Raw genomic sequence first — 144,179 nt, 5'->3', positions numbered from 1 at the left:
GTAAGGAACTCCCCTCACCTTGTTGTCTAGGTCTTAATTGAAAGGAAAAAACAAAAGCCCACAGACACTCGGCCCTCCGTGGAATAAGTTTGACACCCCTGATCTAACGGGAAGGGACTTCATATAGATTGAAGAGTTGCATTCACTACCCAAAAGACAATAGGGTAAATGGATGATGATTGATGATCAACATACCGGCGGTGTCGGCTACAGACTACAAAATATTTAATCTAGTTATCATTTTGACAGACAAGCTATGGGCAGTAAACCATTTGAATACCTTATTATTTTATTGATTTACTTATTTTTTTATGTGACTAGGATATCACAATAAAGTCAAGACTTATTTCCAAATCATCCCACCCACATCAAATCAAATTTTATTTGTCACATGGGCCGAATACAACAGGTGTAGACCTTACAGTGAAATGCTTACTTACAAGCCCTTAACACTTATTTATCTTAAAATGCATTGTTGGTTAAGTAAAAAATAGATAACTAAAAAATAAAAACAACAAATAATTAAAGAGCGGCAGTAAAATAACAGTAGAAAGCCTGACTGTCCAAGCAGCAAGTTACCGTGTGTAGTACAGGCTAGCGTCTTCGTCGTCGGGTGTGTCTCTCTCTGGCGGGAGGTAAGCTTGGCTTATATACAGAGTTTGGGCTTTGTCGAGAAAAAGCTTAAACTATGTATTTAGATTGTAGTTAGGTATTGTAGGTAGTTATCGTGGGTTGTTGTATGTAATTATTGTAGGTTAGTATTGTATTCGGCTGAGCCCGGTGAAGCACGAAGCTAGCTAACCCACTACCTGGACTAGCTGGCGGGTAGCTACTGGTAACTACTTGCAACTGTGGATAGTTGTTTCACGCCTGAGAGTACCTGTAATTACGCCAGCTAGCTGCCTACAATAATTACATACAATAATGCCTGCGATTCAGCTGTTTTTCTAACCTCATTGTCTGAAGCGTTAACGTTAGGTAGTAAGTGGCTACTGTGCTTGAAATTTAGCTAGCTTGTTGCTACCTGGATAGCTGTTAAACAATGGCTGGAACGACCTAGCGAACAGACGCGAACTGGCTGAGTCAATTCAGTGGCTAGCTTTGCACTTGGCTAGCTAACAGTAGCTGCTAGGGGTACGTTATAACCTACATTTGTGTTTTGTTTTTACATACTGGTAGCCAGAATCGTTCAAGGGAATTCGGGACATGGGTGACTAGTTAATGTTAGCTTGGCTCTCTCTGAGTGTTCGTGCCGTGGGAGGGGTTTCTTCTTTGTCTGAAAGCAATGGCTAGCTAGTATGCTAACTATTCTAGCTAACTAACTGGCTGAATAAGTTGACGACGGACTCGTTCAAGCTGTCGGGACTAACCCACAACGTTAGACACAGACACGAATGATCTGCTTGGCGTGTTGACACACTGGTGGTTTGTTGTGGCCGAGTATTGGTGCTAAACCGTGTTGTTGGAGTCCGGCATGCTAGTTGGCTGTGGCGTCATATGACTAGGTGCCCTGGACGATTTTCACGGAAGAATACTGTACCAAGTTAGCTAGCTGAATAAACTAAGTTAGTCTATTCCTAGAAAACATTGAACCGCTGTAGTTTACAACAATTATAGTTTCTGAGGTGGAAGTTGGGAGAGTTATATTTGGGTGTTTCAGTGAAACGTAAGTGAGGGAGGCCTTGCTCTCTCCTTTCCCAGATGTTTAGTTCATTTCATTCTGATCTCCTTTGCATTATTGTAGCCATTTTCTGTAGCCTGTCAACTATGCCTCTGTATATCCCTGTTCTCTCCTCTCTGCACAGGCCATACAAACACCTCACACCGAGTGGCTGCTGCCTCTCTAACCTGGTGGTCCCTGCATGCACCACCCACGTGGAGTTCCAGGTCTCAGGCAGCCTCTGGAACTGCCGTTCTGCTGCCAACAAGGCAGAGTTAATCTCAGCCTATGCTACCCTCCAGTCCCTCGACTTCTTGGCGCTGACGGAAACATGGATTACCACTGAAAACACTGCTACTCCTACTGCTCTCTCCTCGTCTGACCATGTGTTCTCGCATACCCCGAGAGCATCTGGTCAGCGGGGTGGTGGCACAGGAATCCTCATCTCTCCCAAGTGGACATTCTCTCTTTTTCCCCTGACCATCTGTCTATCTCCTCATTTGAATTCCATGCTGTCACAGTCACTAGCCCATTCAAGCGTAACATCCTTGTCATTTATCGCCCTCCAGGTTCCCTTGGAGAGTTCATCAATGAGCTTGACGCATTGATAAGTTCCTTTCCTGAGGATGGCACACCCCTCACAGTTCTGGGTGACTTCAACCTCCCTACGTCTACCTTTTACTCATTTCTCTCTGCCTCCTTCTTTCCACTCCTCTCCTCTTTTGACCTCACCCTCTCACCGTCCTCCCCTACTCACAAGGCAGGCAATACGCTTGACCTCATCTTTACTAGATGCTGTTCTTCTACTAATCTCACTGCAACTCCCCTCCATGTCTCCGACCACTACTTTGTATCCTTTTCTCTCTCGCTCTCCTCCAACACTACTCACTCTGCCCCTACTCAGATGGTAATGCGCCGTCGCAACCTTCGCTCTCTCTCTCCCGCTACTCTCTCCTCTTCCATCCTATCACCTCCTCCCTCCAATCTCCTGATTCTGCCTCCTCAACCCTCCTCTCCTCCCTTTCTGCATCCTTTGACTCTCTATGTCCCCTATCCTCCCGGCCGGCTCTGTCCTCCCCTCCTGCTCCGTGGCTTGATGACTCATTGCGAGCTCACAGAACAGGGCTCCGGGCAGCCGAGCGGAAATGGAGGAAAACTAGACTCCCTACGGACCTGGCATCTTTTCACTCCCTCCTCTCTACATTTTCTTCATCTGTTTATGCTGCTAAAGCCACTTTCTACCACTCTAAATTCCAAGCATCTGCCTCTAACCCTACGAAGCTCTTTGCCACCTTCTCCTCCTGCTGAATCCTGGATGACTTAGGTCAACCATTTTGAAAAGAAGGTTGATGACATCCGATCCTCTTTTGTTAAGTCAAATGACACTGCTGGTCCTGCTCACACTGCCCTACCCTATGCTTTGACTTCTTTCTCCCCTCTCTCTCCAGCTAAAATCTTGCGCCTTGTGACGGCCGGCCGCCCAACAACCTGCCCGCTTGACCCTATCCCCTCCTCTCTTCTCCAGACCATCTCCGGTGACCTTCTCCCTTACCTCACCTCGCTGATCAACTCATCCTTGACCGCTGGTTATGTCCCTTCCGTCTTCAAGAGAGCGAGAGTTGCACCCCTTCTCAAAAAACCAACACTCGATCCCTCTGATGTCAACAACTACAGACCAGTATCCCTTCTTTCTTTTCTCTCCAAAACTATTGAGCGTGCCGTCTTTAGCCAACTCTCTTGCTATCTCTCTCAGAATGAACTTCTTGATCCAAACCAGTCAGGTTTCAAGACTGGTCATTCAACTGACTAACTCTCTCTCCTCTGCTCTTGTCCTTCTAGACCTGTCTGCTGCCTTTGATACTGTGAACCATCAGATCCTCCTCTCCACCCTCTCCGAGTTGGGCATCTCCGGCGCTGCTCACTCTTGGATTGCGTCCTACCTTACAGGTCGCTCCTACCAAGTGGCGTGGCGAGAATCTGTCTCCGCACCACGTGCTCTCACCACTGGTGTCCCCCAGGGCTCAGTTCTAGGCCCTCTCCTATTCTCGCTATACACCAAGTCACTTGGCTCTGTCATATCCTCACATGGCCTCTCCTATCATTGCTACGCAGACGACACACAACTAATCTTCTCCTTTCCCCCTTCTGATAACCAGGTGGCGAATCACATCTCTGCATGTCTGGCAGACATATCAGTATGGATGACGGATCACCACCTCAAGCTGAACCTCGGCAAGACGGGGCTGCTCTTCCTCCCGGGGAAGGACTGCCCGTTCCATGATCTCGCCATCACGGTTGGCAACTCCGTTGTGTCCTCCTCCCAGAGTGCAAAGAGCCTTGGCGTGACCCTGGACAACACCCTGTCGTTCTCCGCTAACATCAAGGCGGTGACCCGATCCTGTAGTTTCATGCTCTACAACATTCGGAGAGTACGACCCTGCCTTACACAGGAAGCGGCACAGGTCCTAATCCAGGCACTTGTCATCTCCCGTCTGGATTACTGCAACTCACTGTTGGCTGGGCTCCCTGCCTGTGCCATTAAACCCCTATAACTCATCCAGAATGCCGCAGCCCGTTTGGTGTTCAACCTTCCAAAGTTCTCTCACGTCACCCCGCTCCTACGCACACTCCACTGGCTTCCAGCTGAAGCTCGCATCTGCTACAAGACCATGGTGCTTGCCTACGGAGCTGTGAGGGGAACGGCACCTCCGTACCTTCAGGCTCTGATCAGTCCCTACACCCAAACGAGGGCATTGCGTTCATCCACCTCTGGCCTGCTGGCCCCCCTACCTCTGCGGAAGCACAGTTCCTGCTCAGCCCAGTCAAAACTGTTCACGGCTTTGGCACCCCAATGGTGGAAAAAGCTCTCTCACGACGCCAGGACAGCGGAGTCACTCACCACCTTCCGGAGACACTTGAAACCCCACCTCTTTAAGGAATACCTGGGATAGGATAAAGTAATCATTCTACCCCCACCTACCCCACCCCAAATAAAAAATAAAAAAAATAAAAAAAACATGTAAAAAATTTGTAAAGTGGTTATACAACTGGCTATAAGGTGAATGCACCAATTTGTAAGTCGCTCTGGATAAGAGCGTCTGCTAAATGATGTAAATGTAAATGTAATATATACAGGGGGTACCAGTACAGAGTCAATGTGCGGGGGCACAGGTTAGTCAAGGTAATTGAGGTAATATGTACATGTAGGTAGAGTTAAAGTGACTATGCATAGATAATAAACAGAGAGTAGCAGCAGCGTAAAAGAGGGGGTGGGGGGAACAATGCAAATAGTCCGGGTAGCCATTTGATTACCTGTTAAGAAGCCTTTTGGACCTAGACTTGGCGCTCCGGTAATGTTTGCTGTGCGGTAGCAGAGAGAACACTCTATGACCAGGGTGGTTGGAGTCAATTACAATTTTTAGGGCCTTCCTCTGACACCGCCTGGTATAGAGGTCCTGGATGGCAGGAAGCTTGGCCCCAGTGATGTATTGGGCCGTATGCACTACCCTCTGTAGTGCCTTGAGGTCGGAGGCCGAGCAGTTGCCATACCAGGCAGTGATGCAACCAGTCAGGATGCTCTCGATGGTGTAGCTGTATAATTTTTTGAGGATCTGAGGACCCATGCCAAATTTCTTCAGTGTCCTGAGGGGGAATAGGCTTTGTCATTTCCCCTTCACGACTGTCTTGGTGTGTTTGGACCATGATAGTTTGTTGGTGATGTGGACAGCAAGGAACTTGAAGCTCTCAACCTGCTCCACTACAGCCCCGTCGATGAGAATGGGGGCGTGCTCGGTCCTCTTTTTCCTGTAGTCCACAATAATCTCCTTTGTCTTGATCACATTGAGGGAGAGGTTGTTATCCTGGCACCACACGGCCAGGTCTCTGACCTCCTCCCTATAGGCGGTCTCATCGTTGTCAGTGATCAGGCCTACCACTATTGTGTTGTTGGCAAACTTAATGATTGTGTTGGAGTCGTGCCTGGCCATGCAGTCATGGGTGAACAGGGAGTACAGGAGGGGACTGAGAACGCACCCCTGAGAGAACCCCCATGTTGAGGATCAGCGTGGCAGATGTGTTGTTACCTACCCTTACCACCTGGGGGCGGCCTGTCAGGAAGTCCAGGATCCAGATGCAGAGGGAGGCATTTAGTCCCAGGGTCCTTAGCTTAGTGATGAGCTTTGAGGGCACTATGGTGTTGAATACCGAGCTGTAGTCAATGAATAGCATTCTCACGTAGGTGTTCCTTTTGTCCAGGTGGGAAAGGGCAGTGTGGAGTGCAATAGAGATTCCATCATCTGTGGATCTGTTGGGGCGGTATGCATATTGGAGTGGGTCTAGAGTTTCTGGGATAATGGTGTTGATGTGAGCCATGTCCAGCCTTTCAAAGCACTTCATGGCTACAGACGTGAGTGCTACTGGTCGGTAGTCATTTAGGCAGGTTACCTTGGTGTTCTTGGGCACAGGGACTATGGTGGTCTGCTTGAAACATGTTGGTATTACAGACTCAGTCAGGGACAGGTTGAAAATGTCAGTGAAGACACTTGCCAGTTGGTCACCGCATGCTCAGAGTACACGTCCTGGTAATCCGTCTGGCCCTGCGGCGTTGTGAATGTTGACCTGTTTAAAAGTCTTTCCCACATCGGCTACGGAGTGTGATCACACAGTCGTCCGGAACAGCTGATGCTCTCATGCATGATTCAGTGTTGTTTGCCTCGAAGCGAGCATAGAAGTAATTTAGCTCGTCGGGAAGGCTCGTGTCACTGGGCAGCTCGTGGCTGTGCTTCCCTTTGTAGTCTGTAATAGTTTGCAAGCCCTGACGAGCGTCAGAGCCGGTGTAGTACGATTCAATCTTAGTCCTGTATTGACGCTTTGCCTATTTAATGGTTTGTCTGAGGGCATAGCGGGATTTCTTATAAGCATGTGGGTTAGAGTCCCGCTCCTTGAAAGCAGCAGCTCTACCCTTTAGCTCAGTGCGGATGTTTCCTGTAATCCATTGCTTCTGGTTGGGGTATGTACGTACGGTCACTGTTTGGACGACATCATCGATGCAGTTATTGATGAAGCCAGTGACTGATGTAGTATACTCCTCAATGCCATCGGAATCCCGGAACATATTCCAGTCTGTGCTAGCAAAATAGTCCTGTAGCTTAGCATCTGCGTCATCTGACCACTTCTTATTGACCGAGTCACTGGTGCTTCCTGCTTTAGTTTTTGCTTGGAATCAGGAGGATAGAGTTATGGTCAGACTTGTCAAATGGCGGGCAAGAGAGAGCTTAGTATCTCTGTGTGTGGAGTAAAGGTGGTCTAGAGTTTGTTTTACAACTGGTTGCACATTTAACATGCTGGTAGAAATTAGGTAAAACGGATTTAAGTTTCCCTGCATTAAAGTCCCCTGCCACTAGGAGCGCCACCTCTGGATGAGCGTTTTCCTGTTTGCTTATGGCCTTATATAGCTCATTGAATTTTGTTGCATTACAACCTGTAATTTAAATGGATTTTCTATTTGGATTTCATGTAATGGACATACACAAAATAGTCCAAATTGGTGAAGTGAAATGAAAAAAATAAACTCGTTTAAAAAAAATCTAAAAAATCAATAATGGAAACTGGTGCGTGCATATGTATTCACCCCCTTTGCTATGAAGCCCCTCAATTAGGTATGGTGCAACCAATTACCTTCAGAAGTCACATAATTAGTTAAATAAAGTCCACCTGTGTGCAATCTAAGTGTCACATGATCTCAGTATATATACACACACCTGTTCTGAAAGGCCCCAGAGTCTGCAACACCACTAAGCGGCACCATGGAGACCAAGGAGCTCTCCAAACAGGTCAGGGACAAAGTTGTGGAGAAGTACAGATCAGGGTTGGGTTATAAAAAAATATCTGAAACTTTGAACATCCCACAGAGCACCATTAAATCCATTATTAAAAAATTGAAAGAATATGGCACCACAACAAACCTGCCAAGAGAGGGCCGCCCACCAAAACTCACGGACCAGGCAAGGAGGGCATTAATCAGAGAGGCAACAAAGAGACCAAAGATAACCCTGAAGGAGCTGCAAAGCTCCACAGCTGAGATTAGTGTATCTGTCTATAGGACCACTTTAAGCCGTACACTCCACAGAGTTGGGCTTTACGGAAGAGTGGCCAGAAAAAAGCCATTGCTTAAAGAAATAAATAAGCAAAAACGTTTGGTGTCTGCCAAAAGGCATGTGGGAGACTCCCCAAACATATGGAAGAAGGTACTCTGGTCAGATTAGACTCAAATTGAGCTTTTTGGCCATCAAGGAAAATGCTATGTCTGGCGCAAACCCAACATCTCTCATCACAACGAGAACACCATCCCCACAGTGAAGCATGGTGGTGGCAGCATCATGCTGTGGGGATGTTTTCCCATCGGCAGCGACTGGGAAACTGGTCAGAATTGAAGGAATGATGAGCTAAATACAGGGAAATTCTTCAGGGAAACCTGTTTCAGTCTTCCAGAGATTTCAGACTGGATCGGAGGTTCACCTTCCAGCAGGACAATGACCCTAAGCATACTGCTAAAGCAACACTCAAGTGGTTTAAGGGGAAACATTTAAATGTATTGGAATGGCCTAGTCAAAGTCCAGACCTCAATCCAATTGAGAATCTGTGGTATGACAAAGATTGCTGTACACCAGCAGAACCCATCCAACTTGAAGGAGCTGGAGCAGTTTTGCCTTGAAGAATGGGCAAAAATCCCAGTGGCTAGATGTGCCAAGTTTATAGAGACATACCCCAAGAGACTTGCAGCTGTAATTGCTGCAAAAGGTGGCTCTACAAAGTATTTACTTTGGAGGGGTGAATAGTTATGCATGCTCAAGTTGGTTTTTTGTGTTATTTCTTGCTTGTTTCACAATAAATAATATTTTGCATCTTCAAAGTGGTAGGCATGTTGTGTAAATCAAATTATACAAACCCCCCAAAAATCAATTTTAATTCCAGGTTAAGGCAACAAAATAGGAAAAATGCCAAGGGGGTGAATACTTTCGCAAGCCACTGTACAAGGCCCAGTGCACTGCTTTTCTGCTTTTTTTAAAAACTAAATGTATTTGAGTGTTTACCAGCATTTGTAACTTGTGTCTGATAATTATCAGTACAAAACAGTTAATCTGATAATACTTGTGGAATATAAAAATTACTTGCTTGATATAAATTATGTTTTCCAGTTTCTTGAAATACTTTGCAAATGCAACTTAAGTGAAAATGGAAATGGTCTATTCAATCCTTTTCCATTTTAGTAGACCCTCTTTTCCAGAGCAACTTACAGTATTGAGTGCATACATTTTCGTACTGGTCCCCCATGGGAATTGAACCCATAACCCTAGCATTAGAAGTGCCATGCTCTACCAACTGAGCCACATCACATCATCACAAACCACTTGACGTCTCAATGTACTCACTGTATTGTGCATAGCGCATTGTGTTTTTCTTCATGGTGATGGAAAGACTACAGGTACAAAACGTATATGACCAGCCTATGTACAATACAGTAATGTTAATTTACATTTAGTGGTTTGTAAGGATGGTAAATTAATACTGCACAAAAAGTATTTAATATTTAAGAAAAATATATAATTTGATGTGGGTGTTTTGTGTCTTTGCCCATAACTTTGCACCTTTTGATAAAAATGTTTGAGGACATGGTTTTGTTCTTTATGGATTCCATTAGAATGACAATCGCAGAGAAAGGGACAGAGCAAAAACTCTTACAATTCCAACTTTTGAATCCTGCAAGATACTGTTCTTAATTATACAATACCTTTTATGCCAAACCTGAGATGCTGAAAAAATAAAATGTGCCCGTGCTACAGACATCTATATCGGTTCGCTAATACTAGTGAAGGTACATTTTAGTCATTTAGCAGACGCTCTTATCCAGAGCAACTTACAGTTAGTGAGTGCATACATTATTTTTGTATTTTTCATACTGGCCCCGCATGGGAATCAAACCCACAACCCTGGAGTTGCAAACGCCATGCTCTACCAACTGAGCTACATCCCTGCCGGCCATTCCCTCCACTACCCTGGACGACGCTGGGCCAATTGTGCGCCACCCCATGGGTCTCCCGGTCGCGGCCGGCTACGACAGAGCCTGGATTCGAACCAGGATCTCTAGTGGCACAGCTAGCATTGCGATGCAGTGCCTTAGACCACTGCGCCACTTTTTTGTAATTCATATATTTTATTTTTATTTTTTTAGGGGGTGCTACAGCACCCTCAGCACCCCTACTTCCCTCGGCTATGGGAGAGTGCACTTTTTGTAAAACACAAAAGGACCACTGGTGTAGTGGAAGGTATACACAGGTATAAGCGTAGTGGAGATATGACTTATCAATTATGTAGTACAATAGAGAAATCATGCACAAAGTAGCCTACACAAATCGCAAAGCACATGAAATACTGTATATTCACATGCGTGCCACACACATAACCTAGTTTTAGTGGAATATCATCTGCAGGCAGCAAGAGCGCGCACCTCTCAACTGGTTTTGGCATGGAGCAGCCGGTAGGGTAGGATAAGACGTTTCAACTTATGATATCTACCAGTAAATGCTAACTAAGGCAACAATGGTTATGAAAACAAGGTATTGAAAAAGTTTGGTCCGAAGTGTTGGTTAGTAGGCTATTTATGATGCTCAATTGTCATCATGGCTGTTTGCATCAGGGGCATAGGCATGGATGGGCCTGGGTGGACACAGGCTCACCCACTGGGGAGCCAGGCCCACCCAATCAGATTTATGTGGTTTAAGCATTGTTGTGAATTTAGATCATCACATTTTATTATTATTTCTATTTAAAAACTTCTCCAGGCACCACTAAAAAGACAGCAGTCACACACTGCATGATGTTAAAGGATAAGCAGTCCATTCACTGACATAAGCCAGTAGGTCCCAATCATAAGAATACAAAAATACAACCATCAAGCATTTCCCAATCGAAATTTACAAGTATTACTTCCCATTGCAAAAAACATTTAACGTTTAGCACTCAAAGTAACCGGTGACCTAACATTTTCATGCAACAATGTTTCACACTAACAACAGCAAGTGTGCTGCAATTAAAAACACAGTTCCACTCACCAGATGATGATAATTTAAAACTTAACTTCTTGTTGAAAGTTATTTTTGAAAAGGGAGACACTAACAAATTAGCAACAACACCTGCTGCAGCCACTGCAAACTAGACGGCAACAAAAGCTAGCTAGACCATGGGAAAACTACTGCTCGCTACTGCGCAGTGACCTGTTGGCCTTCGAGAAGGCAGAAGTTTCCATAGGTTTTTGTAAAAACGGTCCCGCACATTAAGTCAAAATGTGATTGGTTGATTTCACGGTCACTTCAACATTTTGCTCCCTACTGTGTCTGGGTTAGTAATAATTTGTAGAGTAGCTCTATTTTCCCTCAGCATGCATTTTTTCACTTCTGAATGGCTAAAGAATCCATATGTTGTTCAGAAATATGAACAGAGAAATATTGGACATTTTGAACTCTTATTATGGTGGCGATTTGACAAAATTACAATCATGGTCTTGAATTGGACTCGCATTTTTCTGGTCTCGGTTTTGGACCCCTTGTCCCCCTTGTCTCAGTCTTGAATCGGTCTCGCTTTATGTGGTCTCGAAGACAACACTGCTAATATGTGATCAATTGTGATCCATTGAAGGGAAGCACCTTCATTACACACACAATCATTACATACTGTAAATCAAAAGGAGTCGATGTGTTCTGAAAGATGAGACATGGAGGATTATAATAAAGACCGCTTTGATGTCATACAAGCAAACCACAAAACCATGAGTCCAAATGTGCACTTCACATTTCCATATTTGAAAATGTAAAATTACAATCTGTTTGTCTGACGTGCCTTTGAAAGCCTAACACTAAGATTGTATTTTATAACTTAGCTAGCTGTGTTGACAATAGAATAAGCTTTCACGATGCCCACCTGACCCAGATTGTGATTCATAATGGAACGTTTTTGGATTGCATAAACAGTAATTTTGTGATGGTGGGGACATAGGGCAGTGTTCCAAACAAAAAGCCACAAGCGTGTTTGCTTAAGTTCCTCAATGGCAAAGCTAGGAGAGCTATAAAAAATAAAAGCACCTTATAGTTGAAGGCTCTTTCATTGAGTCATAAAAGTTCATTGAAATTACTTAGGAAATGTGCACAGTTTGGAGAGGTGTGGCCACCTGGAGAGAGCAGTTAGACCTCTCACTCAAACCCTTGTAATAGGTTTTTCTTATCTTGCACCTACTCCAAAATTTCAATGAATATTCTTATGTTACTGAATGTATTCAGAGTATTTTCAGATTCCGTTATTGAAAAGTACAGCAAACGTAAAATGCACATGAAGTCAACAGTGTAATGTTTGGATTCAGTCTTGTGTCAGGTTAACTGTTGTGTCCTCACCTTTGGTCTGATAATTTCCCCATAATCTCCAAACTGTTCTCTTTCAATTGCTACCATGGTCATGCATACAGTGCATTCGGAACATATTCAGACCCTTTGACTTTTTCCACATTTTGTTACGTTACAGCCTTATTCTAAAATTGATTAAATCAAATGTTATTATCAATCTACACACAATACCCCATAATGACAAAGCAAAAAAAGATGCATCCTGTTTCCATTGATCATCCTTGAAATGTTTCTACAACTTGATTGGAGTCCACCTTTGGAAAATTCAATTGAATGGACATGATTTGGAAAGGCTCACACCGGTCTATATAATGTCCCACAGTTGACAGTGCATGTCAGAGCAAAAACCAAGCCATGAGGTCGAAGGAATTGACAGTAGAGCTCCGAGACAGCATTGTGTCGAGGCACAGATCTGGGGAAGGGTACCAAAAAATTTCTACAGCATTGAAGGTCCCCAAGAACACAGTGGCCTCCATCATTCTTAAATGGAAGTTTGGAACCACCAAGACTCTTCCCAGAGCTGGCTGCCCGGCCAAACTGAGCAATCAGGGGAGATGGGCCTTGGTCAGGGTGGTGACCAATAACCCGATGGTCACTCTGACAGAGCTCCAGAGTTCCTCTGTGGAAATGGGAAAACCTTCCAGAAGGACAACCATCTCTCCACCAATCAGACCTTTATGGTAGTGGCTAGACGAAGCCACTCAGTAAAAAAGGCACATAACAGCCCGCTTGGAGTTTGCCAAAATGCACCTAAAGGACTCTCAGACCATGAGAAACAAGATTCTCGTCTGATGAAACCAAGATTGAACTAACAAATCTACACACAATACCCCATAACGATAAAGCAAAAACAGGTTTTTAGATTTTTTAGCAAATGTATAAAAATATAAAAACTGAAATATCACATGTACATAAGTATTCAGACCCTTTACTCAGTACTTTGTTGAAGCACCTTTGGCAGCGATTACAGCAGAGTCTTCTTGGGAATGATGATACAAACTGTAGAGAGCGGAAAATAGCTGTGCAGCGACGCTCCCCATCCAACCTGACTGAGCTTGAGAGGATCTGCAGAGAAGAATGGGAGAAACTCCCCAAACACAGGTGTGCCAAGCTTGTAGCGTCATACCAAAGGTGCTACATTTACATTTTAGTCATTTAGCAGACGCCCTTATCCAGAGTGACTTACAGTTAGTGAGTGCATAAATTTTTTTCATACTAAAGGTGCTACAACAAAGTACTGCGTAAAGGGTCTGAACACATATGTACGTGATATTTCAGTATAATTATTATTATTTATTTTTACATTGGAAATTTCTAAAAACCTGTTTTTGCTTTGTCATTATGGGGTAGTGTGTAGATAGGTGGGGGGGGGGGGATAGGGGGACCATTTAATACATTTTAGAATAAGGCTGTAACGTAACAAAATGTGGAAAAAGTCAAGGGGCCTGAATACTTTCCAAATGCACTGTATATATACATAATTATTCAGACCCTTTACTCAGTACTTTGTTGAAGCACCTTTAGCCTTTAGTGTTCTTTTTTTTAAGGTGGTAGATCTGCTTTAATATTGCAGATAGATTGTAACTTCCATCAATGTAATTGTCTGCATCACCTCCAATAGGTTTTTTTACAAATATATATAAATACATACATACATACATATATACACACACATATCCTTTAAAATATATATATATATCCCTTTATTACTTTCCATTTCATCACACCAGAGAACCTTGTTTCTCATGGTCTGAGAGTCTTTAGGTGCCTTTTGGCAAACTCCAAGCTGAGGAGTGGCTTCCGTCTGGCCACTCTACCATAAAGGCCTGATTGGTGGAGCACTGCAGAGATGGTTGTCCTTCTGGAAGGTTGACCCATCTCCACAGAGGAACTCTAGAGCTCTGTCAGAGTGACCATCAGGTTATTGGTCACCTCCCTGACCAAGGCCCTTCTCCCCTGACAGCTGAGTTTGGTCAGGCGGCGAGCTCTAGGAAGAGTCTTGGTGGTTCCAAACTTCTTCCATTTAAGAATGATGGAGGCCACTGTGTTCTTGGGGACCTTCAATGCTGCAGACATTTTTTGGTACCCTTCCCCAGATCTGTGCCTCGACACAATCTTTTCTCAGAGCTCTACGGACAATTACTTCGACCTCATGGCTTGGTTTTTGCTCTGACATGCACTGTCAACTGTGGGACCTTATATAGACAGGTGTGTGCCTTTCCAAATAATGTCCAATCAATTGAATTTACCACAGGTGGACTCCAATCAAGTTGTAGAAACATTTCAAGGATGATCAGGCTCAATTTCGAGTCTCATAGCAAAGGGTCTGAATACTTATGTAAATAAGGTATTTCTGTTTTGCATACATTTCTAAAAACCTGTTTACGCTTTGTCATTATGGGGTATTGTGTGTAGATTGTTGAGTTTTTGTTATCCATTTTAGAATACGGCTGAAAAAAATGAAGGGGTCTGAATACTTTCCGAAGGCACTGTATATACTAAACAAAATTATAAACACAACCTGTTAGTGAGCATTTCTCCTTTGCCAAGATAATCCATTCACCTGACAGGTGTGGATTATCAAGAAGCTGATTAAACAGCATGATCATTACACAGGTGCACCTTGTGCTGGGGACAATAAAAGGCCACTAAAATGTGCAGTTCTGTCACACAACACCACATATGTCTCAAGTTTTGAGGGAGCGTACATTTGGCATGCTGACTGCAGGAATGTCCACCAGATCTGTGTCCATTTCTCTACCATAAGCCGCCTCCAACATCGTTTTAGAGATTTTGGCAGTACGTCCAACCGGCCTCACAACTACAGGCCACGTGTAACCACACCAGCCCAGGACCTCCACATCCGGCTTCTTCACCTGCGGGATCGTCTGAGACCAGCCACCCGAACAGCTGATGAAACTGAGAAGTATTTCTGTCTGTAATAAAGCCCTTTTGAGGGGAAAAACTGGGCCTGACACCCAAGTGGGTTGGCCTATGGCCTCCCAGGCCCACCCATGGCTGCACCCCTGCCCAGTCATGTGAAATCCATAGATTAAGGACTACTGAATTTATTTGAATTGACTGATTTCCTTATATGAACTGTAACTCAGTAAAATTGTTGTTTATATTTTTGTTCTATATATATTTTTTTCTTTTCTAAATGACGAAATAGTAGATCAACTAACCTTTAGAATAGTTTTGTTAGTGACTTAAAAAATGTAGATGAGATACATAACTCGAGTAGTGGCAGGAAAGTAGTTTCTGTGAGAATTACAGGGGGTGTTAGTTACACTATGCTGCTAGATGGAGATTACAATATCTGTCTAGAAGCTGGGCTAGTCAAGACTGTTCCGCTCACTGGATCCTACAAAGCCTTTATGCAAAGACAGTTCAGCGCAAAATCCTTTTAAATGCGGTTATTTTCTTGGTACATCAATTAGGTCATATGACACGACGTTGTTTGTTATTGAAATAATTAATCAAATAGTCTAGGCTACTATAACATTTGATATAAAATAGGTTATCCCTCAACTAGCCTATAGGCGTGACAGGCCCAGAGCACAATAGTGCGAATGCGATTCTGCATGATTGCTGCGCTGCGTCAACATTTTTAAACACGTGAACACTCGCAATAGTCTATATTGTATGTAGGTCTTTACCTTCATGCCATATGTCAAAACAAATTAAATGAAGCTGCAGCGTCTTTTACCTGGCAATCCAATTTGATTTTCCGTTTGCGTCTTCTCTTGCTCAAATGGCAATATCCCAAACGAGATAGGCTAAATATATCCTTACAAATCCACCACCAAGGTGACGAGGTCTGGAAACCAAGCAATCAGCCTCACGAGAGTTAGCTACTGAGAAGCGTCAGAAACACATTCGAAATCCATTAAGGGCTTTTTGTTGCAAAAGTTTAAAAAGCGGCGAATTGCTTCACAGTCCCTTTGAACGACAGCGAAAATGGACGCGGACGCTCCGGGAATATAAATACCGGCAATTAGAAGCCCGACGTATTCCATTGTGAGCCTCTCTTCCAACAATAAACACTAGGTAGCGACAAAGTAACACTTCCGTTTGGTTTTCAGAATAAAAGTCCCCTTATCCAGCAACGCATGCAAAGGTATTTTGCAAAGTGTGACTGTCAGTGTCCACAGGCATTTTGTAAAGTGTAATTTGATTTATTTCCTATTAGTTACACCTCATTGGAATCATTGGAACACATCTGTTTTATTTACTTGAACTCTTAAGGACAAAATAAACATTGTCTCAACTAAAAACCAGTCCAGTCAGCTCACCGAAACCGAATTGTATTAGTATGGAAGTTGCAAATGACAAAGTGGCAACTGCATGCTTAGGGAGTGCCACTTCCACACAATTCGGAAGGGCAAACTCAGGACCTCTGCCTCGCAAGCACACATGACCGCCCTCCTAGAGCGTTCCAACCCATTGCACTTCCAAAAAATGCCTATTTCAAGAGCAGTTATTTCTTGATTTATACTGAATTGATTTATAATGGTGGGAATTAATGATTTCTGAGCTCTGGTGGTTTTGTAAAGATGGACTCTGCATCGGCGGCCTGATGGTGGGAGCTGGTTGAGTGGGTTGAGTGTGTGTGTCAGGTTGGAGGCAATTCTCGCTTCTGCCCTCACTACTCTCTCCAAGAACATCACTTCCATGTTCTTAAGATTAACTCCACTGATTTTGCTTGACAGCTTTACTATTTTGTGTAGTTTTTATTTTATTTTTATGGATAGGCTTGGAAACAGAAAGTGACAACACTCTGAACAAGATGTGTAGAATATGGTTGTTATTATTTTATTGACCTGATATTTAATTCATATCCTCATGAAATACAGTCGTTGTTGTCCCTTTTTGTATATCTGTTGTGTGTTTGCAGTCCCGGAGAGTTTTGAGTAAACTATAGTTCCAAGATATTTGTATTGCTCAACTGATTCTGAGTCAATGTGAATGGGCCCGGTATCATCTTTTATAGATCTGAAGTTTGTCTGTTTTCCTTTTACCATTGGGTGAAGTACGTTATTTCTGTCCTGTAGTCATCCTCGGACCCCTAGGTGTGTTCCCAGGTTTGTACAATATGCTTTCTAAATGCTACTAAAGGCTGTACAAACCCAAAAGCCTTGTTTTCAGCTTGCGCTAATGTGGTTTTCATTATCTGATCAAGATGATCCAAGCAAGTTCTGTCACGTTTACACATGGTAATAAAATGTGTCTGTTATCTGTCCACTGTGTCCACATTGTGACCATATTTCCCTATAATATCTATCTGCAGTCTGCAGTAACTACAAGGAACAGTTCAGTGTTGTAGTAATCAAGACCACATTTTGAGTGTCTCGGTCTTGTCTCAGTGTCTGATACATTTTTACTCAGTCTTGACTCGGTCTCAGACAATGAGGACTCATAATTTCTTCCAGAGACCAGCCGAGACCAGCAGAGTAAAAAACTCATAATTACAGTGGTCGCGTTCCACTGCTTAGACGTTGCATGCATCAACCAATGGTTGGTGCTACGTCATTGACTGTGTCATCGACTGACAGATCGCTATAACATATGATGTAAGATCTGGCAACGTCTAACAGTACATTTCCATATAACACAATAATTCGAATAGCCACTCTAGCTTCGCCCTCATGTGGAAGCTAGCAAGCAGCTTAGGTAGTGCTAGGTATCAACAGCCAATCCAGTAGGGGATGGAAGCTATAGTGAGCTTCGATTGGCAAATAGCGTTGCGTTATCGCAGAGTATTTGCATAAAGTTCAGCTTTCCCCAACTTTGGTCCTGCTCTGTTCACGCTCCCTCGCCTATGCTCGCATCGCTCAACGGTCCCCCTGTCCACTTTGCTTCCCTCCATAGAAAATGAATGGGGCTCCGTTGTTTCATCACCCCTATAGTGTTCTGTGGAAATGCACTGTAAGCAGTGGAACGCGACCAGTATCAGCTTCCATTCCATCAGCGCATTAAACTGCTTCGCCAGGACAAATATCCACACTCTTTTCATGACACATTAATATCTTATCGCCTATTGAAACATGGGCTTGCTACTTTTCTCAATAGTTACCTACCGTCCTTGAAAACTTTGTGGCATTCATAAGAATTTCCTTGATTTGTTGGTAGGGAAGAGTGGGGGAAATCGTTTGAAAGTTATGTGCTCACTATTAGTAAGGGGAGACCGGGGGAAGCTGTAACATATTTTGTCTTTCTATCTATTTTAGACCTGTTTGGGTTAGTGATAATTTGTAGAGCGGCTCTCTATTTGCCCTCAGCATGCATTTTCTCACCTTTCTGAATGTCTAAAGAATCCATATGTTTTTCAAAAAATATAAATATATATATATTTTCAATTAGTTAAACAAAGCATATTAATTATAATTGTACATTATATATTCAGTATACAAGAAAAACCTTGTTTGATTATGTGTGTGTGTGTGTGTGTGAGAGTGTGAGAGTTAGGCTACATGGAGGGGATTATCACTCCTCAGTAAAAGACACATGACAGCCACTTGGAGTTTGCCAAAAGGCACCCAAAGGACTCTCAGACCATGAGAAACAAGATTCTCTGGTCTGATGAAACCAAGATTGAACTCTTTGGCCTGAATGCCAAGCGTCACGTCTGGAGGAAACCTGGCACCATCCCTACAATGAATCATGGTGGTGGCATCATCATGCTGTGGGGATGTTTTCCAGCGGCAGGCACTGGGAGACTTGTCAGGATCGACGGAAAGATGAATGGAGCAAAGTGCAGAGAGAAAACCTGCTCCAGAGTGCTCAGGACCTCAGACTGGGGTGAAAAATCGACATTGAAGTCTTCAGCCTACCCTGGAAGCCTGTGTTTCAGACAAAAGGATGTGGATGGTGGCAAATGTTTTACTTTTAACTAGGACAAAACAGAGATGCTAGTTCTAGGCCCCAAGAAAAAAAGAGATTTGCTGTTTGATCTGACAATTAATCTCGATGGTTGTACAGTCCTCTCAAATAAAACTGTGAACAGGAGGTTGGTGGCACCTTAATTGGGGAGGATGAGCTCGTGGTAATGGCTGGAGTGGAATAGGTGGAATGGTATCAAATACATCAAACACATGGTTTCCATGTGTTTGATGCCATTCCATTCGCTCCATTCCAGTCATTATTATGAGCCGTCCTCCCCTCAGCAGCCTCCACTGCTGTGAAGGACCTTGGCGTTACTCTGGACCCTTTTCTCTCTTTTGACGAACAAGCTTACTTACAAGCCCTTAACCAACAACGCAGTTTTAAGAAAGAATACCTTAAAAAAAAAAAAAAAAAGTAACAAATAATTAAAGAGCAGCAGTAAAATAACAATAGCGAGACTATTTACAGGGGGTACCGGTACCGAGTCAACGTGCGGGGGCACCGGTTAGTCGAGGTAATTGAGGTAATAAAGTGCCTTGCAAAAGTATTCATCCCCCTTGGAGTTTTTCCTATTTTGTTGCATTACAACCTGTTATTTTAATGGATTTTTATTTGGATTTCATGTAATGGACTACACAAAATAGTCCAAATTGGTGAAGTGAAATGAAAAAAATAATAACTTGTTTTTCAAAAATATTAATAACGGAAAAGTGGTGTGTCCATATGTATTCACCCCATTTGCTATGAAGCCCCTAAATAAGATCTGGTGCAACCAATTCACTTCAAAGTCACATAATTAGTTAAATGAAGTCCACCTGTGTGCAATCTAAGTGTCACATGATCTGTCACATGATCTCAGTATATATACACACCTGTTCTGAAAGGCCCCAGAGCCTGCAACACCACTAAGCAAGGGGCACCACCAAGCAAGCGGCACCACGAAGACCAAGGAGCTCTCCAATCAGGTCAGGGACAAAGTTGTGGAGAATTACAGATCAGGGTTATAAAAAAATATCAAAAACTTTGAACATCCCATGGAGTATCATTAAATTCATTATTTAAAAATGGAAAGAATATGGCACCACAACAAACCTGCCAAGAGAGGGCCGCCCACCAACTCACAGACCAGGCAAGGAGGGCATTATTCAGAGAGGCGACAAAGAGACCAAAGATAACCCTGAAGGAGCTGCAAAGCTCCACAGCGGAGATTGGAGTATCTGTCCATAGGACCACTTTAAGACGTACACGCCACAGAGCTGGGCTTTATGGAAGAGTGGCCAGAAAAAAGCCATTGCTTAAAGAAGAAAATAAGCAAACACGTTTCGTGTTCGCCAAAAGGCACGTGGGAGACTCCCCAAACATATGGAAGAAGGTACACTGGTCAGATGAGACTAAAATTGAGGAAAACGCTATGTCTGGCGCAAACCCAACACCTCTCATCACCCCGAGAACACCATCCCCACAGTGAAGCATGGTGGTGGCAGCATCATGCTGTGGGGATTTTCTTCATCGGCAGGGACTGGGAAACTGGTCAGAATTGAAGAAATTATGGATGGCGCTAAATACAGGGAAATTCTTGAGGGAAACCTGTTTCAGTCTTCCAGATTTGAGACTGGGATGGAGGTTCACCTTCCAGCAGGACAATGACCCTAAGCATACTGCTAAAGCAACACTTGAGTGGTTTAAGGGGAAACATTTAAATGTCTTGGAATGGCCTAGTCAAAGCCCAGACCTCAATCCAATTGAGAAGCTGTGGTATGACTTAAAGATTGCTGTACACCAGCAGAACCCATCCAACTTGAAGCAAAAGGTGGCTCTACAAAGTATTGACTTTGGAGGGGTGAATAGTTATGCACGCTCAAGTTCTGTTTTTTTGTCGTATTTCTTGTTTGTTTCACATAAAAAAAATATTTTGCATCTTCAAAGTGGTAGGCTCCCGTGTTGAGGAGCAGCGTCGCGGATGTGTTGTTACCTACTCTTACCACTTGGGGGCGGCCCGTCAGGAAGTCCAGGATCCAGTTGCAGAGGGAGGTGTTTAGTCCTAGGGTCCATAGCTTAGTGATGAGCTTTGAGGGCACTATGGTGTTGAACTCTGAGCTGTAGTCAATGAATAGCATTCTCACATAGGTATTCCTTTTTGCCAGGTGTGAAAGGGCAGTGTGGAGCGCAATAGAGATTGCATCATCTGTGTGTAGATTGCTGAGGAAAACATTTTATTTAATCAATTTTAGAATAAGGCTGTAACGTAACAAAATGTGGAAAAAGTCAAGGGGTCTGAATACTTTCCGAAGGCACTGTATATCCAAATAAGGAACATAGGTAGATAAGACCACAGAAAAACAAGAAAATAGTTATAAACCTACTTTTTAAGCCAGAGAATTTATGCTCTTTTTAAAAGACTTGTGAGAACAACCACTCACTAACCATGTTGCCATCCAACCTTTTTATGTGAGTAAAGTACATTGGTTAAAAATTTCACAACAGGCCTGATGGAAACTGCAAATTATGTCTGTAAACTTTCCAAATGTCAACAAAACATAATAAGCTAGACAAGGTGGGAGCTTTTTGTGTCTGTAAAATTAATTACAGTGAGGGAAAAAAGTATTTGATCCCCTGCTGATTTTGTACGTTTGCCCACTGACAAAGACATGATCAGTCTATAATTTTAATGGTAGGTTTATTTGAACAGTGAGAGACAGAATAACAACAACAAAATCCAGAAAAACGCATGTCAAAAATGTTATAAATTGATTTGCATTTTAATGAGGGAAATAAGTATTTGACCCCTCTGCAAAACATGACTTAGTACATGGTGGAAAAACCCTTGTTGGCAATCACAGAGGTCAGATGTTTCTTGTAGATGGCCACCAGGTTTGCACACATCTCAGGAGGGATTTTGTCCCACTCCTCTTTGCAGATCTTCTCCAAGTCATTAAGGTTTCGAGCCTGACGTTTGGTAACTCGAACCTTCAGCTCCCTCCACAGATTTTCTATGGGATTAAGGTCTGGAGACTGGCTAGGCCACTCCACTCCAGGACCTTAATGTGCTTCTTCTTGAGCCACTCCTTTGTTGCCTTGGCCGTGTGTTTTGGGTTATTGTCATGCTGGAATACCTATCCACGACCCATTTTCAATGCCCTGACTGAGGGAAGGAGGTTCTCACCCAAGATTTGACGGTACATGGCCCCGTCCATCGTCCATTTGATGCGGGGAAGTTGTCCTGTCCCCTTAGCAGAAAAACACCCCCAAAGCATAATGTTTCCACCTCCATGTTTGACGGTGGGGATGGTGTTCTTGGGGTCATAGGCAGCATTCCTCCTCCTCCAAACACGGCGAGTTGAGTTGATGCCAAAGAGCTCCATTTTGGTCTCATCTGACCACAACACTTTCACCCAGTTCTCCTCTGAATCATTCAGATGTTCATTGGCAAATTTCAGACGGCCCTGTATATGTGCTTTCTTGAGCAGGGGGACCTTGCGGGCGCTGCAGGATTTCAGTCCTTCACGGCGTAGTGTGTTACCAATTGTTTTCTTGATGACTATGGTCCCAGCTGCCTTGAGATCATTGACAAGATCCTCCCGTGTAGTTCTGGGCTGATTCCTCACCGTTCTCATGATCATTGCAACTCCACGCGGTGAGATCTTGCCTAAAGCCACAGGCCGAGGGAGATTGACAGTTCTTTTGTGTTTCTTCCATTTGCCAATAATCGCACCAACTGTTGTCACCTTCTCACCAAGCTGCTGGCGATGGTCTTGTAGCCCATTCCAACCTTGTGTACGTCTACAATCTTGTCCCTGACATCCTTGGAGAGCTCTTTGGTCTTGGCCATGGTGGAGAGTTTGGAATCTGATTGATTTATTGCTTCTGTGGACAGGTGTCTTTTATACAGGTAACAAACTGAGATTAGGAGCATGCTCCTAATGTTTTTATTTAACCAGGTAAGCCAGTTGAGAACAAGTTCTCATTTACAACTGCGACCTGGCCAAGATAAAGCAAAGCAGTGCGATAAAAACAACAACACAGAGTTACATATGGGGTAAAACAAAACATAAAGTAAAAAATACAACAGAAAATATATATATACAGTGTGTGCAAATGTAGCAAATTATGGAGGTAAGGCAATAAATAGGCTATAGTGCAAAATAATTACAATTAGTATTAACACTGGAATGATAGATGTGCAAGAGAAGATGTGCAAATAGAGATACTGGGGTGCAAATGAGCAAAATAAATAACAATATAGGGATGAGGTAGTTGTGCTCCTAATCTCAGCTCGTTACCTGTATAAAAGACACCTGGGAGCCAGAAATCTTTCTGATTGAGAGGGGGTCAAATACTTATTTCCCTCATTAAAATGCAAATCAATTTATAACATTTTTGACATGCGTTTCTCTGGATTTTGTTGTTGTTATTCTGTCTCTCACTGTTCAAATAAACCTACCATTAAAATCAGCAGGGGATCAAATACTTTTTTCCCTCACTGTACATGAGAAATGGCAGTGGAAACGCCTTCATACTCAAATTGTTGATATAATAACCATCATGTCAAAGTAAACTTGGGAGTCACGCGATTATATGTTGTGTGGTCCTCCCACTATGACTCGGGAAAGCATGCAGTTAATTAGGCTACAGATTAAATTAGTTATGAACTTCACAGGGGGGTGAAATTGCACAGTGACGGGCTTAATGCTCCTTTACAATAAATATTGAGTTTCTTATTCTGATCGACGCTTGGCTGCATTTGACAAATCAAAATAATCTCATCATGTAGGCTATACCCGTACTGTATCTGTCATCTGATTTCTAGAGCGCACGTACCAAGACTAGAGCAGGCACATTCGCTATATAACGCAACATTTTGTGACAAAACCATCTGTAGAGTTAAAAATGCGATGGAAACTCATAACATTTATTTTTTATTCGGTACATGGAAATGTTATTTTTTTTTATGTGCACGTCATCACGCACAGATTTTTATCCGCCACAAGTCAATTTGATGGAAACATCTCTAGTGGGAAAATGAGCAAATCGTTTTAGGATTTTAGAATATTTGCATGAAAATCTGTCACCAATTGGTGACAGATACTGTGATAAATCTTTTGAGTGTTCAAAAAGAGACTTCACTTCATTTGTGACATTTCATCCAACATAAGGGACAGTACATAGAATTTAAAAAAGTAAAATCTATATACTCTAGAAAAATTTATAAAATGCATTGAGAATATAGTAGAATTCTGACATATATCCAATAGCTGGGACAATCTTAAAATGTGTCCACTATTTGGGGCAAACAAAAATATTCAGACACTTTGAATCTTGGGCTCATGGCATGGTTATAACAAGTAATAATATCCGTTGACTTAATTGTCACCAAGTTATAAAATATAATATAAATCAGGCGTCCACTCAGCATAAGACTCATTATTATATGGTGCTGTAATAGAAATTGGGCAGTCATTTCTTCTTGCCCTTGCTGGGTTTGGCCAATAGGGCAGGATCAATGTCCTCTGCAGAAAGCCCTATGGTGGAGAAAAGGCGAACAGCGCGCTCGGACAGGGTTCCCCCACACTTCATCCCCCGTGCAATCAGTTCTGCCTTTAGCCTGTCCAACCCCAAAGTCTCCAGCTCCTTGTCCGAGTGCACTGCCTGGAGGTCTAAGGGCCCATCTTCCCACTGCATACCGGGGGAGAAACACACAAGTTAATCTTTAAAAGTAACTGCTCATTACGCTGTTCTATTCTGCTTGACTGCAGTTGGTCTTGTTGCAAAGTACTTTTCGTGGCACATTATGAGCCATTAAACATAACTTTGGACGTCTTAACATCTTGTTTGCATTCTGGGCTGACCCAGAAAAACCAAGGTACAAGTAGAAAAACCAAGGAGCAAGTATGGATGATATAATATTGAAAACATTAAATAATGGACTAATAAGGACCAAGAGAACAAATCTTGAGTGGAACATTAAGAAACTCACAGTGGGTTTGTTGGTGCTACTCTGAGCTTTGCTTAGACTGTCGGTCTTTGGGAATGTTTCTTCTGTGGGGACCACCTCCTTCTGAGCCCCACCATCACTGGTGCCCGAAGCTACTGCCTCTGCTTGAGATTGTGTCTGCACCTCTGCTGGGCTCTCTGGAGAGCTGGGTCCTGAGCTGGAGTTGCTGCTTGTGCTAGGAGCTTCTGGAGTTGCTGTTTGTTCCGCTCTGCTCTGAGAGGCTGAGGTGTGAGCTGGCGTTGCTCCCTTTACGGGACTACTGGGTACCCCTGAGCCAGAATCAGATGTTGAGGGAGAGTTCCCGCTGTCGCTTGCAGCATCGTCATCCTCAGAGCTGTCCAGGTCATCCAGGCCACCAACACCCGTCCTGTAAAATCCTAAACATTTCACTACTGGGCAGTTTTTTCCCCCATTACATTAGTTTTTTTAAGAGTCTGGAAAGATGTCTTTTTTTTTTTTTTTTTTACACAACAACGTTAAACCAAGATGACAAAGCTCATTCACCAAAAGCATTTCTTCTTGCTTTTCCCTTGGCCTTTGTTTGGAGGTGGATTTTTGCGTTTCGGTGCCTCGTCTACTTTCACGAGTCCACTGGAAGAGGCTTGCATTCCTAAAAAACATACTGTTAAAGACTCATCCTTGAATTAGTTATATGGAACGAACAGCCCTTTACATTGCAATAACTTTCTATAGCACAGATCATAAAGGTATCTCCATAAAAAGTACACCAGGGGCTATGCACTGTGTTTGGCCCTGTGCAGCTTCCAACCGTGTGTGTCAGAGAGGTTGGGTGAAAAACAAACATTTCCATTCTTACAAATGGACAATAAACATACTAAGTACATAATTCTAAATATCTATTTGAAATTAGTGCCTTTTAAGACTGAGTCATCCAGTCGTTCTGAGAGGTCGTGGCACTGCTGCTCGTAGTTTGGGTCTGTGAAGTGATGCTTGGGCTCGGCCAGCTTCCTCTGCAGTCTCTCCAGACGCCTTTGCTCTTTCTCTGCCTCGCGGTCTGCCTGCTTCTTAAGCCACTCTGCCATCCTGAAAACACAGACACACACAATAAGACCTCATTTTTTAAAACCTATTTATTCATGCCATTTAGGTGATAAAGACAGAGCATCCTCAACAAATTTGCTCACTTGTCGCACCGGGGTCCATTCCATTGCACCAAATGCAAACTGATGATCAAATGCACCAGGCGAGCTTAATCTAGGACACCTAGTTATTATACTAGGAAAATACTTCAAATCCCAGATAAAATTGAGTCTGTGGGTGACCATCTTACTCTTTCTCATGGTTGACATCTCTTAGTCGCCTTCCGCTTAGATCTCTGCAGGCTTCGCGGTTTGTGGTCTTTTCAATTTGTGCCCCAAGAGCCCTAAGCATAGACCCAAAGCCTGCCAATTACAAATAATGGAACAGTTAGTTATTAATTTACTCACTTATTCAGAATAATATAAGTAACATTTCACACCAGTCCACTAACTTTAGGCTTAACAGTAAATTATAATTTTTTTTAAGTAGCTAGCTAACTAGCTAGATGGAAGTAATTAACCTGTTAACTAACTAGCTTGCTAGTTAGCTAGCTAGACTGCTTGCCCTTTAGACTTTAATAACTAGTTAGTTAGCTACCTCCTTTCCCACCACAGAGACGAGGCTCCAGTCGATACACCGCTCCAGCCTGCAATTTCTCATCAAGCTCTGATAATCGCCCATTATTCTTGACGTAGAGATCTGATGACGGGATTCCCTGAAAACAATAGAAGAAACATTAGGCAAGTAGCTAGCTAGTAGGGACGTAATGATTGACCAATACGCATCGGTCCCCGGTTCAAATGTATAAGATATGAGCGCATCAGTCTTCGGGACCCCAAACCGATCCAAATGTAGCATCGGCCAGGAAATCGATTCAAACGTTACGAATCGGCGGTTCACAAAAAACGTTTTGCTCAAATTACTTTCTTTCTACCGTCGGGAAATACCTCATATTTTGTGACAACTGCGTCCTCTCCTTCAGTGTAGAACTAAACATTTCATTGTGTTGACAGTCATTGATCTACAACCCCAGGCAATATCAGTAGCCTAGTCAAACGGCACCAAGAGTGCTGTAATATCTAACAATTTCACAACATATACCCAATACACACAAATCTAAGTAAGGAATGCAATTAAGAATATATACATATATGGACGAGCAATGACAGAGCGGCATGGACTAAGATACAGTAGAATTGTATAGAATACAGTATATACATATGAGATGAGTAATGCAAGATATGTAAACATTATTAAAGTGACTAGTGTTCCATTTCTTAAAGTGGCCAGTGATTTCAATAGGCAGCAGCAGCCTCTAATGTGCTAGTGATGGCTATTTAACAGTCTGATGGCCTTGAGATAGAAGATGTTTTCCAGTCTCTTGGTCCCCGCTTTGATGCACCTGTACTGACCTCGCCTTCTGGGTGATAGCGGGGTGAACAGGCAGTGGCTCGGGTGATTGATGTGCGGAACGTCAGCGCAGGTGGTCACTCACTAACTGTAAGTCGCTCTGGATAAGAGAGTCTGCTAAATGACTAAAATGTAAATGTAAATGTTGATGTCCTTGATTATCTTTTTGGCCTTCACGTGACATCGGATGCTGTGGGTGTCTTGGAGGGCGGGTAGTTTGCCCCCGGTAATGCGTTGGGCAGACCGCACCACCCTCTGGAGAGCCTTGCGGTTTAGGGCGGTGCAGTTGACGTGGACAATTTAAATTTGTCAGTGATGTGTACGCCAAGGAACTTGAAGCTCTCCACTGCGGTCCTGTCGATGTGGATAGGGGGGTGCACCCTCTGCTGTTTCCTGAAGTCCACGATCATCTCCTTTGTTTTGTTTAGTTGACATTGAGTGAGAGGTTATTGTCCTGGTACCACACTCCCAGAGCCCTCACCTCCTCCCTGTAGGCTGTCTCGTCATTGTTGGTAATCAAGCCTACTACTGTTGTGTCCTCTGCAAACTTGATGATTGAGTTGGAGGCGTGCTTGGCCACGCAGCCATGGGTGAAAAGGGAGTACAGGAGTGGGCTGAGCACGCACCCTTGTGGGGACCCAGTGTTGAGGATCAGCGAAGTGGAGGTGTTGTTTCCTACCTTCACCACCTGGGGGCGGCCCTTCAGGAAGTCCAGGACCCAATTGCACAGGGCGGGATTCAGACCCAAGGCCTCAAGCTAAATTATGAGCTTGGAGGGTAAGTTTAAGCACCGCCTTCGCCCAATCCTGAGTCGTCCAAATAATCAACGACTTAAACCCAAAACCAGGAAATACTGCAGCTCTTTATTTAAAATGTTTTGCCAATGTACAAATACAATAAGGCATAACATACATTTAAATAGAGTCCGTGGCAAACAGAGCACACAAGGGGTACAACATAGCTAAATAAACCAAAATACAAAATAAAATATAGGCTACAATGAGGCATAACTTAAGCTATGGGGTCTTCTAATAAATCTAATTAATTCATCAATTTATTTTTTGCTTACTTTTTTTCCTTCCTATACATTTCAATGAATCAAAGTTTAAAAAAAAATATATTGCTGAAAAACTATAAGCAAAGGCTGTGTTTTTATGTATTTACTTTTACGAATATAAAATGTACACAAAACAAGTAAAACATTCTAAAATTAAATGTTATGTTCTTATCTTCCATTATTATACCGAAAGCTACATTCTCTCTAGTAAACTGGGTTATTGGAAAGATTTTTGTTCTAACCAGTCAAACATATAACTCCAGAATGTGTTGCTGTAAACACACTTCTGAGTGACAAATGTAATCTATGCCAAAGCAAGTCTCACAAGATAGATATCATTAAATATTTAAGTGCAATTCCGGTCATCAAAAACACTCAGCTTTTCTATATCAGAATTCTTGATAAGAGCTGACAGCATTTCTGCAGCCATAAGAAAGAGTGATGGTGAAATAGAGCAGCCTTGTTTTAATTCCACGATTTATGACAAATCGTGGATTAGTGCCTAGTGTTAAGGACACTGAGCTATTAGTGTTTTGATAAGAGGATCTAATCATGTTCCTGAACTTTTCTCCAAAACCATAAAGCTCCAAAGGACGGAAGATAAAAGGGTGTTCAACCATGTCAAATGTTTTGTAAAAAATCAAGAAAAATAGTAAATCCATCGTTTCAGATTCCTATATTCAAGCATGTCTTGGACCAAGCGTATGTTGTTCTACTTTCTATGCCTGTGATGTGGTTGTCCTGCCTAGTTATTTTACGATTAAAGCACTAACTGTAAATAGCTCAGGATTACAGCGTATGCTAAATCAGGGGTTCCCAAACTTTTTCCCAATCGGGCCCCCACTTCCAGCATTGGGTAACATCCCGCGCACCCCACGGCTATTTCTATTGGCAAAAGCACTGTTCGTGACACAAACCGTTCACACCCTTCTTGTTGGTGGAGAGAATTGTGCAGGTTTAAAGCTTATTTCCTGCAATTCTACACATTTTGTCATGGGGTGCACAAGAAATGTGCTGTTTTAAAGCAAATTTCCTTGCAATTCCATACATTTTGCCATGTCTAATGTGAATTCATGTGATATTTGAGTGACTAAAAAAATTACAACAATATCTATGGGCTAAAAAACCTAAATGAAATACAAAACCGTAGACATAGGCTAGTTGATCTGGACATTTCTGACAAGTTATAAATAGCTCTCTAAGGTATGCAATGACAAGAGGAACTGATGTTGCACTACCCAATTTGCATTCTACTATTACAACTTTCAAGAGTACGTTTAAAGCCGGACTGAGCTCCTTTATAAACAAACCAAAAAAAAGTTTGGGGAACCACTGTGCTAAATGACTAAACATTATTCTTTATTTGTTTTAACGTTTCGTTCTTGTATCGCATCGGAGCCCATCTAAATGCGTATCGAATCGTCTTGAAATAGAAAGATGCACATCCCTCCTAGTACTAGTACTGCTAGTAACGTTACTAGCTAGCTAGTTATAAAAATACAGATCAGAAAATATCATCTTTGCTCAAATGCTGTTTGGCAAAGTTAGTTAAGCTAGTTAACTAGCTAGCGTCCGCTAATACCGCGTTAGTTATTTAGCCAGTTTGCTAGCTTGTTGGATGTGTCGACCCACCTAGCTTGCCTTGCCAGAGCTAGCTTGCCAGAGCTAGCTAGGTTGGCTAGCTACCAACGAAGTATTATTTCAGTTTAATTGATAACACGACCATTTTGATACTAACCTTTTCTTTCGTAAAAATATCAACTAGATCACGGACAGAGGCTCCAGTAGGAAAAGAAGCATTGCAAAACTGAATAAGTGGACCAGAAAGAAACAACTCCATGATGTTGCCAAAGACAGTACAGAAATGTAAGGTTGCTTTGTCGAGCTACTACCGGATATTTACGCGGAAGGCCGAGAGCTTAAAAAAAGAGAGCTTGTTATGTAACGTGACGATATAGCGTTTTTTTTAAGGGCTTTGTTTTTGCTACCAAAAATGTCATGAGTTTTTTTATACAGTACGGATTGGACTATTGTGGTATTCCTTCATTTTTTCTTAAAATGTAACACAAATAAAACACCCATCATCCTTTGCGGCAGACACACCAACATGGCAGCTTTGAACAAGGTTGTGTCATGTCTGAGGACTGGCACATGTGTGTTTCCAAAACGAGCAATAGATATTCGCAAGTCGTTATACAGCACAGATAGCGGGGAGACATCGGAAGGAAAAGCGGTGGAAGAAACGCAGAAACCAGCAGCCGACAAGGCGAAAAGTGGCTTCGCTGCAGCATATGAACAACACACAGACCTTCAGCAGAGGCAAGATCAGACGGGAACTGCTGTCAGACTTGGGTCAACAAGAAATGAAAAATCATTTGCGTCATTGCTACGAAATTCTCCTCTCATGCAGATGGGACCAGCAAAGGACAAAATGGTAATTGGGAAGATCTTTCACATAATCAAAGACGATTTATACATTGACTTTGGTGCCAAGTTCCATTGTGTATGTAAACGACCGACAGTGGATGGAGAGAGGTACCAGAGGGGGAGCAGAGTACGTCTGCGTCTTGAGGACCTCGAGCTCACATCTCGCTTCCTAGGTGGGAACACCGACACAACACTACTGGAAGCAGATGCCTTTCTTCTTGGACTGATCGAGAGCAAGGACGCAAAGATCAAAGAGTAGAACAGCATTGACTCCGACCCATAGACCTGCCCCGGAAGCGGACAGTTTTTCTTGTTGATGTCACTATTCTCACATTATGGTAATTTGTAACCGAGGGCTTGAACAATAAATGTATCCAAATATATGTTTCTGTTTCATCTTGAGAAATCTGCTACATCCATGTTCAATGGTCATTTCAATTACCCATTTATTCTGGAAGAGTCATTAAATGTCTCATGCTTAGTAACAGTCATGTGTCATCATAACCCAAAATGTAAGGTTGTAGGTTAATCATGTTCTTTATCATCTTTAGAAAATGAGTAGCTCAAAAGTTCAGTCAGTTTTTATTCAGTGACATTATTTGCATCATTAAATGTGCAGTTCAGCATTGGAAATAACCTACACCAATCACAGAACACAAACATATCCCGCTTCAGAGCACCTCACACCTCAAAGTTACTTTTTACCTTGTCACATTTTGAGGAGTCCCTTTCCTACATTTAGTGTTTAAAAGAGTTGAAAGTACCCTCACCAATTTTTCAACTAAAATTGGCATCTTGAGAAAAATATGAGTGTTATGAACTTTTTTATATTTCTGTCTTTAACTGATGTAGGTTACTGTACTGAGGTATCCTAAAGACTAAGGCATCGGTACAATTTGCAGTTCATTAGCAGCCTATAGCTCTACATTAAATCAGAGATCCTGCGAAAGGTAGCAAAAAATACATAAGAATGTCACAGAGTACGATGTCATCTCTTATCACAGACTAGCATCTGAATTCAATGGTTAAACAAAAGAGAGGAAACCCTAAGACATTTGGAATGGAACGTAAAAAATGCAGGCATTCTTTGTACAACGGTATGCCCTGAAAGCTTTGCCATTGTATAATGCATGCAGTGATTTACATGCAGCGACTCCATTAGTAGAGCATCTCATATCACGTGTAATTGACCAGGATAAATGCAATTCCCAAGTTATTGAGCAGAGGCAGCGAGGTATTTGAAGTGGTGATAAAAACTAGGGAGTAGTAGTTTCTTTGGGGTTGTTTGAGATGATGCAAGCCTTAGTTGGGTGCATTGAGATGCTTTGGAGGCACTTTGAAGCTATGGGTGTCCTCTACTATGGGTGTGTATGTGTCCTCTTCTACAGCAGACAAGATCACCATACACTTCAACCACACATGGTCATATACAGCCACTGTGAGAGACAAAGACAGAGTGGATAAGGTTACGTTTTCCATAGTGAATCAGTGATTAAAAGACATATTATGGAAATTCAAATGGTCTCACCTCTGTGATATTCATTTCAGCAGTTCCAGTGCCTTCTCTATCCAACTCCTGGAAGGCCTCTGTGAAAATAAGGGGAAATATATATTTGTTTATTTGTGCTTTAACACTATAATTAAGGCCATGAACATTTCTTGACCATCTGACCAATGACATTTTTAACCTGTAATTCGATGCAAGTCACTACAGGCACATCCCCCACAGACTCACCAGTTCAATCTCACATTAGGGTCTAATTATTAACAACTTTAAAGTGGAAATCTGGAGTTTGGACACACTGAACAAGACTGTTAGATGAAACATCTCTGAAAGTATTTCCCTGCTTGCTGTTTACAAAAGAAACATAACCATTGTTGAACCAATTTTTGTTATGTTGGGTAGCAGAAGTAATATAAATTACCCAGTTAAAGAAGAGTGCATGGACAATTCACATGCATTGAAGCTTAAAGGGATATTTTGGCAATGAGGCCATTTATCTACTTCCCCAGAGTTGGATGAACTTGTGGATACCATTTTTATGTCTCTGTGTCCAGTATGAAGGAAGGTAGAGGTAGTTTCGCGAGCCAATGCTAACCTAGCGTTAGCACAAAGACAAAGTCTATGGGTATCTGCTAGCATGCTCATTGCCAAAATCCCGAAGTATCCTTTTAATGTGTGATAAGTAGAATATTAATGGAAATTATTAAGGTATGAAGACGTGATGAATGATTGTAAGCTTCAGAGGGCACTACATCAATGTCTTGGTGCTGGAGGACAGAATTACCAGTACAAGACAGAAGTCAAGAATTTCTCCTGGTCCTAGTTATGAAATGATCATGTGAATTCATTCACAAAATAAGTCCAGAAACAATCCCAGGCCTAGCCTTTACCCCCCTTTGCAGATTTAAAAGAATCAGATATGTATGCAAAATAATAATGGCTCCACTAACCATTCCAATCAGGCATAGGGGAGCTTACATATATCTAATTTCTTCAAGGCTAAATGTTGTTTCTGGACCAGGTTGTGTAGTCAAAGGCAAAAAATACATACTGAACATGGCTTCTAGCTTGACCAGACAGCAGACAAAGTTGTCAAAGTCGATGACCTCGTTTTCAGCATATCTGGCCACAAGCACCTGGTTCAGCCTGTTGTTCAGTTTAAATCCTGTGAAGATCATAAAGCATGTAACACACGAAAACCAGAGTGTTTTTTCGACATCACATACTGTAGTCTAAGCCTGGTCCCAGATCTGGTTGTGCTATCATGTCAACTAATAGTAATGCAATGGCAATAAGTGACAAGGAGTTGACATGATAGCACAAACAGATCTGGGACCAGGCTACTGTAGTCTAACTGTAAAGATGAAAGCAGTGTTATCCATTGATATCAATCAGTGGAGGCTGCTGAGGGGAGGACAGCTCATAATAATGGCAGGAACAGAGTGAATGGAATGGCATCAACTTATTCAGCTCCAGTCATTACCACAAGCCTGTCCTTCCCAATTCAGGTGCCACCAACCTCCTGTGATATCAACAGTCCTGAATTAACTATAATGTCATTGACAACATCAACTCTGCAATTCATAATGTGTTATAGTGCATAAGTAATGTAGAGTTATAGTACATAAGTTATAGTCATTAGCTGTTTCATTGAAGCCCCTGGATTGTGTTCAGTAGGTACACTGTAGCAAAACCTACACATTATTTTCAAGTTCAGGTAGCTAGTACATCTCTGTTTTACTCTATTTAAAAATATTTAGTGTCTACTGAACACCACCAATCCAGTAGTGCGAAGATAGAGTAATCACCAGCAGACTCCAAGGCCAGACGCATCTCATAGGAGCTCATACATCCGGACTTGTCCAGATCAAACTGGCGGAAGATTCCCTGGGAAAATAAGAGATTTGAGCTATGGGCGTCTGCTTTGCATTCTTGCATGCCATTGTCAATTTTACTATTACAGAAGTGAAATATTGTCATATAATTATCAGCATATTTCAACTCACCAGCCACTTTCTGATCTTATTCCACAGAATCTGAAATTCAACTATACCAAGGCGAGCGCTGCCATCTTTCTGCGTGCCAGGTGAGTCAAGGTGTCATGATAGCAATTGGAAATTGAGTGAAACATTTGTCAGTTAGTGTCACATATCAAAGTAATTATACTTTTTTGTGATCATGCAATTGGTTTTGTTGTGTGTGCATAGTATTCTGTATAGTATTTTTCATTAATACTGCTGTAATATATGCTTTGCCCAAATAAAGTTGAGCATGTATTGAAACGAAGGGTAGGGAGTGTTAAAGTGACTAGCTGAGGAAGGATACGTCTATTAGGCTGACCATGCCTCTACAGGACTCCATGCTGAACCCATCAGTCTTTAGGTCCCTGTCTGGGAATCAAATCAAATTTAAAATCACAACACACTTTACATTAAAACAATAAATGAAAAAAGTGAAAGCAGTAAAGAGGATAAATAAAAGAACAAGATCACAGAAGATGTGTAAAACAATCACTTATTAAAGGCCCGGCTAAAAAGGTGGGGTTTTAAAAGTGATTTAAAAACCTCAATGGTGTCTGCCCCTCTTACATGAATATAGGATAACAGACCACATTTCAGAAATTGCATTGACTGGATGATGAGTCATTAAACGCCCTGGACCTGAAGAGCATTGAATGAACAGTACTTACGTTTGGTCACCACCCTATTGAGAATGGTCCTGAGCTCACGGACAGAGATCTCCATGTCCTAAAACATAAAGCAGATAATGGTTTTGCACTCAAATGTCTCCATGTTCTTAAACATAAAACACATTAGCTTTGCACTCAAATGCGTTTCGGAACCATGCCACCAAAACCAAACTTGAAACTCACCTCCCCAGATAACTGAGCGAACATGGCCCTGAATGAGTCGTCAATGTCACTCTCTGAGATGTCCTCCTGTGAAGATATCAAGACTCGGTTGTCCATCCATGTTCATGGTCAACAAGCGAAATAACAGTGCCTTATGAAAGTATTTAATCCCTTGCAAAGTTCTGACGTGTTGCAGTAACTTAAAAATATATATGTTTTTTAAACAGATCTACACAACCTACTCCACACTTTCAAACTTAAAGAAAAATACATTATTATTTTTCCCGTAATAAAAAATGGAATGTCTCAATTGTATAAGTATTCACACCCCTGAGTCAAGTTCTTGGTGTAAGTACTTATTGCAAGGTAGTTGACACCTGAACATCTAAGCTTTTTTACCTCATCTTCAAAGTTTGCCACCACGTCATCATCCAGTTCTCTGAAATGACATGGCAAATATTTCAAATAATTTCCATAAATGTTTACATGCAATGTTTAGAATATACCAAAGCGGCTTTTTACATTCAGTAATAGCCATACAATACAATACAATACGATAGCCACACAGACTCTTATTCCAATTATTTACCAAATTGTGCCAATGTCTAAAAGCTACAGTGGTATACAGATGTCGAATCTTAACTTGATCACTCTTTTGTCGCTGAGAATTTTCCTGCTGCATCAGGAAATTCAAAAATGTGATTCCCTGAAAAGTTATATTTTTCTCTCCATGCGGGGGCAGTCAAACGCTAGACCTAGGTCCTATTACTCCAACATTCAAATGTACAAAAATGTATCTGAAATGCAGCCATACACATCAACAACTGTCATTTTATATAGCTTAATAACATAAAATAGATATTGTGGGTGGGTGGTTGGATAGAGACATGTTGGATAGGTGGGGTTGGGGGGGATGGGAGGTTGGGGATCGAGGCGCACTTATTTTTGTTTATTTTCCTTTACATATTAAATGTATTATAATTTTTTTACTCTGTAATATGATCATAATGATCAATGCTTTGTATATATGTACCTTTTTTAAAATGTGTTTTTCTTTTGAGTGGCAGCCCACAGGTGAATACAAAATAAATATGAAATTATATGACCCCCCCATGATCATAAAAAAATCATAGGCTTTCATGCGCCATTGCGTAGGCTACCTTACCTAAGCAATGGTGCATGACAGCTTATGATTTTTTAGATCTACAGTATATATTATCGAGAAAAAGGACATCTTAAAACCAGTTGAACTGGTGCCCAGTGGACCTGCAGTAGGCCTACTATGTAGGTACGATACTGCATTGTATACAAATGCCGATTCTAGCTGCCCCCTGGCTGCGATTCTAAATATTTCTTCAAACATTCAAATCCTCCTACTGCAGGATAATTTCCTCCTGCGACAAAATAGGTCAAATTAAGATCTGACATCTGAACATAATTACCAACAACTGATTGAGGTGTATTGAGAAAACCAGACTAGAAATGATTTAGGATTGACAATTTTGCTGCTGAAGTGAACAGAACTGTATTTCTCCATTTAAGTTGCACATCCCTGAAGTACTACTGTACTGTACTCACTGTGTCTCCGACTGCTTCTCAGTGAAGACTCTGAGGACAAAGTCAGCCTCCTTCCCAGGTTCGAAGGTGGAGGGTACCACCAGGTACTCCCCGGGCGGCAGGCGCAGCCGTGCGCTCACCTCCCTCAGGTTGATAAAGGTCTCCGAACGTGCACAGGACGAGTGCTTCAAGAAGAAGTCTTTCTTCAAGTGAACACTTTGACAACCCTTAAACTGAGAGAAGAGGGACAGGGGGTAGATAGGGCTAGTCTGTTTGTGTGCGTGTGTGTTTGTGTGGGTGCGTGAAACCGTTACATACCTCTTCTGGAATCTGTAACGATAGATGACAAAGAAGGAAAATAGAAAGGACAAGGTCAGTTTTAGGGACATTTTGTTTTGGTCTATCGTTGATTCTTTGGTCACTGGGTCTCACATCAAATAAACAGACATTATACACAGAATCTACCTCTACTTGGCTAAATGTCTCTTTGCTTTATTCTACCCTTCATCAACTTTTATTATGGCTTAATTTCCTCCTCTGCTACTGGCATGTCACCTTGTCATCTTTGACCCCTCACCTCGTAGATGGCAAAGCCGATGGTGTGCATGTCCTGGCCCTGGCGTCGGTAGCGGCGCCTATCCTTTTGCATGAGAGCCACCAAGAAGCTGCAGGCCTCCTCTTCATCCTCAGGGTCGTCGTCCTCCTCCAGCAGGGTAATCTTATACTGGGGGTTGATCCAAAAGGTGTCTAACAAAGACAGAAGGCAGAGGTCATGATAATGCATATTTTGGGTTCTACCTCCTTTTGAACATAGTAAGTGAAAATGCCTGTGGTCAATTCTAATTCAACTCAGGGCTCTATTTTAACAAACCAAACGCAAACGGAAATCTTAGCACACTCGTGCAGCACTGTGGTTGTGTCAGAAATATTTTTGTCGTTTTGACAGTGGGAATTATGGGCACAACAGCTGGCGGTGGTGTAAAGAGGCACGCTTTTCATTAATTTGTTGTAGGTGTAACGAGGGCTTGACCACTCACTGGCCAATGAAAACCTGCTCCTAAGCTTTTAATGTGGTTGTGTATTTATGGTGTTTGATGTTCCGTTGTCATGAACTCCAATTCATCAGGAGAGCATGGATGTGCATCCTATCTATTGAAGATTGTTTATTAAATGGCATAGGCCTATAGTAACCCTATAAATCAGCATAGTTATAAAAAAAACATGTATCCAGTTTTTCACAAAAAGGCTTCAACATAGGAATACTAACCTACACATTGCATTCACATTTCGGTAGCCTAAATTGCAATGCAGGTCCGAGCCATGGACATTGCCTACAAAACGTTTTAAGATTAGCCAACCTTCGCCGTTGATATGGTCTGTATGGTGACTTTGCCAAGTGAAGAATTGTAAAGGTAAAGAAACAAACAGGCAAATATCTTAGATCAGGTCCCTCCGATACATATGGCCCCAGAGCTACAGTACTTGTTCACTTCTCTCCTTTATCTGATACTGTCTATGATCCTACAGCACCCCCTAATGTCATAACTAGGTACTTGAAAGCGTAACAGTATATTCCTTATAAAATATGTTATGGTAAATTACATTTACATTAACATTTATGTCATTTAGCAGACGCTCTTATCCAGAGCGACTTACAAATTGGTCTCACTAGGATGTTTGTATGTTGTAACATATGCAATCCATTAACAATATATGCAACTCATGTGATAAACAACAGATATGCAGTCAGTGGCTGATGAAGTTGAAATGTATCCCTGACTCCAAAATCAATCTCTAGCCCCTACCACCTAGGCCAGGTGGAATTGTCACCATATTGCTTACAACTATCCAATCCTCTCAGGTCTACACATGTGCCTACAAGGTAGTGGGTGTAGTGTAGTGGTCATGGTGCTCTCTCACTTGGATGGTTCCGGCAACCTCCAGCCGTGCTGCCCTTCCTCCAGCCTCCGTCAAACTTGATGGTGTTCCAGAAACTCTGGCTGTCATCACTCAGAGCATCTGCTGTCAAGTTACAGATCTCCAGCCGGGAAAACTGACGCAGGAACTCCTGGAAGGACATCCTGGATATACAGAGAGCAGGGAAAGGGAGACAGATGGAATCTGTCAAAAGTTTGATAAAATGGTAATACATTTCCATCTGGTTTGGGTCAGGTGTGGGTTGGGTTAGATTATTATCGGGTGCAGGTGTGGTATACAGGGTCCAGCCCCAACAAACAGGACACCATAGCAAACAACTGAGTGTTGTGGGGGGAGAACACACAAGGCGATATCTCGGAATGTGAACTCACCAGAACTCCCCGTCCTCCATGTGACAATTCATGTCCTCCCTTTCTGTTGGATCAATCGCATCCCACTCAGACGAACTAATAGCAATATCCGAGAGAGAGAGAGAGAGAGAGAGAGAGAGAGAGACAGACACAGAGAGAGAGAGAGAGAGAAAGAGAGAGACAGTGATGAGTATTGTTTATAATTGATCAATAGAAATGTAATGCAAAGATCTTACTGACAACAACCTTAAAACTCGCTGCTCTGGATGACCAGGTGCTTTCGCTCTCCGAGGCTGACGTGAGGAAAACACTCATCAGTGAATACTCACAAAGCCACCAGCCCAGATGAGATGCTGACTAGGGCCGGGATGATACCAGTAACACGATACTCATTAGTATCGTGGCAAGGAAACAAAACACAAAGCGGATTCACCTTCTTTAGGAAAACAGCCCTAATGTTGGAAACAAACATCATGTTGTCATCCAGAGTCACATGTATTTATTTTCCAAGCTATAGCAGACAATATTTTACATACAGAATGTTTTTAAAGGACCAAATAGTTTGTTCTGCTTCGTTTTTCATTTTTTGCCATGGAAAAAATATTGCGATACTGGTATCATCCCAGCCCTAGTGCTTACCAGCTGGTGGGTGTCTTCTCTAACATCTTCAAACTGTCACAGGCTGTAATCCACACCTTCTTCAAGGAGACCATTACGTCCAAGTGCTCAAGAAAAACAAGGTGACATGCCCAAATGACTATCGCCCCGTATAGGCTCGCCCCGGTCATCATGAAGTGCTTCAAGAGGCTGGTCATGGCCCCTGAGGACGGCCCACAGCATCATCAAGGACCCCAACACACCCCAGCCACGAGCTGTTCACTCCCTTACAGTCTGGCAGACGGTATCGGAGCATGAGGTCTGATACCAACAGGCTCAGAGACAGTTTTTATCTACAAGCCATCAGACTGCTGAACACTTGAACTGGACTGACCGACCACCTGCACTGATTCTCCGCACCTTAGCACACATGCACTCACTCACGCACACACCCACCCACACAGATATACACATACACACATTCATGCTACACACACATCACAACTGCTGCTAACAGACTCTTTATTATTATTGCTAAATACTGCACAATTTAAAACACTTTCCCCCCAATCCCCCCTTCCCCAAAACAAGTGTAAATATTAGACTATAAATTGTGGCTTCCTGTATTATACTTATGCTAAAATGATTATTCTATTCTACTGAGTCATTTACTTTATGTTCGTATTCTTATATTTTATTATTTCTTATTGTTGTTGCATTGTCGAGAAGGAACCTGCAAGTAACCATTTCGTTGGATGCCATGTGTATCCGGTACATACGACTAATAAAACTTGAAACTTGAATAGCGAATTCAGAAAGAGGTCCACTGGAGTACTCGTGCACACAAACAAATCCTTACACAAATCCTTACACAGACACACACGCAGCCTTTTGGGGGCCCTAAGCGAGATTTGGTTGCAGTTTTAAAGCTAATTTCCTGGAATTCTATACATTTTTCCTTGACTTTTGCCATGTTCATACGATATCTGGGTGACTAACAAAATCAATGGGGGACCCCTGGAGGTCAGGGGCCCCCTGGAGATCAGCCATGAAGGTTTAGATATAGCTGGCTTGACTAATTTACCTAGCAATCTTATAAAATGTTAGCTGACATGGGCTAATTGAATGACTGTCAGTGACTGACATAAGAGAAAAACTGCTGATGCACGTTGTGTATTCTACCCGACTGAGCCACGGGGCCCTATGCGCAGCGTGTAGTCTACGCAGAGGCGGCACTGCACACACAGTGTCCAGAAAAGCATGATGGTGATGTGAACTCACTTATCACTCCAAGCCCCGGTCCACTCCACCTGACCCCAGGGGTTACGAATACGGATCAACCTCTCCATGCGACCCCGGAAATCCACCTATGATGACAGACAGACACACACACACACACAAATGTGGGTCAGATTTTACTTAGAAAGTGTAACCACTTGCCAACTTCCAATTTGACGGTAGAATTTCTCAATCCAGATGTTGTTTGATAGTCATAGATGCCCGTATAACTATTAATTTGGAAATAAGTAATTTCTGCAAAATATTGCCTGTATACTGAAAGATCAGGAGAATAAGTGCCTCTTATTTTGCGATTTGTTTACGTCTACTATAATACATATTCCTGTTTTCACCACTCCTTTTCCTCCAATTCCAGATTCACACTAAGGTCAAGCTGAGCCAAGCTATGCTAAGTTGTACTTAGCTGGCCTGCTTAAGAATCCACCATGGAACCATGCTGGAAAGGACAATGTGGAGAAAAAAACATCTGCGCTATTACAGTATGGTTCGGGTCTGCCCTATAGTATGAATCAGGCACAATCGCCTAAGGCAGGGTTCTTCAATTCCGGTCCTGGAGGGCCGAAACACTTCTGTTTTTTATTTCTACCTGGTAGTTAATTGCACTCACCTGGTGTCCCAGGTCTGAATTAGCCCCTGATTAGAAGGAGATGATGAAAAACAGAGGTGTTTCGGCCCTCCAGGACCAGAATTGCAGAACCCTGGCCTAAGGCTTGAAATAGCCCGCAGGAAGAGGCATATCCCTCACTTTTCCACAATTCATTATCCAAAGCCTTATTTTCACTCACTCACCTGCTTCAGACCTGTGACAGAGTAGGCATGGCCTTTAACCAGCTTCTTAAAGGTCACTGCCTCCATGTCGAAGGCACTGGTGATCTAGGAATGCAAACAGATGTCATCATACATATTCAATTATTACTACCCACACTTGGGACATGACATCTTTGGCCAAAAATATAATTGCGATTTTGCTCTATGTCAACAACAGACTATTTGTCTCTCCACTTTAAAGAGGCTGTATGGAGGTTAGGTTATTGTTTACCTAAAATGTTGGCTTGAGTGTTGCCTGTATGCCCATGGGCATGGGAAGATGTGCCCATTTCTGTCCAATGGGGTAATATCAAAAGCAATATTTCTGTCCATTTTAGGGGACCACTTTTGGCTCAAACCATCACCAGAGGCAAAAAGTTGAGAATACTGCAGCTCACAATTCCATTATGTGGAAAGATCGTTTAAAAAAATAAAATAAGCCAAGATTCATGATGCGAGTGATTCCGTTGTTTTGGGGAATTTAAAAGCTGAATGGGGGCGAAAATGTCAACCTAGATTAGAACATAGGACCTGCGCCAGTGACCTAGGTCCCGTCCAGAAACAACCCCTATCTGAGAGGACTGCATATGTGTACAGCAGGTTGTCCTGTGTGTCATGTAACAGGGACGCCACTTACGTCAATGGAGCAGCCCAGAAGGGAGCCTCTCTCCAGGGCTTTACCAATGATCCGGTACAGATCCTTAGGCGCCTTACGGAGCTCGTACATCTCTGCCACGCCACCTGTGAAGTCCTCAAAGCCCTCTGTGGTGCTGCCACCAGACAAGGCCTCGTAGGAGCCACTCAGTCTAACACAAAACAAAGGAATGACAATGTCACAATGTGTCAACCCTGGAAAATAATTATGTCCCTTCATGCAAAAATGCACCAGTATTCACCATCTACAATATTCGTAAATGAAACGTATGTTCATAAAACAAACATTACACCTAAGCACATAATAAACATATCATTATAGCTTCATAGATTGACGAAAGCTTAAGGAATGTATGATACAATTACAGATGTCAGAGCTAACTGGACTTGTGACATGTATGCTTTATGAACATACAATCGTTACCCACTGTTTACTTGGTGTAACAAATAAAACTTTGCAAAAAGAAAATTCAATTCTAAGATGGATGCACTGTATACCTGAATTACAGCCTGTTTTACAGAACCATTAAACATTTTTAAAGCTTTTGACACAGATAATAGCTAATATTAGGAAAGTCATACTTGGCATATGCCTTCTCAATCAGGGCACTCCAGAACTCGTTACCCTCAGCGGAGTGAACAAACATCAGCTCGCCATCTTTGACAGGCAGTCGATCATCAATGACAACGTCCACCCACTCTCCAAACTGCCAGAACTGTGAACAAACAAAACAGTCATTACTGTTGGTGAAGAATTTGGAGTCAGACATGAAGGCTATAATTGTTTTATGCTGTTTTATGCAACCTACAAAGGTTGATTTAAAATCCATCAAATCAAACTTCAATCTGAATATGACAAGTCACTATTTCTTATGTATGTAGGCTACCACGCTGTATGAAGCTGTATCATTATATTATCTTTCATTAAAATGTTTTTCTATTCCATTTCCTCTATTCTGTTTGATTGATTGGACCTGGAAGTGGAAGATGCCAGCGTAGTTGTCTTGAAAGGCTTGACCATGAGGGACCACCCTGTGTAGCAGCTTCTCGTTAAGGGTGAGGGAAGCAATGGCTGCCAGGAGCCAGCAGTCACCTAGCCACAGAGGGAAAATAGTAAAAAATGATCAATCAAATGTATTTATAAACACTGAGCGGTTGTCACCAAGTGCTTCACAGTAACCTGGTCTAGACTCCAAAGAGCAAGCAGATGCACAGTGGCCTGGAAAGCCTTCATACGAGGAGGAAACCTCAAGCGGAAGCAGGCTCAGAATAGAAGCACCTGGCCCAGATGGGAGACGAGGGAGATAGAGGCATTTTCAAATGTAATCATTTCAACCTGGGGTGAAAGTGTGAGAGAGGGAATAGAAAGTGTAGGGCGGCAGGTAGCTTAGTGGTTAAGAGCGTAGTGCCAGTAACAGAAAGGTCGCTGGTTCTAATCCCAGAGCCGACTAGGTGAAAAATCTGTCGATGTGCCCTTGAGCAAGGCACTTAACCCTAATTGCTCCTGTAAGTCGCTCTGGATAAGAGCGTCTGCTAAATGACTAAAATATAAATGAATAAATATAAGCTAATTTAGCTGAGCTCCAAATGTTTTATTAAAATACTGTCAAAATAACTATACAGAAATCTTAACAGTCAAAATCTAAAGGCATCATAGCCTAAATTAGTCATGTGTGCATCTTTCTCAAATATTACCTAGATGTCTTAAAACACAACATTTACATTGTCTGGTGCGGTTTCAATCCCACCACTTTCAATGAAGGCTGCTGTTAGTAACAAAAAAAAAACACTTAACTCATTCCAAGCACTCAGCTCAAATCACCCTTGTTCAGCATTTAGTAGTGAGTGAATAGCCAACCTAATGCATTTTGGCCAGTCTGAGCCAAGCCTTCAAAAATGTGTTATTGTTTTCCAAAACCTCAACTCCTCTTTGAAAATTGCTTCCAATTTGCTTTAACTGAAATCATGCACCATCAGTAGACTACTATCAAATGGCATGCAGCAAGAACAGCTGAGATCTACACATGAATCATCACATTGTTAAAACCATCAGGCAACCTCAAGTCTTCTGGTCCAGTGTAGCTCAGTTGATAGAGCATGGTGCTTGAAATTCCAGGGTTGTGGGTTTGATTCTCACGGGGGACCAGTACGAAAATGTATGCACTCTCTACTGTAAGTCGCTCTGGATAAGAGCGTCTGCTAAATGACTAAAATGTATTCAGCTGTTAAGGGGTCATGTACTGTAACTCAGTTAGTGTGGGGAGTAAGCATTAGCACTGTTGGTTAAGGGCTGTAAGTAAGCATTTCACTGTAATGTCTGCACCTGTTGTATTCGGCGCATGTGACCAATAAAATTTGATTTGATTTGATTTTGATTAGCTACTTCCCTATAGAGAGAGCTATGGGGATTGCTAATGCAATGTTAAAGGTCCCTAACGTCACTACTGCGGATTGGGGGTTGAAATCCTAAGGCTAAGGCCACACTCAGACGCATGACACATTCAATTGTGTATGACCTGCATCATTGTCAGTTTTGGTCCGTCAACAGTACAACTTCAAAAAGCATTTGCTTCATCCGAAATTCTCTAACATAAAATTCTAGTGTGTCGGCGCCCTAATGTGGGTGCATGTGACAGCAGCCTTAACCATATAAGTGTATACTCAGAAGTAGATATGGTTAATAACTTAAGCCATGCACTGCTTGCTGGTGAAAAAGTAAAAGTATGGACCTTATAGTGAGGAGTATTATCAGATTCTGTCAATCATTGTCACATTTTCTATTACATTTCAAGCACTGATTAGCTGAACCTGAAGTTTGATGAGCCTTATAGAATGCTTGAAAGGCTACATAACTCAATCAAGTTAATTCCCAAAAACAAACAGAAGGGGGAGCCCACAGGCTGTGACGTAAAGGGAGAGTCAACTCCTGCCAAAGACAGAAAGAGAGAAGTTGTTTGTGGGCTGGGCCTTCATCCTGTCATGTGTATAATAATTACACATCAGACCGCCTTTTCCCTTCCAGCTAGACTAGAGATATGAGGAAACTTTAAACAAGACTTGTGAGATCACAAGAACAGAACAGTTTTGGGCATTATTTTTTGTTGCCATTTCCTGTGATCTACTCACAACAAAATAATTTTCTCACTAGTTAAAAAGGAAGCTGATCATGGCACTAATCACAACTGATAGCTCACTGATTGAACAATCTTTTATCTTGAATTCCATTCCAGTGGCTAGATCCGTTATCCGCCCCTCGTTATCCGCCTCCCTCCACCCTGTTTCGCAAACATACGCCAAAGATTGCTGCATGGGACTGGAGCCAATATCCATGAGCACGCTTTCTCTGTAGGCGTGTCCACTATTAGCCTTGCTGTGAGTCATTACCAGTATCTCCCTGACTCATAAATGGGTACCGCCACACTCAAGCAGTCAGCTGGCTAGTCAGGGTCATTCCTCTTTTACTCACAGAGCTACTCCAAAGGACATATACAGTTGAAGTCGGAAGTTTACATACACTTAGGTTGGAGTCATTAAAACTTGTTTTTCAACCACTCCACACATTTCTTGTTAACAAACTATAGTTTTGGCAAGTCGGTTAGGACATCTACTTTGTGCATGACACAAGTAATTTTTCTAACAATTGTTTACAGACAGATTATTTCACTTATAATTCACTGTATCACTGTATTCCAGTGGGTCAGAAGTTTACATACACTAAGTTGACTGTGCCTTTAAACAGCTTGGAAAATTCCAGAAAATGATGTCATGGCTTTAGAAGCTTCTGATAGGCTAATTGACATAATTTGAGTCAATTGGAGGTGTACCTGTGGATGTATTTCAAGGCCTACCTTCAAACTCAGTGCCTCTTTGCTTGACATCATGGGAAAATGAAAAGAAATCAGTCAAGACCTCAGAAAAACGATTGTAGACCTCCACAAGTCTGGTTCATCCTTGGGAACAATTTCCAAACGCCTGAAGGTACCACGTTCATCTGTACAAACAATAGTACGCAAGTATAAACACCATGGGACCACGCAGCCGTCATACCGCTCAGGAAGGAGACGCGTTCTTTTTCCTAGAGATGAACGTACTTTGGTGCGAAAAGTGCAAAACAATCTCAGAACAACAGCAAAGGACCTTGTGAAGATGCTGGTAGAAACAGGTACAAAAGTATCTATATCCACAGTAAAACGAGTCCTATATCGACATAACCTGAAAGGCCGCTCAGCAAGGAAGAAGCCACTGCTCCAAAACTGCCATATAAAAGCCAGACTACGGTTTGCAACTGCAAATGGGGACAAAGATTGTACTTTTTGGAGAAATTTCCTCCGGTTTGATGAAACAAAAATAAAACTGTTTGGCCATAATGACCATTGTTATGTTTGGAGGAAAAAGGGGGTCGCTTGCAAGCCGAAGAACACCATCCCAACCGTGAAGCACAGGGGTGGCAGGATCATGCTGTGGGGGTGCTTTGCTGCAGGAGGGACTGGTGCACTTCACAAAATAGATGGCATCATGAGGAAGGAAAATTATGTGGATATATTGAAGCAACATCTCAAGACATCAGTAAGGAAGTTAAAGCTTGGTCGCAAATGGGTCTTCCAAATGGACAATGACCCCAAGCATACTTCCAAAGTTGTGGCAAAATGGTTTAAGGACAACAAAGATCCTGGTTCGAGTCCAGGCTCTGTTGCGACCGGGAGACCCATGGGGCGGTGCACAATTGGCCCAGTGTCGTCCAGGGTAGGGGAGGGTTTGGCCGGCAGGGATGTCCTTGTCCCATCACGCTCTAGCGACCCCTGTGGCAGGCCGGGCGCAGTGCACGCTGGCTCGGTCGCCAGGTGTACGGTGTTTCCTCCGACACATTGGTGCGGCTGGCTTCCGGGTTAAGCGGGCACTGTGTCAAGAAGCAGTGCGGCTCGGTTGGGTTGTGTTTCGGAGGACGCACGACTCTCGACCTTCGCCTCTCCCGTGTCCGTATGGGGGTTGCAGCGATGGGACAAAGACTGTAACTACCAATTGGATACCATGAAATTGGGGAGGAAAAGGGGGTAAAATACCTAAAAAATAAAAAAAGGGGGCTGAATACTTTTGCAAGGCACTGTATGTGTTATTTCATAGTTGATGTCTTCACTATTATTCTACAATGTAGAAAATAGTAAAAATAAAGAAAAACCCTTGAGTAGGTGTGTCCAAACTTTTGACTGGTACTGTATATAACAATCTTTGTAAGGCCATTAAACCCCCTTTTAGTGTCAAACTATTACAGCACATTGACACCTAAACACATTGATACTCACCGAGTGCTCCTTGACAGATATCAGTCCTTGTGGCTCCGCCCAAAATGAACTCAGGGTTATCTGAAAGCTCCTATTGAAAATGAAGTAAAACCAGAAACAATCAAATAAATACATACAAATATGTACACATCGAGACAAATATCATGAATGAAAATGTGGCTGATGTTTTTAAATCTGGTGCAAAAGCTTGTGTAGCTACAGTACCCCTACTTATGATTTTGCAACTTCAACCCATGTCCATTTTGCACTGACACAGAAAGTATCTTTAGTCAAACTTTCAAAAAAGGTGTCAAAAGTAGATTGTTACTCTCTCAATGACATCAAAGCATCATTTGAAGAGTAAACAGCTGCCGCTAGTGTGAGAGAGTAGGGCTGCCCTCTCAGCCTTAATATGTTCAAATAATTTAGCAGCTCGTGCTGTTAGTTAGTAAACACAAGCAGCAGCTGTTGGAGGAGCTATGTCTGGCATGTAGGCCTCTAGACTGTTTGTTCACCACTCTCCGGCAAGGGACGCTGACTGAAGTGAGCATAGCTCTCCCGACCACCCACATCCACATTACCGTTAAACTATCAACAGTGCTGTCATTACCTCTGCTACAGAATGACAGTGTCATCACATGCTGCGTGAAAGAGGGATTGAGTTACATTCGTTTTTTGTCCACCAAACAATAACATTTTGCTGTAGTAAAGAATAAAATAAATGTTCCAAGACCAATACAAAACAACTATTTGAAAGCAGAAATAGACTGGCACCCAGGCTAGGTAGAACATTGTTAACACAGCAATGTATCAACAACCATTTGTGTATATATAAAATCAAGGAAGGGTGTCAAATTTGTTGTTTGAGTGTTTTATCTTTGCATGGGGTGGGAGGAATTGTCGGTAAGTGCACAGATGTCAGAATGATAGATTAATCTTTTACAGCACCTTTTCAGGTTTGGTGAAATGCTAACTCTAAAAGCCCTAACCCTCTGCTGAAAAGAGCATCTGTTTTTTTCTCATTACATGCCATTCATCGTGCCCCTCCATGCCAAAATAACAATTTAATTCTCAGCTCAGGCACAAAATGTATCTAGGGTGCCCGTGTGTCTGCAAGTAGCACATACAAATCCTGCAGTCTAACCACACAGGAACAAGGGTTTGATTCAGAGGCTGGAGCAAAAGCTATTATGATACTACTAGAACAGCTTACACTCGCTCTTTTTTGCAATACCATTTATGAGTTTAGGGACAAATCCTTACTTGGGTTGATACAACCAAGGGATTTGCATGTGTATCTCTTGTATGGCTTCAACTACAATATTGTAGTTGAAGCCAGTGTAACTCCTATCAGTCTCTTACTGTGGGCCTCATCCACTCCACGCCCTGGGTTTTGGATGAGTGGGGGGCCAGCTCTTTGAAGCCCAGGGATGTTGGCTCGGTGGGGAAGCAGGGGTCCTCGAAGAGACAGCCGCTCTCCAGGCACTCCTGCTTCAAGGCCTCGTAGTCCTGGTTGAGGAACTTCAGCGCCCGCTCGTTGGTTCCCATTCCTTCAGCGTGTAGTCTGTCCCTCTGGATGCGTGCTGAGACCCCTCCGAATGGGTACATGCTGGGACGGACAAAAATAAGAGTGTGTGTGTGTGTGTGTGTGTGTTAAGAGGTGGGTTACTGGAAGCTAGCATATAAATAGCTTCGACAGAATACACTTGCAGGCAGAGGGATATTGTTTCAAATGAGAGAGGACACTGTACGATGTGGCTCATTATCAGTAAACGCTTTTTACTCATGACAATGGAGATAATGTCTCAGAACTAGGAGCAGTGATGGGCCCAGAGCAGCCATGGATAGGACCTTCTCTCTGAGTGCTGTCTGAATATTTCATAGATAAAACTGAGTGCCACAATGTAAAGGCGTTTGGATTATCCGGAATTCCACTGGTATTTTCATGTCAATTAATTAGTGTGCTTACAAAAATGCTAGCCTTTCGAAGATACAGTTTGACTATTGAGCATACACTTTCAGTGGAGTTTTTCACAAAAAATAAAAAACACTCAGGTCATATTTTGTTTATATGGCTGGGTACTTAAAGGGCAGAACAAGCACTACACTCAAATACTTTGAAGAGGCATTCTTCATGTCCTGCCCTACAAAAAGTGATCACTGCTCTAACATAATTGGATATAGAGGAAGGACACCTTGTGTCCATCCATGCAATTCTGTCAGTCACAAAACTGAAACTACAGCATAAAACATTATTTGATGGTTAGGTTAGAGAAGGGACTACAATTCCAATCTGTACATTAGACTCCATTCCAGTCACTGAACAGACCATGACAAAAACACATATCTATATTATTGTACCTTCTGTCCTTCAGCAGCAGGCTTGGGGAAACAAAAGTCCAGTTAATTTAGGATTCAGTCTTCACAGATGCAGTCACAAACTAGAATTTCACTGTAGTATAGCAAAGCAGTGAGCTATACACACATGCAAGCAAGAAACACTGTTCGTTGTCCATGTTGTCCGTGTTGTACATTTCACTGACATGAGATTGATAAGGACAGCAGCTGGTAGAGAACTCTTATAGGTACCTATAGAGCTGAATGGTACAGTATGTCATGTCATTCACTAGGCTCATTGACTAGAGGGGGCCAGGGCTTGCTTTGAACACAGCGGCACTGTAGCATCACAGACCTATAACAAGAAGCAACTGTTTTTGAACGCTGAACTGTGTCTCACAACAAAAAAGGTTTATGGTATGATAGTCGGTCGTTGTAATAGACAGTACATCTGTATGGTACATCACAAAGTAGGTCCTAAAAACATAATTCAATTGTTGCAGACAATGACTCCCTTCTTCCATCCAAAGACACTTGCTGTGGAAATCAAACACACTTCAATAAACTGGTAGTGATGCTCAATTTTAAAACAGTTTGAATCTCCTTTTGTTTTTGCACTCATTTACACAATGCACCTAATACAATAAACAGACGCGTCTTCTTCTATTACCAATAAAATAAATGTTTATGGGGTATACTCCATATTTTAATTCTGCTTTCATACTGTAACGAGATAAAAAGACTAATAATGCATTCATTTGTATTTATATATCAATACACAAGGCTGCAACAATACATTTGAATCAATATTGTTGATTGAAACTGAAATGCTTGTGGCAAGTCCATTGCAACTAAATCCAATTTGCCTGCCAACATTATAGGTAACAATGTGGCATTACATTAGCATTTCTTGTTCATTTCATGGTCATCAAGAAAACGTTTCATGATCACTTCATTTTCGTGGATAAATCCAATAGCCTATACTGTAAGCCTACATCAAATTGATCAAATTGTTGCTTTGAGTATTGATAACAGTCTAGTCAGGTTCACACCCCTTCCAGAATGCTGCATCACCTTTACAATAAGCCCATAATAACACTCAGTTAGCCTCCTTATTACAATTCATTGAACCACAATCTGCATGGTTGAGAGTCATTTCAAGTATAGGCCTATAGGCTACTTTACGTTCTGCAATAATCCCTGTGAATATCACATTTGTTAATGTTTTCAGTGGATCAAATGAGCTCATTATCTTTTTAGAATTGTATAAATAACAATGTCACAGAGTAGCATTTCATGTTTTGACAGTAAAGGGAGTATGACAGTAATGGAGGATTTCAGAGAGAAATAATTTTGTTTTAGAAATTATATCGTAAAAAGACAGATAAGATAACGTCTCTCTATGAAGAAAGTAGAGTCAGTCGCCTGCCATGTTTGGAGGAATCAGCTGACATGGAGCAGTTCATCATATCATATTGCATGATCAGAACGTGCAAAACTAATTTCCATGACTGGACATGCTTGACATAGATTATCATTGCAATGAAGCATGGTAACATGCCATTTCTGTTTTTATGCTGAGTTTCAGCGCATTTCATTCCGGTAAATTGTCCAATTCAATAACACAATCACATAGAGACATGCATCTGGCATTCCAAATCATAAATCAGACATAACTTACCACTGACTCGAAATCTTTTTAGACACTTTTCGAGGTGACGTTCAGTTTCTCTGTAAACCGATATGTGTAAATATGTATATCATGTCATATGAGTAAAGAAGGCCAGAACAAAGCTGCAATCAGTGTTGTTACTGCAGTGTCTTGCCCAGCCCATTCCGGTGGGAGGGGTTTAGCAGCGTCAAAATGATAGGGTTCGCTTAATCCCGCATGGCGCCCGCGTTGGTCTATTTTGCGTCTGCTGAAAATGGATTGCATTCGATTTGGAACAGGGCTGCCTCCCGGGCGTGAGCCAGGTGTCCGGTTCAAAACAAAAGAGACGCAATAAAGCACCTGTAGTAATTACATTTGTGTTTTCCCATGCAAACGGGATTGCGTTTGATAAAAACGCTTTATCTGCCTTCCCATTGAAAACTAGTTAGAAAATTCAAACATTTATTTGATGGAAAAGAGATGTTGTATGTTTCTGGGCGATGCATCATGCTGCCTTCTTGACAAAATGACCGAGCAAAGCAGATTACTGTTTGGTTTGTGAAGGGAGTCACGCTTTTACCCGATGACGTGTCGGGCCTATGCCAGGTGGCCCGCGGCTCAGCATAATCGAATCCACCAAACCAATTTTATCCACCCAATCATATTTAGCGTATTATTAAAGGGCCAAGATCCATGTGTAGTTGGTGCGCAACTGCGCATCATAGTCCGTATAGGCCTATAGACCGTTGGTTTATAACCTAAAAGCCTACATATAGCCGATGGATTAATTTCCGACTGTTAACATTATTATAATATAATATATTTTTATTTAAGCATTTGCATGCAATTACATGTGGACATTCCATAAAACAGGCCAAAATAAAAAGCAATTTCACAATCTCTACAAGGCATATTTGCTAATACAAAAAGTAAACATATTACAGTGGTTGCGAACAAATATATTGTTGTTCCTCTTACAGAATGACATTCACATGAAATCTACCACAGTAATACCATACCACAGTTAGTAATGTCTTACCGAATACACAACACCATGCAGCATTGAATAAAATCCATTCCAAAATGTGATATAAAAATCTAAAAAAAATCCATTAAATAATTAATGTAATACTTGTTTTTTGAACTTGCACATTTTTTTTCGGAATGAACAGGGGTCTTCTAGATCATCGCAAATGTTAGCCACTGTAACAAAAAGAACAGACCATCATATTGCATTAGGCCTACCTGTGTTGTGAATCCAAGCTAATTGCAGTACAATATCCATCATATGCAAGTCAGAGCAGTCTTCATTGTTTCTTTGAATAATTCATTCACTGACCTGATGGAAGTCGAGCTCTATGGAGCCACTGTCATGAGCATCAATCTTCTTAAAGACTCCTGTAGAAAATAGAGTAGTTATCAATTATTTACAGTAAAAACAAACACACATGTTACAGCCCAAATGATGAATTCAGTGCCTAATGTTAGATTTGCTTGATTTTATATAATTTAAAAGTTTTTAAACACTGTTTCTTCATTAGTTTTAAAATGACCACAAACTGGAGTTTGTGTTTCAGCCCAACATCCACTTGGTTTGGAAGAGAACAAACTACGTCATTTGGAGTGAAACAACAGGCTTTGGGTTATGATAGGGTAAAACAGATGTTCATAAGGCAACTGTAAGTTTAATTCCTCAAGAATAAATGGCTATATCATTAACTGAAATGATGACCATTGAACAACAGGAAATCTTATGGATTGGGATTTTGAGAAAGCCAACAATACTCACTGAACATCATATCCAGACGCATAAGGCAGGCTACAAAGTTATCAAAGTCGATGGTCATGTCTGGCTCAGCGTAGCGAGCTATGAGGATCTGATAAATGCTGTTGTTCAAAGTGAAGCCTGAGGAAGGAAAAGAAGAGTTTCCTTGTTAGAAACTGAGCAGTGAAGCACTGAGTGCAATGACAGCCTGCATACCTAAGACTTTCTTTCTGTTGCAAACACCTTCAGTTCAGCTCAATTCACCTTACTCCAAACTGCTTCAATGGGTTTTTAATCTGTTATGCACATACATTATTCACTTCTATGACCAATAAGTTTAGGCCTTGCTCAAAGACTCTGTTTCTGGAATTTGAACTCTATGGTTACTAGCACCAGTCCTTTTCCAAATCGGGTGCCTCATTACAATACTATTGATATTTGTCCTTTCCCCTATCTACTTCTACTTAACGGTGAACACTTTCACCAACCCATATCTGTCAGATCAGCGAAATCTCCAAGGAAGCCAAAAAGATAGGCTCAATTAAAAAGTAGTCACAGGATCAGAAAATGCCAAGAGACTCGCCTGCTTCTTTCAGGGCCATACGCATCTCTGGAGTACTCATGGTGCCTGAATTGTCCATGTCATTCTTCTTATAGATACCCTGTAGGAACAAATGGCACATATTACCCAATTCAATATTTTTTTGTTATAACATATGGTCATAACAATGACGTCTTATGCATTACTGCCAGGTTAAACATGGCATGCTCCACATTATCAGCATGGGTAAGTACTACATCCACTATTTCCAACTTAATGTAATGTGTAATTGTATACATTGTGCATTGTTCCTAAGTAGTATTTTGTTTGTTTATCTTTTAGTTTTGTTGTAAATGTTGAGTATCTTATGTTCCTTGTGAAGTACTAGTGTAAAAAAATATGAGCCCTTACATTTGTCGTAAAAGATTGAACATATCTGTACTATGTCGATTAGATTAAGATCACTTTATTGGTCAATTGAACACAAGGTCCGAAATTGGACTTCTGCTTTTAACCCAACCCCTCCGAAAGACACACATACATTCACATACAGGGAGCGATGCAGGGGGGCTGCCACACTGGGCGCCCAGGGAGCTGCTGTCGTTAAGTGCCTTGCTCAAGGGCACACAATGGCATCTAGGATACCTTCTGGTTGCCAGCTCACTTCCAGCCAGATTTTTACCGTCGGACATTTACATTTTACATTTACGTCATTTAGCAGACGCTCTTATCCAGAGCGACTTACAAATTGGTGCATTCACCTTATAGCCAGTGGGATAACCACTTTACAATATGTATTTATTTTTTAATTTTTTTGGGGGGGGGTAAGGGGGGGTAAAATGATTACTTTATCCTATCCCAGGTATTCCTTAAAGAGGTGGGGTTTCAAGTGTCTCCGGAAGGTGGTGAGTGACTCCGCTGTCCTGGCGTCGTAAGGGAGCTTGTTCCACCATTGGGGTGCCAGAGCAGCGAACAGTTTTGACTGGGCTGAGCGGGAACTGTGCTTCCGCAGAGGTAGGGGGTCCAGCAGGCCAGAGGTGGATGAACGCAATGCCCTCATTTGGGTGTAGGGACTGGAACTGGCAACCCTACAGTTGCTGGCTCGCCTCTCTAACTGCTCGGCTACCTGCCGCCGAAACGATGGCCATCTATTTGCAATACATATGAGAGTATTACAGGGGTCAAGACCCTCCGCTTTTCTTTGTGTGACTAATCTAAGATATGCACCTCATCATTGTTTTTGGTTGAGCATGTTCTGTCATACCTGTGGCGCCTGTTGTAGAAATTGCTGGGAACTACCAATAGCAAATAGTAATCAGGGCACCCACATCAGGGTAGAAATTCAAACCCTTCTCGACACATATCTTACCAGGTACTTCTGCACTTTCTTCCACAGAGTAGCGAACTCCCCAAGGCCCAATTTTCCATTTCCACTGTCCTACTGTAGAGTTAAGATTCAAACTTTCAGTACGAGCACACCATATCGAATAATTGGTTGAACATGGAACATAAGGAAATTCGTACCACTGGCAAGCAGATGAAAGCATTACTTTAGTTAATGTGATATAAGTTAGGAGATTGACATACTATAGTGTAGAACAGAGGAGGCTGGTTGGAGGAGCTATAGGAGGATGGGCTCATTGTAATGGCTGGAATGGAATAAATGGAACGGTTTCAGACACAGCAAACATATGGAAACCACATTTAGAATGGGAATACTGACGGAAAGAAAGGATACATCCATGAGGTTGACCATGATTCTACAGGTTTCAAGACTGAAGCCATCTGTTTTGATGTCAGTTCCTGCAAAACAACAAAAAGGACTATTGAGGGATATTCCAGAAAAGGGAGATTAATGAGTTAGCCAGCAAATGTTTGTCAGATCTTGAATCAACGCCGCTCCAGATAGAATTTTCAGCTCCAGAGTGAGCTGAAACGATGGCAATGAATCATCCACAAAAAACCTGCCTCATCACAGGTTAGCTCAACTCTATCCTGATTTTGTGGCTACACTCACATGTTCTCAACCAATCAAATCAGATGTCCTACCTCCTCCAAGAATCACGTGGATGAATTTGCTAGTTGTTTGTTGCACTGATACATTTGTACTAGGCCATCAATGAGTGTAACCTAAATAATAAAAGCTTGCATTTGCTTTATTCATCTTTCTGGAATAGCCTTCAGGTCCATCTGATGCTGTGTGCTTTCTAAGTAGGAGGAGTAACAGAGACCATCCCTGAACAGCAAACCTTGGACGATCCAATGTTCCCAACAACACTTTGTCACTCAAGTCAACCGTGCAACCGGGGTGAGCAACAGTTGACTAGATCTCAGGGCGGGTGAAATCACTTGTACAATGGGCTATCCCATAACACTGCATAGCTACATACACTTCACATCTGCCTCAGATCCACAAAACAAAACTTTTGCTTACGTTTGGAGACAATCTTATTCATGATGGTTTTCAGCTCTGCTGCAGAGATCTCCATGTCCTGAAGAAGTAAAATAAAAGACAATACATATAAAATTCTCAAGAACCCCAAAGAGAAACCTTTTCAAGATGAATGATGTTTAGGTTCACCCTCTAACATCCTTTGTAAGTGGATGAGGTGGTTATGAGGTTGTAATGCACTGATAAAAGGGTCAAAAGAATGATGTGTAAAAAAGAATGTACATCTCCTGCAAGCTTTGTAAACAAGCCTCGAAATCCTGCGTCGACGTCATCATCAGATACAGTCTCCTAAAAAATAAAATTGTTGATATTAGAACATAATTAGAATGTTTATGGATGTAAAGATATGAGAGCAATACTCACAATAAACCAAGAAACAGAATTCAAACTTTGTTTTACAGTACATAAACGAATAGATATTTACTAGAAATGGCATGGTAAAATGGTAATTACATAGTAATAACCTATGAAGAACATGTTTGTTTCTTTGGGATTCTTCTAAACAAGGACGACTAGGCACTATTAGTTATTGTGTTAAGTATCAGAAAGTACCTTAAGTATTGGTACTACCCAATTTCCTAGTAAATACCAGGTAAATACTAGTGGAAACAATACCATAAAATAAAGTGAAACCAAAGCAGTCTGTGCACTACTCACATCATCTAAGTCTGCCTTGACAGGATCGTCACATGGTCTAGATAGCACAACATAAAACAAAACAAAAATGTGATATCTTAGCAGGCAGTAACAAGTCAGACTATCAACACATTACATTTCAGAGGTAATTGTTTGTGCAGGAGTAATTTAGTAATTTACTGAATCGGCCCTTGGCCCTGAAAATGTATGAAACCTGAACAAAGGTGAGAGCATTACCGAGTCTCAGTCTGCTTCTCGGAGAAAACGCGGAGGCAGAAGTCGCCATTTAGGTGTGGCTCGAAGGTGGAGGGCACAATGAGGTACTCCCCGGGGGGCATTTTGAAGCGGGTGCTAACCTCCCGAAGGTTGACGAAGGTCTCAGACCGGGCCTTCTGAGCATGTGTCAGGAAATAATTCTTGTCCAGGTGAACCTCTCTCTGGCCATGAAACTGACAGGAGAACGAACCAATCAGGGAAAGATGCAGGGTGTGTTTTAAGAAACAAACAAACAAAAGGCAGTCATAAAGGTTATTTAAAGTACGGAACAGGTGTTGAAACCAAAATTATTTTCCAATTGTTCCAGAAACAATTTTTAAGTTCCATTCCGCTGTTCCCACCAGCAAAATAAAGTTCTGAACCGGTTCGAACCAAAAAGCAGTAACAGTTTATATCGTTCCTTTCTGTTCCTTTTTAAACCTCTGAAAAAAGTTTTACGTTTAGCTTGAAATTACATGATTTTACCAATGGAGCAGGCAAGCTATGTAGATGCATTGGACAGACAAGTGTAATGCAGGGTGCGACATGCGACTGAAATTTTGCGGGTGTGGAGAGCACTGGGCATTAAGCACTGGGCATCTTATTGTTATGACATGCATTATCTGAATTAGGCCTACAGAATTATACCTACGGAGGAGCGGCTTCTATGAAGGAACTTTGAATGTCTTTGTACTTCAGAGAGTTGGCTTAACTATAACGTTGGACCAGAGCTAGCCCTTGATCATAATTCTCAGTTCCATCACATTACACATAATGCCGCCTAGAGTTTAAGAGCTAGACCAGAGCTAGCTAACAGGCTAGCTAGCTAACATGCTTGTGTATGCAGAGCGGCACTAGAATTAAAATAAAAACACGTCTTACCTTTTTGTAGTTTATAAATCCAATGTGAAATGTGATAACTATAGTATCCTTAACTAGCATTGAAAAAGTAAATCCATTGTTCCCTAATAAAAAATCTCTTTCCCTAATTTCGGAATCACGCCTATAAAGTCAGTAGCTACAGTAGACTATGCATGCTTCGGAGGAAGGGGGGAGTGGCAGGTAGCCTATAGGTGCTTTGTTGCATGTTTTTGTGGGACTGGAAAAAAATGCCCGGAACGTAAAATAACATTGTTAACCGGTTCCCATACTTTTAAAATAACGGTTCTGTTCCTTAACAGTAGAGCTCACTTTCATTCTCGGTTCTGGTTCTGTTCTTCGAAATTGTTTATTATTTTCCAGTTTTTGGTTCTGTTCCCTGAACCGGTTCCAACCCCTGGTACGGAATACAGTAAAAGGAGGGTACGGTAGCATACAGTGAGGGAAAAAAGTATTTGATCCCCTGTTGATTTTGTACGTTTGCCCACTGACAAAGACATGATCAGTCTATAATTTTAATGGTAGGTTTATTTGAACAGTGAGAGACAGAATAATAAAACAAAAATACAGAAAAATGCATGTCAAAAATTTTATTAATTGATTTGCATTTTAATGAGGGAAATAAGTATTTGACCTCTCTGCAAAACATGACTTAGTACTTGTAGTTGGCCACCAGGTTTGCACACATCTCAGGATGGATTTTGTTCCACTCCTCTTTGCAGATCTTCTCCAAGTCATTAAGGTTTCGAGGCTGACGTTTGGCAACTCAAACCTTCAGCTCCCGCCACAGATTTTCTATGGGATTAAGGTCTGGAGACTGGCTAGGCCACTCCAGGACCTTAATGTGCTTCTTCTTGAGCCACTCTTTTGTTGCCTTGGCCGTGTGTTTTCGGTCATTGTCATGCTGGAATACCCATCCACGACCCATTTTCAATACCCTGGCTGAACGAAGGAGGTTCTCACCCAAGATTTGACGGTACATGGCCCCGTCCATCGTCCCTTTGATGCGGTGAAGTTGTCCTGTCCCCTTAGCAGAAAAACACCCCCAAAGCATAATGTTTCCACCTCCATGTTTGACGGTGGGGATGGTGTTCTTGGGGTCATAGGCAGCATTCCTCCTCCTCCAAACACGGCGAGTTGAGTTGATGCCAAAGAGCTCCATTTTGGTCTCATCTGACCACAACACTTTCACCCAGTTCTCCTCTGAATCATTCAGATGTTCATTGGCAAACTTCAGACGGCCCTGTATATGTGCTTTCTTGAGCAGGGGGACCTTGCGGGCGCTGCAGGATTTCAGTCCTCCACGGCGTAGTGTGTTACCAATTGTTTTCTTGGTGACTATGGTCCCAGCTGCCTTGAGATCATTGACAAGATCCTCCCGTGTAGTTCTGGACTGATTCCTCACCGTTCTCATGATCATTGCAACTCCACGAGGTGAGATCTTGCATGGAGCCCCAGGCCCGAGGGAGATTGACAGTTATTTTGTGTTTCTTCCATTTGCAAATAATCGCACCAACTGTTGTCACCTTCTCACCAAGCTGCTTGGCGATGGTCTTGTAGCCCATTCCAGCCTTGTGTATGTCTACAATCTTGTCCCTGACATCCTTGGAGAGCTCTTTGGCTTGGCCGTGGTGGAGAGTTTGGAATCTGATTGATTGATTGCTTCTGTGGACAGGTGTCTTATATACAGGTAACAAGCTGAGATTAGGAGTACTCCCTTTAAGAGTGTGCTCCTAATCTCAGCTCGTTACCTGTATAAAAGACACCTGGGAGCCAGAAATCTTTCTGATTGAGAGGGGGTCAAATACTTATTTCCCTCATTAAAATGCAAATCAATTTATAAAATGTTTGACATGCGTTTTTCTGGATTTTGTTGTTGTTATTCTGTCTCTCACTGTACAAATAAACCTACTATTACAATTATAGACTGATCATTTCTTTGTCAGTGGGCAAACGTACAAAATCAGCAGGGGATCAAATACTTTTTTTCCCTCACTGTATGTAAACATATGTAGCAGACCTTTGTTGACTTTTGGTCATTACACACTGCATGGTCGCTTTGGTTAATCCCTCACCTGTGGTGGAACCTAAAACAAAACAAGAAAACTACATTTTCACCTCATATCAACTAATTTGTCTTCTGCAAATATCTGTTAATGTGATGCAATTATAATGCATTGTAAGAATTCTGATATGCATATATAGTCTTAGAATCATCTCATAATGACAATGAAATCCTGACTAAATAACAGCTATTTTCAGTCAGTTGGAAAATTGCAGCATCGAAAATAAACAGTTATCCAAATATATAAATCAGCCAACGCCAAAAACAAAACATTTAAATACATTTGAAAAATCAGCCAATGCCAACAGAGCATGTCAGACTCCTTTGAGATTTGAACACCTTGACTATCTAGTTCAATTTGTCCAAATTGTACAAGGAGTATGTGGAATGTTTTGTGAAACTGCTTTGCCCACTAGAACCTACCGCCTTTCCTCAAGCGATACCGCAGGGGGTTGAGAAAGACCTTCCTCACCTCATAAATGGCGAAGCCAATGGTGTGCATGTCCTCGCCTACTTTCCTCAGCCGGCGCCGGTTCTTCTGGATCAGGCCCACCACGAAGCTGCAGCCCACCTCGTTATCGTCAGGGTCATCGTCCTCCTCATCCAGCCTGATCACAAATTGGGGGTTCATCCAGAAGGTGTCTGGAGTTGGGAGGGAGGTAATGGAATAATCTGAAGAGTGTCTTGGATTTTTTTAAAGCATGAAATAGTGTGAGTTTACTTTGTTTGAGGAGTGTTAAGCTGAATGAGGTTGAATACAACAGTACACCCAGCAAACCAAGAACATTCCCAGCCAACATTAGCCAACATTCCAATTATTACGTTTTAATTAGGTTTTAAACAAACATTAGCATTATATAATTTCACAAACAACAAAGTGCTATTTCTAGTCTACTTTCAAATATCCTTGGAATGTTGTGCTAATATTCAACAAAATGTTGTGCACAGCATTTGAAACAGCTACCACTGATTCCACTAAACAAAGACACTGCGTAAACATTGCTATGAGTTTAATATAATTCCAGCTTTGTAAACATTGCTATGAATTTAATATAATTCCAGCTTTTGTACTGGCTTTTGCCCTATTGATGAATATCAAATAGATTCCATTGAAATTAATGGTTCTCTGTTCTCTATGTGAAAGTAGAGAGACGAATATGGTCACTTTTGAAGACTTTAGCAATTGTACTCACAGGCGTGGTTCCTGCAACCCCCAGCAGTGGAACCCTTCCTCCAGCTACCATCATAGTTACACACGCTCCAGTGCTTCACAGAGTCATCCGTTAGCGTATCTGGGGTCAGAGTGCAAATCTCTATGCGAGAGTAATGCCGCAGGAACTCTGTAAATGACATCCTGCACATGGGCAAGAATGGGTGGAATACTTAGCTGATACAGTTGATAGATTAAAGGGGACAGATACACTTTAAAGGTAGGTGCATTTTGTAACTTTCATTTCATTTTCATTTCAGGTACTATGAAAACATTTGGGCAAGAAGCGTAACAAAAAAACAAAACAGAAAAACAAAACAGAATGCACCTTTCAATGGTCATAACATAAAACCTTTTCAGGCACAATAGTTACTGTTACGTGAAAGCATATGACATAACAGGTGTCTAAGGCTTTGGCTACAGCTAGAAAATATTACTTAAAAGAGTTCTTAAGGCTTTGGCTAGATCTAGCATTTTTAGCCTAAGTTTAGCGGACATGAGTCAGGCTCATAGTCTTGTGATGAGGTAGCACCACCTGCAAGCGACTTCAAAATCAATGTCACTGGCCCAAGAGGAAATGTCCTATTGGTCTAGGTCAAGGCGTTGGTTTCTCCTGTGAGAGACCAGGGTTCACATCGCGCCCGTGACATAAGGGCGACATTTTCGTAGTGCAAAACCATTGTTCAAAATTAGCATAAACCTTAATATAATTTGGCAGTGTGATTTATTTGGAAACTCTTCTTCAAGAATAAGCGTTAAAAGGAGGCAGTTATCTAAACTCTAGTATTAATCACCTTATAACACACATTGTTGAAAAGTTTGTTACTTGGCATTTGGTGACATAAGTATGAAAAATGTATGCACTCACTAACTGTAAGTCGCTCTGGATAAGAGCGTCTGCTAAATGACTACAATGTCAATGTAAATAAGATATGTCATGTTTATGACATTATTATGACACTGTTGTGGGGAGCAGCTCAGTGTGTTACCAAAATGTGTTAATATCATGGTTATCAACTCTAAATAACTAAAATTGTTGTACCAGAATTCTCCATCATCAGCTTTGACATTCTGGCGCTCTGAATCATCCACGGAGTTCCACTCGGAGGAGCTGCAAGGAGGGCAAAGCAGTGAAAGGTCATTTTACTATAAGGTACAAGGAACATTCATTTCTCTGAGCTATTGTTCTGATAAAGGCACACCTGTCACTCCAAGCCCCTGTCCACTCCACTTGACCCCAAGGGTTACGTATTCTGATCAGCTTCTCCTTACGGCCACGATAGGTCACCTAAAACACATGCACAACTTACACATAAGTACCCTCATGGACCCATGTGGGTGGTGGAATGATTGCATCTTCATAGTCATTATCATTTGGGTGACACTTTACATTAAGTCACCCTTCTGCCATAACCAGAATGTTTATAGTTAGCAGAATGTAACTATTTATCTTTTTTTATTCTACAGTGACCAAAATGTTAAAAATTCCACGCATCTACACCATCTACTTTCATTTTGGAAGGCTTTCATTTTGGTTCTCACCTCAACAGCCCCTGTTAGGGAGTAGGCATGCCCTTTCACCAGCTTCTGTCGTGTGACTGCCTCCGAATCAGCGGCACTGGTTATCTGCACCAACACAGGAAAACTGGGATTAGACCAAAGAATTGTAGTGGTGTGAGAAAAAACTTGGAATGAACTATGAACTGAATTGTTACACAAGACCTAGATGTTCATACTGAAAATATTTTAAACTTCAACTCGACCAGGTTACTTCCTACCAAAATACTTTTTCCTTGCCACTGACACGCCTGCTTGGTCTTTTGTCTTTTAGGCTTAGGTCTAGGTTACTGTTATTAAGCATTTTGTAACAAATGTGTTTAAAAAAGCACTGCAGAATTTGATTGATTGATTTGTTTATGTTACACATTTTCCCCTTTCTACTCTACCTCTCGTAATGTATTTCACACATCCATTTTCCATTTCTAAACGCACACACTGTGCAAAGAAAACCTGTATAACCAACACACTATCCAACAGGATAACTTGAAACATATATTTTAATGATGCCTATGGTGACAATTGTGCTGTTAAAATAAACAGCGTGAAAAGGACAGAGAAGAGAGCCTTACGTCAATGGAGCAGCCAAGCAGAGCCCCTGACTCGATTGCCTTCTTAATAATCTGGAACATGTTCGAAGGGGGTTGCCTCAGGTCGTAGTTCTCTGCAATGCCCCCAGTGAAGTCCTCAAAGCCCTCAGTGGTGGAGCCCCCAGACAAGGCCTCGTAGCAGCCATTCACCCTGTGGGCAAGACAGAAAGACTGTGAAATTAAAAATACTAGATCACACAGATGTTTAAAATAGGTCACACAATATTTTCCCTACAGTGCCTAAAGAAAGAATTGTATTCCTAGCATTTGCCATGCAATATTTGCATTCTGTCAGCATAGATTTTTGACTGCTACACTGGCAATTTATCATTAAGCGCAAGGAATATAGACTCACTTGGCATAGGCCTTCTCCAGCAGTGCACTCCAGAACTCTGAGCCCTCAGCTGAGTGAACAAACAGCAGCTCTCCATCTTTTGTGGGCAGCCTGTCATCAATGACAACGTCCACCCACTCCCCAAACTGCCAAAACTGTGTAATGGGGGGGAGAGAAATTAATCAATACAATTTCGTACCATAATTTGTCAGTTTAGACCATGTGTATTTTCAACCTATGGATTTAAATGTTTAAAAACTAGTAGCATATTTTGATTACAGTAAAGGTACACATTGTTACCTATTTGTATTTTGGGTGAGTACACATTGATTACAAATTCTACCAAACAAAAGCCTAACATTTGTTCACTTTGTTCACTTTCATTTTACCTGAAAGTGAAAAATTCCGGCGTAACTTTCCCCAAAGCTCTGTCCAATGGGGACCACTCTAGCCATGACATCTTCATTGAGCGTCAAAGAGGCAATGGCAGCCAAAAGCCAACAGTCACCTAAATAAAAAATAAAAAACAAAGAACAGGATCTAAGTTTGTATATTTGGGTTATTTATATAGATTAAGGTTGTGTACTTTTTGGGAATATATGTATTATCATGTTTACCACAAGCAGTGAGTGCACCAAGGTATTGCCCAATGCAAACAAGAGTGCATTGTGACATGTGGCAACACACTGGAAGGATATGTCTGTAGCTAATCTCCTCTCATATACTGTAGGTTTGAATGGGGACAGGGAACAATAAACAGATCTGGTAAGTCCACCCAGACAACAGCGAAAAGCCAACAGTCACTTGACAATATAATAACTGATTCTAAGTGGTTTAACTAGTTGATTCAGGGTTATCTATTATATTTTCAATGCAGTTGTGACATTTGCAATGGTAGGCTAAACATTAACTGGAGACAAACATTTCTGTAAACTAGCGTCCTATCATAAAGTTTGTTATGAGGACATAGGCCATTAAGTTAAATGTTCAAGTTAAGTCAACTGAGGAAATCAAATTAACAAAACTAGGTAACAAAATATTAGTTATATTATACAGTTTTTCTCAATCACGTGCAAGTGTTTTTTTTCCGGAACTGTGGCCAAACGTACCTATAGCAGAACAACAATGATCAAATGCCCAAATTAATTTGCCAAACTTCTGATCACTTTCTTGTCTTTGTATCTGGATTGCATATCTTAGATGCCCTTTTGCAAAACTATAAATAGAAATGGAATCAGTTAATACAAAATTCGGTAACACTTTTCTTGACACCTAGCGTCATAACACATTATGATACGGTCATAACCATGACATAATATGTCATAACAGCTGACATAACTTGTCATAACCTGTGATAATATGGTGATAACACTGTCATGACCCATTTATTTACACCTGTTGTGACATACACTACCGGTCAAAAGTTTTAGAACACCTACTCATTCAAGGGTTTTTCTTTATTTTTACTATTTTCTACATTGTAGAATAATAGTGAAGACATCAAAACTATGAAATAACACATATGGAATCATGTAGTAACCAAAAAAGTGTTAAACAAATCAAAATATATTTTATATTTGAGATTCTTCAAGTAGCCACCCCTTGCCTTGATGACGCTTTGCACACTCTTGGCATTCTCTCAACCAGTTTTGATGTCTTCACTATTATTCTACAATGTAGAAAATAGTAAAAATAAAGAAAACCCCTTGAATGAGTAGGTATTCTAAAACTTTTGACCGGTAGTGTATATTGCGTTATTCTATGGCTGGTTATGACACCTACATTCAAATGTGTTTTTTCCCTGCCAAGAAGTTTCCTTTTGATTGAAAGTTTGTTTCTTCAATTCTGTGTTGTTGTTGTATTGAATTCTTTAAAGTCATGATTTTAAACTTTATGACACTGTCAAGAAGCAGTATGACCATCCTGTGTCACTTTGCTTGGACTAAGAATATACACTTTATGACACTGTCAAGAAGCATTATGACCATCAGAATCATATAAGCCAGTTAGGCCAAATACATACATGCCCTTATGTCAGTCATCAGTCAAAAAGAGGGTGTCTTGTCCTGTTCCTGAAATCTGCTCCTGCATTCATCAGCAACAGAGAATTGGGGTAGGTACATCTCTGACATCAATGTGTGAGCAATTATAATGATATTTCAATATGGTCAATTTCAGAAAATGTTATATAACATAAAAATAATGGAATGTTTTACCTTGTGATGTAGGGTTTGTGGGTTTTGACACTCTTATGTAGGTGTCATAACCAGCCATAAAATAATGCAATACAGGTCTAAATATATGTGTTATTGTTATGACCATATTACGACAGCTGTTATAACATTTTATGACATGGTTATGACCATATTATAACGTGTTATGACACTAGGTGTCAAGTAGCCATAAAATAATGCAATATATGTCACAACAGGTCTAAATATATGTGTCATGACATTGTTATGACCATATTACGACAGATTATGACAAGTATGTCAGCTGTTATGACATATTATGACATGGTTATGACCGTATCATAACATGTTATGACACTAGGTGCCAAGTAAGGTGTTACCCAATATTCACTGTTAAGTGTTTTGTTCTCCGAATCATCACACGTTTTCATCAGAAGATAAATAAGTCTGAATATGTTCACTGTTTCCAGCCATCATCAGTAAATAATAGTGCACAAAATTCTAAATCACTCCATCAGTTCTATATTTTTACAACATTGCGGACATGCAGAGGTGCAGAGAATAAGGTTGGGTTATTTCTAAGTAACGTTGGGTAAATTCTAAGTCGTCATCTCCAACATTGTGACCTTCCATTACAGCGCTTTGCTTTGGTGTGTGTTGAGGCCTATACATTCATCATATAAGTTGTGTTTCTCCACTGTATTTATATTTCATTGTTGGGGATTGTCTGCTTGGTGATGGAAAGGCTACAAACCTATAATCAGACCAGCCTCCGTATTAAATACATGGAATTGGATCATGATGATACAGATGAATGAATCCTGCACACAATGTGCTTATTTTCCATTTTCTTATTGATTAGAAACAATATTTGATTTGATGTGTATTAATTTATTTGGTAAAGAATACATAAAAGGACAGTAATTGCCCATAATACTGCACCTTGATTGTTGAATTTCCATTTTTGATAATTAAGTGACTGCAAAGAAAATATATTGATGTAATGGGATTTTTTTTAAGACAGACCAACTTTCTGTTTTGTCAGCTTGACTCAAGAGGTATGCATTGTTGTGTTAATCCTTTTGCAGGCAGTCGTTCTCTTGATGATTGTATTTGTGATTGATTAATGTATTTGCTGTTTTGAGAAGGTAACTACATTAAAAAAAATGCATGTTCTGTTTTGCAAAAGGCCACAGTTTATAGTGTACACTCTTTTGAAAATCAACAACATTGTTCCAAAAAACGCTTGTATGCGATTGAGACCATTTTAAATATACAAGTTAATGTAACTTAATATTTCACATCAGCATGGTAACTAAGTTGAAACAGCTAAACAATTTACAGCCTGGTATACATGCTCAGAACATATCAACCTAAAATGAAGCATTATAAATAGGCCTTAAAGATGTCAGTTTACAAAAAACTGGCACACAAATGGCAGTGCCTCTGAATTAATAAAATACTATTCAAACTTCTGCAACCTACTAGTGTCCTGGCTCCTACAAAAGAAAGCTTAGCTGTCATGCATGTTTTCACAGTGGTAGCTTTGAACAAAGAGAAACTAGAATTCTGGTGTGGTTTTACAGAGGCACGCACACAAGTGGTGAGTCAGCCTGTGAAAAACAAAAAAAGTTACAAAACTAGTTACAACAGGGGAAGGCAGACTGTGTATGTGCGTGTGTGCGTGTGCCCACATGCTCATGTGCGTGTGTGTGTCTGTGTGTGGTCTTCACTTCCCACTTGGGCACTGTCTCCTTAAAAGTATATGGTGCCCTTTATTAAACAAGGGACAAACAATGGCCAAGCCCCTTTCTGTGGTATGAGGGTGATATCAAATTTCAGCTGCATTTTTACAAGGCCAAATAAAATGTACCTCTGTGAAGGGCACTTTAATGATCCCTTTTAGATGATTGCCCTTCCTGAATATGTACTAGACAAGGCACAGTTATATGTTTCAGGTGGTTTGTATTATTTATTTGGCAGAAGGCTGGACTCCACGATAAACAGTGCTGGGGAAGGCCATAGAGGGCTTATGCAGTGCATGAAGAATGTAGACGTTTTAAGACATGAGTGTAGGGGCTGTACTAGTCCAATTTGCGTTTTGATGCACTGGGGGCTTTTTCCAAAGGCAGTTTTCCTATAAAAATTGCTTTGCAGTGGAGCCTACAAGAGTGTGAAATAACTTACCTAGAGCTCCTTGACAGATATCTGTTCTGGTGGCTCCTCCAACAATGAACTCTGGACTTGAGCACAACTCCTGAGGATATTATGTCACGTTTAACCATGCATTAACCACAACAGCAGAAAAACAAACAAAGCCTACAGTCTATTCTATGCTTAGGATATCTCATATAAAAGCAAAGGGAAAATTGACAAATCTAGTAAAATTGTCAAATGGTATATTAAGACATTCACAACCTACATAGCATATGAAATATTGTCATGCCGTCGCTAATGCCAAATTCTTTACAATAATTGAAGTGCATAAATCAATGCTTAGCTTGGTTTTATCCTGGCCTCTTGTGGACAATTCTTGTCTCTGCAGCATGAAAAGGCTATTGACGCAGTTGAGTTATTTTTGCGTCAAAAGCCCCTCTACTGAATATTTTAGAAAATACTCGCAGAATAGGCTATAGGCAAAATGATGCACGGGGTAGTTTAAAACGCACGGGGCAACAATACGAACGGAGTAAATATGATGGGAAATAGGAAATCCGTATATGTTATAATGTTTTAAATAAACATTTCTAAATAAACTAAAGCATATAACATTAATGGGTGGATTAAAAATAGACTTACTCCTGGTCTTTTCCATTGCACTGCTTTAGTTTTGTACGAGCTTGGTCCAAGTTCATTAAAGCCCAAAGACTCGGGTGCGGCTGGGAAAGTTGGATCCGAGAATAGCCCTCCTCGACTTAAACATTGCGCCCTAAGCGCTTCAAAATCCTGATTGAGATATTTCACGGCATTGGCATTGGTGCCAAATCCTGCAGCCAATGCCCGCTTTTTGGCTAGGTTAGACGCCATTCCAGACATTTTCAGTGAGATGCTGTATAACTTCGCTATCACCAAAAATGTACAGATGTTTCAGTCCCATGGAAAGTTTTGCTGTGACTCTCCGCCCAAAACTTTTACAGGCGTGGCTTGTCAGAAGCAAATGAATGAGTGTTTTCTCAACATCTCTTACGGAAAAATAAAGTGATCAATCTCCAGACAATGTTCACATCTTTAATTGCACATTAACACATATTTTAAAAATAAATCAACTCAATGCACGTGGATTAACAATTTAGCTCCAAATTCCAAAATGAAACTGCATCAGAGATCTCTACCATTCACTGGGCATTTAACATTAATTGAACGTTCTCTGTAGTGTAGCCAACACTGATAGCCTTTCCATTAACAAAGTCAACTAATAATAGTCTAGGCTAATAGTAACTAGTCTACTTTGCATAAAAGGGGTCCCTTTGAAGGACCATCAATGTCCACACACACACACACACACACACACACACACACACACACACACACACACACACACACACACACACAGCACTCCTCTTTTGCTGTTGTTGTATGTCAGCTACAATTACCCCCTGGGAACTAATACAGGTCATTGAATTGAATGTGTTCCTCAACAATGCTGAGACGTCTTAGGCCAATACCTTTATGGTGCAGGCAGCAGATGCCACACCTCCACCTCTGTCTTTATAGACTGCAGGTGAATTGACTCCACCCCTTCACACCTATCTCCCCAGTCCCAAAAGCCTTTTACTATACACACAGGAGCAATTACAGCACAGTTCACAGTCACACTTCACATACTGCAGCCATCTGAGTTCACAGCACCATGTCCAGTATAGCTAACCACTTGGCCAGGAGGAAAGCTAGGGAGGAAGGTGAAGGCAGCAACGACAACGCCATCCCCTTTAACAAGCAAGACTTCCAGAGCCTGAGGAGAGAGTGTCTGGAGAGCGGGAAACTCTTCAGTGACCCATCCTTCCCTGCTGATTGGAACTCTCTTGGGTACAATGAGTTGGGTCGCTACTCCTCAAAAACCCGGGGCGTGGAGTGGAAAAGACCGACGGTAAGGACTTTGTCTCAGTATAAGGAGGATAGCTGAAGGATATCCTTGTATATCTACAAGGACGTGGCAGGCAATTCACGTCTCACATGATATTAGCCATTTCTGTTTTAGTAGTTTGTTAGATGTGCAGCAACAAAGAGGCACTTATCAATCTGATTCTTGCTTTGGTTCTTGTTGCAATTTCATCAAGATATATGTATCGAGCTCACAACATGTCTTTTGGATTAATAACTTGTTTATGCTTTTGTTTTACTTTGTTTTAGAAGGCCCCATTGTTTTCCTTTCACTTACTTTCTGTGTCCTTATTTAATATTCTGTGTATTGGGATTGTTCAGGATTTGTTCACAAAAATACATGGATGGACAATTTTCTTCCCACAATTGACAGATTAAAATGAAATTGTAAGGTGGAACAATTAACACCCCAACCCTACCTCCTCCCAAATAACTTTTGTGTGTGTTTTGACTCCTGCTGTCCATGTCACCAGGGTAACCTCCTCATGGCTCAAGTTTCTAAGAAGGTGCATTGGGGCATATAGGGGTGGTGGCAGTCATGAAAGGGACTATGTTATGCCCCAATGACTTATTTTCACAGACAGGTGGAATATATTCAGGCATAGATAGGCTTAATTCTGATTTAGTCAATAACAGAACATTTGATTTCTTCATCATTGATTGCCATTGGGTGACATTTCTCCAGTCGGTCTCAAACCTCTTGATTGAAGATTAACCATAGTGCAGAGAATTATTTAGATGTGTTGGAAGGCAAATTAAGTCTTGATAAAAATGTAATTGCAACTTACTGCCTGTATTTGTGCTGGCACCCTGTCTCAAGCATGCAAATTCAATGTACTGTACCTATATTCTGTCACTGTTTTTGCTCTGCCCTTGAAACAAATTACACTCCATACAACTCATTTGGTCTTAATGTAGGGAAACAATTCATGCCTTATATTGTGCATTTTAGCATCATCTGGAGCAAAGTACCAATTGCTTAGTCTTTTTAAATGAACCGAATTCCTCCTATATTCATTCTGTTAGTTAAACAACCTATGCGTTTTCCAAACAGGAGTTGTGCTCAAGCCCTCAGTTCATTGTTGAAGGAGCCACGAGAACTGACGTCTGCCAAGGGGCTTTGGGTGAGTTTGACATCTTATCCCCATACCTATATTGTTCTGTATATTTGCCATAACATGAGATAAAGTGTGATGAGATTATACTTTGATGTTTGAAAATAAATTAGCTTTACATATCCAAACGGCACCTTTACAACACCAATTCCTTCCAGACAATATAGTGCACATCCCAAAGCAGGGTTATTAAGGATGTTATCTCACATTGTGATGTAGTGGTGTTGAAGGAGTCAGGCGCAGGAGGGTAAATCACAGAATAACAGGCTTTAATCCGCAAAAATACAGGGTTACGCAGAAATGCGTCAAACACACTCCAGGGCACAAAACAGGTGCACTGGAAAACACAAGGCACACAGGAAAATACTCCCGTCTAACAAAATACACGAGCTCCACCAAGCTTCACTAACCTTCACAATAAACAATCACCCACAAGGACAAGGGGGCAGAGGGAACACTTATACACAGACTAATTAGGGGATTAGAACCAGGTGTGTGTGATAACGAGACAAGACAATTGTGATGATGATTGGGGCGGCAGTGGTTAGTACTCCGGTGACGACGAACGCCGAAGCCTGCCCGAACAAGGAGAGGAGGCAGCCTCGGCCGAAGTCCTGACACACATACTGTATGCTTATCTGTATTCAACAACAAAGGTGTGTGTCACTGTAGTCATGTAGACAATGGGGATGAAATGGAAGTGGAACAAATTGTGCAAAACCTCTTACTTTTAAAATAGTGTCTATACACTTTTTGTATGTGGTAGGTTCCCACTTTACTTTAGTGTCCCAGAAATGTTCTAATAAATGTACAGTGGGGGAAAAAGTATTTAGTCAGCCACCAATTGTGCAAGTTCTCCCACTTAAAAAGATGAGAGAGAACTGTAATTTTCATCATAGGTACACGTCAACTATGACAGACAAAATGAGAAAAGAAAATCCAGAAAATCACATTGTAGGATTTTTAATGAATTTATTTGCAAATTATGGTGGAAAATAAGTATTTGGTCAATAAAAGTTTCTCAATACTTTGTTATATACCCTTTGTTGGCAATGACACAGGTCAAACGTTTTCTGTAAGTCTTCACAAGGTTTTCACACACTGTTGCTGGTATTTTGGCCCATTCCTCCATGCAGATCTCCTCTAGAGCAGTGATGTTTTGGGGCTGTCGCTGGGCAACAGGGACTTTCAACTCCCTCCAAAGATTTTCTATGGGGTTGAGATCTGGAGACTGGCTAGGCCACTCCAGGACCTTGAAATGCTTCTTACAAAGCCACTCCTTCGTTGCCCGGGCGGTGTGTTTGGGATCATTGTCATGCTGAAAGACCCAGCCACGTTTCATCTTCATTGCCCTTGCTGATGGAAGGAGGTTTTCACTCAAAATCTCACGATACATGGCCCCATTCATTCTTTCCTTTACACGGATCAGTCGTCCTGGTCCCTTTGCAGAAAAACAGCCCCAAAGCATGATGTTTCCACCTCCATGCTTCACAGTAGGTATGGTGTTCTTTGGATGCAACTCAGCATTCTTTGTCCTCCAAACACGACGAGTTGAGTCTTTACCAAAAAGTTCTATTTTGGTTTCATCTGACCATATGACATTCTCCCAATCCTCTTCTGGATCATCCAAATGCACTCTAGCAAACTTCAGACGGGCCTGGACATGTACTGGCTTAAGCAGGGGGACACGTCTGGCACTGCAGGATTTGAGTCCCTGGCGGCGTAGTGTGTTACTGATGGTAGGCTTTGTTACTTTGGTCCCAGCTCTCTGCAGGTCATTCACTAGGTCCCCCCGTGTGGTTCTGGGATTTTTGCTCACCGTTCTTGTGATCATTTTGACCCCATGGGGTGAGATCTTGCGTGGAGCCCCAGATCGAGGGAGATTATCAGTGGTCTTGTATGTCTTCCATTTCCTAATAATTGCTCCCACAGTTGATTTCTTCAAACCAAGCTGCTTACCTATTGCAGATTCAGTCTTCCCAGCCTGGTGCAGGTCTACAATTTTGTTTCTGGTGTCCTTTGACAGCTCTTTGGTCTTGGCCATAGTGGAGTTTGGAGTGTGACTGTTTGAGGTTGTGGACAGGTGTCTTTTATACTGATAACAAGTTCAAACAGGTGCCATTAATACAGGTAACGAGTGGAGGACAGATGAGCCTCTTAAAGAAGAAGTTACAGGTCTGTGAGAGCCAGAAATCTTGCTTGTTTGTAGGTGACCAAATACTTATTTTCCACCATAATTAGCAAATAAATTCATTAAAAATCCTACAATGTGATTTTCTGGATATTTTTCTTCTCAATTTGTCTGTCATAGTTGACGTGTACCTATGATGAAAATTACAGGCCTCTCTCATCTTTTTAAGTAGGAGAACATGCACTGTACATTAATGTATAGGCCTACAGTACACATTAGCGTCATTTGACTACTATGCTGCTACTTTAACAAATGGTACACAAGGTTCGCCCTTTGTAGTAAACACACACCACCCCTAATTTACACAGACATGAAAGACAAGTGTGCAACACTGAGCAAACAAGATTTTATTCACAGCTAGCTACTGATTGGAAATGAAATAGGACACTTATTTGGAGTATAGATTTGACTCAATTTCTATTACCATATAGGGTGCTATACACCCATTCATATAGTCATGAAGAATTACTCATGCTGAGAATGTTTGCTTACTGGTGTGTTGTGTACTCCCTTCGCTTTGGCTGTTACTGTTCATATCTGCAGTCTCAAACAGTTCAGCATTTATGTTTCACTATATTGCACCATGTAATATTAGTATTTCATAATATAATAATAAGGGATACAAAACTACCAGTAATTTACCAAAATCTATGGCAATCTATGGTAATTTTGGTCATTTATACTATACTCTACCAAGCCACAGAGCCATTTCTTGGTAGCACACTAAAGTATTAAAATGCAATGATTTTACTATTATGAAGTGTTTAACAAATTGTTATTCAATAAAGTTGGATTATTACCAAAATAAAAATAAACAAATGAATATCCAGAAGAATCTCAAAGTTCCCTAGAATGATCTAGGTATATAAAGCATTCATAAGAATATGTACACATTTTTTTATTGCTTATACACCCACTGGTGTATGTATACAGGTGACTGTTGGTTGCTGGCAGCCATTGCCTCTCTTACCTTGGACAAAGACATCTTGGCTCGAGTGGTACCCCCTGGGCAGAGCTTTGAGGAGAACTACGCTGGCATCTTTCACTTCCAGGTGAGCAATGTGTTTTTGGTAGTGATGGATGAGGTTGCTCCTAAGTGCTGATTTAAGATCAATTAGTCTTTTTACCTCCTAAAGTGAATTTTCACTCCAAAAGTTTAAATCTGTAAAGGAAGGGGAAGTCATGGTCTACCTCTGCTCGGTTTTCCTTGTTTACAGTTTTGGCAGTATGGACAGTGGGTGGATGTTGTGATTGACGATAGGCTGCCCACAAGAGAGGGGAAACTGCTGTTTGTTCACTCAGCTGAGGGCTCAGAATTCTGGAGCGCCCTGCTGGAGAAGGCCTATGCCAAGTGAGTAAACATCATTCACCCGTCATGGTTGGTAACTGGGGTCCTGTTCAATCAGAACTGATAACCACACAAAAATATGTTTTCTTACAGTTTTTCTGTTGCTGTCAGTCTATGAATATTTTGCAGTCAGATTTTTTTATTTATTCAAATATGCATCCCTGCAATTCAAGAAAAATGTGGCTTTTGATTTATCCCGGAAACCCAGTGACTAGGTTTGATTGAATAGGGCCCAAGGCCTTGAACCTGCACAAAGGGAATAAAACAAAGGACATGGATTTAAATTGAACTGTTCCAAATGAATTGCAGATAATTCGCTATAGTATAATTTTGACCTAACTAGATGGACCATTGTGGTGACCAGCAGAGGCTTTAGTCATAGAGTGACTGCTGAATAAATATTGAAGTGTACCTGTAGCCACCAGCCACCGCCTAAAATGTAAACATATCACCAGATTGCTCCCATCACCTTCTTTACTTACTGTGTTTGTTATGCCAGTCCCTATTATGCTCTAATTTGTATCAATTGTCATATATTTTACAAAACATCCCTGTACAAAAACCTCAACACATATTGCAGTATTTTGGAAACCTTGTTAGCATGGCTTTTGGTTAGCAATATTATTGCTATTATTTTAATATAGTTATTTTAGCTTCTTCTTTATTTTATTATAAAACAATTATTTTTAAAGAATAAAATATTACCAACCCTCATACTACCAACTGGGGTCATTTGACCACAGAGGCATATTTATTATCATAGCTCAAAGGTGGTTTATTCAATTCTTAAACTTTTTCATGACTTTGTCATTCAACTTGTTCTTAATTATAACTTTGGGGTTGTAATGAATACTCAGGGAGAAAAAGGTGTAGATTCACGTGCAGAGCGCGGCAGGTGTTTATTACGCCTTCACAGAAGGCAGGAATCGTGGTCGCAGGCAGGCAATGGTCATACACAGGTAGGCAAACAGACAGGTGAAACAAAACTAGGACTGAAGGCTAAAACTGGTTCTAACAAACGAGCTATAAAAAGGCTTAGTAGAGTCAAAACACACAATACTTTACAAGGCACAAACAGAAAGAACTGAACTAAATAAGGAGCTGATGAGACCAGGTGAGTAACTAACACAGGTGAAATAAATGAACAAAAATGAAAGACAAGGCTACGTTTAAGAACACAAAGAAACAGGGCTACGTACAAGAACAAAGGGTGAACTAAGAAAACAAATACAGAACCTTACAGGGGTCATTTTGACCCCAGCTAAAAACACCTAATTCCGCCTGTAGTATTTGAATCTAGGTTTCTCTGGAGACATAATAAGTTATCCATACCACCAGAGGGTGGAGGGGGACCTGATAGACAGATCACCTGCAGAGATATAGCTCCCCATGTACTCACCTAAGATTGTACTTTTCTATACCACATATCGTATACAAAACCAAATTACCTTATTTTTACTGCATCTACAAATCAATCAATTCAATCAATCAATCAATTTTATTTTATATAGCCCTTCTTACATCAGCTAATATCTCGAAGTGCTGTACAGAAACCCAGCCTAAAACCCCAAACAGCTAGTAATGCAGGTGTAGAAGCACGGTGGCTAGGAAAAACTCCCTAGAAAGGCCAAAACCTAGGAAGAAACCTAGAGAGGAACCAGGCTATGAGGGGTGGCCAGTCCTCTTCTGGCTGTGCCGGGTGGAGATTATAACAGAACCATGCCAAGATGTTCAAAAAATGTTCATAAGTGACAAGCATGGTCAAATAATAATCAGGAATAAATCTCAGTTGGCTTTTCATAGCCGATCATTAAGAGTTGAAAACAGCAGGTCTGGGACAGGTAGGGGTTCCATAACCGCAGGCAGAACAGTTGAAACTGGAATAGCAGCAAGGCCAGGCGGATTGGGGACAGCAAGGAGTCACCACGGCCGGTAGTCCCGACGTATGGTCCTAGGGCTCAGGTCTCTCAGTTGGCTTTTCATAGCCGATCATTAAGAGTTGAAAACAGCAGGTCTGGGACAGGTAGGGGTTTCGTAACCGCAGGCAGAACAGTTGAAACTGGAATAGCAGCAAGGCCAGGCGGACTGGGGACAGCAAGGTGTCATCATGCCCGGTAGTCCTGACGTATGGTCCTAGGGCTCAGGTTCTCAGAGAGAAAGAGAGAACGAGAGAATTAGAGAGAGCATACTTAAATTCACACAGGACACTGGATAAGACAGGAGAAGTACTCCAGGTATAACCAACTAACCCCAGCCCCCCGACACATAAACTACTGCAGCATAAATACTGGAGGCTGAGACAGGAGCGGTCCGGAGACACTGTGGCCCCATCCGAAGAAACCCCCGGACAGGGCCAAACAGGAAGGATATAACCCCACCCACTCTGCCAAAGCACAGCCCCCGCACCACTAGAGGGATATCCTCAACCACCAACTTACAATCCTGAGACAAGGCCGAGTATAGCCCACAGAGGTCTCCACCACAGCACAAACCAAGGGGGGGCGCCAACCCAGACAGGAAGATCACGTCAGTAACTCAACCCACTCAAGTGACGCACCCCTCCTAGGGATGGCATGAAAGAGCACCAGCAAGCCAGTGACTCAGCCCCTGTAACAGGGTTAGAGGCAGAGAACCCCAGTGGAGAGAGGGGAACCGGCCTGGCAGAGACAGCAAGGGCTGTTCGTTGCTCCAGAGCCTTTCCGTTCACCTTCACACTCCTGGGCCAGACTACACTCAATCATATGACCTACTGAAGAGATAAGTCTTCAGTAAAGACTTAAAGGTTGAGACCGAGTCTGCGTCTCTCACATGGGTAGGCAGACTGTTCCATAAAAATGGAGATCTATAGGAGAAAGCCCTGCCTCCCGCTGTTTGCTTAGAAATTCTAGGGACAATTAGGAGGCCTGCGTCTTGTGACCGTAGCGTACGTATTGGTATGTACGGCAGGACCAACTCGGAAAGATAGGTAGGAGCAAGCCCATGTAACGCTTTATAGGTTAACAGTAAAACCTTGAAATCAACCCTTGCCTTAACAGGAAGCCAGTGTAGGGAAGCTAGCACTGGAGTAATATGATCAAATTTCTTGGTTCTAGTCAGGATTCTAGCAGCCGTATTTAGCACTAACTGAAGTTTATTTAGTGCTTTATCCGGGTAGCCGGAAAGTAGAGCATCCGTCCTTGGGTAGGCAGAAGGAGTCTGGAAGGGCATCAAGGAATTTTTGTGTTGTCTGAGAATTTATAGCACGACTTTTGATGCTCCTTGGTTGGGGTCTGAGCAGATTATTTGTTGCGATTGCAAACGTAATAAAATGGTGGTCCGATAGTCCAGGATTTTGTGGAAAAACATTAAGATCTACAACATTTATTCCATGGGACAAACTAGGTCCAGAGTATGACTGTGGCAGTGAGTAGGTCCAGAGACATGTTGGACAAAACCCACTGAGTCGATGATGGCTCCGAAAGACTTTTGGAGTGGGTCTGTGGACTTCTCCATGTGAATATTAAAATCACCAAAAATTAGAATATGATCTGCTATGACTACAAGGTCTGATAGGAATTCAGGAAACTCAGAGAGGAACGCTGTATATGGCCCAGGAGGCCTGTAAACAGTAACTATAAAAAGTGATTGAGTAGGCTGCATAGATTTCATGACTAGAAGCTCAAAAGATGAAAACGCCATTTTTTTTTTTGTAAATTGAAATTTGCTATCGTAAATGTTAGCAACACCTCCGCCTTTGCGGGATGCACGGGGAATATGGTCACTAGTGTAACCAGGAGGTGAGGCCTCATTTAACACAGCAAATTCATCAGGCTTAAGCCATGTTTCAGTCAGGCCAATCACATCAAGATTATGATCAGTGATTAGTTCATTGACTATGACTGCCTTTGAAGTGAGGGATCTAACATTAAGTAACCCTATTTTGAGATGTGAGGTATCACGATCTCTTTCAATAATGGCAGGAATGGAGGAGGTCTTTATCCTAATAAGATTGCTAGGGTGAACACCGCCATGTTTAGTTTTGCCCAACCTAGGTCGAGGCACAGACACAGTCTCAATGGGTATGGCTGAGCTGACTACACTGACTGTGCTATTGGCAGACTCCACTAAGCTGGCAGGTTGGCTAACAGCCTGCTGCCTGGCCTGCACCCTATTTCACTGTGGGGCTAGAGGAGTTAGAGCCCTATCTATGTTGGTAGATAAGAGGAGAGCACCCCTCCAGCTAGGATGGAGTCCGTCACTCCTCAGCAGGTCAGGCTTGATCCTGTTTGTGGGTGAGTCCCAGAAAGAGGGCCAATTATCCACAAATTCTATCTTTTGGGAGGGGCAGAAAACAAATCTGTCGATGGTATACAAAGTCTGCCAATGGTATAAATACTTGAAAGAACTCTAATACAGAACTCAGATATATATATATATATATACAAATATTCCATTCATTTTTTTTGAAGATTTAGGCTTTCTGATAATGTATCAATAATAAAATAATAAACTTTTACACCCCACACCCAGACCTTTTTTTTGTGCCAATAGGGCAACACTGTGCTATAAGGGTACTAAAACATCAAGAAAAATCGGATATTTTCAGAACATTTATTAATTGAAATACTGTATACTAGAAACAAGCACTCTTTCATAAGAAAATACAAGTTGGGCATAAAATAGTATTTCACAGCCTCTCAAACCTGATTCTGGCGTCCATTCTTTATTGCTGTCACTGTCCTCAAGCTCACTATCCTCACTTTCAGATGGTATGATCCTAACATGCTGACCAGACCGCTCGCGTGCGTGCGTGCGTGCGCCATCACGCGTATGTTGATTTTGTCCACCCACACCAGACGCGATCAGGACACGCAGGTTGAAATATCAGGTTAATGTCAAGCCCTGCATTTTTTTTCTCCGAAATCATGGTATGTAGGCCTACATTGAACACCACACATTGGCTGCTATTGTAGGCTGAATGATAGAACAGCTATTTCCGAGTTAAAATGTTATTGGATGCATTTTATCCATTGTTTTTGTTGGTAGGCCACTCTGGTAGGTCTACAATATGATCAAATAGCCGCAGTATCCTACTTGACCACTGTCTGAAACTGTAACTTAAAGCGGGTACAGCCTCAATGTTCACATAATTTTTTACAACGTTCAAGTTTGTGCTCAGCAGACCTCAAATGTGCTCAGTGCCTAATTTCTTTGAGGGAACATTAGTTATAATTGGTTATTACTAGGTATGGCTGTGTACAAAATCAAAATTATCTTATATAATTGCTTAGTTGCAGTCAAAACAGCTCATACAGTGAGGGAAAAAAAGTATTTGATCCCCTGCTGATTTTGTACGTTTGCCCACTGACAAAGACATGATCAGTCTATAATTTTAAAGGTAGGTTTATTTGAACAGTGAGAGACAGAATAACAACAAAAAAATCCAGAAAAACGCATGTCAAAAATGTTATAAATTGATTTGCATTTTAATGAGGGAAATAAGTATTTGACCCCTCTGCAAAACATGACTTAGTACTTGGTGGCAAAACCCTTGTTGGCATTCACAGAGGTCAGACGTTTCTTGTAGTTGTCCACCAGGTTTGCACACATCTCAGAAGGGATTTTGTCCCACTCCTCTTTGCAGATCTTCTCCAAGTCATTAAGGTTTCGAGGCTGACGTTTGGCAACTTGAACCTTCAGCTCCCTCCACAGATTTTCTATGGGATTAAGGTCTGGAGACTGGCTAGGCCACTCCAGGACCTTAATGTGCTTCTTCTTGAGCCACTCCTTTGTTGCCTTGGCCGTGTGTTTTGGGTCATTGTCATGCTGGAATACCCATCCACGACCCATTTTCAATGCCCTGGCTGAGGGAAGGAGGTTCTCACCCAAGATTTGACGGTACATGGCCCCGCCCATCGTCCCTTTGATGCGGTGAAGTTGTCCTGTCCCCTTAGCAGAAAAACACCCCCAAAGCATAATGTTTCCACCTCCATGTTTGACGGTGGGGATGGTGTTCTTGGGGTCATAGGCAGCATTCCTCCTCTTCCAAACACGGCGAGTTGAGTTGATGCCAAAGAGCTCATTCAGATGTTCATTGGCAAACTTCAGACGGCCCTGTATATGTGCTTTCTTGAGCAGGGGGACCTTGCGGGCGCTGCAGGATTTCCGTCCTTCACGGCGTAGTGTGTTACCAATTGTTTTCTTGGTGACTATGGTGCCAGCTGCCTTGAGATCATTGACAAGATCCTCCTGTGTAGTTCTGGGCTGATTCCTCACCATTCTCATGATCATTGTAACTCCACGAGGTGAGATCTTGCAGGAGCCCCAGGCCGAGGGAGATTGACAGGTCTTTTGTGTTTCTTCCATTTGCGAATAATCGCACCAACTGTTGTCACCTTCTCACCAAGCTGCTTGGCAATGGTCTTGTAGCCCATTCCAGCCTTGTGTAGGTCTACAATCTTGTCCCTGACATCCTTGGAGAGCTCTTTGGTCTTGGCCATGGTGGAGAGTTTGGAATCGGATTGATTGATTGCTTCTGTGGACAGGTGTCTTTTATACAGGTAACAAGCTGAGATTAGGAGCACTCCCTTTAAGAGTGTCCTAATCTCAGCTCGTTACCTGTATAAAAGACACCTGGGAGCCAGAAAGCTTTCTGATTGAGAGGGGGTCAAATACTTATTTCCCTCATTAAAATGCTAATCAATTTATAAAAATGTTGACATGCGTTTTTCTGGATTTTTTTGTTGTTATTCTGTCTCTCACTGTTCAAATAAACCTACCATTAAAATTATAGACTGATCATTTATTTTTATTTTTTTGGGGGGGTGTCAAATCAGTGGTCATGGTTTATAATACATCCGTGCATTATCACTTATCTACCTCCAACATATTTGTCTAGCTAGCAAAAAAATTGTACTTCAATCAAATGACTGTAAATCAGTTTTTTTGTACTTATGTGGATTGTACTTTGGAAAAAAGTTGCACATTATTTAAGGGGAAAAATATATATTTTAGTTTGACAGAATATGCAAATGACCTGTACATTTGCTAAAATACCAGTCTGTTTTGTTTATTTTATTTTAGATAACATGATTTACATGTCTTATGATGTTTGATGAGAATTAACTTCATATTTTGCTATGATTGTTGCTTTTTCCAATAGTTTATTCTTGGGGTCAAAATGACCCCAGTTGGTAAACCATGTATGTAAAATATGTTGGTAGTATGAGGGTTAATGCACATAAATGTTAATAATTGCTTATAAAATCTTATTAATCATCTTGGTCTCCTTGGAAGCATAAGGGTTCTATCATGGTTCTCCACCTCACTTTATTTATATGCAAGGGATTTCGTCTCAAGATCCCCAAATTTATCGAGGTCTTAACAAATTGAGCATCTCAAGTTATTTATTTTTTTACCTTCCCTCTTTGCTTTTTCTTTGTGGGTTGTTATCCAATTTAGTTCCAACTGTTTTGTTTGATTTGGTGTTTTCTGACATGATTAAACAAAGATGGATTCTTACTTTGTTTTTTTCAAGAGATGTGTTGATGACACTGTATTTGATTTTGATATAACCAAACATAATTTTCTCTGTAGAGTCAACAGTTCCTACGAGGCCTTGTCTGGGGGCTCCACCTCTGAAGGCTTTGAGGACTTCACTGGGGGCATCGCTGAGACATATATTCTTAGCAAAGCCCCACCATACCTGTTCAAAATCATGAAGAAGGCCCTCGGGCTGGGTTCTCTTTTGGGCTGCTCCATTGATGTAAGGGTGTTTTTGATGAGTCATCTTTAAATACATAATGTTCCAGTTGTACATTACAATAACCAATAAATATAATGCTGCCAAGGTCCTGACGTGTTACTGTACCTTTGGGAGACACCAAAATGCTTTTTAATTGTGAGCAGACTACACCTTGAACCCAGAATCCCAATGTCCATAGTAAGTTTTTTGAATATAGGTGTGATGTCATGACTGTTTTTTAAATTGTCAGACAAAGGAAAGGGTGAAACCCTACCTTAAGATTGGCATGTGTAACTACATATATCTCTTATACATGAAAAGACAAATTATACAATTATACATCTGTTTGGATCTGTCCTACATGAATAAATTGGTGTATGCAGTAACGGAAACCATTTTTGATATGTGGTGTTCTGGGGTACTGTAGATAACAAGTGCGTACGAGACAGAGGCAGTTACTCGTCAGAAGCTGGTGAAGGGGCATGCATACTCAATCACTGCAGCAGAAGAGGTAAGAATAAACCTTTTGTCAATGCATAAAACTATCAAGGAGATGTAAAATAAGTTAATATCATGTGTTCACCCTTTTTAGCAGTTACATTAGTTAAACAGTGCATGTTGAGCATCCAAAAGACTGTTTTGGTAACAGTAAACTTAATGTTGTCTCTGTGACAATATCATAAAAAAGACTGATATTATTATTAGTAGTATTCTAAGTGACATACTATTATTATTATGTCATATTATGACACGTGACACATAGATAATTTAAAAAATATGTATTTTAGACAACAGATCATGATGCATGAAGTTAGTCAATGATGTGAGTTTTGCAGCAACCTCTTGGCATCGCGACAGGCAGGTAGCCTCTTGTCAAGCGTAACCGTCTGTCGAATTTTCATATTGAATGAAGGTGCACCTGCATGGGACTCCAGTTGAGCTGGTGAGGATCCGAAACCCCTGGGGTCAGGTGGAGTGGACGGGTGCCTGGAGCGATGAGTGAGTACATAACTAAATTAGTAGCAGTGTTGAGTAACAGTATTGACCATATAACCATTTTGGATGGTTGTGGCACACACACAACAAACAATTATACAACACTTAATTTCATGTATATAAGCTTTAAAAATTGTGATACTGTGTTGACAACAGGCTGCTGGGAGAAGGCTGTTGGTAAGCCTCTAAGAAGGCATCCTTTCTTGGTTGTGAAATTCCCTGATGTTGTAATACCACTTAGGGGAGCCACCTGACAAGCCTAAACTCTCTCTCTCATCAGTTCCAGGGAATGGGATGGAGTACGGCCAGAGGAGAAATCCAAGCTAGACTACTCTGCTGAAGATGGAGAGTTTTGGTGAAACTGTTATTTTTTTTCTATTGGTATTGCACTGTATTAAACACTAAACACTGTATTAAACATTAAACAGCTGTCATAAAACAACTTTGATTGTAACATAAAAAAAAGTGTTTTTCTCCATTCTTGTCTCTTTCAAATGTTATACATAAAATACATATTCCTTTATATTTTATGTGCATGGTACCAACCTACTCCTTGTTCCTTATCCAGGATGGCCTACTCCGATTTCCTGAGGCAGTACTCCAAGCTGGAGATCTGCAACCTGACTCCAGACACACTGGTCAGTGATGAAGTGGGTCGCTGGAACCACTACCAGTTTGAGGGGATGTGGAGGGTAGGTTCTACCGCCGGAGGATGCAGGAACAATGCAGGTACAGTACCTGTCAATCTCTAATAATCTAACATTATATACAGTAGGCCTTAAAACTACTTGTAAAAGATTTTGTGCTGCTTGCCTATTTGCAATAATCTTATCTGCAATAGTCATGGACAGCTGATGAATTACATTATAGTTACCATTATGGTTAGAGCAGTGCTTAATTTGTAAATCGGGAGGTGCCGGAGCAAAAAGTGAGCGCGAGAATGGGTGACCTGGGGAGTTCTGAGGTACCAGAATGCATTACATAAATAAATAAAAATGTGCGTATCATCGCATTTGCGTAGTGGCATAGAGCAGAAGAGTAGCGGCACTTACAGAAGTTGTACACATTGAGAAAAATTTTAGTAACCTAGGGCCCGAGAAAAATGTGGCCTTTTATAAACGCATTTCATGCAATTCTACGTCATTTTACATGACTGGAGACTTCGGCAGAATCTTTTTTAATACCGCACAAATGATCGAAATGGCAGGCTACTTTGACACTGAAACAGAAAATCTGAGATAAATAAAAACGACCTTGTCTTGAATCCATCATAGGCCTATGTGTGTGGAGACAGATATTGTAGGCTACAATATGAAGAGGAAATTATAGTCCTAAAAAGGATTTCCAGTTTCACTGACTCACCCAATGATGAGCAGCTCACTTGCTGGTGATGGCCGATACACTAATGCCAAACGCCTATCTCTCTCTCTTTTTTGTAAAACAATATTTGGAAGTTGATCAAATATTTTGGTAGTATACAGAATAGTCTTCTATTTTCAATAGGAGCCATTTGCTTTACAATCTGTGTTTTCCCTCAATTGTATTTAAAATATTGCGAAAGGCCTGTTTTGTCTGAATGCTGTTTTTTCACTGACAGATTTTCCGCGCGTTCCCAGTCTACAATCTACAGCTAGGCTATAAAAAAAAAAGCTATTGATCCTCTGTGGCTAAATTATAGGCCGTCTCATGGTGTAGTAGGCTATTCTGAATGACTGAATGTATTTCTGAACAGACAGCAGTAATTCTATAACTTTGCCAAATGTATTTCAATTTATCAGGGGTGCTGCAGTTCCTTCAGAACCCTTCGCGCGACGATGATTCTATAAGCAGAAGTGCAACACTGGAAAGATGAGAGTTGCAGGTTCATGTCTATCAGAGCAGAGAGGGATCATAGAAAGTGAATCTCATTCTAGCTATGTGAGAGAAACTGGCGCGCGTTGGTCTCAAACATAGGTTACAATGTTACGCAAACCATAAACCCGGGCCTGCCCAACCCAAATTAACTCTTAGAATATTAGGCCCGGGCTTAAAATCTATTTTTTCACATGACGTTTTTTTGTGGGGGCATGAGAATTAACGAAGATTCAACTCGAATGAACTTTGATCGCTTTCATTAGAATTTTTACATTGCAAAAAGTGAAAATTATTTTTAATGCTACGAGAGGTACGGGATCCGGCCAAATAGGTTCCGGAGAAAACTGTCCTAAACGGAAAGGTGCCGGATTCTGTTCCGGCAGGATCCGTTTCAAATTAAGCACTGTGTTAGAGTAAAAAGTGTATAGTGTTCAGGGAGGGCCAGAGGAGTCTGTCTGTGTGTGTGTTGATTGAGAGAGCGCTGCAGCAGGCAGCTGAGTCACTTGAGTGAGAGGAGAGCAGCACGCGTGCACGTCATGACAAGTAATGTGAGAACCACGAACTAACAGCACTAGCTAGCTAATATGGAGACACTTATTGGATAAATGTGGCAACTCTTCTCTTGCTGCGGAAAAAAATTGAGGTTTTGAGTGGTCATTGAACTGGAAATTTTAGCTAGACCTGCCAACTCTGATAGTGCCTCAATTAGTCACTAATCTTTTTTCAAGAATCTTTTTTCTCACCCATTTCTCTGCAGCCACATTCTGCTCCAACCCCCAGTTTGCCATTAAATTGGATGATGTGGATGATGACCCTCATGATGGCAAGGATGGCTGCACCTTCTTGGTGGGCCTCATGCAAAAAGATGGCCGCAAAGAGAGGAGGTTCGGCCGGGACCTCAACACCATTGGCTTTTCTATATACCAGGTGCAACATCACCACCCCTAGTGAATTTATCCACTTCATCCAGCCAACTGGCCAACCCTCCTCTGGTATGCAGGCTTTTGTTCCATAGTATTTTTAACCAGCAACTATCAGGAAATAACACTGATCACATTTGTTTCACACTTTTACAGTGTTAGTTTCATCAGCTATTGTACAATATGATACAAAACACAGGAAATCTGAATTTCTACGTATCAGCTGCTTATAGATCCTGAATTAGCTGAATCTGGTGTTTTAAATCAGGGCTGGAGCAAAAGCATGCATACCCAGTAGCTCTCCAAGAGGAGAGTTGGCTACCCCTGACTTAACCCATTTTAAAATAAAATGGTCAAATTTCACAGAAAGCTTCTTTGTTAATATTCTGATGTTTGTTTTGTTTTTGTTTGTTTTCCAGGTTCCTGATGAGGTATGTACGGTTCTTAAACACATAGAAGGAAAGAAACTCAAGCATAATTATAGACACAGTGCATTCGGAAAGTATTCAGACCTCTTGACTTTTTCCACATTTTGCTACCTTATTCTAAAATGTATTAAATTAATGTTTTTCCTCATCAATCTACACACAATACCCCATAATGACAAAGCGAAAACAGGTTTTTAGAAATTTTAGCAAAATTATTTTTTTAACAACAGAAATACCTTAGACCCTTTGCTATGAGACTCGAAATTTAGCTCAGGTGCATCCTGTTTCCATTGAACATTCTTGACATGTTTCTACAACTTGATTGGAGTCCACCTGTGGTATATTCAATTGATTGGACTTGATTTGGAAAGGCACACACCTGTCTATATAAGGTCCCACAGTTGACAGTGCATGTCAGAGCAAACACCAAGCCAGGTCGAAGGAATTGTCCGTAGAGCTCCGAGACAGGATTGTGTCGAGGCACAGATCTGGGGAAGGGTACTAAAACATTTCTGCAGCATTGAAGGTCCCCAGGAACACAGTGGCCTCCATCATTCTTAAATGGAAGAAGTTTGGAACCACCAAGACTCTTCCTAGAGCTGGCCGCCCGGCCAAACTGAGCAATTGGGGGAGAAGGGCCTTGGTCAGGGAGGTGACCAAGAACCCGATGGTCACTCTGACTGAGCTCCAGAGTTCCTCTGTGGAGATGGGAGAACCTTCCAGAAGGACAACCATCTCTGCAGCACTCCACCAATCAGGCCTTTATGGTAGAGTGGCCGGACGGAAGCCACTCCTCAGTAAAAGGCACATGACAGCCCGCTTGGAGTTTGCCAAACGGCACCTAAAGGACTCTCAGAACATGAGAAACAAGATTCTCTGGTCTGATGAAACAAAGATTGAACTCTTTGGCCTGAATGCCAAGCGTCACGTCTGGAGGAAACCTGGCACCATCCCTACAGTGAAGCATGGTGGTGGCAGCATCATACTGTGGGGATGTTTTTCAGCGGCAGGGACTGGGAGACTAGTCAGGATCGAGGGAAAGATGAACGGAGCAAAGTACAGAGAGATACTGGATGAAAACCTGCCCCAGAGTGCTGAGGACCTCAGACTGGGGCGACGGTTCACCTTCCAACAGGACAACGACCCTAAGCACACAGCCAAGACAACACAGACGTGTCTTCGGGATAAGTCTCTGAATGTCCTTGAGTGGCCCAGCCAGAGCCCGGACTTGAACCCGATCGAACATCACTGGAGAGACCTGAAAATAGCTGTGCAGCGACGCTCCCCATCCAACCTGACACAGCTTGAGAGGATCTGCAGAGAAGAATGGGAGAAACTCCCCAAATACAGGTGTGCCAAGCTTGTAGCGTCATACCCAAGAAGACTCGAGGCTGTAATCGCTGCCAAAGGTGCTTCAACAAAGTACTGAGTAAAGGGTTTGAATACTTATGTAAATGTAATATTCCAGTTCCTTATTTTTAATACATTTGCAGAAATTTCTAAAAACCTGTTTTTGCTTTGTCATTATGGGGAATAGTTTGTAGATTGATGAGGGAAAAAAACAATTTAATCCATTTTAGAATAAGGCTGTAACGTAACAACATTTGGAAAAAGTCAAGGGGTCTGAATACTTTCCGAATGCACTGTAAGGCCATTTTCAGGCTGGTCTATTCATATCACATTCTCAACTTATTTTGAGCCAAAATATATTTGAGTACAGTGCCCAATGCACAAAAAGTAAGGTAAGATGTTGTTTGAAACCAATGTATAATGCCACAATGTAGCCTACAGTAAAATGGCCCTCTGTGTTTGATGGCAGTATAAGGGCCGCACCAACATCCACCTGGGCCCAGATGTGCTGCTGAGACAGAGGTCTGTGGCAATGAGCAGCACCTTCATCAACCTGCGGGAGATCTGTGACCGCTTCAAGCTGCCCCCCGGGGAGTATGTAATCATCCCCTCCACGTTTGAGCCGCACAAGAAGGGCAGCTTTGTCATGAGAGTCTTCTCCGAGAAGCGTGCTGCCATCAGGTGGGGCCCGAGTTTATAAAGAGGTTATACAGCCTGCAATAGAGTGGGACTCAAAAAAAAGCGAATGTTGCAATGCTGTAAGGCATGTGAATAGATCCATGTTGTGTGCCATATTGTTTTATTAACATTCTTGGTTTTATGTTTCTAGATGCTGTTGTGAACACGATAAGGTTTTATATAATGTAGGCCTATGTAGCAAATGAGGAGATGTGACACTCACTCCTCAGCCTGAAGTGTCCCCACTTCTGCTGACAAATAGCTATTTTTTGTGCCGTGGCCGGGTAAGACGGTTCAGGAGTGCGGTCACGTGTGTTTGCGTGGCAGAGGTCCTGGGTTCGAGCCTCGGTATGAGCCGAATCAGGAGGAAGTGGTACTCGCTAAGGAAGCAGCGTGACATTATTTAATAATAATAATAATAATAATATGCCATTTAGCAGACGCTTTTATCCAAAGCGACTTACAGTCATGCGTGCATACATTTTTGTGTATTTTTGTGTATTTACACCTACATGTGTTCGATCATACATTTTCATTCAATTTGAAAATGATGCTTTGCTACCAAGGCACAATGACAAACATATGTAAAATCAGGACATTTAAAAAAAAACGTATGTGTATGTTATATGTATATCTTTGTATGTATTTTGTTGCAGTCCAATGGAAGAGGATATCAGTGTGGAAGTTGAAGAGGTACATCATAGTAATTTATTGTCTTTTGATCTCAACATCTTCTAACACAATATTGTTTTTATGTTTACTGAGTTATTCTTCCAGCTGCAAATTCCAAGTGCAATATGATATTTTAAACAGAGATTTATGAATGATTTTAGATTATTTATTTTTTTTACCCTTTTTAGCATGATATTACAGAGGGTGATGTGGATCCCCACTTCAAACGTCTATTCTCGCAGATTGCTGGAACTGTATGTCTTTCTATATTCTTTTAGTTCTTTATTTACATCAGTCACATAATCTTATTTTCCTTTCTAATATATTCATTTCATATTGACAGGATTCCGAAGTTTCTGCCTTTGAACTTCAACAGATTTTAAACAGAGTGGTCACGCAGAGTAAGTAAAGGATATACATGATGATGCATCATCTGTGATGAGATACAGTGGGTCTAAAGTGCCTTGCACAAGTATTCATCCCCCTTGGCGTTTTTCCTATTTTGTTGCATTACAACCTGTAATTTAATTTGATTTTAATTTGGATTTCATGTAATGGACATACACAAAATAGTCCAAAATGGTGAAGTGAAATGAAAAAAATAACTTCTAAATTCTAAAAGATAAATAACGGAAGTGGTGCAAGCATATGTATTTAACCCCTTTGCTATGAAGCCCCTAAATAAGATCTGGTGCAACCAATTACCTTCAGAAGTCACATAATTAGTTAAAGTCAACCTGTGTGCAATCTAAGTGTCACATGATCTGTCACATGATCTCAGTATACAGTTGAAGTCGGAAGTTTACATACACCTTATCCAAATACATTTAAACTCAGTTTTTCACAATTCCTGACATTTAATCCTAGTAAAAATTCCGTCTTAGGTCAGTTAGGATCACCACTTTATTTTAAGAATGTGAAATGTCAGAATAATAGTAGAGAGAATGATTTATTTCAGCTTTTATTTCTTTCATCACATTCCCAGTGGGTCAGAAGTTTACATACACTCAATTAGTATTTGGTAGCATTGCCTTTAAATTGTTTAACTTAGGTCAAACGTTTCGGGTAGCCTTCCACAAGTTGGGTGAATTTTGGCAAATTCCTCCTGACAGAGCTGGTGTAACTGAGTCAGGTTTGTAGGCCTCCTTGCTCGCACACACTTTTTCAGTTCTGCCCACAAATTTTCTATAGGATTGAGGTCAGGGCTTTGTGATGGCCACTCCAATACCTTGACTTTGTTGTCCTTAAACCATTTTGCCACAACTTTGGAAGTATGCTTGGGGTCATTGTCCATTTGGAAGACCCATTTGCGACCAAGCTTTAACTTCCTGAGTGATGTCTTGAGATGTTGCTTCAATATATCCACATAATTTTCCTTCCTCATGATGCCATCTATTTTGTGAAGTGCACCAGTCCCTTCTGCAGTAAGGCACCCCCACAGCATGATGTTGCCACCCCTGTGCTTCACGGTTGGGATGGTGTTCTTCGGCTGGCAAGCAACCCCCTTTTTCCTCCAAACACAACGATGGTCATTATGGCCAAACAGTTCTATTTTTGCTTAATCAGACTTGAGGACATTTCTCCAAAAAGTACGATCTTTGTCCCAATGTGCAGTTGCAAACCGTAGTCTGGCTTTTTTTATGGCGGTTTTGGATCAGTGGCTTCTTCCTTGCTGAGCCGCCTTTCAGGTTACGTCGATATAGGACTCGTTTTACTGTGGATATAGATACTTTTGTACCTGTTTCCTCCAGCATCTTCACAAGGTCCTTTGCTGTTGTTCTGGGATTTATTTGCACTTTTTGCACCAAAGTACGTTCATCTCTAGGAGACAGAACACGTCTCCTTCCTGAGCGATATGATGGCTGCGTGGTCCCATGGTGTTTATACTTGCGTACTATTGTTTGTACAGATGAACGTGGTACCTTCAGGCGTTTGGAAATTGCTCCCAAGGATGAACCAGACTTGTGGAGGTCTACAATTTCAACACTTGGCTGATTTCTTTTGATTTTCCCATGATGTCAAGCAAAGAGGCACTGAGTTTGAAGATAGCCCTTGAAATACAGCCACAGGTACATCTCCTATTGACTCAAATGATGTCAATTAGCCTATCAGAAGCTTCTAAAGCCATGACATCATTTTCTGTAATTTTCCAAGCTGTTTAAAGGCACAGTCAACTTAGTGTATGTAAACTTCTGACCCACTGGAATTGTGATACAGTGAATTATAAGTGAAATAATCTGTCTGTAAACAATTGTTGGAAAAAGTACATGTGTCATGCACAAAGCAGATGTCTTAACCGACTTGCCAAAACTATAGATTGTTAACAAGAAATTTGTGGAGTGGTTCAAAAACGAGTTTTAATGACTCCAACCTAAGTGTATGTAAACTTCCGACTTCATCTGTAAATACACCTGTTCTGAAAGGCCCCAGAGTCTGCAACACCACTAAGCAAGGGGCACCACTAAGCAAGCGGCACCATGAAGACCAAGGAGCTCTCCAAACAGGTCAGGAACAATGTTGTGGAGAACCACAGATCAGGGTTGGGTTATACAAAAATATCTGACACTTTGAACATCCCACAGAGCACCATTAAATCTATTATTAAAAAATGGAAAGAATATGGCACCACAACAAACCTGCCAAGAGAGGGCCGCCCACCAAAACTCATGGACCAGGCAAGGAGGGCATTAATCAGAGGCAACAAAGAGACCAAAGACAACCCTGAAGGAGCTGCAAAGCTCCACAGCGGAGATTGGAGTATCTGTCCATAGGACCACTTTAAGCCGTAAACTCCACAGAGCTGGGCTTTACGGAAGAGTGGCCAGAAAAAAGCCATTGCTTAAGGAAAAAAATAAGCAAACACGTTTGGTGCTCGCCAAAAGGCATGTGGGAGACTCCCCAAACATATAGAAGAAGTCAGATGAGACTAAAATTGAGATTTTTGGCCATCAAGGAAAACGCTATGTCTGGCGCAAACCCAACACCTCTCATCACCCTGAGAACACCCTCCCCACAGTGAAGCATGGTGGTGGCAGCATCATGCTGTGGGGATGTTTTCATTGGCAGGGACTGGGAATCTGGTCAGAAATGAAGGAATGATGGATAGCGCTAAATACAGGGAAGTTCTTCCAGAGATTTGAGACTGGGACGGAGGTTCACCTTTCAGCAGGACAATGACCCTAAGCATACTGCTAAAGCAACACTCGAGTGGTTTAAGGGGAAACATTTAAATGTCTTGGAATGTCCTAGTCAAAGCCCAGACCTCAATCCAATTGATAATCTGTGGTATGACTTAAAGATTGCTGTACACCAGCGGAACCCATCCAACTTGAAGGAGCTGGAGCAGTTTTGCCTTGAAGAAAAAAAAAACCCAGAGGCTAGATGTGCCAAGCTTATAGAGACATACCCCAAGAGACTTGCAGCTGTAATTGCTGCAAAAGGTGGCTCTACAAATATTGACTTGGGGGGGGGGGGGGGGGGGGTGAATAGTTATGCACCCTCAAGTTTTCTGTTTTTTTTGGTCTTATTTCTTGTTTGTTTCACCCCAAAAAAATATTTTGCATCTTCAAAGTGGTAGGCATGTTGTGTAAATGAAATGATACAAACCCCCCCAAAAAATCCATTTTAATTCCAGGTTGTAAGGCAACAAAAGAGGAAAAATGTCAAGGGGGGTGAATACTTTCGCAAGCCACTGTAATATTTACGAACATTAGAAAACATTTTCTCCATCCCAATTTAAATAATTGACGTAGTTACACGTGATAAAACACTACATTTTAGGTGTTCCCATTACATAACCTGGCACATTGCTAACCTGACCAGGTGGCAGTGATTATGTCCGTTCACAAATTCCTCATCAGCCAATTACAAATGTTGACGTAGGTGGACGTGATCTAACACGTTTTCATAAAAATGTCCTTAAAAGAAGTCAAACCGCACGATCTGCTATTCAAAGTTACTAAAACACACTTGAAATCTCAACTAAATGATAAGCTCACAGTGTAACGAGCCTGGCTCCTGGTAATTTTCCCTATTTTCGGCATGTTGGAATCCCAGGTGAGATATTGTTTTTTCCCTTGAAATGTAGAATTACATTTATTGTTATAGTGTGTTGCAAAGTGCGGCCAAAACCTTGTAAATGAAGTTTACAAATATTTTTAATGAGGAGCTTCTTGGAGTCCCTATTGCAGACCAACACGTAAGCTACTGCTACAGGGGTGTAAGGTTTACATTAACGTTAGTGCTGCCAGAGCGAACAGAAGCAACGGTTCTCAGAATAGTGCTTGTTTAATAAAGTTTACATCAAAGCTGCATCAATGTCTCGCAAGATCACCTACAGTAACTCTCTAGTGTTTCCAGATTTCTATGAAATATGACCTATAATTACTTACAAAATGAGTGAAATAGTTGTCCTTACAAAAATGGGCTATTATGCATGTTAAAAAGCAGCTTTTCTGTGTTGGAATGGTGTAGGTGTACCCCAACAACAGAATGGTGTGGGCCTATACTGGTCGTTAAAAAGATTTATCAGAGTAGACCGCTGAATAGCCAGCTCATACACCTTTAGACCGCTGATTGGCCAGCTCATCCTCCTAAGGAGTATGACGTCATACTCTATGAGGAAATAGCAAGCATTTTTGAAACCGTCTTTTTGAGATAAAAGTTTAAGGTGGAGGTTTTTAAAGTGTTTTTTCTCAAATTTATGCTTTGGCCAACAAATAGGAGTATAGGTTGAGTCAACAACATTATTTGGGTATGAGTTAAAAGAATATGAACTTTTAAAAGTGAGATTTTCACTGGACACTTAACTTTAATGATTAATTATTATTCTACATAGGCCTAGCATACCAAATACAGTGGGGAAAAAAGTATTTAGTCAGCCACCAATTGTGCAAGTTCTCCCACTTAAAAAGATGAGAGAGGCCTGTAATTTTCATCATAGGTACACGTCAACTATGACAGACAAAATGAGAATTTTTTTCTCCAGAAAATCACATTGTAGGATTTTTAATGAATTTATTTGCAAATTATGGTGGAAAATAAGTATTTGGTCAATAACAAAAGTTTCTCAATACTTTGTTATATACCCTTTGTTGGCAATGACACATGTCAAACGTTTTCTGTAAGTCTTCACAAGGTTTTCACACACTGTTGCTGGTATTTTGGCCCATTCCTCCATGCAGATCTCCTCTAGAGCAGTGATGTTTTGGGGCTGTCGCTGGGCAACACGGACTTTCAACTCCCTCCAAAGATTTTCTATGGGGTTGAGATCTGGAGACTGGCTAGGCCACTCCAGGACCTTGAAATGCTTCTTACGAAGCCACTCCTTCGTTGCCCGGGCGGTGTGTTTGGGATCATTGTCATGCTGAAAGACCCAGCCACGTTTCATCTTCAATGCCCTTGCTGATGGAAGGAGGTTTTCACTCAAAATCTCACGATACATGGCCCCATTCATTCTTTCCTTTACACGGATCAGTCGTCCTGGTCCCTTTGCAGAAAAACAGCCCCAAAGCATGATGTTCCACCCCCATGCTTCACAGTAGGTATGGTGTTATTTGGATGCAACTCAGCATTCTTTGTCCTCCAAACACGACGAGTTGAGTTTTTACCAAAAAGTTCTATTTTGGTTTCATCTGACCATATGACATTCTCCCAATCCTCTTCTGGATCATCCAAATGCACTCTAGCAAACTTCAGACGGGCCTGGACATGTACTGGCTTAAGCAGGGGGACACGTCTGGCACTGCAGGATTTGAGTCCCTGGCGGCGTAGTGTGTTACTGATGGTAGGCTTTGTTACTTTGGTCCCAGCTCTCTGCAGGTCATTCACTAGGTCCCCCCGTGTGGTTCTGGGATTTTTGCTCACCGTTCTTGTGATCATTTTGACCCCACGGGGTGAGATCTTGCGTGGAGCCCCAGATCGAGGGAGATTATCAGTGGTCTTGTATGTCTTCCATTTCCTAATAATTGCTCCCACAGTTGATTTCTTCAAACCAAGCTGCTTACCTATTGCAGATTCAGTCTTCCCAGCCTGGTGCAGGTCTATAATTTTGTTTCTGGTGTCCTTTGACAGCTCTTTGGTCTTGGCCATAGTGGAGTGTGACTGTTTGAGGTTGTGGACAGGTGTCTTTTATACTGATAACAAGTTCAAACAGGTGCCATTAATACAGGTAACGAGTGGAGGACAGAGGACCCTCTTAAAGAAGAAGTTACAGGTCTGTGAGAGCCAGAAATCTTGCTTGTTTGTAGGTGACCAAATACTTATTTTCCACCATAATTTGCAAATAAATTCATAAAAAATCCTACAATGTGATTTTCTGGATTTTTTTTTCTCAATTTGTCTGTCATAGTTGACGTGTACCTATGATGAAAATTACAGGCCTCTCTCATATTTTTAAGTGGGAGAACTTGCACAATTGGTGGCTGACTAAATACTTTTTTTCCCCACTGTACATGTACAACGTTTTACATGCATTATTATAATCATCTATTTCGTCACATATTTGAATCGATCATTGAGGACCAGCAGAGAACAATTTTTTCCTTAACAAAAAAGCTTGACACAAGGGGGCCTCGAACCCACTGATACTGTACCCCGCAGATTCACAGTGAACCGGTTTAGCGTGTATGCCACCTGGCAGCGATTGTAATGGAGGTACATGACAGCTATTTAACAAGACTATAAGGCTCTTAGACTTTTTTTTTTTACTATGTACGATAAACTTAAATGTTGTATAGACCTCCTTTTTCTTTTCCCTGTAAAAGCACATGGATGTGTGTGAAACGGATAAGCAAAAATGTGCGATTTTGTCATATATGGGAAAAAACATGCCTTTTTAGTTTTGTCTAACGTTAGTAGCTAGTAGCCTGGTCAAGGATCATACAATATTGGGACACTACACTTTACAAACCAAGTGAAACAAAAGTTAACCTTACATTTGGAGGTTTAAAATATCCCTCTGGTGGCCAAATTGACCTATTTTAAGAAATGCCATTGGTTGGTGGATATAAAGTCTAAGATAGGCTGACGCGGAATTTGTCACAGGAAATAATCACCGACGAGCTTGTCAGGTTAGCATAGGGCTAAATGTGCCAGGTTATCTTATGGGAACAGCTATACAGGGCGGAAGGTAACCTAGCAGCTAAGACCGTTGGGCCAGTAACCGAAAGGTCACTGGTTCAAATCCCTGAGCCAACTAGGTGAAAAATCTGTTGATATACCCTTAACCCTAATTGCTCCTGTAAGTCGCTCTGGATAACTGACTAAAATGTACATGTATCACGTGCAACTACATTGATGATTTGAATTGCCTGATGTGTATTTTGACACAGAAAAAGTTTAAACTTAAATGTTCATAAAGATGGACCCAGTATGTGTTAATAGTACGGTATCTAAGCTTTACTTTTTGCCACTCTGTTTTCAAGGATCTCACGTCAAAACTGATGGATTTAGCCTTGAGACCTGTCGTCACATCATCAGTCTGTTGGATGTATCCTTTCCTATAGTAGAATGAACCATTCACTCTCGATATGATATGGAAAAATACACATTTTACTTTTCAACATGTGGTATTAGGAAATTGTTCCTGTGTGGCACAGTTGGTAGAGCATGGTGCTTGCAACACCAAAGTCGTGGGCTCTGTTCCCACAGGGTAAAATGTATGCACACACTTTTGTAGAAACATTTATGCACGTACTACTGTAAGCCGCTTTGGATAAAAGTGTCTGCTAAATGGCATATATTATGATATGTTCTGCCTTGACCACAATCAGAGGGATGGTACTGCAAAGTTGGGCCTGATTGAGTTCCATACTTTGTGGACTAAGATCCAGATTTATTTGGTAAGATTAAAGGCAGAGACTGTGCTGAGTGTACAATACTGAAACTCTATTTGCATTGAAACCTATCACTGGTATTTGAGTCTGTCAATAATTTTGATGTCCTGTAGGAAATCTTCAAAAGTTACGACTCTGACAACTCTGGCACGATGAGCACCCACGAGATGAGGGGGGCGTTGACTGAAGCAGGTATTGTTAAGAAACATTGACTTTTTTAACCATTTAATTTACAGAGTGTACAAAACATGCTCTTTCCATGACATAGACTGACCAGGTGAATCCAGGTGAAAGCTATGATCCCTTATTGATGTCACTTGTTAAATTCACTTCAATCAGTGTAGATGGGGAAGAGACAGTTTAAATAAGGATTTTTAAGCCTTGAGACAATTGAGACATGGCTTGTGTATGTGTGCCATTCAGGTGGTGAATGGGCAAGAAACAATATTTACAGTAGGTTCCAGTAGGGCTATGGTAGTAGGTACAGGCGCCATGGCCGCGGGAACATGTTTTTGGGGGGTCTTTTTCCTCCCCGCTCTGCTGACGACTATTGTTCTCTGCTCATACAGGAGTAAAAAAGACCTAGTGCACTAATTGTGATTTTATTCCCATAATTATTTTGTAAAATAAATTATTTTTTAAATTGTAATTTATCAGGGGGTGCTGCAGCACCCTCAGCACCCCTACTTCCATGGCTATGCCAGACACACCGGTTTGAATGTGTCAAGAACTGAAACGCTGCTGGGTTTTTCATGCTCAATAGTTTCCCGTGTGTATCAAGAATGGTCCACCACCCAAAGGACATCCAGCCAACTTGACACAACTGTGGGAAGCATTGGAGTCAACATGGGCCAGCATCCCTGTGGAACGCTTTCGACACCTTGTAGAGTCCATGCCCCGACGAATTGAGATTGATCGGAGGGCAAAAGGGTGTCTTCTTAATGTTTTGTACACTCAATGTAGTTAAACAGAAGAGTATTAGAAATCTACCTACATGCATGCCTCCCGAGTGGCGCAGCGGTCTAAGTCACTGCATCGCAGTGTTGAGGCGTCACTACAGCCTGGGGTTCGATCCCAGGCTGTGTCACAGCCAGCTGTGACCGGGAGTCCCATAGGGCGGTGCAAAATTGGCCCAGCGTCGTCCGGGTAAGGGGAGGGTTTGGCCAGGGGGGCTTTCCTTGGCTCATTGCAATCTAGCGACTCCTTGTGGCGGGCCGGGTGCCTGCAAGCTGACGTCAGTTGAATGGTGTTTCCTCCAACACATTGGTGTGGCTGGCTTCCGGGTTAAGCGAGCAGGTGTTAAGAAGCAGCGTGGCTTGGCGGGTGATGTTTCGGAGGACTCATGACTCGACCTTCGCCTCTCCCGAGCCTGTTGGGGAGTTGCAGCGATGAGACAAGATCGTAACTACCAATTGGATATCACGAAATTGGGGAGAAAAAGGGGGTAAAATTACACACACAAAAGACATCTACCTACATGTAACGGAGTATTGTCCTGCAGGAAAACATTGCCAATTGTACACTAGCACAGACATATCAGAGTCAATAGACAAATAGGTTCATCACAACACACTCTTTCCTTTATGGAGAGTTGGAGAACTTCTTTAAACACATTTAAAGGTATATTGCGAGATTCTGGCAATTAGTGGTAGTTTTGCAAGCCAATGCTAACTAGTGTTAGCACAATAACTGGAAGTCTACAGGTACGCTAGCGTATGCTACTCACTAGTGTATGCTAGCTTCTTGTGTATGCTAGCTGCTTGTGTATGCGCAGTATCTCTTTAAAGTCGCATTACTTACTGTATGTTACCACAACTACCACTGCCACAACATTCCTACTATTGTAATATTATCAATTCAAATGCATTTGTTTGTTAACTGCAAATATTTATTAGAATGCAGCATCACGCTGGTTCATTTACCCCCATCTCACACAACAACAACATTTACATGGGTCAGTCCATAACTAATTGTTGTATTAGGACTTTGGTTGAAATGCTGGGCCAGTTTTTTATTATGATGTTTATTATTATCGCAGGGTTTAAGCTTAACAGCGAGGTGCTCCAGCTAATTGTGTCTCGGTACGCTAACTCAGAGTACGCCATTGACTTTGACTGCTTCATGGGCTGCCTGATACGACTGGAAATGCTATTCAGTGAGTGGTTTTTGACTTCATAATGCCTTCTAATAGAGGTGGTTCCAATGGCTCAATCCAGAGCATGGTGCTTGCATTTCTGGATATTGTACACTGTAAATTGCCTTGGATAAAAGTGTCTTTTACATTACCATTATTATTACAATTCTTTGATACAATTTTTTTTAATTACATAACTATCTGGGGAAAGCCCATGACCTGAGTGTAGACAGGATATTATTTTAACTTAACATTTATAAAAGTTACTACAATAAAATTAAAGGTATTAGCAATACCTGTTATGGGCAGGCAGGTTCTCATAGAGTCAGAATCACATTGTATTTCTCTCTCTCTCTACTAGAAATGTTCAAAACGCTTGATAAACATGACAGTGGGAAGATCGAACTGGATGTATTGCAGGTATGTCTTCACATCTAACTGTTAATTCATTAATTTAATACATGTTTTCCTGAAATTGTGTCCAAGCAATTCTGAACGATTTGTGTTTCTGTTCATGTTTTTCAGTGGGTCTGCCTGGCCCTCAATTAAGATTACAGAGATAATAATCTACTATAGGGACAGATGAAGACATACAACTCAATTGCATTGGACTCTACGGCTAAGATTTCTTGATGTGTTATTTTGCTGTTGCTTTTATTGAATTAGACTTGGACAAAATACTTTATAGGGCTCTTGTCTACTGTAGACTATGGATCACTCTACACCAGGGTTGGGGTCAATCAGATGTAAAACATAATTTATATTTTACCTTTATTTTACCAGGGAAGAACTATTGAGACCTAGGTCTCTTTTTCAAATGTGCCCTGCACAATACAACACAAATATACACATTATACATATATATACACATGAAAATACAAAAACTCTAATGGGAAGCACAAGAAAAACAGTTACATTCCTACGCAATTAAGTCCCCAGTCAATACTCTAAACTGCCCGAACGGCACCAGAACATTAAGATGAAATGTATTTAGAATTTTGTTCCAGCAATACGGTGCTTTTAAACTAAAAGCAGATTTACCTAGCTCGGTGAAGACCCTAGGACCCTCAAGAGTTAACCAATCCTGGGAACGAGCTAGGTAACTTGTGTCTATACTTCAACAGCAAAGTTAGATAAGTTGGAAGTTTATTAAATGGGGCCTTGTAAACAAAAAGGGAGTAATGTAGAGATCTACGGGTCTTTAACGAAGTCCAGCCAACCTTTTGATACAGGATGCAGTGATGAGTATCAAAACTGTCACCTGTAACAAAACGAAGGGCACTATGGTAGATGGCATCCAAAGGTTTAAGAGTAGTAGCAGCTGCACTTTGATAAATAATATCACCACATTCAAGAACAGATAAAAAGGTTGACTTAATAATCTGCTTCCTGCTGCTTAGAGAAAGGCACGATATGTTTCTGTAGAAAAAGCTTTAAATCTTAGATTCTTCGACCAGCTCATCTATGTTTTTTAAATGTCAAATCCATATCAATCCAAATGCTTAAGTATTTATATGCGGGAACACGTTAAATTGGAAAACCATCTAATGAGTGAACATGTAGTTCATCTGAAACATTCTTACTAGAGTATAAAAACAACATGTATTTTGTTTTGCCCGTACATATAATTCAATCAAACTCAGAATTGAAATTTGAATTGAGACATGACAAGTCTCATTCATATTACTAAAAGCATCTGCCACTAGTCATATCACTGCAAACATTGAATATAACATTTAAAATAACTTGATTATCACTTAAATGTTTTTTTTTTTTTATGTTTCGTTTTTTAGATGTTTGGTTGTTACCATACATTCTGGAGTGCTTGATATAAAGCATTCTGGGAAATCTGTGCGTTGGGCTGAACAGCACCATTTACCTGGTACTATATTCATGATATACAGTGAGCTCCAACAGTATTGGGACCGTGACAATTTGATTTGTTTTGGCTCTGTACTACAGCACATTGGATTTGAAATGATACAATGACTATGAGGTTGAAGTGCAGACTGTCAGCTTTAATTTGAAGGTATTTTCATCCATATCGGGTGAACAGTTTAGAAATTACAGCACTTTTTGTACATACATTTTAGGGGACCAAATGTATTGGGACAAATTCACTTATACTATATGTGTATTAAAGTAGTCAAATGTTTAGCATTGGGTCCCATATTCCTAGCAAGCAATGATTACATCAAGCTTACGACTCTTGTTCGATGCATTTGTTGTTTGTTGGATGCATTTGCTGTTTGCTTTGGTTGTGTTTCAGATTACTTTGTGCCCAATAGAAATGAATGGTAAATAATGTATTGTGTCATTTGAGTCACTTTTAATGTAAATAAGAATATCATATGTTTCTAAACACTTGTAACTTTCTCACTCATCATTATTCACTATTCATTCAGGACTATCCGTAATCATGGTAGCATCCACACTATTGTAGAACATAGTCTATTCTTATTTACAATAAAAGTGACTCCAAAATGAGACAATACATTATTTACCATTCATTTCTATTGACTATGTACAAAAAGTGCTGTAATCTATAAACGATTCACTCGATATGGATGAAAATACCCTCAAATTAAAGCTGACAGTCTGCACTTTCATTTCTAATCCAAAGTGCTGGAGTACAGAGCCAGGAAAAACTAAACATGTGTCACTGTCCCAATACTTTTGGAGCTCACTGTATCACAACCTCTTGTGCCTTATTGCTTAATTATAGACAGCCTACAAAATGACCTTAGACTATTTAGACAAAAAATACTGCAATTCTTAGGATAAATAATTTTTTTAATGAAATGTTTCAACCATATGTTGTACCTAGTATAACCATATATAATTGAAATTATATAGTGATGTGTAGAATAAATAAGATATTTGAATTTCATTAAAATACATTTCCTTTCATTCCAATTGAAATTGTACATATAGCCTTATTCAAATTCAAGAATTTAATTGGAATTAAAGCACAATTATAAAATCTATTCTGCATCGAATATCGCTCGAGTGCTATACTCATACATATGATTTAATTGCACATGTTATTACCGGAACAGAATTATAAATCATTTGTACACTGCAAATTGACCGCAAGACTCAACAGATAGTATTTGATAAAAACAAAATCATTTCAAACCTTGATTACATTGGGATATGATCACATATGCCTCTATTTATGCATGGGAATACTTGGGAACAGATTTCCTAAATTAAAATCACTGAGTGGATTTCCTGGTGATTTAACAGTATTTTCTGTCCAACAACAAATTATTTTACTCAGTAATATATAAATATATATATTCCCAGATTTTGTTGTGTTACAGCCTGAATTTAAAATTGATTAAAATTAGATTTTGTATCACTGATCTACAAACAATACCCCATAATGAAGCCTATACAGAATTTTAAAAAATCTAAACATTTACATTTACATTTGAGTCATTTAGCAGACGCTCTTATCCAGAGCGACTTACAGTTAGTGAGTGCATACATTGCAACATGCATGCTGTTTGCAATAAGGCAATTAAGTAATACTGCAAAAACAAATGCAAAGAAATTACAATTTTGTCCTGAATACAAGGCATTATGTTTGGGGCAAATCCAACACAACATATCACTGAGTACCACTCTTTATATTTTCAAGCATGGTGGTGGCTGCATCATGTTATGGGTATGCAAGGACTAGGGAGTTTTTCAGGATAAAAAGAAACGGAATACAGCTAAGCACAGGCAAAATCCTAGAGGACAACTTGGTTCAGTCTTCTTTCCAAGTCACTGGGTAATGAATTCACCTTTCAGCAGGACAATAACTTAGAACACAAGGCCAAATCTACACTGGAGCTTCTTACCAAGACAACATTGAATATTCCTGAGTGGCCTAGTTACAGTTTTTATATAAAACAGCTTGAAAATCTATGGCAAGATGTGAAAATGGCTGTCTAGCAATGATCAACAACCAACTTGACAGAGCTATGTATTGTTCTTATTTGACTTTGCCTGTATAAATAAAGGTTTAAAAGTGAGATATGCGGTGAGAGCTTTCGTGTCCAAGCTGTTGTTTTGCTGGAATTGCAAAAGGTATGGCCATGTATCAAGTGTGTGGGCCGAAGGAATGTTGTTGAAGAATCTGAGGATGTATGGTGTTGGATTGTGCTGGAAATCACATTCCCAATTCCCCGGAGTGCCTGGTTCTGGTAAAGGAGATTGAAGTGGCAAGGGTCAGGGCTGTTGCATTGCAACTTCCATTTATGTATGGGATTGATCTGAAAGCTGTGTATTTATGGAGTTATCGTAAGTTATGGGAGGCCGCACTGACCAATATTGAGCCTACACCTGAAGTAAAAAGGTAGCGTAAAGGAACTATTTAATTAACATGCTTTTTAGTCCAGTAGTAGCCTTAAAGGTGCAATCTGGGATCTGGGAATCTGTTCAATTCTTGATATGTACCCAATGATTCTTGAAGAATATAACGTGCCTCCTGAATATAACATAAATGCCTCCTGAGTTTAGCACAGCTGCCCTATTATAACCCCTCATAAGGTCTTATTACTCCTTTGTTTACAAACATCAAGAACGTAAGCAAACATATAGCTTCAAAATGTTTAATATGATAACACTCCCCGGCTCATGTCACATATACAACTCCCCACCAAAGACCAGTGTTCAATTCCTGCATCCACCCTTCCCACTGTTTCTCCCTACCTTATTTCCTTAATGTCTGAATAAAGTGTTAAAACAACTAAAGATATATTTAAAACTATGGTGTAGATGTCATGGACTGTCAGTCATTGCATCAGGAGCACTGTCTATGTATACTGAAGAAAAATATAAACACAACATGTAAAGTGTTGGTCCCATGTTTCATGAGCTGAAATAAAATATCCCAGAATTTTTCCATATGCACAAAAAGCTTTTTTCTATCAAATTTGGGGCACAAATTTGTTTACATTCCTGTTAGTGAGCATTTCTCCTTTGCCAAGATAATCCATCCACCTGACATGTGCGGCATATCAATAAGTTGATTAAACAGCATAATCATTACACAGGTGCAACTTGTGCTAGGAACAATAAAAGGCCACTAAAATGTGCAGTTTTGTCACACAACACAATGCCACAAATGTCTCAAGTTTTGAGGGAGCGTGCAATTGCAGGAATGTCCACCAGAGCTGTTGCCAGAGAATTGAATGTTCATTTCTCTACCATAAGCCGCCTCCAACGTCGTTTTAGAGAATTTGGCAGTACATCCAACCGGCCTAACAACCTCTCCCTCAATGTGATCAAGACAAAGGAGATGATTGTGGACTACAGGAAAAAAAGAGGACTGAGCACGCCCCCATTCTCATCAACGGGACTGTAGTGGAACAGGTTGAGAGCTTCAAGTTCCTTGGTGTCCACATCACCAACAAACTATCATGGTCCAAACACACCAAGACAGTCGTGAAGAGGGCACGACAAAGCCTATTCTCCCTCAGGAGACTGAAAAGATTTGGCATGGGTCCTCAGATCCTCAAAAAGTTCTACAGCTGCCCCATCGAGAGCATCCTGACTGGTTGCATCACTGCCTGGTATGGCAACTGCTCGGCCCCCGCACATTGACTCTGTACCCCCTGTATATAGCCTCCCTAATGTTATTTTATTTTACTGCTGCTCTTTTATTATTTTTATTTTTTACTTATCATCTATTTTTTGCTTAACACTTATTTTTCTTAAAACTGCATTGTTGGTTAACCACGCCAGCCCAGGACCTCCACATCCGGCTTCTTCACCTGCGAGATCGTCTGAGACAAACCACCCGGACAGCTGATGAAACTGTGGGTTTGCACAACCGAAGAATTTCTGCACAAACTGTCAGAAACCGTCTCACCAGGGTCTTGAACTGCCTGCAGTTCGGCTTTGTAACAACTTCAGTGGGCAAATGCTCCCCTTCGATGGCTACTAGCATGCTGGAGAAGTGTGCTCTTCACGGATGAATCCCAGTTTCAACTGTACCGGGCAGATGGTGTGGGGTTATGGTATGGGCAGGCAGAAGTTACGGACAACGAACACAATTGTATTTTATCGATGGCAATTTGAATGCACAGAGAAACCGTGATGCGATCCTGAGGCCCATTGTTGTGCCATTCATCCACCACCATCACCTCATGTTTCAGCATGATAATGCACAGCCCAATGTCGCAAGGATCTGTGCACAGTTCCTGGAAGCTGAAAATGTCCCAGTTCTTCCATGGCCTGCATACTCACCAGACATGTCACCCATTGAGCATGTTTGGGATGCTCTGGATCGACATGTACGACAGCGTGTTCCAGCTCCCACCAATATCCAGCAACTTCGCACAGCCATTGAAGAGGAGTGGGACAACATTCCACAGGCCACAATCAACAGGCCGATCAACTCTATGCGAAGGAAATGTGTTGCGCTGCATTCGGTGGTTACACCAGATACTGACTGGTTCTCTGATCCACGCCCCTCCTTTTTGTAAAGGTATCTGTGACCAACAGCTGCAGATCTGTATTCCCAGTCATGTGAAATCCATAGATTAGGGCATAATGACCTTAATTCAGTTGACTGATTTCCTTATATGAACTGTAACTCAGTAAAATCTTTGAAATTGTTGCATGTTGAAATTATATTTTTGTTCAGTGTATAATTGACACTGAGGACGATTTTGTTTATATCACTCACAGTCGAAGACATTAACATTTTATATTCATCCAATGTCTGCCATGTTTTTGGATGAGGTGATGACGTCTTCACTGCTCGTGCTGCTCCCTGTGCACACTGAGTGCTAGTGCGCATGTGATGTTGGTCTGTATAAACTGGATGCAACCAGCATATAGATGGTCCATGAATCAGTGTATGCAAACGTGAGTAGATTACCTTGAAAACAACGGGCAGACATCTTGGACGCAGTCTCCAGTTCTTCTTATACCTCAGTGAAGTAGGCCTATGGCAAGTATTTATTTGAGTCAAATATGCCACAGACCCCCCAAAAAACAATCATATTCAAGACAAATATGCAGAGGAAAGGCAAGCATTCCTCCACGAAGCAGCGCCGGTCCACAGACCGGGGTTTGAGAAAGGCTGGAATAGAGTTCCATGTATTCATGGCTCTGTGTAGTACTGTGCGTTTCCCGGAGTCTGTTCTGGACTGTGAAGAGACCCCTTGTGGTATGTCTTGTGGGGTATGCATGGTTGTCTGAGCTGTGTGCTAGTCATTTGAACAAACAGCTCGGTGCTTTCAACATGTCAATACTTCTAACAAAGACAAGTAGTGATGCAGTCAATCTCTCCTCTACTTTGAGGATTGATGTCATTGTACAGTATACATTTAAGGGCCAGCCGTGCTGCTCTGTTCTGGGCCAACTGTAACTTGCCTATGTCCCTCTTTGTGGCACTTGACCATATGACTGGGCAGTGGTCCAGGTGTGACAAAACTAGGGCCTGTAGGGCTTGTTTTGTCAATAGCCATGACAAGAAAGCAGAGCAGCACTTTATTATGGACAGACCTCTCCTCAGCTTCCGTTGCATCAATATGTTTTGACTATGACCGTTTACAATCCATGGTTACACCAAGCAGTTTAGTCTCCTCAACTTGCTCAATTTCCACATTATTCATTACAAGATTTAGTTGAGGTTTAGGGTTTAGTGAATGGTTTGTCCCAAATACAATGCTTTTAGTTTTTGAAATATGTAGTACTAGCTTATTACTTGCCACCCATTCTAAAACTGACTGCAGCTCTTTGTTAAGCATTGCATTGCAGATTACACTTGCTGTGGTAACTGACGTGCATAATGTTGAGTCATCAACATACATCGACACAGGCTTCATACATAGGAAAGTAATAAGAATTTCAATCTAAACTCTGCATAAAAAGAAAACATCCCTTTTTCCAGGACCCTGTCTTTCAAAGATAATTCGTAAAAATCCAAATAACTTCACAGATCTTCATTGTAAAGGGTTTAAACACGTTTCCCATGCTTGTTCAATAAACCATAAACAATTAATGAACATGCACCTGTGGGACGGTCATTAAGACACTAACAGCTTACAGACGGTAGGCAATTAAGGTCACAGTTATGAAAACTTAGGACACTAAAGAGGCCTTTCTACTGACTCTGAAAAACACCAAAAGAAAGATGCTCAGGGTCCCTGCTCATCTGCGTGAACGTGCCTTAGGCATGCTGCAAGGAGGCATGAGGACTGCAGATGTGGCCAGGGCAATAAATTGCAATGTCCGTACTGTGAGACGCCTAAGACAGCGCTACAGGGAGACAGGACGGACAGCTGATTGTCCTCGCAGTGGCAGACCACGTGTAACAACACCTGCACAGGATTGGTACATCTGAATTTCACACCTGCGGGACAGGTACAGGATGGGAACAACTGCCCGAGTTAGACCAGGAACAACGTCACCTATGGGCACAAACCCACCGTAGCTGGACCAGACAGGACTGGCAAAAAGTGCTCTTCACTGACGAGTCGCGGTTTTGTCTCACCAGGGGTGATGGTCGGATTCAAGTTTATCGTCGGTGGAATGAGCAGTACTCTGGAGAGGAATCAATTTGGAGGTGGAGGGTCCGTCATGGTCTGGGGCGGTGTGTCACAGCATCATCGGACTGAGCTTGTTGTCATTGCAGGCAATCTCAACGCTGTGCGTTACAGGGAAGACATCCTCCTCCCTCATGTGGTACCCTTCCTGCAGGCTCATCCTGACATGACCCTCCAGCATGACAATGCCACCAGCCATACTGCTCGTTCTGTGTGTGATTTCCTGCAAGAGAGGAATGTCAGTGTTCTGCCATGGCCAGCGAAGAGCCCGGATCTCAATCCCATTGAGCATGTCTGGGACCTGTTGGATTGGAGGGTGAGGGCTAGTGCCATTCCCCCCAGAAATGTCTGGGAACTTGCATGTGCCTTGGTGGAAGAGTGGGGTAACATCTCACAGCAAGAACTGGCAAATCTGGTGCAGTCCATGAGGAGGAGATGCACTGCAGTACTTAATGCAGCTGGTGGCCACACCAGATACTGACTGTTAGTTTTGATTTTGACCGCCCCTTTGTTCAGGGACACATTATTCAATTTCTGTTAGTCACATGTCTGTGGAACTTGTTCAGTATGTCTCAGTTGTTGAATCTTGTATGTTCATACAAATATTTACACATGTTAAGTTTGCTGAAAATAAACGCAGTTGACAGTGAGAGGACGTTTCTTTTTTTGCTGAGTTTAGTATATGAATTCAATGAATGTGGAGTTTTGGAGATGGGTTTCTATTTCGGCTTTAATTTTACAGCACGAGAGAATGACCAAAAAAGCGTAACTGTCGTACAACAATTTAGGATTCAATAATACTGCCATTATGCCTTAACGATTTAAATAAACAATTATACCTATTGTAAAAATGTGAGCTTTGAGTTACTCAAGGTTATCAAGTGAATAATTAGTGAAATTTGTACAATAATAAATTACCTCAAATGTCTTTATTCCTTCTAAAACAAAGAAAGTAGACAACTAGAATATGCATAATCCTTACACTCATATAAGTTATCAATTTTTACAAGGCTGGCGGTCAGTACATTGCAGGACAAACTGGACTTTCCTCATTCTCCACAATCTTAGGACAGAGGCACAATACAAATCTCCAAACACTGTCTTGACTACTTATTCATAATGCTTATCATACACATGTACATACTGGGTCCTGCCAGAAATGTCAGACACTTGCATCCATAATAAATAAGAGCAGGGGTTAAATTGGTCCGGATCCCGCTGGGTCTGAGGCCCGGCACCTATGATCCAAATGAGAGCCAGGCAGAGCTGAGACCCGGGAACCTTTGGTTATACGAATGTTGAATTATCTAATCAAAAATTGTTGTCCACATGTAATTTTCCTCAGCCAACAACACAAGTAAAGCAAAAGCAAAATTAGACAACCCCATAGTAGAATAGTGTACATATACAATTGGTCATCTCGTCACATTCTATGCGAGAAAAGAAAACCCCTCTCAAAGCGCTTTCAAATTGCCAGTGGAGAAAAACATGCATGCCAAGTCATTGTAGCCTACAACATTCTTAATGCAGTCACTGGAAAACACACCTTTGACATCATTTTTGATGGCCACTGTTAAAAGAGGAGGATCACAGAGCTTCCTAGTGTTACTCCACTTAGTGCACCATTTTAAAACCAGAGTTTTTAGCAGTGGCATGGTTTATGTGCGTTAGCGCTCGCCAATGGTGTTGAATGCATAGGGGAGACCAGGGCTAAATGTACCATGGGTCAGGTGTAACAGATAGGTAGGCCTACATTATATTCACAGTACATGATCCTTGGCTGAGTGCCAGTGGAACGTTTCGGACATTCAAGTCATCAGTATGTTGCTAACTAGCAACAGGATAATGTTTATGATCTAGCTAATGATTAGCCCAATGGGGTAAATGCAGATGGGTAACCCTCAGCCTATTTGTTTATAGCTACATCAGGTGAAATTATACTTTAGATGTCAGTATCATTATTTTAATTCATTTTAGAGTAGGCTGTCCTTTTAAAAGTCACCCGAACTGACCTTCTCACAGTCATTATCCCCCCAAAAACGGTAGGTTCCTTCGACCTGTAGTATGCTGTGATATGAGATTTTGTCAGTATATATTCTTTAGGCTAGTATATTATATCAACCCCCCACCACACCCGTCGCTATGGGCGGGCCATAGGGGGCCGGGCCCGCCCCCAAAAATGCTTGTGCCACCCCCACTTGAGGGAATTTATTATTAAATATACGTACTGTAGGCTAATAATAATTGTGCCCTGCCCTCCCATGCATTTCATATGCCACCCTTAAGACTGAGGTCTGGCGACGGGTCTGCCCCCCACGTGGCAGCTGAATAACTTTTCCATTGAACAGGGGTATATTTTGCCTACACCCTATGATAAATGTGGGCTTGTGATCCCTGGACGTTTGTACTCAGCGTATGTTTTGGGTCTTGTCCTGTGCATACTCTTCAGCACACCTGAGTGCCTCAGTGAGGTCGGCCACACTCCCTGTGCCCTTTGCCACAGTGGCAGAGCCACCTGCGTTCCCTCCCAGGCGGGTACACACTGTCAGGGCCCAGTCACTTGCAGAAAGCGCATTAAAGCCCTATGGAGAGACAAAGATGTAGAGTGAGTGTTGGTGTGATGGAGAGAGAGAGAACAGGCAGGAAAGAGTGTGTGAATATACACACACACACACACACACACACACACACACACACACACAATACCATATGTATTTGGACAGTGAAGCTACATGTTTTAATTTGGCTCTATACTGCAGCATTTTGGGATTTGAGATCAAATGTTTCATATAAGGCGTCAGTAAAAAAAAAAAGTAACCTTTTATTTGAGAGTATTTTCGTACAGTGCTTTCGGAAAGTATTCAGACACTGACTTTTTCCACATTTTGCTATGTTACAGCATTATTCTAAAATGGATTAAATTGTTTTTTTTTCCTTCATCAATATACACAATAACCCATAATGACAAAGCAAAAACTGGTTTTTAGAAATTTTTGCATAAGTATTCAGACCCTTTATTCAGTACTTTGTTGAAGCACCTTTGGCAGCGATTACAGCCTTGAGTCTTCTTGGGTATGACGCTACAAGCTTGGCACACCTGTATTAGGGGAGTTTCTCCCATTCTTCTCTGCAGATCCTCTCATGCTCTGTCAGGTTGGATGAGGAGCATTACTGCACAGCTATTTTCAGGTTTCTCCAGAGATGTTCGATAGGGTTCAAGTCCGGGCTCTGGCAGTGTGCTTAGGGTCGTTGTCCTGTTGGAAGTGAACCTTCGCCCCCAGTCTGAGCTCCTGAGTGCTCTGGAGCAGGTTTTCATGAAGTATCTCTCTGTACTTTGCTCTGTTCATCTTTCCCTTGATCCTGACTAGTCTCCCAGTCCCTACCGCTGTAAAACATCCCACAGCATGATGCTGCCGCCACCATGCTTCACCGTAGGGACAGTGCCAGGTTTCCTCCAGACGTGACGCCTGGCATTTAGGCCAAAGAGTTCAATCTTGGTTTCAGAACAGATAATCTTGTTTTTCATTGTCTGAGAGTCCTTTAGGTGCCTTTTGGCAAACTCCAACCGGGCTGTCATGTGCCTTTTACTGAGGAGTGGCTTCCGTCTGGCCACTCTACCATAAAGACCTGATTGGTGGAGTGCTGCAGAGAAGGTTGACCTTCTGGAAGATTCTCCCATCTCCACAGAGGAACTCTGGAGCTCTGTCAGAGTGACCATCGGGTTCTTGGTCACATCCCTGACCAAGGCCCTTCTCCCCCGAATTGCTCAGTTTGACCGGGCGGCCAGCTCTAGGCAGAGTCTTGGTGGTTCTAAACTTTTTCCATTTAAGAATGATGGAGGCCACTGTGTTCTTGGGGACCTTCAATGCTGCAGAAATGTTTTGGTACCCTTCCCCAGATCTGTGCCTCGACACAATCCTGTCTCGGAGCTCTACGGACAATTCCCTCGACCTCATGGCTTGGTTTTTGCTCTGACATGCATTTTCAACTGTGGGACCTTATATAGACAGGTGTGTGGCTTTCCAAATCATGTCCAATCAATTGAATTTACCACAGGTGAACTCCAATCTAGTTGTAGAAACATCTCAAGGATGATGAATGGAAACAGGATGCCCGAGCTCAATTTCAAGTCTCATAGCAAAGGGTCTGAATACTTATGTAAATAAGTGTTTTTCTTATTTGTTTTTTTGTCATAAACTTGCTAACATTTCTAAAAAAAACTGTTTTCGCTTTGTCTTTATGGGGTATTGTGTGTAGATTGATGAGGGAAATAAATAGTTTAATCCATTTTAGAATAAGGCTGTAGCGTAACAAAATGTGGAAAAAGTCAACAGGTCTGAATACTTTCCGAATTCACTGTACATAGGTGAGAGTGGGGTATGTTGAGCCATTATTTACATTCAGGATCACTATATCAAAGGAAAATACTATTCTTTCTAACAAAGATATCTACATACAGTGGGGGAAAAAAGTATTTAGTCAGCCACCAATTGTGCAAGTTCTCCCACTTAAAAAGATGAGAGGCCTGTAATTTCCATCATAGGTACACGTCAACTATGACAGACAAATTGAGATTTTTTTTCTCCAGAAAATCACATTGTAGGATTTTTAATGAATTTATTTGCAAATTATGGTGGAAAATAAGTATTTGGTCACCTACAAACAAGCAAGATTTCTGGCTCACAGACCTGTAACTTCTTCTTTAAGAGGCTCCTCTGTCCTCCACTCGTTACCTGTATTAATGGCACCTGTTTGAACTTGTTATCAGTATAAAAGACACCTGTCCACAACCTCAAACAGTCACACTCCAAACTCCACTATGGCCAAGACCAAAGAGCTGTCAAAGGACACCAGAAACAAAATTGTAGACCTGCACCAAGCTGGGAAGACTGAATCTGCAATAAGTAAGCAGCCTTGTTTGAAGAAATCAACTGTGGGAGCAATTATTTGGAAATGGAAGACATACAAGACCACTGATAATCTCCCTCGATCTGGGGCTCCACGCAAGATCTCACCCCGTGGGGTCAAAATGATCACAAGAACGGTGAGCAAAAATCCCAGAACCACACGGGGGGACCTAGTGAATGACCTGCAGAGAGCTGGGACCAAAGTAACAAAGCCTACCATCAGTAACACACTACGCCGCCAGGGACTCAAATCCTGCAGTGCCAGACGTGTCCCCCTGCTTAAGCCAGTACATGTCCAGGCCCATCTGAAGTTTGCTAGAGTGCATTTGGATGATTCAGAAGAGGATTGGGAGAATGTCATATGGTCAGATGAAACCAAAATATAACTTTTTGGTAAAAACTCAACTCGTCGTGTTTGGAGGACAAAGAATGCTGAGTTGCATCCAAAGAACACCATACCTACTGTGAAGCATGGGGGAGGAAACATCATGCTTTGGGGGCTGTTTTTCTGCAAAGGGACCAGGACGACTGATCCGTGTAAAGGAAAGAATGAATGGGGCCATGTATCGTGAGATTTTGAGTGAAAACCTCCTTCCATCAGCAAGGGCATTGAAGATGAAACGTGGCTGGGTCTTTCAGCATGACAATGATCCCAAACACACCGCCCGGGCAACGAAGGAGTGGCTTCGTAACAAGCATTTCAAGGTCCTGGAGTGGCCTAGCCAGTCTCCAGATCTCAACCCCATAGAAAATGGGGGTTGAAAGTCTGTTGCCCAGCGACAGCCCCAAAACTTCACTGCTCTAGAGGAGATCTGCATGGAGGAATGGGCCAAAATACCAGCAACAGTGTGTGAAAACCTTGTGAAGACTTACAGAAAACGTTTGACCTGTGTCATTGCCAACAAAGGGTATTTAACAAAGTATTGAGAAACTTTTGTTATTGACCAAATACTTATTTTCCACCATAACTTGCAAATTAATTCATAAAAAATCCTACAATGTGATTTTCTGGAATTTTTTTCTCATTTTGTCTGTCATAGTTGACGTGTACCTATGATGAAAATTACAGGCCTCTCTCATCTTTTTAAGTGGGAGAACTTGCACAATTGGTGGCTGACTAAATACTTTTTTTCCCCCACTGTATATTTCAGGATGTTGTTTATCCCCGAAAATAATCAGAATTAATGTAAACATAACAGTTTTGAAAACCATAGTTGTCCAAAAGAAGTCGTCTCTTGGCACAACTTACCCCGGGTATGGGGTAAATTGAGCATAGGGACAGGGTTAGCATAGGGACACATTTCTAACACTTTGCACTTTTTTCAAACACTTATAACATTGACTCAGGTCCTGGTGTAACCTCATATCCCAGCAATAATGCCTTGCATTACACCTGGGAAGAAAATACTTCAATTGTGGCCTAGAGGAGGGCGAATTCAACTGAGGAAGGCATCTTTCATCATTTGAACTTGACTAATCACACGAACATGAGGTGTCTTCAAAATACTGTGCCAAAATGTGTTCTCTCGTTCTCTCTTTCTCTCTGAGAACCTGAGCCCTAGGACCATACGTCAGGACTACCGGGCATGATGACACCTTGCTGTTCCCAGTCCGCCTGGCCTTGCTGCTATTCCAGTTTCAACTGTTCTGCCTGCGGTTACGAAACCCCTACCTGTCCCAGACCTGCTGTTTTCAACTCTTAATGATCGGCTATGAAAAGCCAACTGAGAGACCTGAGCCCTAGGACCATACGTCGGGACTACCGGCCGTGGTGACTCCTTGCTGTCCCCAGTCCGCCTGGCCTTGCTGCTATTCCAGTTTCAACTGTTCTGCCTGCGGTTATGGAACCCCTACCTGTCCCAGACCTGCTGTTTTCAACTCTTAATGATCGGCTATGAAAAGCCAACTGAGATTTATTCCTGATTATTATTTGACCATGCTTGTCACTTATGAACATTTTTGAACATCTTGGCATGGTTCTGTTATAATCTCCACCCGGCACAGCCAGAAGAGGACTGGCCACCCCTCATAGCCTGGTTCCTCTCTAGGTTTCTTCCTAGGTTTTGGCCTTTCTAGGGAGTTTTTCCTAGCCACCGTGCTTCTACACCTGCATTACTAGCTGTTTGGGGTTTTAGGCTGGGTTTCTGTACAGCACTTCGAGATATTAGCTGATGTAAGAAGGGCTATATAAAATAAAAATTGATTGATTGAAATGTAATTCATTTGAGGTATATTGATTAGCCATTGGATCAATTTACCACAAAGCAATCATTTTGACTATATTAGCCCATACAGCTACAAGGATGCACTTTCATGCTAGGTTTAGGACCTCATATTGTAGCTTATAGAGACCCCAACTGATGTATAAAACAGTCTTAAAACAATCTACTTTGGTTTAGATACAAGCATCATGAAACCTATAACATAAATTAATTTGACTTTGTGAAAATCTGTTTTTTGGACCTAACTTGCTTACCACTTTTTCCATGAGGTTTCTTCCTTCACAGACTCCATGAAATAATTACCTCTTCCTAAATATTTGGTCACATGATTAATTTTGTGTATGGTTTCCTAGAAACAAGGGGTGGCTCAACAAACCCTTCGGCACAACTTACCCCACTCTCCCCTATCTTTTTTACCATTAAGAAATGAAAGCACTTTGTCTTTTTCTAAACAGTAAAACATATATATGTATGAAAATACCCTAAAATAAAAGGTGACATTCTATACTGTAATATATGATCTCAAATCCAAAATGCTGGAGTATAAAGACACATTTAAATGTTAGCGTCAATGTCCAAATACATAGGTGTTGAGTGTAAGAGAGAAGAGAAAAGATACAGACAAAAAGAGAAAGACTGTTTGGGCCGGCACATAGACAAAAACAGACAAAGAGATTGAGCGTGATAAGAGACAGGTGTCTTCAGACTGTATGCAGCTTTAGTTGTTACAATTGTTGCTATTAAATTACTTTCACTTGACCTATTGAGAGAAAATACAGTATCAGTAAATACAGTGATGTATGAGCTAGACCCTATACCTTGGGCACTTGGCACGCGCACAGGACCTTCCCCGATGGCTGCTGGTGGGAGAGTAGCATGACCAGGGTCCCTGGGGCTATGTCACTGTATTGGTTCACTGTCTTCATCAGCACCTACAATGAGAGCAACGGGATCAACTAAATGCTACAGTCGAGGCTCAGTTTCTCAGAGCCTTAGTAACGGTAAGTTCATCATTAAATCCCACTTTAAGTGCATCATTAGAATCTAAGCTGTTTCCCAAAAACGATGGTGGCACTAAAAGTGATTGATAAAATATAGTAACTCACTCTCTGTGAATACTGATGCATTAGTTTAATATGGGGCAAAGTTATCTAATTGTGGATGCTGAACACATACTGAGCCTCATCAGAAATTCAGATGAAAAACATACTGATATAGAGTCTGTGTCCACAGCGTCCACTACAATAGTCTTGTTGCCATTCTTTTTGAATAGTGATTGGGCTTTCACAGCAGCCTGCAAATTGGACAAAAGTAAGAAAGAGAAAGTAGTTAAAAGTACAATAGTATAATGTACATTACCATTATTTATCATGCATTAAAAATGGTGATTGTTTTATAATGCTGTTGTGACTCATGTGTCTTCTCACATACAAAAAGTTAGAAAATAGGATCAACTAATCTTTTTACCTGTCACATTAAAGTCAAGTAGCTATTGTGGGGGAAATAATACACGTTTGAAAGGACAATGGGGTTGTGTGCTTGAGTTACCTCTTTGGTCTCCAGTTTCCTTATGCTTGTGTTGGTTGTCCTCTGTAGACCTTTGAGGCGAGTTTGAAGCTCTCTCCGCTTCCACTGTGGTATGGGAGTGCAATCCACTGCCTGGGACAAAACACATATAAGGCCTAAGCATTTGTGTCATATTTGTATTTAATTCTAACTATTTAAAGTAATGTGATCGCTTGGGACTATAAGGTTATATCTGCAAAAAGATGATTCTGAGAAAATTGGCTTTAAAGTTTGAATGATATAAGCAATTTATCTTGTAATCTTTTGAATTTAACAACATGAATTGGGGTATTTAGAGTACTTTATAGGTAGAGAACATTGAACAGAACAGGGCTATGTCAATAACTCAATTTTGACAAAAATGCAGGTCCCATGCTCTCGGCTATTCAAACACTTAGGCCATAATTGAATACTGTCTGAAATTGCCTTTTGGAGCATTTTCAATCTTGTCTGTCTGAATACTATCAGTTAGGTCAGTGGGTCGGGAGCGGAAAAGCATACATACATCTGTCAGTATGCCCACTTCTTTGGCCAGCCGGTGGGCATCTGCGAGGGAGGGGCTGGCGACCACTGCAAGACGTGCCGACAGAGACTCCACTTCCTGGGTCAGGATCTGTCCCGCCTCTCGAGCCTGTGAGCCAACAAAACAACAACAAATATCAGAATGGATCTCGTTGAAAGCTACTTGCTAGCCTTGTGATTTGCCAAAACGTTCAACTTGGGCTATGTCCCAATTATCTCTCCTTCCTCCCAAAGTGTGCACTTGTTCACTTCCCTTCACTGATTTGAAAGGAAACGACTGGTTTAAGAAATATGGTGGAAATTCCCACCTGCCCGTGCCTCCAACAATCCAATGCTTTTAGATTTGTGGGAAGTTGTGAACGAGTGCACACTTCAGGAATAATTTGATATTATTTGATCATGGAATGTTTTTAAAAAGATCAGTGATATATGACTTCCTAAATATAAAATTGGAAAATTTACATAATTAATACTGAAACAGCAACATAAAAGCCTTGCGCGAGAGACTAACTGGTGTTGTAAAACATGAGAATATATGAGTGATGTGATTGTATATAGTCCGCTACTATGCACCTCTGGTATATTCACAATAAGTCACGGCCCATTTAGTCATATGCCTTCTTGCTTTTATAGAACACACCTCTCTGGCATCGTCTCCAGTGACTGCCACGATACGGCTGATCCCTTTAACCATCTGCCTCTCGGAAATTATAACCAAATCCCCGATCTCCCCGGTCCTCAGTAAATGCCTGAAAAATAGAAAAACGCTTGGCCCTTTTGGAACAGCCAATGAACATATAATATTTAGTATTGTTCACTACTATAGGAATTGTCAAATCTACTCCTCCAAATATGTTATCTGTTTCTAACCTTAACCCACGATAAAGCTTATAAATTCGACTGTCTCTTCTCATTTTCATATTTTGGCTCTTTTACAGTATATTGTGCAATTTGCCACATCCTCACATGCCGAAAGGTGAGACATATTGTCATTTCATAATGGTAAATAACAAGTAATATTAAGTAATACATTTAAAAATGCCTTTTGAATCTATCGGAGAGAGGGAGAAAGAGTGATTGAGTGAGACAGACAGAGACAGACAGACAACACTTACGTTCCACAGCAGAGCTCCACTGACGTCCGTCTATCCGTCTGAGAATTGAACAGGTCTGCCACGGGAACTGCCACGGACACCACTCTCACTGTATCAGGGTACAACTAGGAAGAATTACAGAGCATTCATGAATCCTCCAAAGCCAACACACTATTATGCAGTATATCTTGCACTTACAAATTGCAACCATTGGGTTGACACTTACAATGTATGTTGCTAAGTGCATGAACAACACTTTACAGTTACGAACATCATTATTCCTTTTAATCTGCGTAGGAGTGTCCCCAAATCAATACACAGTTACCTCATCCACAGTCCTTAGTCCTGGGATGTCTTTAGCCCGGGCCAGGGGAACCTCCTCTATGTACACCGCATTATTCTCTGTGATAATGTTGTGGATGCTCCTCTCAATCTCCTGGAGCTGGGGAATACTCAATGATCCCTACAGAATGACCACCAGAAAGCAATTATTATTATTACATCCCAAGTGTTTTCATGCTTCTATATATCAGTGAGGTTTTTTTTTGCTTATCTACTGGACTTTACTGGATTTTGGCAATGCATATAACTTCCAAACATTCATAACAGGGATGTGATTACTCTAAGGGTGTTGTCACATGAAATTTCGGTACCCTGGTGCGGTTCTCTGGAGCGTTCGCGACAATTCCACAGAATACGTTTGGGTTTCACAATGTATTTTTTAAACGTATCAAATTGCAACCATTGGGTTGACACTTACAATGTATGTTGCTAAGTGCATGAACAACACTTTGCAAATACAGTCGGTATTGGTCGTCGTCGGGTGAGGTTGTGTCTCTCTCTGGCAGGAGGTAAGCTTATATACATAGTTTAGGCTTTGTCAAGTAAAGCTTAAACTATGTATTTAGATGGTAGTTAGGTATTGTAGGTAGTTATCGTGGGTTGTTGTATGTTATTATTGTAGGTAAGTATTGTATTCGGCTGAGCCCGGTGAAGTACGAAGCTAGCTAACCCACTACCTGGACTAGCTAGCGGGCAGCTACTGGTAACTATTAGCAACTGTGGATAGTTGTTTCACGCCTGAGAGTACCTGTAATTACGCCAGCTAGCTGCCTACAATAATTACATACAATAATGCCTACCGTTCAGCTGTTTTTCTAACCTCATTGTCTCATTGTCTGTTGGGCAGCCGACTTGTGACGGCCGACCAACAACCTGCCCGCTTGACCCTATCCCCTCCTCTCTTCTCCAGACCATCTCCGGGACCTTCTCCCTTACCTCACCTCGCTCATCCTTGACCGCTGGCTATGTCCCTTCCGTCTTCAAACCAACACTCGATCCCTCTGATGTCAACAACTACAGACCAGTATCCCTTCTTTCTTTTCTCTCCAAAACTCTTGAGCGTGCAGTCTTTAGCCAACTCTCTTGCTATCTCTCTCAGAATGACCTTCTTGATCCAAACCAGTCAGGTTTCAAGATTGGTCATTCAACTGAGACTGCTCTTCTCTGTGTCACGTAGGCTCTCCGCACTGCTAAAGCTAACTCTCTCTCCTCTGCTCTTGTCCTTCTAGACCTGTCTGCTGCCTTTGATACTGTGAACCATCAGATCCTCCTCTCCACCCTCTCCGAGTTGGGCATCTCCGGCGTGGCTCACTCTTGGATTGCGTCCTACCTGACTGGTCGCTCCTACCAAGTGGCGTGGCGAGAATCTGTCTCCGCACCACGTGCTCTCACCACTGGTGTCCCCCAGGGCTCAGTTCTAGGCCCTCTCCTATTCTCGCTATACACCAAGTCACTTGGCTCTGTCATATCCTCACATGGCCTCTCCTATCATTGCTACGCAGACGACACACAACTAATCTTCTCCTTTCCCCCTTCTGATAACCAGGTGGCGAATCGCATCTCTGCATGTCTGGCAGACATATCAGTGTGGATGACGGATCACCACCTCAAGCTGAACCTCGGCAAGACGGAGCTGCTCTTCTTCCCGGGGAAGGACTGCCCGTTCCATGATCTCGCCATCACGGTTGACAACTCCGTTGTGTCCTCCTCCCAGAGTGCGAAGAGCCTTGGCGTGACCCTGGACAACACCCTGTCGTTCTCCGCTAACATCAAGGCGGTGACCCGATCCTGTAGGTTCATGCTCTACAACATTCGGAGAGTACGACCCTGCCTTACACAAGAAGCGGCACAGGTCCTAATCCAGGCACTTGTCATCTCCCGTCTGGATTACTGCAACTCACTGTTGGCTGGGCTCCTTGCCTGTGCCATGAAACCCCTACAACTCATCTAGAATGCCGCAACCCGTCTGATGTTCAACCTTCCCAAGTTCTCTCACGTCACCCCGCTCCTCCGCACACTCCACTGGCTTCCAGTTGAAGCTCGCATCTGCTACAAGACCATGGTGCTTGCCTACGGAGCTGTGAGGGGAACAGCACCTCCATACCTTCAGGCTCTGATCAGTCCCTACACCCAAACGAGGGCATTGCGTTCATCCACCTCTGGCCTGCTGGCCCCCCTACCTCTGCGGAAGCACAGTTCCCGCTCAGCCCAGTCAAAACTGTTCGCTGCTCTGGCACCCCAATGGTGGAACAAGCTCCCTCACGACACCAGGACAGCGGAGTCACTCACCACCTTCCAGAGACACTTGAAACCCCACCTCTTTAAGGAATACCTGGGATAGGATAAAGTAATCCTTCTACCCCCCCTTACCCCACCCCAAAGAAATAAAAAAAAGAAAAAGAAACATATTGTAAAGTGGTTATCCCACTGGCTATAAGGTGAATGCACCAATTTGTAAGTCGCTCTGGATAAGAGCGTCTGCTAAATGACATAAATGTAAAATGTAAATGTATCAGAATGGTTTTGGGAATTCTGGGACTGTCTGCATTAAAACCCTGCTAGCTTAAACATGGAGACCAATTTACAATTATTTTTTACTTTCTCTTATGATTTCCTTGAATCAACAATATTGCCGAAATGTCGGGACCATTATGCATATACTGAACGATGTAAGAGCAGTAGGACAAAGGCAAACTATCTGCCTAAACCGACACAGGAGGCTCACACAACAACGCCGAGGCCAACGGTTTCTAAGGATGAATCAAGAGTTAGAGGTTGAATATGTTTCTCAGCATACTCATCCAAAAACATGCAAAAAGGTGAGTAAAAAGATGCCTGGCTATTTCCGCGCAACTTGTTGCCCCTATAGAGTATAATAGGGGCTCAGCTGTAGCTCAGCTGGTAGAGCACGGCGCTTGTAACGCCAAGGTAGTGGGTTCGATCCCCGGGACCACCCATACACACAAAAAAAATGTATGCACGCATGACTGTAAGTCGCTTTGGATAAAAGCGTCTGCTAAATGGCATATTATTAGTATTATTATTATATTATTATAAAATATCAACTGTAATGAGAAGTTCAGTAGTTCTCGCATGACCGTAGAGGGGGCTTTTGGTCGACTGAAGGGAATATGGAGGTGTTTGCTTAAACACAATGACTCTCACATTGACATAATAAACATACTAATTACAGCATGCTGTGTGCTGCATCATTGCTGTGAAATTCAGAATGAGTCTTTTGAGGAGGATGAAGTACAACAACAAATAATTCCCAGCAATGCAACTGGAAGGGAGAACCAGGTACTACAGGGCCTACCACAGCAGCAGTGATGTCAGAGATGCACTCGCCTCATACTTTGCCAGGCTTTAAAATTAAACAAAATCATCAGTTGCTGAAGTTTGTTATGAAGTTTGCGGTCCTCTGTAGCTCAATTGGTAGAGCACGGCGCTTGTAACGCCAGGGTAGTGGGTTCGATCCCCGGGACCACCCATACGTAAAAATGTATGCACACATGACTGTAAGTCGCTTTGGATAAAAGCGTCTGCTAAATGGCATATTATTATTATTATTATTATTATTATTATTATTATTATGACAAGCAAAACTGTCAAATATAATTAATAATTGTATATTACGATGAACCAGTATTTTTTAAAATCAAAACACAGAATGTGCAAACAATCAATTTAATTAAATGAAAAAAAATACTTCATTGGCTTGGTCTTGTTTTTTTGTGTTTTATAAAAACAACATTTAAGTAATCCATGTTCATAAAGTAGGCCACAGGGGCCTTATCTATTCAAGATGACAATCGTTGGCTATTACATTGTCATTTTACAACGGGTGGGTCTAATTCTCAATGCTGATTGGTTAAAACCGCATTCCAGACGGTGTATATTCCACAAGTTACCACAGGCTAAATCTATGACGTTGAAATGCCTATTTACTCTGTTCCATCTGACTGCGCAAACCACTGTCTCATTAGCTCAGCCAGGCAATGTACTGTATATTCTAGATCTACAGTATAAAAAGCATCTAGACATTATCTCCCATTTCTTTTAGAATAGTATTTGGTTTTCAACAGCGGAGATTTGTAATAATCTGTCTCTCCGACATTTGCAACATTGTTTCGATATTGAAATTCGATCTCCAGCTGTCCTATGCTAATGAACGTGTCGGGAGTCAGGACGAGACAGACAGGCAGCTTTTCTCAGCCAGTCAAAATCATGAATCAGCATAGTCTTTATGGATATATACAAAGAAGTGTCAATACAAAACACAAAATGCAGCTAGTTTGCTGTCATTCCAGCTTCAGTTTGAAGTGATTGTGTTAGCTATGTAGTTGACCATCTCTTCTGAACTGTGGCCTGGCAAGAGGGCAAATGTTCTATGCCAGGCGAAATCGCACATCATTAGCTCATTGTTATGGATGTATTCCCCCAAAAAAATCACTAGAAAACAGCTTAAACATATGCAAATGCAGCAATTTTGCTATAATTCTGGTAGCATTGTTAGCCAAAGTTGGCTAGCTAGCGAGCAAGGGATAAGAATGTTGCCAGCCATCATGGCAATGGAACATTTAGAACGAACGACTGGTCAAGTCCATAGATTTAGAACAAAAATACTTAATGACTGGGTCGTGTCTCTGGCAACCGAATCGATAGAACGAAGAACGACCAGCCGGCTTGGGTAGCAACCCAAGATTTGTGTCGGGACTATATCTCATGGAAGGATAAAATAGTAAGAATAAATCAAAATAACGTTTTTTATTATTTGAATATGTTGGTAACCTGTTGTATAAAAGTGATAATGCCCTCGAAGCCGGTGTTTTGGAGGATATATTGGCACGGTTTGCCGGCCTTCGACTTCGTCTCGGGCCTAACAACACCTGTGCCAATATATCCTCCAAACACCGGCTTCGAGGGCATTATCACTTAAATGTGAACTCCTCGTAATTAACAGTCAGTGTTGATGAGTGTCCTGACGAGAAGGCAAACTTTTCTAGCTATGCAAGGCCAAAATGGGGTATTATCAGCATATTGTTATGGATGTATCGAAATGAATGTCAATAGAAAACAGCTACTTTGCTGTTATTCTGGCTGCAGAGGTCATGACTGTGTTAGCCGTAGCTAGTTGGCTAGCTAGCAAGCAAGGGATAACAACGTTGCCAGTGAGCATGGCAACGGAACATAAAGAACAAACGACTGGGTCACGTCCATAAATATTGAACTAATCAAACGAACGACTGGGTCGCGTCGATAGCAACCAAAAGATGAGAAAGTATGAATTTGCTTATATAAATGAAATTATAAATGATTTGTTTTTTATTTCTACCGGTAAATGTGTGCTTTGTATTGTTTTCTTTGGCAACTGTGGTATAAGCGGGATAAACAGCTTAAACAAATGCAACGGAATAAACGTTGCTGTTATTCTGGCTGCAGAGGTAGTGACTGTGTAACCATAGCTAGTTGGCTAGCTAGCAGCAGGCAAGGGATAAGAACGTTATGGCAACGGAACATAAGGAATGAACGGCTCAGCCTCGTCCTGCTGCGTCGTCCATTATTTCCAAGGTAATGTAGAGAACGACAGCGTTTATCCCTTACATAATATTTGCATCAATTGATGTTTGTTAAATCTGATTTATTATCTAAAAACCAAACTGAACTAATTAGAATTATATGTATTTTATCAAATCAGACAATACAAAAGTTCTGCAATGGATGGCTACAGACGACGACATGTGGTCGTGGTGGATGTTGATGGAGCCTTCTAAATGGTGTATAGGTGAGTACACTGAAGCTCCAAATGGTCTTGTGGGGGGATACCACGCTGTGTTGTTGGGCCTGCTTTGTGTTGTTGGGGGACAGCTTTGGTGAGGTGGAACAAGGGCCCTTGCCACATGTTCAAATGTGTTTGCCAGCTGCTGAAACAATGTAAGAATGCTCTTATTCTCACTGAGGAGTTCATCCATTTGCTGAAGCTGCCTTTCACTGTTATTTTCCTCATTTGCTGTACATGCCACCAGTTGATCTGCCTGCTTCTCCTCGCTCAAGAGGCGGTCAGTCTCCAACTTCATGAACTCCTCAAATTGTTTCTTCTGTGTGTCTGCAATTGGTGCCATGGTGCTGTGTGTGTCAGGGGCCTTCCTTTTCCTCTTGGTCCTCCTATCCTGAGGATCAAGGCGGAATTGTCAAACATCCACAAAAACACAGTGTTGTGTGGGAACATTTGTCCTGTACTGCTCTGCATTCCTTGTGTAGCCTTTTGCCCCCATACATTCACACATTTTCCCACACAACACTGTGTTTTTGTGGGTGTTTGACAATTCCGCCTTGATCCTCATCTCCCCAGATCTCCAGTAAGGTCTTGGTTTCACAGACAGTCCATGTCACCCCTTCCTCTTATTTTATGTAATTGTATTTTATTTGAGCTGATTTACCTAATTAAGCTAGTTAATAGTATTCTAGCGAACCTTTGCTGGCTAACAAAAGTTGAATGACCAACGGAGAATAACGAATATCGCTTGTGTTTCAACTTTGTATTTGAACGTTACTGCATTTGAACATCAGCATAGGGTGTTGCTGCGTCACAATACCTGGTCCTGGATCTTGGACCCACAGCCTGGGCAGGGTCCAGGATTCGTTTCGGCCAGGATTCATTTACGTTTCACATACGCTTTATAGTGCGGATCAGGGTACCAAACGCTCCAGGATCCGGATCATACAGAGATATGTGAAAGCCCCACAAGGGTTCAAGATTAAACAGAGAGCTGATGATTGATGCAATCCTTATGTTGTTAAATAAAATGTGTTTTCGAAATTCTGTGCTGAATTTGGTTTTAAATGTGTGGATAGATAATATAAGATACTTGTCATACTATAAGCTGAATCACCCAAGGCTGCTATGAGTATTTTAAAAATGTAAAGTCCAAGAGGACAACGACAAATTATCAAATTCAAGAGGGGCTAAAAACGGGTCGTATTGTATACCTTGACGCTGAAGTCAAAGCGTAGGCGGTCTGCAGCGACATGACTGCCTCTCTGCTCCACAGAAGGACCCAGCAGCTGACGGAGGACGAAGTTGAGGACGTGTGTGGCTGTGTGCTTGACCATGCAGGCTAGTCTCTGTGGCTGGATGTGAATAAACATGTTATTTTCTTATTAGCAAATTCAATTATGACATGTAATATGCTATTAACATAATCATATTTATATTTACATTACATTTTAGTCATTTAGCAGACGCTCTTATCCAGAGCGACTTACAGTTAGTGAGTGCATACATACTGTACATATATATATATTTTTTTTCTTCTCATACTGGCCCCCCCGTGGGAATCGAACCCACAACCCTGGCGTTGCAAGCGCCATGCTCTACCAACTGAGCTACACGGGGCCGTTCTGCACACAGATTTTCTATAGGATTGAGGTCTGGGCTTTGTGATGGCCACTCCAATACCTTGACTTTGTTGTCCTTAAGCCATTTTGCCACAACTTTGGAAGTATGCTTGGGGTCATTTATGACAAAGTATACGTCACAAACATCCCACTGGGCACAGACGTCAGTTCAATATCTAGTTTTGATTTACATTCATGTGAATACAACATGAAATCAACCAAAAATGTCACCCTGTCATTGGATTTAGGTGAAAAGTTGTGAAAAAAATACAAAATTCCCTTACGTTGATGACTTTTTGCAAATCCAATCAGTTTTTCACATTGATTCAACATCCTCACGTTAACTTTTTTGGTTGAAATTATGTGGAAACAACGTTGATTCAACCAGTTTTTGCCCAGTCGGATAGATTTAAAGCGCACAAACACACATATATCACAAATAACACACACCCGTAGTTCATTTGTTGCAGAAGCCTTATGGATAATTATTTTTTATAAGCTAACCTGCATTTGTCTATGGAATGTGTCAAACTCATTCCACGAAGGGCCGAGTGTCTGCGGGTTTTTGCTCCTCCCTTGTACTTGGTTGATGAATTAAGGCCACTTAATTGAAAAAAATATGTATGGACTCACTAACTGTAAGTCGCTCTGGATAAGAGCGTCTGCTAAATGACTAAAATGTGAATGTAATTAGTAAGGAACTCCCCACACATGGTTGTCAAGGGCTTAATTGAAAGGAAAATCCAAAAAACCTGCAGACTCTAGGCCCTCCATGGAATGAGTTTGACACCCCTGGTCTATGGTAACCAACATATGTTTAAACAGGTTTGGCAGTCAAATACAGTGTGACTATAGATACTCTGATGATTTATGACTTATTTGTTCATTTAAAGGTTGAACGTGAGGATAGTTTCAGCACTATTTTCCATAGACTTCAATAGAGCACTTTTGCTTCCTTCTACCCAACTAGGCTGGATTTCAAATGATCATGATATTATTATTATATTATTATCATGTCTGCTGTGTAAATAAGGTCCATTGTGTAAGCTAAGAGGTGACCTGTAGAAAATGTTATACCTCATCTACGTAGAGCTGGACCTGGTCTCCTTTTCTCAGCACTTCAGCAGCAGTGACCTGATGAACCACATATCCCCCAGCAACCTGCACAGCCTCAACAGGGTACAGGACATCCTGAGGGAACACACACAACATCCCAAAACCCTAGGGATCAACTCCAGCCAATTCAGCTAACTAGGCTAGTAAATATACCATGAAAGGAATGATTCAATTAATTTAGTTTCAATAGCTTAGTAAATATTTAGCTGAGGGATAGGACATTCATATGCAGGAAAGTTGAACATGCAATGTATGGACCACGCATTTTCAGGCCCATCCCTAACAAGCAGCTCACAAGACACACGTTGTGACACAGTGCACTTAAACATAACTTAAACATGGTGTCTTAAACAAGGTGTAGCTAACACTGACCGGCAGTCCATCTCTGATGAAGTAGCCCTGATCGTGGGACTGCCCGCCTTGCTCTGCATAGAAACAGGTCCGGTCCAGCACCACACCACACCTCTGGCCCCCGGCCACCTTCGAGACAAGAGACTGTCCACAGTACAGGGCCTGCACGGTAGCATGGCAGGGCTGGAACACTGGATAAAAAAACACAGGGCTCCTTTCAGAGAGAATGTAGCTCAGCTGGTAGAGCACGGCGCTTGTAACGCCAGGGTAGTGGGTTCGATCCCCGGGACCACCCATACACAAAAATGTATGCACGCATGACTGTAAGTCGCTTTGGATAAAAGCGTCTGCTAAATGGCATATTATTATTTATTATTATTATTATTATAATAAAGTGGACAGCAATACAAAGGATAATTGACCTGAATATAATAATATTGATTGAATACTATCCTTTGGAGCAGTATTGAAGATTATCCTTTGGAGTGCTGTCTAATTCATTCTCTAAGGATTTTCCTAGCGAGGATCCAGCACCCAACCATTTAAGACATATTACTGTAATTGTGAGTGAGCATGTTGTCTCTATCTCGAGAACTCATTCATACCATATTTGCCATCCTGTGCCAAGCTGTAGTGGTACTTGGGAGAGTCGTCTGTGTGGGGGACTTCTCCACTCTGCAGCTGGGCTAGGCTGTGCAGATCCAGATGGACCAGCGTATCCCCAATTGAGGTCTGAACCTGACACTTAAGGTGGGGAGAGGAGAGACTGCCATGGAATGGGGTGCATAATTGTCAGTAAAAACAGTTATCTGCAAAGAATGCTGAAAAAGCTGGATGGCCTCACATAGTTTCAATAGATTAAAACCATAAATAATTTATTCTTAAGCATTAATTTATCCTTTTAATGTAAATGTAGTACTCATGAAATAATGCAGTGTTGAGTAAAGGAACAAACTAATATGTGGTAAAACCATAAAAGTGTAATGTTTAAAGTAGATGTCCAGTGAAAATCTCACATTTAACTCATACCCAAATATTGTTTTTGACTCGTCCTATACTCGTATTTGTGGCCAAAGCATAAATTGGAGAAAAAACACAAAATCTCCACCTCAAAGTTGAATCTCAAACAGACTGTTTCAAAAATGCTTGCTATATCCTCATAGAACATGTTGGCTCATTGGCTGAGCTGGCCAATCAGCGGTGTACTCACGTTAATATTTGTAATGACTGGTATACGCCCACACCATTCAAACACAGAAATACCTAATTACAATTTTTTGGAAGGAAAACTATTTCACTCATTGTAATTAATTATAGGTGATATTTCATATAATCTGGAAACACTGGACAGTTACTTTATAGTAATTGGCTATGCAGCTTCATAAAGCTAAATTAGACTACCAATATTTGCTTCAGGTAGAGAAAAGGAGAGGAAAAGAAAAGCACTGACTGTAGTTACCTTTTCATTTTCAATGGCCAACTCATAAAGGGCCTGTTGGTCAACACTCAAGCCCTTCTCCTCCAGCATTAGTCCAATGAGATCCAGAGGAAAGCCCAGGTTACGATGCAGAGACCAGGCCACAGGCGCTAGGAGATAAGCACACACACAAAGGATTGACTACAGAAATAAATTGCCCAAAAAATGTAGAACACAAATACCCTATTACAAACCCTACCCTATCCTAGTAATGTATCCTAGTATCCTAATACTGAAGCTGACCTGGGAATAGAGTGTCATTTTTCTCCAATCTCTGGAGTGTCCTGTCAATCACTCTGCGCCCCTGCTTCAGAGAGGACAGGAACTGGGCCTCGTTTTCATTGATTATATCCATGATCTGAAAATAAATAAAATAGATCTTAATAGTCTATCACCATACCTTCCTTCTCACTCATCTGAGAAAACATGTGTTAAGTAAATGGCTGTGTCCGAAATGTCCAGAATTTTGTATATGCAAAAACAAAAATGTTTTCTTCCATCATTAAATGTGTTGTTGTCGTGTTGTTGATGTAATTTCTCTCATTTCATGTTAATTAACTTACCCTATCTGTCTCTTTATGCAGTTCAGGATAAGCATCACCCTGTAGAAGAGATGTGGTTGAGAGAGGATCAAGACCATGATGACACAAAGGGCACAAGTCTGATATCACGCCCAGACTCACCAGGATACGAGCAACAGTGGGTACCAGGCTTGCCAGCGCTCCCTCAGGGGCCTGCAGTACCTCAGTGCTGAACCTCACAGCTCGCCGGAGGATACGGCGCAAAACCAATCTGCAGCAGGCACACACAAATGCACGCACACACACAATAATTGAAAGAGAATAAGAATTACAATTGTCCAATTATTGTCAGATGTGTTCAGACCTCCCACAGTCTGTTTTGTAGATTCAGCTATTTGTCTCAATCCCAGACAAATTTCACCATTTCAATCTTCTTTCTCAATCTTTGGGATTGAGATATGTTAATTTTAGACTGAAATATTACTCTCAGTTAATTTAACCTTTAACACTAGAACCGCTATCGGCCAACAGCAACTGACTTTTGATTTTGTAAAAAACAAAATGCGACGTCCTGCTCCTCCAAAATGTTTGTATTTTACATTGCTCATTTGTCCGAATTTAGAAATCACAAACAGCCTATAGAGCCTTTTTACCTGTTTTATTCACACCTATTCCCAACTTAACCCACCAAGATAATGCGCTGTAGGACGTTGGTACCCAGCCAGGCGCCAATGCGTCTCTCTCGCCCTTCACTGAATGAATGACAAATGGATGAATGGGTGATAATTGTGCACGTTACTTCACAATTGAATTTAAATTAGGCCAAACTGAATGATAAGGAGGGTGAAGAGGTTGACTTCATTTAGAAAGACAATAGTGTAATGACGACTTTGTGTTATGCCTATTTATCAGCGTTGGCGCTCATGTTTATAGCAAAGAATTTAACCGAGCGCCTTGTGGGATATCATCAATCTTTTAAGTTTTACTTTGTAAAAAGAAGCTGTTATGGGACTGTTTTATTTACTGTAACTCTATTACTATTCAAATGTATTGTAAGGGAAACTAAAACATGCTACGTGTTGCAGCAGGCCTTTAGAATACTGCAAAACATATCCTTGACTCTATCCAAGTTGATGAGTGAGGGGAAACAAAGGCCTGTCAGCCTGCACAGCTGGCCCATCGAAATTATACCAAAACTAATTTCACACATAATAAGACAAGATTAAAATTGACAATAGTCTGATGAGTGACAATATTATCAGTTGTCAAATTGTACATTTTAGAGATGGGCACATCTTGTAATTGACAGATGCAAGGAAAGGAGCATCACTCACCTTCAGAGTCACATGCATGTCAAATGTTTTGACTAGTAACATAATAAACTTTAAATATGCTATTCTATTTTCTTTTAAATACATTTTCTTATTTCCACAATGTTTCTTTAGACCTGCCAAAACAACATTATAATGGACTTCTTTGTGATGGACTTGAACTAGTGGTTTTTCATGTTTTACTTATAGTCTAGAGTAACATCAAATAATGAAAATGCTATTATGTTCTTATGTTCTAAGACCTTTATAAACACCACCAAATGATTAGTCTTCCAATAGCATATTTTTCACTAGAAGTTTGTAGAATTAGACAACACATATCCTTGACTCTATCTAAACATATAACTAATAGTTGTTTTATTTTTACATGGATATATTTCCACAAATATTTCTTCATGCAATTCATGCTTTACAACTGTTTATGCTCTATTTATCAGGCGTTCGTGCTTATATTTGGGCACCTTGCGGGGTTGATATGCATCTGATGCTAAAGGAGACGCCTGGTAACGCTCTCAACATTCTCTAGCAGGTACTTACAGTATGAAAATGTATGCACTCACTAACTGTAAGTCGCTCTGGATAAGAGCGTCTGCTAAAATGACTAAAATGTCAAAGGCCAGGCGGTTCTAGTGTTAACTACCCTTTTGTTATACCTTTAGGTGTTATCATTTCCTTCCTAAACTAAGTGGAAATGCTTAGTAAGTCTGGCACCTTTCAGATTGCCTGTTGTGCATGAGCCAAAATCAGAGCATGGTGCAGCGAGAGACTAACAGCAGTTTGACTCACTCGGCCCCAGACATGCCTGGGTAGACTCCGTCAGCAATGCAGACAGACAGGGTGCGCACGTGGTCAGCAACGACGCGGTATGCCATGTCCACTTTGCCCACATCCGCCTCTCCAGTCCTCCCTCTATACTCAGGGCAATTGGAGCACTAGATGAATTTAGATGAGAAATACATGAGAAAAAGAAACAAACCAAACAAACCAATAATTGGGCACTAATATTCTCCTGTAAGAAAGATATAGATGTCAGTGAACATACATTTAATCCCGTGGGAGCAACAGAACCATAGGGCAAGAGTAGCTGGAGAGAGCAGTGGGTGTAAGACAATAGGTTAATTGTCCAAATTGTGTGTCATAATTAATTTCACAATCACGCACAAATAGATCAAGTTATCACGTTTTATTTCCTATGTAGGGAAGGTTTAACTCATGTTTCCCTCAATATTCATCGGCCTATTTCTAAACTTTCTTGCCCAGCTAAAAAATGTGAATCCTTGATTAATTCTCAGCTAAGATCTTTCTTATCTTTGAAATGTATTCTATACTGAACAAAAATATAAAACGCAACATGTAAAGTGTTGGTCCCATGTTTCATGAGCTGAAATAAAAGATCCCAGAAATGTCCACACACACAAAAAGCTTATTTCGCTCAAATTTGGTGCACAAATGTATTTACATCCCTGTTAGCGAGCATTTCTCCTTTGCCAAGGTAATCCATCCACCTGACAGGTGTGGCATATCAACAAGCTGATTAAACAGCATGATCATTACACATGTGCACCTTGTGCTGGGGAAAATAAAAGGCCACTCTAAAATGTGCAGTTTTGTCACACAACACAATGCCACAGATGTTTTGAGGTAGTGTGCAATTGGCGTGCTGTTGGCATGCTGACTGCAGGAATGTCCACCAGAGCTGTTGTCAGAGAATTGAATGTTAATTTCTCTACCATAAGCCACCTCCAACGTTGTTTTATAGAATTTGGCAGTACTTCCAACCGGCCTCACAACCGCAGACCACGTGTAACCACGCCAGCCCAGGACCTCCACATCTGGCTTCTTCACCTGCGGGATCGTCTGAGACCAGCCAGCTAGACAGCTGATGAAACTGAGGAGTATTTCTGTCTGTAATACAGCCCTTTTGTGGGGTAAATCTCATTCTGTTTGGCGCCCCTGCCCAGTCATGTGAAATCCATAGATTAGGGCCTAATGAATTTATTTCAATTAATTTATTTCCTTATATGAACTGTAACTCAGTAAAATCGTTGAAATTGTTGCATGTTGCGTTTATATTTTTGTTCAGTATAAATGTATATCAGTCGGGTTTTAGACCAGGTCATAGCAATATCTCTGCTGCATCCCTAGTTACAAATGATGTGGTTAACTGTATGGATATAAGGCAACATTGTGCTGCCCTCTTCATTGACCTGTCAAAGGCTTTCAATAGTGTTGATCACTCAATGCTAATTCAGAGGCTTTCCTCAGTTGACCTAGACCATGCTGCATGTACCTGGTTTAAAAATTACTTGACAGAATTGCAACATTTACCTGGAGCTAACTCTGCAAATAGCACTACTGGGTGGTTTGAAAAGTCATAGTCAATCGATCAATAATATAATAATACTTTTAGCAAAAATGTTTATCTTTAATTTACAATCTGTAGAAACTATGAGAATAGAAAGGTTCAGAACTTTTGTGAAACATCACAGCGCAGTTGAAAAATATATGGCAAATAGAAATCAAACTGGATGCTCTTCAGAGATAGATGGGAGGGATTGAGGGTAGATGAAGGAATGGATTAAAAACAAACAAAAGATAACTATTGTAAAATACATTGTGTCCGTCAAATGTATATAGTATGTATAAGCCGGAAGTAGAAGTCTAAGTGTTGTTGTCCATTAGTTTACGCAATTAGGGGAGGGGTGGTGGTGTTGGGGGAAAATAAAAGGAAAATATTTATAAAATAGATAAATATACAATACAGGTCAAAAGTTTTATAACACCTACTCATTCAAGGGTTTTTCTTTATTTTTACTATTTTCTACATTGTAGAATAGTGAAGACATCAAAACTATGAAATAACACATATGGAATCATGTAATAACCAAAAAAGGGTTAAACAAATCAAAATATATTTTATATTTGAGATTCTTAAAATAGCCACCCTTTGCCTTGATGACAGCTTTGCACACTCTTGGCATTCTCTCAACCAGCTTCACCTGGAATGCTTCTCCAACAGTCTTGAAGGAGTTCCCACATGCTGAGCACTTGTTGGCTGCTTTTCCTTCACTCTGCGGTCCGACTCATCCCAAACCATCTCAATTGGGTTGAGGTCGGGAGATTGTGGAGGCCAGGTCATCTGATGCAGCACTCCATCACTCTCCTTCTTGGTCAAATAGCCCTTACACAGCCTGGAGGTGAATTGGGTCATTGTCCTGTTGAAAAACAAATGATAGTCCCACTAAGCCCAAACCAGTTGGGATGGAGTATCGCTGCAGAATGCTGTGGTAGCCATACTGAATTCTAAATAAATCACAGACAGTGTCACCAGCAAAGTACCCCCACATCATAACACCTCCTCCTCCATGCTTTACGGTGGGAAATACACATGCGGAGATCATCCGTTCACCCACACCGCGTCTCACAAAGACACGGCGGTTGGAACCAAAAATCTCCAATTTGGACTCCAGACGAAAGGACACATTTCCACCGGTCTAATGTCCATTGCTCGTGTTTCTTGGCCTAAGCAAATCTCTTCTTCTTATTGGTGTCCTTTAGTAGGGGTTTCTTTGCAGCAATTCGACCATGAAGGCCTGATTCACACAGTCTCCTCTGAACAGTTGATGTTGAGATGTGTCTGTTACTTGAACTCTGTGAAGCATTTATTTGGCCTGCAATTTCTGAGGCTGGTAACTATAATGAAATTATCCTCTGCAGCAGAGGTAACTCTGGGTCTTCCATGATGGTTTTTGCGACTGCACTTTCAAAGTACTTTAAATGTTCCGTATTGACTGTTCTTCATGTCTTAAAGTAATGATGGACTGTCATTTCTCTTTGCTTATTTCAGCTGTTCTTGCCATAATATGGACTTGGTCTTTTACCAAATAGGGCTATCTTCTGTATAACCCCCCTACCTTGTCACAACACAACTGATTGGCTCAAACGCATTAAGAAGGAAAGAAATTCCACAAATTAACTTTTAACAAGGCACACCTGTTAATTGAAAGGCATTCCAGGTGATTACCTCATGAAGCTGGTTGAGAGAATTCCAAGAGTGTGCAAAGCTGTCATCAAGGCAAATGGTGGCTATTTGAAGAAACTGAAATATAAAATATATGTTGATTTGTTTAACACTTTTTTGGTTACTACATGATTCCATATGTGTTATTTCATAGTTTTGATGTCTTCACTATTATTCTGCAATGTAGAAAATAGTAAAAATAAAGGAAAACCCTTGAATGAGTAGGTGTTCTAAAACTTTTGACCGGTAGTGTATATATACAGTGTATATATATTAAAAAATATATATGGGGGACTGGAAATGATGCAGACAATTACATTGATATTACATTGATGGAAGCTACAATCTATCTGCAATATTAAAGCTAATCTACCCCCTAAAAAAATTAAATATATATAATAATTACTTGACAGATAGAACTCAATGTATATCTATCTACTGATGGCGTTAAATCAGGTTCCCTGGTTATTCCGAAAGGTATTGCCCCCACGGTTGATCTTAACTACAGTTTGCCTTCATTGTATTACAGAAAAACTTTATTAACCTGAAATTAGTACTGAATGTCAGTAAAACTAAGTATATGTTGTTCTCTAGAGTGCATACAAATAAGTCTGATGATTTAAGCATATGTACTTTGGATGGTGTTCATATTGATCGTGTCTGTGCTTACAAATATCTGGACATTTGTATAGATGAGAAGCTGTCTTTTAAAAAGCATATTGATGAGTTAGTTAAGAAGCTGAGAAAAATTGGCTTCTTTTATAGAAATAGGTCCTGCCTCTCGCTTAATGGTAGAAAGCAGATTATTCAGTCAACGTTCCTACCGGTCCTAGACTATGGCGACATCATCTATATGAACGCAGCTGCCACTTCATTAAAGCCGTTAAATGCAGTTTATCATAACGCACTGCGCTTTTTACGTGCAACAATTATAGTACTCATCACTGCATTCTCTACCAGAAAGTTGGTTGGCCCTCTTTGATGTTACGTAGGTTGATACATTGCTATGTTTTCATTTATAAAGACACTTTACAAAAAGTCCCATTGTACCTAACAGCATTACTAAACTTTAGACATACGAGTTACCACACCCAGTCTCAGGGATGGCTAACTCTGGAAATTCCTTTGGTCTCTACTGAGTTAGGTAAATATTTTTGGAACAATCTTCAAAATGTTCTTACATTTTATGTTCTGGTGCCTCTAGGGCAATTCACAAAGCTGATTAAGGACCGTATTACTCATGAATCTGTTTGTTTTTTTATGACCGTGTTTTTCTTTCTGCTTGCATTTTGATATGTGTATTTTCTGTAATTAATGTAATTCAGGGCTCATCTGTAAAAGAGACCTTGGTCTCAGTATGACTCCCTGATAAAATAAAGGTTAAATAAAATGTCTGCTTCTCTTCCTGACCTGCACATGTATTTTCTTTACATTTCTTCAATTTGTTTCTTCTATCCTCTATTTTATTGTACTTAATTATCTGCAAACAAACTAAACGTACCTGTTGTATAGCAGACAGCAGAGGGGTAAAGAGGTCAGTGTCGTAGTTGGAGCGTTGTCCTTGGAGAATGGTCACCAGTCGCTCCAGACCCATGCCAGTGTCCACGCTGAACTGGGGGAGTAACCGCAAGCTGTGATCTGCCTCTCTGAAACAGCCAAACGCAAGCACAGAGTCAGACATAGGCTGTAAACACAGACACACAATCCACCCTAGTAATGTGATTCAGTCATGGAAAACTCAAGTCTAACAGTCCATAGTAGAGTGTACTCCAGATGGAATATATTTTCATCACACAATAATGTAAAGATGTTGTTGTCTTGCTAACATCCTCTGTCAAGGTTAGAGTGCATAAGCATTAGCAAAAATTGCTCCTAACTAGCTAGCTGTGTGTGCCAAAAGTGCTTGTGTTTGTTTATCTTTTATAATAATAACATGAGACCTTGGCTGAAATAAAGACGAAATGAGTAAGCAAGTGGGCTTGTCCGAATACCCATACCTGAATTCTAAATAGTACTCTGATTGGGTATGCAAAACATAACATGTTATAGTATGTTACATTTCGAAAATGTCAGGAAGTCATACTAATTTCGGCTTTTCATCTAGTATGAATTCACTGCACACTATTTAGGAAGAGAATTGCCTTTTCAGACCCACATGTTTGACAACAGCTGATAATCAGTTAAGAGGATGGGTTGTACCAAAATGTACGAATGGTGGGAAATAACACAGTTGTGCATTAGATGATGCATTCCTATGAATGAGCCTAGAATGTTGATATTTGCTGCTTACTGCAACGTTTTTATACTAAACAGCATGTTCTAAATAGTATTTAGTATGGTCAATTAAAAACCAAACTATCAGCCCCTGGTAGTAGGTATAGCACCTGTTGTATTGCATGAAGACCAGGTTCCAAATCTCGACAACATCAGGACTGTCCGCATTGACCAGCGAGGCTGCATTACGGCCCCCAATGTGGTCATAGTGGATCTCTGTGCAGGGGCCACAGGGGCCAATCTCCCCCATCTCCCAAAAGTTGTCCCTCATCCCAAATGGCAGGAGGTGATCAGAGGGCACTCTACAAACAAAAACATAAACAAAAAAAGAGAATGGCGAAGGATCAAAACACAAATGAGTGAGGAAGTTGTTATTATCTTGGAGAGGAAACTATGGCTTTCATACCCCATGCTTAGCCAGATGTGGCGCGTTTCCTCATCTGCTGGCAAACCAGAGGTGGTATCACCGGCAAAGTATGAGACGTAGAGGCGTTCTGGAGGAATCCTGTACTCCTCTGTGAGTAGACGCCAGGCCATGATGCACGCTTCCTCCTGCACAGGGACATAAGAGTGCTTATTACCCTAATCTGAAGGGGCATAAATGCCATAGTGGTCCCTTAACCTATTACCCCCTCACTAGTTATTTCATGACACATGAATTGCTCATCTAGACTATCTTTTTACTATGTTTGTTCATTGTAGCAAATTGCCATGAAGTAGACCTTTAAATTAACTCTCCATAGTAGGCTTATGTGCATTTTTACACCTGCCTTTTAAACTGCTATGGCATCATAGATCATAGCTACATGTATGTCACACATTTTATGTATGTCACACACCTTGAAGTAATCGCCAAAGGACCAGTTTCCTAACATCTCAAAGAAGGTGTGGTGGTAGACATCTCGACCAACATCTTCCAGGTCGTTGTGTTTACCCCCAGCCCGGACACACTTCTGACTATTCACCACCCGCCGGTATGTGGCCATTTCACTGCGCGGGTCTGCTGCTCCCAGGAAAATGGGCTTGAACTAAGTGAAGAGGAGAAGAGAGGCATCATTCCAACTCAGAGCCAGTGAAGTTGCAGCACCCAAAAAAAGCTATGAAGGCATTTGATGTATGGCCTAAGGTATGGTATGTATACACAACTGTTCACTTGCATAACTAGTAGTATGCAAAAAAAATCAACGGACAGTCAACAAGATACAAAATCTGCATTTGACTGGAATTGCCTTTAGATAGCTAGCTAGTAGGCCTATTTATTGCCTATACTCGCTCACTTCTGTTGTTCACGCGGAACTGTACACCCAGTGAGAAACAGAACTGTCAGAGGTGTCAAATCTCCAGTGTCATGCATGAGGCTAACTTTCTTCGCTACAGCCCCTTGCCAATAATCAAATGAGTGTCTACTGTATTTAATACTATAGCTAATACTTAATGTGAACATCAACCGATGCCTGTTCAATTTACCTGGTTCATGCCTGCGTTGACAAACAGGAGACTTGGGTCTCCCCGCGGACGAACCGGGGAGGATGGCACAATTATGTGTTGGTAGAGATCATGAAAAAAATCTGTGAACGTACGCCGCACTTGATTAGACGAAAAGTCTGTTTGAACCTGAGAATATGACCTTGATAAACATCCTCTGAGAATTATACGTGATGTTAAATTCTTGTTTATCACTGCTCTGTACCTATGTGTCAAGCGTCTCATGTGCGCCGCCATGTTGGCAGCTCTTCTTCTTCGGTGAGGTTTAACTGCGGTTGGCATCAAATGTTAATGGGGCATTACCGCCACCAACTGGACGGGCTATTGAACGAGAAAATACAAAATATATTGCGAGAAAAGGAGGAAAAACGATGTCATACAAAATACAAAAATAGACAGACACATCAACAAGCAAAACCCATCCCCCTCCTTCAGTCACAGTCCAATACAATTTCTCTGACTTCTTCTGTGCTTTACAGTTTATGACCATTGCAATAAATGACACCTTTTTAACATTTAATATATCATGATCCCTCAGTTGGTGTGAAACCTTCACTGGTGGTGGTGGCTCTACTACCATTGTTTCTTCACCACCACTCGCTCCTTCCACTCTTCTCATCGTGTCCAGATAAGAGACCCTCTGGACAGCCTTTACTCTTGCCACCTCTGTCTCTTTTACCCTAACAGGGCACTTCAGGAATTTGGGCATATGTTCGTCACCACAATTGCAGCATTTCAACTCAGCTGGCATACGATACTCTTCCCGTCTGCATACACTTGACACATTACCATATATTTTGCAGTTATGACACTGAAGGGGCTTGTGCACAAAAGCTTGAACAGGGTATCTCATGAATCATAACTTTACATGAGAAGGGAGAGACTCTTCATCAAAGAACAATAGTTTGATGAAGCAAATTTCTTTACTCCATCCACCATATGGGTCAGTCGATGTGCACCAACCACTCCATCTAGGTCTTCAGTTATATCATCTGCATTTACTTCATGCCCCACCCCAGAGATAGCCCTCTTGATAGGCGCCCTGCTTTGAAAATCCATACATAAAACATTCCACTCCGATATCTTTTTGAGATGCAAATCTCGCTGCCTTCTGTTCCGCAGACACACAATCTAAAAATGAGTCTAGACTAGGCTTGGATTTCACCACACCTTTACTTGTTTCCTAGCTTTTTCGCAACTGTAACCCACTTATTCTCACTCTGTGCTCTCATCTTCACCTGACGCGCCGTCGGTTTCAAACAGAACATCCATTTCTGTCATCTTCTCTGCACGGAGGGCCATGTTGGCAGCTCATCTAAGGTCAAAGGTAAAGGTGTGCAGTCTGTGTCCAATCACTGAAGTGCTTGTCATTTATGGCCGCCTTGCAGCCCGTCTGGATCGGTAGCCTTGCGGTCATACTTTATTTTGGGTGTGTTCCATATGGTTAGACTCTAGAGAAAATATTGTAATGCCTGAATGAAGCGTTCTCTGCAGCTATTTCAATTAATCTTTTTAAATAATAGGCTTACCTGAAATAACTTCCTGACCTACACTTGTCTGAGAAAGGTCTTTAGGTATGCTAATGTCCAAGTGAAGCGCAAAATTTAATATACTTTTTCTGTGTGCATGCCCTAACTAAAATGTCAGTGCAAAAATTCAAATTATTAAAAGAATTACACCTTGAGAATACTGACAAATGAGATAACATTGACATGATAGTTATAAACAGTTGGAGCTATATAGTTAAATAATTGAACAGCAGGACCTTTCCAAGATTGTGCCTTTAGTAATGCACTATTTACTTTAATCCATGCAAAAATAACTGAGGGACAAATTGAAGATGTTTCAAATGAAATCCTGCTACAAGTATTTTAGTAATTATGTTGTTTCCCCCTTTCTTTTATTATACTGAACAAAAATATAAATGTAACATGCAACAATTTCAAAGATTTTACTGAGTTACAGTTCATATAAGGAAATCATTCATTTGAAATAAATAAATTAGGCCCTAATCTATGGATTTCACATGACTGGGAATACAGATATGCATCTATTGGTCACAGATACCTTAAAACAAGTTAGGGGCGTGGATCAGAAAACGAGTCAGTATCTGGTGTGACCACCATTTGCCTCATGCAGCGTGACACAACTCCTTCGCATAGATTTGTTTAGGCTGTTGATTGAGGCCTGTGGAATGTTGTCCCACTCCTCTTCAATGGCTGTGCGAAGTTGTTGGATATTGGCGGGAACTGGAACACGCTGTCGTACACGTTGATCCAGAGCATCCCAAACATACTCAATAGGTGACATGTCTGGTGAGTATGCAGGCCATGGAACATCTGGGACATTTTAAGCTTCCAGGAATTGTGTACAGATCCTTGCGACATGGAGCCATGCATTATCATGCTGAAACATGAGGTGATGGCGGCGGATGAATGGCACAACAATGGGCCTCGGGATCTCTTCACGATATCTCTGTACATTCAAATTGCCATCGATAAAATGCGATTGCGTTCGCTGTCAGTAGCTTATGCCTGCCCATACCATAACCCCACCGCCACCATGGGGCACTCTGTTCACAATGTTTACATCAGCAAACCGCTCACCCACACAACGCCATACATGTGGTCTGTGGTTGTGGGGCCGGTTGGACGTTCTGTCAAATGGAAGCAAACAGAATGAAATAGGGAAGGATGTACCAGAATTTGTCTAATAGAAACTCTTGTTTTAGTTGCAAAACATTTTACGCTTGGAGTAAACGGTTTTGCAACAGAATCGGCATAATGAATACACACCATAATTTTTAGGGAGTGGCTGCGGTTCCGGATTTTCTGGAATCCGACTTGCCGTGGAGCTTCTGCTTAGTGCTCACTACTCAAACTGCCGCTTCCCCCTCATTGGAATGGAGGGAGACATTTCATGATGAACACTAAAGATATGGTCGACATGTTAGAACTATGCATTCCATGCCTCAAGCGCGATTTCATATTTTTTTCATGTTGTAGCCTACACAAAAGACATGATCAACATGTTCATTCGTAGGGCCTACAAACATACAGGCAGTCAAAATAGCGATTATCATTGCAAACATTGGCTTTTTCAGCAACTCTCGCTATGATATGGCAGCATAACTATGAAGATTATCATCACAAATAGTAGGGAGTCTAAAGCAGTGGTTGACAAACGATGTAAGGCAATAATAGCACACCGGGCGCAGCGAAACTAATTTGACCATTATCAGACTCTGGTTACCGGTCCGGATACACATGCTCTGCCTAGAATGTTCGGCTGCCCAAAGGTGGAAAAACTTGGTAGCCTACTCATGCAGTACTTGCATGATCATTGAGGGGTTAAAACGCAGATCGTTTTTTGCCCCAAAGCAAAACTGAAGTGGGGAGTTACATTCTTTTTTCAGGGACTCTGGCTAGTGGCTACGATTTGGCATTAACTGTACACTAAGTGTACAAAACATTGAGTTGCACCCCTTTTTTCCCTCAGAACATCCTCAATTCGTCAGGGGATGACTACAAGGTGTCGAAAGTGTTCCACGGGATGCTGGTCCATGTTGACGCCAATGCTTCCCACAGTTGTGTCAAGTTGGCTGGATGTCCTTTGGGTGGTGGACCATTCTTGATACACACAGGAAACTATTGAGCGTGGAAAACCCAGCAGCATTACAGTTCTTGACCACTCAAACCGGTGCGCTTGGCACCTACTACCATGCCCCGTTCAAAGGCACTTAAATATTTTGTCTTGCCCATTCACCTTCTTTAACATGTCGACTCCCCTTCATCTACTCTGATTGAATTGGATTTAACAAGTGACATAAATAAGGGATCATAGCTTTCACCTGGATTCACCTGGTCAGTCTATGACATGGAAAGAACAGGTGTTCCTAATGTTTTGTACACTCAGTTAGACTTCATCATCATACAAAACGCTGATTGTTTTTGCTCGAATGCAGTGTGTAGGGACTGCATGCTACTTGTGCAACTTCAATATCCGTTACAACAGACAGAGAAGGTTATATAAACTTTTTGGGAATGTTCGTTCAAATGAGGCAGATATAGGTTTTTAGGATTTATTCATTCGCACCAAAGAAAAGGGAAAGACAAAATAGTACAGATAAAAAAACTGGTAAAAACGGTGTGCAGGTGGGGTTGGAAGCCCAAAATGGCTTATATGAAAACCACACCACAAATATAAGTAAAAAAAAATACAAATGTGTTCAATCAGTTAAACAAAGCATATTAATTATCATTGTACATGATATATTCAGTATACAAGAAAAACCTTGTTTGATTATGTGTGTGTGTGCGTGTGTGTGAGTGTGAGTGTGAGTGTGAGGCTACATGGAGGGGATTATTGGGTAGTTTGGTTCATCAGGCAGACCCCCAGTCTTAGCTTGTAGTTATTGAGGGATGATGAGGTTTTGGCAAATGTGAAGATAAGAATTCCAGAGTATGGTACCTCTGTATCTGATAGAGAATTGACTATGTGAGGTGCTGCAGTGGGGAGGGTGAGGTTTTGTAGAAGAAAGTGCATAATTGGCGTACATTCATATCGTAAACAGACAAGATATTGAGTGTCTTAAACAAAGGTGCAGATGGAGCCAGGTAATTAGAGTAGGTGGCTAGTCTTGCACATTTATTTTGTATGATGAGTAATTTGTGTAAGTAGGTGGCATATGTACTGGCCCAGACAATATTACAGTCAATGAGATATAGGTAAATTAAGCTATAGTATAGAGTTAGGAAGCAAGCCTGATGAACCAAACCACTAATCTTTCTGATGATAGCAACAGATTTCATCACTTAGCTACAGACAAATTGAATATGATATTTCCAGGATAACTTTTCATCAATTAGAACTCCAAGGAATCTAGTGGAGGTGACTTGTTCATTCCCATCAATTGAGATTCTGGCTCTTTTTTTAAATGTATTTTTTTTTAACAATATTTCTTATTCTTACTATTGAATACAATAAAGTTGAATTGTTTAACATTTAAAGATAATTTGTTTATCTGGAACCGTTCAGAAAATGTGGCCATACCTGAGTTGGCTTCATTAATTAGTGAATCAAAATTATTGTGTGATAAAATCAAATTGGTATCATCAGCAAAGATAATGAGAAGTACGGTAGAAGACACAGCAGCAAGGTCACTGATATCGATTAGGAATAACAAAGGTCCAATTATCGAACCCTGTGGCACAGCACAGGAAATCTTGGCCCTGGTAGATGCATAGCTGTTTGCATAAACAAATTGTTCTCTATCATAAACATAACTATATAACCAATTACATGTATAATCATGAAAACCGTAATAATGCAATTTAGTGTCACGCCCTGGCTCTGGGGACACTGTTATGTTGAGCCAGGGTGTGTAGATCTATGTTCCCTATTTCTATGTTGGCCTGAGTGACTCCCAATCA

The 144,179-nt window shown here is 41.4% G+C and overlaps 6 protein-coding genes across 6 annotated transcripts in view; 2 read left to right on the top strand and 4 right to left on the bottom strand.

Annotated features, from left to right (window-relative positions):
• Positions 1-16,149, bottom strand: part of LOC311131309 (CSC1-like protein 2) — a 101,479-nt gene extending 85,330 nt beyond the window's left edge. Inside the window, exon 1 of the mRNA XM_084164206.1 lies at positions 15,821-16,149. The gene's annotated coding sequence lies outside the window, so the exon portion shown is untranslated. The remainder of the gene's footprint in view (positions 1-15,820) is intronic.
• Positions 16,150-23,899: 7,750 nt separating this feature from the next.
• On the bottom strand, positions 23,900-30,417 carry LOC311130629 (splicing regulator SDE2-like). The gene is made up of 7 exons (XM_084163418.1): positions 30,235-30,417; positions 26,627-26,744; positions 26,280-26,391; positions 25,863-26,032; positions 25,493-25,598; positions 24,971-25,355; positions 23,900-24,669 (listed from the first exon to the last, which is right to left on the bottom strand). The coding sequence occupies exons 1-7, from the start codon at positions 30,334-30,336 to the stop codon at positions 24,451-24,453; spliced, it is 1,212 nt and encodes a 403-aa protein (XP_084019544.1). The 5' UTR covers positions 30,337-30,417; the 3' UTR covers positions 23,900-24,450.
• Positions 30,418-30,554: 137 nt separating this feature from the next.
• On the top strand, positions 30,555-31,306 carry LOC311130630 (small ribosomal subunit protein bS1m-like). The gene has a single exon (XM_084163419.1). It carries the CDS (start codon positions 30,604-30,606, stop codon positions 31,180-31,182), a length of 579 nt encoding a protein of 192 aa, XP_084019545.1. The 5' UTR covers positions 30,555-30,603; the 3' UTR covers positions 31,183-31,306.
• Positions 31,307-31,488: 182 nt separating this feature from the next.
• Positions 31,489-69,335, bottom strand: LOC311130368 (uncharacterized protein). The gene is given in 42 exon segments (XM_084163092.1): positions 31,489-32,359; positions 32,452-32,510; positions 33,479-33,592; positions 34,236-34,314; positions 34,434-34,502; positions 34,753-34,817; positions 35,117-35,174; positions 35,300-35,365; positions 35,678-35,717; positions 36,857-37,068; positions 37,154-37,165; positions 37,413-37,582; positions 38,756-38,916; positions 39,145-39,219; positions 41,002-41,087; positions 41,809-41,892; positions 42,358-42,456; positions 42,458-42,632; positions 43,063-43,196; positions 43,455-43,573; positions 47,781-47,850; positions 49,122-49,368; positions 49,543-49,628; positions 53,087-53,145; positions 53,537-53,653; positions 54,096-54,174; positions 55,423-55,491; positions 55,792-55,856; positions 56,488-56,545; positions 56,728-56,793; positions 57,163-57,199; positions 57,379-57,590; positions 60,804-60,982; positions 61,534-61,694; positions 62,593-62,661; positions 62,753-62,838; positions 63,093-63,176; positions 63,680-63,848; positions 64,053-64,186; positions 64,421-64,539; positions 68,411-68,480; positions 69,023-69,335. Coding segments are annotated over 42 exon segments (4,377 nt in total). The 5' UTR covers positions 69,260-69,335; the 3' UTR covers positions 31,489-32,332.
• Positions 69,336-69,715: 380 nt separating this feature from the next.
• LOC311130478 (calpain-2 catalytic subunit-like) lies at positions 69,716-102,064 on the top strand. Its single transcript, XM_084163216.1, has 21 exons — positions 69,716-70,310; positions 71,379-71,448; positions 74,564-74,682; positions 74,848-74,981; positions 82,554-82,722; positions 83,129-83,212; positions 83,615-83,700; positions 83,978-84,052; positions 84,266-84,426; positions 86,309-86,478; positions 86,891-86,902; positions 88,719-88,930; positions 89,584-89,620; positions 89,788-89,853; positions 89,943-90,000; positions 97,024-97,088; positions 97,372-97,440; positions 97,548-97,626; positions 99,473-99,589; positions 99,930-99,988; positions 100,094-102,064. Exons 1-21 carry the CDS (start codon positions 70,074-70,076, stop codon positions 100,115-100,117), a joined length of 2,103 nt encoding a protein of 700 aa, XP_084019342.1. The 5' UTR covers positions 69,716-70,073; the 3' UTR covers positions 100,118-102,064.
• Positions 102,065-109,030: 6,966 nt separating this feature from the next.
• LOC311130755 (alanine--tRNA ligase, mitochondrial-like) lies at positions 109,031-138,984 on the bottom strand (the record flags this gene model as incomplete). The annotated part of the gene is made up of 22 exons (XM_084163549.1): positions 109,031-110,702; positions 116,068-116,181; positions 116,460-116,543; positions 116,798-116,908; positions 117,321-117,446; positions 117,978-118,086; positions 118,453-118,556; positions 118,757-118,894; positions 125,764-125,904; positions 127,249-127,362; positions 127,660-127,829; positions 128,244-128,382; positions 129,098-129,225; positions 129,359-129,473; positions 129,679-129,717; positions 129,799-129,907; positions 131,754-131,899; positions 136,490-136,634; positions 137,373-137,564; positions 137,669-137,814; positions 138,102-138,290; positions 138,730-138,984. The coding sequence occupies 22 exons, from the start codon at positions 138,982-138,984 to the stop codon at positions 110,529-110,531; spliced, it is 2,988 nt and encodes a 995-aa protein (XP_084019675.1). The 3' UTR covers positions 109,031-110,528.
• Positions 138,985-144,179: the final 5,195 nt, after the last annotated feature.

This window comes from Coregonus lavaretus (assembly GCF_964263955.1).
Source record: "Coregonus lavaretus genome assembly, chromosome: 6".
Classification (NCBI taxonomy): Eukaryota; Metazoa; Chordata; class Actinopteri; order Salmoniformes; family Salmonidae; genus Coregonus; species Coregonus lavaretus.
The sequence above is the reverse complement of the archived record's forward strand: the minus strand, read 5'-3'. Positions and strand labels throughout refer to the sequence as shown.

Bases quoted from the DNA above. Each gene is read 5' to 3' on its own strand.
- LOC311130629 (XM_084163418.1), bottom strand. From the start codon at position 30,336: ATGGAGTTGTTTCTTTCTGGTCCACTTATTCAGTTTTGCAATGCTTCT. The intron at 25,599-25,862 runs GCACTAATTTCA...TATGTTTTTTAG, and splicing joins GGATGACTCAGTCTTAAAAG to GAATGCAAGCCTCTTCCAGT. The intron at 25,356-25,492 runs GTGAATGAGCTT...AGGATTTTACAG, and splicing joins AGCAAGAAGAAATGCTTTTG to GACGGGTGTTGGTGGCCTGG.
- LOC311130630 (XM_084163419.1), top strand. From the start codon at position 30,604: ATGGCAGCTTTGAACAAGGTTGTGTCATGTCTGAGGACTGGCACATGT.
- LOC311130478 (XM_084163216.1), top strand. From the start codon at position 70,074: ATGTCCAGTATAGCTAACCACTTGGCCAGGAGGAAAGCTAGGGAGGAA. The intron at 74,982-82,553 runs GTGAGTAAACAT...TTTTCTCTGTAG, and splicing joins CTGGAGAAGGCCTATGCCAA to AGTCAACAGTTCCTACGAGG. The intron at 97,089-97,371 runs GTATCCTTTCCT...GACCACAATCAG, and splicing joins ACATCATCAGTCTGTTGGAT to AGGGATGGTACTGCAAAGTT.